This window comes from Salmo trutta, chromosome 33 (genome assembly GCF_901001165.1).
Source record: "Salmo trutta chromosome 33, fSalTru1.1, whole genome shotgun sequence".
NCBI classification, from domain to species: domain Eukaryota; kingdom Metazoa; phylum Chordata; class Actinopteri; order Salmoniformes; family Salmonidae; genus Salmo; species Salmo trutta.
Genome location: NC_042989.1, coordinates 12,898,241 through 13,032,747, shown reverse-complemented (window position 1 = coordinate 13,032,747; position 134,507 = coordinate 12,898,241). Strand labels below are relative to the sequence as shown.

Here is a 134,507-nt window from a genome sequence, read left to right as displayed (position 1 = left end):
GAGGCAGGGACTGGGAGACTAGTCAGGATCGAGGGAAAGAGGAACGGAGCAAAGTACAGAGAGATCCCTGATGAAAATCTGCTCCATAGCGCTCAGGACCTCAGACTGGGGTGAAGGTTCACCTTCCAATAGGGCAACGACCCTAAGCACACAGCCAAGGCAACGCAGGAGTGGCTTCCGGACAAGTCTCTGAATATCTTTGAGTGGCCCAGCCAGAGCCTGGACTTGAACCCAATCCAACATCTCTGGAGAGACCTGAAAATAGCTGTGCAGTGACTGTCCCCATCCAACCTGACAGAGCTTGAGAGGATCTGCAGAAAAGAATGGGAGAAACTCCCCAAATACAGGTGTGCCAAGCTTGTAGTGTCATACATCTGGAAAGCTGTAATCGCTGCCAAAGGTGCTTCAACAGAGTACTGAGGAAAGGGTCTGAATACTTTTGTAAATGTGATATTGATTTTTTTTTTTTTATTGGCCAAAAATTCTAAAAAACAGTTTTTGCTTTGTCATTATGAGTTATTGTGTGTAGATTGATGAGGGGGAAAAAAACAATTTAATACATTTTAGAATTTGGCTGTAATGTAACAAAAGTAGTTTCCGAATGCACCTTATCTACTAGTCTACTCTATCCATCCATCCTACCTGCTACGGAACAGAGAGAGGCGCGTAAATTAGTAGGCTGACAAATTAGTAAGCCGACATGCAAATTAGTAGGCCAACATTAGTTCATGTTCAATGAATCACGTTTGTGTTTCCTAGTGTTATATCGTAATTGAGTCACATTATTTTGGGCTATAGTAACATGGGTTAAGCAACTTTTTCATTTTTTTGTGACAATTGCAAATATTTGAAAAACATTGTTTAAAACAAAATATTTCACCTTTATTTAACAAGGCAGGCCAGTTGAGAACAAGTTCTCATTTACAACTGCGACCTGGTCAAGATAAAGCAAAGCAGTGCGACAAAAACAACAACACAGAGTTACACATGGGATAAACAAACATACAGTCAATAACACAATAGAAAAATCTATGTGCAGTGTGTGCAAATGTAGTAAGATTAGGGAGGTAAGGCAATAAATAGGCCATAGTGGCGAAATAATTACAATTTAGCATTAACACTGGAGTGATAGATGTGCAGATGATGATGTGCAAGTAGAGATACTGGCATGCAAAATAGCAAAAGAATGAATAACAATATGGGGATGAGGTAGTTGGGTGGGCTATTTACAGATGGGCTGTGTACAGGTACGGTGATCGGTAAGCTGCTCTGACAGCTGATGCTTGAAGTTATTGAGGGAGATATGTCTCCAGCTTCAGTGGTTTACTGTATCATAATACAGTAATTTCTGTAATGTGATTACAGAAATTATTTACACTTTACATTATTTGTGGTCCACAATAAACATTTACAGAATCCTGTAACAAATATCAATAACCATAGACATTATCAATAACCATCGACAGAAGAAACCCTAACAATGAGTACTAAATAAAATACTTGATACACTGTAGGCTACATAATAAATACAATAAAGTAGGCTACACAATAATAACAAAACTCTGGTCTAAATGTAAACATGGTGGCATTAACTCTTGCTTATCAAGTGTACTATCATGCCAGATGCCTTACCTAAATACATCTCACCTACATCCAAGGCTAGCCTTGTTTTAAAGATATTACAAAGATATTTAAATTATTTCAGGATATGTCTTAACTCCACAAGCACCCCAGCAAGCATTCTACTATGCATCCTTTATAAGTAATTTATGTTCTGTGTTCCATGTTCTGTGAAGGAGTGGGCTGCTAATGAGGCATATGAGTGCTCTAAAATGGTAATATAGGCCGATATTCTACTTAGCAGGCACATCAAATACAATGAGCAAGTCATTTTAAGTATATGTAAGAGATCCCCACAGGAATTATACCCACAACCTTGGTGTTACTCTTATACAAACTGAGCCACACAGACTGGCGCAGTAGGGTGGGTCAGTTCTACACTGCCAGCCAGTGTTGCTACTGCCAGACTATAGAAACACAAAGGAGTAAGTGTGTTTCTCTCTCTCTCTCTCTCTCTCTCTCTCTCTCGCTCTCTCTCTCTCTCTCTCTCGCGCTCTCTCTCTCTCTCTCTCGCTCTCTCTCTCTCGCTCTCTCTCTGGGTAGCACATCACATGATGTCAGAGAGCTAGGGCTTTGTCTGGCCCAGACTCGGATGACTGGCCTCCTGATTGTGGTCACCACTGAGAGGCACATGTGCGTACCGATAGGACACATGGGGAGTGAGTAGCTCCGTTTTGTACCCACAGAACTGTGGTCGGATGCAGAAACCAGACAACAAAGTTTAAATCAAGCCTCTAAACTTCAACATGTCAACATATCCCCAAGCAACTGTGAGAGTGTGAGTGATTAGAACCAATCCGTTTTTAAAACAGTGCAGCGACACAAATCCAAAAGACCATGGCCCCTACAAAGGAAAGGACAAAGGGCAACTTGGAGACGCAAAAGAGTGTAATAAACAGTTAAATGCTATCCAGGAAAATATAGCTAAAATACTCTCAATGTACACCGAAACCAACAAACTGCTACAATCTGTTAAAAAAAAGTAGATTAGCTCGAAAAGGCAGTAGAGGCTATCGTGTCAGACATGCACAAGCAAGGTATGTGCATGAATGAACAAGACGACAACATTCAAAACTTCAGAAGAGGAATTAGACCAGCAAGAAAACAGAATGAGACATAACAACATGAGAATATTGTCCTTACCAGAAGTCGAGGATAAAGAAGATCTTTCCAGATAGTGGTCAAACTGACATCAGAGGAACTTGACGTGGGTGTATCACCAGAGGATCTGGAACGATGCCGTAGGATCGGAGTGAAACAGGAGAACGCTAAATACCCACGCATAGTAATCTTAAAATTATGGAACGATTAGGCCACAGTCAACATTCTGAAGGTAGAAGGGGGAAAGGAGATCAAAATTCAAGGCCAGGCCATTTGATTCATCCAGGACCTGTCTGCTAAGCTGAGAAAGAAACATAAGGAATCAGACGTTCACTGGATGAAAATGGGATCAAATCTCAACTCCGCTTCCAGGCAGTGTTGTGGGTCTGGAAGGGAACGCAAAGGTTTGAATTCACAAGTGCCGATGAAGCCTTAATCAAGCTGCAAGAAACCTTTCCAGTCGAAGGCCTACAAACATTATGCATAATGTAAACCTCCGCGGACAGAGGGGAGTCCCCTGCTCTGAGAAGAGGACAGAGTGGGAAAAAGCAATGAATGCATTGTGTGGCTACATACGGAGATACCTTATCTAAGTTGTGACAATATTATTTCCCCCTCCCCCAATACAATCTATATTCTACTTTCCCCAAGTAACTGTTATTTTCTATGAAGTAACCATAGAAGTAGCCGATGCCAATGGGCTACATGGACACTGATAAGACAATTCAAAGGGGGAAATATAGCATATGTCAATAACGATTCTACGGACGGGTATGTGTGTGAGAGTGTGTATGTGTGGGTGTGGGGATGTGTGTGTATATGAACGGATATGTGAGGGAGGGCGAATATGAATATGGGTAGGAGGGCGGGTGACAATGGGTGTGTGGATGCATAAGGTATTTGTTGTATGTGAATCAATGCAAATCAACGTGCAAGTCAATGTATGGATGGGCGTAAATGAGTCTAAGAAGAGGGGAGTGTGGGAAAAGAGAGGAGGTTGGGACAAGCTGGGAGGGTATCAGACACTTCCCTGAAGTGTGTGTGGTGGCTCCACTCATCTCACTTCGGTCTTTCGGTGGAACCACTCTCCCCAGGTAGAGCCCCACCAGCCACTACAATTTAATTCACAATGTATTACAAACTGACCACAGTATTTAAGTGTCAGTCCTTCTCCAATATATTTACAATGACATAACCCACAGACCTTTGGTACATTAGGAGAGCTGTTGGAGCTTAAAAGCCCTAAGAAGGCATAGCGCCTCAAATTACAAAGAAGAACTTGCATTATGTTGTTTGTGTGTTCTCTGTTAAATGTTTGCTCAGCCTACATGTTCACACGTTCTATATATGTAATCTATGTATTCATATGAGGACATCCATATCCATGGAATGTCCAACACCCACATGACATGTCTGCTAAAAATGTTTTATCTGGTTATTCAATGAAAGACGGAATAGACAAAGTTAACTTTGATTCTATGCAAGTAAAGGCTAACAAAATCCAACTTATTAATGGAATTTGCACAAACTTCATGACTGCAAAAAAGCACAAGGTTCTTGAACATTTAAAGAGATTGTTAGCAGATTTCTGTTTTCCTGCAAGTTACACTTCAAAAAAGGAGGAACTGAATATTTGAAGAGGAGCTGGTTTGGAGAGGCCTATGCTGCCACCTACTGTAGTAACAGCAGAGGTGTAGGCATCCTGATAAATAAGAATACACCCTTTTCCCCTATGTCCAAGCACACAGACCAAGAAGGAAGTTGTCAAATTTTGAATTGTACCTTACATGGTGAAACATACACATTGATTTAATTGTATATACCCCAGGGGCAAATCTGATGTTTTAGATACAATTCAAGCTATATTGTATTAAACATAGACAGGAACTATTATTATAGCAGGAGACCTAAATCACACATTCGGCAAGTTAGACAGACAGCAATAAAAAAGGCAAATTCATGAAGTTTCCAGAGAGGCTGAAAAATGTTATCTCTAGAAATATTTTGCAGTGCACCTGGAGATTACTATTCCAAAATACAAAATACTACTGCTCTTTTTTCTCAAAGTAAGAAAAGCTATTTAAGAATTGACAAAAGTTTTATTTCCCAAAACGCACTCAACAATACGCTGGGTTCTAAAATAGTTATTCTGTATCATGCTTAATTACACCTACAGAAACTAAATTTAGTGACAGAATATGGAGAATGAACAGAGTGAATCTTCAACAACCAAAATTGATTAAATACGTAAACCAAAAAATAAATACCTTTACCTTTACAAATGTGGACATAGAAGGACAGAGAAAAGCCGACCCCGACATAATTTGGAATGCTTTTAAGGCATACATCAGGGGAATTATAATCTCATACTCGGCAAAAGTTACATCTGAGTTTAAATTAAATACAAATAAATCACTATCTTAGAAAAAGCCCATAAAAAATCTTTACAATGTAAAGAACAAAATATATTTTCTGAATTTAACCAGGAATATTGTCTTTTACTTTTAAAGAGAGCCAGCATCTGCAGGTTAAACTCAAATAAAGCATACTATTTAATGGAAAATAAACCTGGAAAACACCTCAGAGCCCTCACAAAACGAATACGCACCAATTATAAAAGCTTCTATGAAAATCTATGTAAATCAGAATTAAATAACAGCTGGACTGATCCTACAGCCTTCCTAGACTCAATAACCCTGAAGCAACTATCAGCAGACAAAGTATAGTCACTAAAAATAGAAATCACCCAAATCGCATGGAGAACATTTTATTCGATATTCTTGGAAAAGGTAGTGCCCCTATTTACTCAAATGACAACATACATCACTCAATTCAGTGCTTCCACTTTCCATGTATCAAACAGTTATTCAGTTATATTAAGTTTAATAAATTGTGACAATAAAATAATAACGAAAACTCATACACAACAGAATGGCAAAGGTCTTACCAGACTTGATACAAATTAATTAAGCCGGGTTTATTAAAAATAGACACTTACAAACAAATACAAGAACATAGTTCAGTATAATACAATATGCAAAAAACGAGTAGATTTATCAATAATGGCTGTTGATGCTGAAAAGGCTTTCGACTGTCTTGAATGTCTTTTTCTATTCAAAACTTCGGAAGCCTTCAACTTTCCAGCTAAAATAATACATTTCATAAAAATATGATATAAATATCCTTATGCAAAAATATACACACATAATACATTATCTGCATTATTATCGAAATATTGAAAAAATGTGGGATACAGAGTGAAACAAAATAGTACCATTTGAAGCCATATGGTATAAAGTATTACAAGCACTGGAAACATCCAAAGGATGAGAAATGAGAGAAAATGTTATTGTGAGACAGGCAGGATGGGTGTGGATACGATGGGGAACATGTGGGTCTGAGCAAATGTATGTATGAAACGAGTCTCTCTCTGTCTCTGTCTCTCTCTCTCTCTGGGTAGCACGTCATGTGATGTCAGAGAGCAAGGGCTTTGTCTGGCCCATGCCTGACCTGGACTCGGATGACTGGTCTCCTGATTGTATTCACCACTGATTCTTTCAACTGAATAAAATGCCACCACTGGTACTGCTATTATAAAACAGATATAATCAGTCAGTGTGTTGTGTGAATGTCTCCATAACCCTCCAAACCCTGTGGTTCATTCAGGTCCTCCTACCCCAGCAGAGTAACATTATTTTTAGGTTCTTAACTGGTTTACAGGTTGTGGAAACATCATATATACACTACCATTCAAAAGTTTGGGGTCACTTAGAAATGTCCTTTTTTTTAAAAGAAAAGCACATTTTTTGTCCATTAAATAACATCAAATTGATTGGAAAAACAGTGTAGATATTGTTAATGTTGTAAATGACTATTGTAACTGGAAACGGCAGATTTTTCATACAATATCTACGTACAGAGGCCCATTATCAGCAACCATCATTCCTGGTTTCCAATGGCACATTGTGTTAGCTAATCCAAGTTTATCATTTTAAAAGGATAATTTATCATTAGAAAACCCTTTTGCAATTATGTTAGCAGAGCTGAAAACTCTTGTTCTGATTAAAGAAGCAATAAAACTTTCTTTAGACTAGTTGAGTATCTGGCGCATCAGCGTTTGTGGGTTTGATTACAGGCTGAAAATGGCCAGAAACAAATAACTTTCCTATGAAACTCGTCAGTCTATTTTTGTTATGAGAAATGAAGGCTATTCCATGTGACAAATTGCCAAGAAACTGAAGATCTCATACAATGTTGTGTACTACTCCCTTCACATAACAACGCAAACTGGCTCTAACCAGAATAGAAAGAAGAGTTGGAGGCCCCGGTGCACAACTGAGCAAGAGGACAAGTACATTAGAGTGTCTAGTTTGAGAAACAGACTCCTCACAAGTCCTCAACTGGCAGCTTCATTACATAGTACCCGCAAAACACCAGTCTCAACATCAACAGTGAAGAGGCGACTCCGGGATGCAGGTCTTCTAGGCCGAGTTCCTCTGTCCAGTGTCTGTTCTTTTGCCCATCTTAATATTTTATTTTTATTGGCCAGTCTGAGATATGGATTTTTCTTTGCAACTCTGCCTAGAAGGCCAGCATCCTGGAATTGCCTCTTCACTGTTGACGTTGAGACTGGTGTTTTGCGGAAACTATTTAATGAAGCTGCCAGTTGAGGACTTGTGAGGCGTCTGTTTCTCAAACTAGACACTGTAATGTACTTGTCCTCTTGCTCAGTTGTCCTCTTGCTTACTTATATAGTAAGTGTAATATTGGGACGCAAACTCAAAATGGAATACATTTCAACTGTATATCTGACATGGTACAAGTGTCTTCTTTTTTTGAAAACCATGTGTGTGAAGTGTATACTTTTGTTTCAAAGTAGATTCCCTTGGTTTCGATTACCCTGAAGGGAGCAATGCAGTGGGAGCAACAAATATAACCATCCACCTCTTTTGTCCTGTCCAGCTCATTTGGCAATCTATGAGGCAAGGAGAATGTGTTTAATATATTCCTCTTATCTAAAGACAAGATGTCTGGAAAAATAAGAGTTGAGAAAAGGTCAGGATACAACCTTAGAAGGACATTGCCACAAGATAGGGAGAATGACATGATGCAGTATACTCTCTATCAAACACATTTACCACTGTTGGTTATCTAAAAGATTCCGTGATTAGCTACAAACCACACAACCACATTGAAATGGTTTGATTAAACTTCAGATTTGGTTTATTGTAGTATTTCAATCAAACATGATCATCTATAGATTTTTTCCCATTGTCAAAAATAAATTTCTGAATGATTATTTCAGGTTCTGTAAAATAATCAGATTCCTGCTACTCTTCTCAAAGTAGATGTTTTTAAAATAAGACAAGGCACTACATAATCAGACATAGCAGTGGGCAGTTAGTGTATAGTTGTGTAAATAGAAACACTGCCTAAACATTTCTACAGCAGGTTAGACTGAATCTGACCTTTTAGGCTTGACAGGCATCCTGATCACATATCATACAGTATTCAATACTCTCTGTGTCACCTCCATGCCTAAGTGACCAGTAAGTCAGGCAGTCCAATGTTTTCCAGGGACCATCATTAAATGTGCGATCTGCAATATTTACTGTGGCTCATTGGTCATTTCAATTAAAGTGATCACGTTGACCTCACTGTCAGTCCTTGTAACCATAGTTCCATCTATGAATTTGAGAGTGAGTACATTTTCTCCAATCCCCGTCCCTCAGCTTGATGGTTCCTTGCTGAAGAAGGATTCTATGAATGCAGGATTGTGGCTTTAAAGGGGACTTCAGGTAACCAATGTCTACGCTGCTGGTCACACTGCCATGCATGTAGAATGTGTTGAGAAGCATTTCTAATTAGGATTTGCCACCACTGAATGGCTGCGGTCTAAAGGTAAGTACAGCAGGTTATCTATGCCCTCCCTGGTCCCCTTCATCATGCCTAGTTATATGTGTCATACGATGTGTCAATGAGCCAAGGTCAGTGTCATATGGAGGGGACAGTCAGGGACACAACATGGCATGACACCAAGAGGTAGAGAAGGAGGTCTTACAGAGATCACATCTTCAGGTGTTAGAACATGGCAATGGCAGTTATACTGCATTACTGATGGTCAGAAGTCAGAGGGTCATAGACCGTGTCCCAAATGGCAACCTATCCCCTAAATGAACGACTTTTGACCAGGGCCCATAGGGTCCATATAGGACGCAGCATGGAGTCTTGTGGTTGGAGGGGATGTATTATTCTTTAGACGGTAGCTAGCAGCACAGTGGCTGGTGGTTTTCAAGCTGACTGAGGGTGAGTGGCAGACTGAATACCCTTGGGTACTGACTGACTCCCAACCTTAATTCTGCGTCATCATCATATGTCACAGCCATGGTCACATGACGGGTTCATCAATTATTAGGGTTCAAATGTCATTATGAAGACAACAAGGGACTAATTACAAAACACCTGTCAAAAATATCTGATGGCATTCAATGCAGTTTTGAGATTCAATGCAAATTTCTATTCCTTGAAAAAAGTTATATATTGTTAGCTAACTATAACATCTTTATAAGCCTCTTATGAAGCAAAACAGTGGAAGCTAGACAGGAGCGTTTTCCACCTTGCCCCAGTGCACCGTGGAATGCCTTTCTTCCCTGACGTGGACCCAAGGTATGGCAGCAGCTCATGTGAATAGCGTGAGTTCTCCATGTATGTGAGAGTGTATGAGAGTGGGCGAGGGGAGTGGGTAACTTCTGCGTGAGTAACAGCATGGTATGTCAGCTGATGAGGATTTGGGGGAAGGAGGCATGAGTCAGAGCTTTTGCTGAGGGTTTCACCAGAATCAACACTGTATGATGCTCTGGAGATTAATTAACATTTTGTGTGTGTATGTGTGTGTATGTGTGTGTATGGTACTGTATGTGTGTGTATGTGTGTGTATGGTACTGTATGTGTGTGTATGTGTGTGTGTATGTGTGTGTATGGTACTGTATGTGTGTGTGTGTGTGTATATATGTGTGTGTATGGTACTGTATGTGTGTGCATGTGTGTGTATGTGTGTGTGTGTATGTGTGTGTGTGTGTGTGTGTATGTGTGTGTATCTGTGTGTATGGTACTGTATGTGTGTGTATGTGTGTGTATGGTACTGTATGTGTGTGTATGTGTGTGTATGTGTGTGTGTATGTGTGTGTATGGTACTGTATGTGTGTGTATGTGTGTGTATGGTACTGTATGTGTGTGTATGGTACTGTATGTGTGTGTATGTGTGTGTATGGTACTGTATGTGTGTGTATGGTACTGTATGTGTGTGTATGTGTGTGTATCTATGTGCATGTGTGTGTATGTGTGTGTATGGTACTGTAGGTGTGTGGTGGTTTATAATGACGACAGCTAGCACTTCCCGATAATCCATGACTAGCATTGTAAAACTGCTTAACGTGATTTCAAAGAAACGTCTCTTGAACTCACGAGGCTGGGAAGGGCAATCCTTTGACCGCTTGGACTGATCCTTAACCACAGCCACTGAAAATCACAAGATGCAATTTCCAATAATCTCTCTCCGCAAAGGTCATAGAAGTTAGTTCACAGATACAGTATTATCATCAGACAGAACAACACTTGTCCAGTGCATACTGGAGGGAGAGCATTGCTGGGACACACACACACACACACACACACACACGCACGCACACACACAATACTCACAGCCAGACTGAGCTGCTTGTCACATTAACATAGGGCAGGTTTCCCCAACTGGTGGCCCAATTTTGTGCAGAATTTTGGTTGTTGGACATAAAAGAGTGTAAAAACACCAGGAAATCAACTCCAAGGGATTTTTATTGAAGAAATCTTTTTCCAAGTATTCCCACGCACAACAGAGACACGAGATCACATATAAATCTAGCAAGGTTTGAAATGATTATGTTTTAGTCAATCATTATATCTGTTTTGGCTTCTTGTGGTCAATTTACTGTCTACAAATGATTTGTAATGATGTCACGACCCCACCAACCATCCGCCCAAGAAAAATGTGTCCCACGGCTGAATCTGGTTTATAATCCCTGACATAGGGGCTTCTGTGACAGAGTCAGCATTAGGCACAAAGTAAGAGGATTAGCTGATGGACATTTCTGGCATGCCTGGTCAATTAGAAAAATGAAAATAGTAAAAAAGGTAGCGCTGCCATGCTCTGTCACAGACACCCCGCCCCCTCTACACTCTCCCTCTTTCTCCCTTACTCACACATACGCAGACTGATATATATATATATATACACAGGCACACGTACAGATGTGCGCACACAGTGAATATTCACTGAAAATATTGGGCATATTTACAGAGAAGATTGTAGTTGTTTTTTGTAGTGGATTATCCAAACATTCAAGTAAAATAATAATAATACAATTATGCATCAACAAAAAAACATTCTGTAATGACTGGCTGCTATTCTCCACGTGGCAACATCTGTTAATCTACCTATACCACATCATCATCACTGAATGGATGGGACTGAGGTTATGAATTAGTCTTACTATCAACAGCATAATCAGTCAAATATGGCATACGTGAACATATGTTTAGTAAAAAAGATCATGAATGATATAAGTCAAACTAATCCTATAGGGATAACTGCAGACATGTATTATGTGAATGTAGTGCAGAAGATGAAGGAACTGGAAAGTGGCTATCAGCTAAATTTGACGTGACATTGTGGTTTTCTAAAAGCTCTCTGCCTCCTCCCAGTGGCTTGTACTGGTCATTTGCGCATGTGCTGCACAGTACCAGATAACCTGACAGTAAATGAACCCTGCTGTCCAGTCCTTTATTCACCCACCTCCAGACATACTGACATTGACTTTGGTCCATTACTGAGAAGTTACATTACCACTTACTGTTAAAAATGAGAGATGGAATTTAATTTATTCACTCAGTGTTATTTTTAGTTGTAGCAGCTAAGAAACAATTCCTATGAAGAGGAAAGTCTACAGAGTGCCAAGGTTATTATAGCTACAGTTGACTTTTCCCTGAGGGAGTTGAAACCTCAACCTTGCACTCCTCTTACTTACTGAGCCATACTGGGCCAGGTACTGTATCACTTAGCAGACAACTGGAAGTGGGTCACACATTATTTATCTGCCTGGGCTGGCTGGCTGGGTCTGATAAAAGGTTTTGGTGCCATAGCATTCATCCCATTTACTGAGTCAGGGCTCGCTAAATGGGTTGACCTATAGGTGTCTTTTCAAAGTGCTGCATTTGGAATCATGCTTTTGTACCCCTTGAAAACATGTATTTCATTGAATCTATCCTCTAGTCTTCATCTGAACCCACAGAGATTTCTGCCTCAAGGAGAAAATAAGAGAAAGGCGCAGCTTTTTCGACATTTTCTGCTTGAGGCAGAAATCACTGAAGCAGAAATCGCTGTGGGTAGAGAGGAGATGGACAGGTTGAGGTCACATTCCCTAAGAGGCAACAATGACAACACCAGGACTATTAATACTAATAATGATTGTACTGAACAGCCACACGTCTGTTTTCAAATGATTTATTGTGCTGCAAAGAAACAAACAAAAACAATACAAGAACTTGCAAAAGAATCTGCTGTGCTACCGGAAATTCAGAATCAAATCTTAATCTATCCTCTTTATGAATCTTGTTTTGCAACATCATCATTATCAATATCAACATGTTATTTTTTACATAAGCATGAAACAACAGTAATATACAGCCTATAAAGGGGATTGGTAGTTGTGTAAATGAAAGGAGTAAAGGGAAAGAATGGGGACAAAGAGATATCACTCTCATCTCAAAGGGCTATCTTTATTGGAACAGAGAAACAGGCTCATCAGGTCGTCAGGCTTTTGGACAAGGCAGATCTAGCCTGATCCCAGATTTGATCGTGTTGTCTAGCTAGCCAACTCATATGGTCGTTATCACACTGCGTGACAGTCAAAGTGCATGACAATGACCATAGACGTTGGCAAGACAGCACAAGCAGATCTGGGATCTGTCCAAAAACCCTGATTAAAGATGAGGAAGCTTGTGATCCTCCAATTTCTCCACCTGCCTAAAGTACAAGCTTATTTAAACGCTCTTTGAGACCAACACAACACCAAAACAGTTTCACAATTTCAGCTGCATTATCATTTAATCTCCTATTATGTTCATGTTCAATTACCTTACTCATTAATAAATTATTTCGGTCATTTAACACAATAAATTAAATTGTATTTTTTTTCTCTCTTTCTTTCCAACCATGTTTTTTTGTGTTTTATTTTTGATTTGGCAAGTGATGCTCAAGTATTTACAACAATACTTGGAGGATGCACTGAAAAATGTCAAGATTTCACCCTGTAAGACCCATTGTGAATAAGATGCTTATCTTGTAGTAGCACTTTACGCAACCACGAGTTGTAGAGCCATGTCCTGCAACCTACAGCCAAGTCATATAAGAACTCAGCCAGTCAAGGTGATGTGTGTGTGCAACAGAACTTATGGAGCTTAATCAAATCAATCACAATTATTCGTCACTTCAACGATCTCAACCTATGTGGATTTAAGTGGGGTTTGAATAACGTGGTTTGTCCAGATGATAGAGCTGCATAATAGGTTGGAGAATCAAACCAATCAAAGATACAGTACCTGTTGGTTATACAGTATATTTGAGTATGTTTGTCCTATGTTTGGAGAAAACTTAGAACAAGAGCAAGCTTCAGTTGCAATTGCTGTTTTGAAAGTTAAATATTTCTCCCTCTCGCTCTTATCAGAAATCAGGGGCGCAACTTTGGTTTTAGAAGTGGGGGGGACATTATTTATTTTGTGTTTTTTTATCCAGTCGGATAAACACTCCAAACAGCCTACCCGACCACTCGGAGGTATCCGCATGGTCCTAAAGCACACAGTTGCTTCATTTTGTATCACATTCCAATGATAAAATTGGGGAGGGGAGGGACAAATTTTTTTATTTCAGAATGTGGGGGGGACATGTGAAAGTTGCACCCCTGTCAGAAATACTTACCTATGAACATAAATGCAGTGCCTCCATACAGTAACTGTGATTTGGCTCTGTAGGATTATTACTAGATTCTTGTTTTTACAGTTCTACATTAAACACACTATTATGCAGAGTTTTAAGTTGTGGTTTTGCAGATCAAATATTCAGAAGCAACTGGAACCTAATTTGTAACACTGGATCTCACAGGGCTCAGAAAAAAACTAAGGGCACCTCTTTTGATGAAAAGTTTGTAAAAAAACAAAAACACCAAGAGGTTATTTTCTATATAAAAGTGCCAAGATGTATGATTCTACGTACATTTTTGTCAGACAGATTAAGATACACCCAAGACAAACTATCACAAGTCGACTACTACCCCTCCATCCCTCCATCCCACCCTCTCTCCCAGAGCTTATGTCCACCCACTTTCCAGTAGTTTTGACATCAGAAGCAAATGAAAGAGAAGAATAAAAGATTGAGAGAGCCTGGTACTGCTCAGCCCAGAACTCACTTGTCATTATATGGTTGTCATTTTGGACATTGCTTCATTCAGGGAAGCAGATTGATACAAATAGATAGGGAACTTACAGACCAATCAAACAAAGCCCTCATGGACATACAATGGGTTTTTTGACAAATAAAATAAAATTGACATCAAATAAATGAGAAAAAAAGATTGATGTTCTATCACTCCCCTTTTTGACTTTTTTCAAACAAGCAAGGCAAATGGAATGCTAGTTCTCATCAAGTGTGCCATTATTACATCACATCTCTTTTCTCAATCATAAATACATTCAATAGGAAATGAATGGAGAAATGTACATGTGAAGAAAACAAACCTTGTATGTATGAATGTGTGTTGACACACGTACATACATGCATACACAACATACATACACACATACATATATAGTCACACAATATTTTCATCTTTGCAGTAATATGTACATAAGTGTTCCTATAATGTTTGAAACCAATTTTTTGCAAAGAATAAAATAACAAAGGTGCTTGGGTAAAATGAGGTGATGCAACAGCCTCCAGAAGAGGAGACTGTTAGTCTCACAGCCAGTAAAACAAAACAAAAGGAGGAGAAAAATATCAAAGAGCTACTTTACCGTCGCTCGTCTTCAGAGACCCCAAGAGAAAAGACATTTGAACATATTCGTTGATACTATGTTTCCTTGTATTCTCAGTGTTTCCTAAAGGAGCTAAAGAGTATCTGATCAGTCTATACATTTTAATGGTAGGTTTATTTGAACAGTGAGAGACAGAATAACAACAAAAAAATCCAGAAAAATGCATGTCAAAAATGTTATAAAATGATTTGCATTTTAATGAGGGAAATAAGTATTTGACCCCTCTGCAATACATGACTTAGTACTTGGTGGCAAAACCCTTGTTGGCAAACACAGAGGTCAGATGTTTCTTGTAGTTGGCCACCAGGTTTGCACACATCTCAGGAGGGATTTTGTCCCACTCCTCTTTGCAGATCTTCTCCAAGTCATTAAGGTTTCGAGGCTGACGTTTGGCAACTCGAACCTTCAGCTCCCTCTACAGATTTTCTATGGGATTAAGGTCTGGAGACTGGCTAGGCCACTCCAGGACCTTAATGTGCTTCTTCTTGAGCCACTCCTTTGTTGCCTTGGCCGTGTGTTGTGGGTCATTGTCATGCTGGAATACCCACCCACGACACATTTTCAATGCCCTGGCTGAGGGAAGGAGGTTCTCACCCAAGATTTGACGGTACATGGCCCCGTCCATCGTCCCTTTGATGCAGTGAAGTTGTCCTGTCCCCTTAGCAGAAAAACACCCCCAAAGCATAATGTTTCCACCTCCATGTTTGACGGTGGGGATGGTGTTCTTGGGGTCATAGGCAGCATTCCTCCTCCTCCAAACACGGCGAGTTGAGTTGATGCCAAAGAGCTCAATTTTGGTCTCATCTGACCTCAACACTTTCACCCAGTTGTCCTCTGGATCATTCAGATCTTCATTGGCAAACTTCAGACAGGCATGTATATGTGCTTTCTTGAGCAGGGGGACCTTGTGTGCGCTGCAGGATTTCAGTCCTTCACGGCGTAGTGTGTTACCAATTGTTTTCTTGGTGACTATGGTCCCAGCTGCCTTGAGATCATTGACAAGATCCTCCCGTGTAGTTCTGGGCTGATTCCTCACCGTTCTCATGATCATTGCAACTCCACGAGGTGAGATCTTGCATGGAAACCCAGGCCGAGGGAGATTGACAGTTCTTTTGTGTTTCTTCCATTTGCGAATAATCGCACCAACTGTTGTCACCTTCTCACCAAGCTGCTTGGCGATGGTCTTGTAGCCCATTCCAGCCTTGTGTAGGTCTACAATCTTGTCCCTGACATCCTTGGAGAGCTCTTTGGTCTTGGCCATGGTGGAGAGTTTGGAATCTGAATGATTGATTGCTTCTGTGGACAGGTATCTTTTATACAGGTACCAAACTGAGATTAGGAGCACTCCCTTTAAGAGTGTGCTCCTAATCTCAGCTCGTTACCTGTATAAAAGACACCTGGGAGCCAGAAATCTTTTTGATTGAGAGGGGGTCAAATACTTTTTTCCCTCATTAAAATGCAAATCCATTTATAACATTTTTGACATGCGGTTTTTCTGGATTTTTTGTTGTTGTTATTCTGTCTCTCACTGTTCAAATAAACCTACCATTAAAATTATAGACTGATCATTTCTTTGTCAGTGAGCAAACGTACAAAATCAGCAGGGGATCAAATACTTTTTTCCCTCACTGTATGTATGTGTAACTCAGTGGAAAAGGCTTACAGAAACAAAGTAGCACTTGTAAAGCATATGCTCCTCAAGAAATACACTCACTTCATCCTGCCTATATCAACCTGGACCCCTTTATTCTTTATCCAAATAAAAGACACCATTGTTTGGAGTGAGTGAAAGTTAGAGTCAACTTGCCCTTTGATGTTAAATACATTTAGCCAAATTATGATGGAGATTTGAAAATGACGAGGAAAATAAGAACATCTAAGAAAAATCAACAGATATTAGAAATCCAGACGACTGACCAGGGAGAACAACAGCCTGGTGATGGAGCGAGTGACGCTTCTTCTTTCTGTCCACTTCCTTTCCAACAGGTGACGTTCAACAGGAAAAGAAAAGACAACAAGCCAATTTTGACGTTTTCAAAGGGGGGGAGGAAAAGAGGAAGGAAAGAAGGGAGGAATAGTCCAGCTTGAACAGACCTGAGAGAGGTGCTCAGTTGAGTTCTGTCTGTGATGGGGTCTACGGTGTCTGACCTCTCTTTTTTTCCTTCGTTCACTCTCTTTCGTCTGAGCGCCACATGAAGTCCGGCAGTCGTCAGTCCGTCCTGCCATGGCTTAGCTCAGCTCAGACAGGCCACAGCGTTCCTCTAGCCTCTCTCTCACAGGGGTGTGATTTTTATTTGACAGACAGTCAGAGGAGCTTTGGTTCTAAAAGTTCAGTGTTCAACAGAAAACAATAGCTTGGATTATTCGGTTTATTTCTTCAAAGGCCTTTTTCAAGGAAGCAGGAATGCAGGAAAATACCATAGCTTGAAAAATACCCAGTTTGTCCTAATCCCAAAGATTCATATCTAACTTTACACACACACACACACACACACACACACACACACACACACACACACACACACACACACCTGTAACACTCACAATCTTTTTTATAATAATAATCTAGGGAAAGTCTAGATTCTGGTTCTCCCATTGTGTCATCATAATCCTAATTCTATTCTATTTTGTTTGGTTTGTTATTAATCTTGAGGACATTGTCAATTGTCTGTCTGTTCTTTTTTTTTATTTGGAGTGATCGTTGCTAGTTTGCTAGTGATTTTGTCATCTTATAGGTTTGGTGACATTTGTCTGTCTGTGGTAAGTCATAGTTGTTGTGACGGTACTGTAGGTAAGGTGCTCTCTCATTCTCTCTCTCTCTGCTTTTGGCTGCTTCTGACTGCTGAGTACAGGACGCGAGGCGAGGCCAGTCTGTCTCACTGAGTCTGGTAGAAGTTGTCGGCCTGCAGGTTGTTGAAGTTGTTTTGTTTCTGCATGCTGTAGTAACCGCTGTACCTAGAGTCAGGGTCGGCGATCCGGAGCATGCTCTGCGAACTGTCCACCTGCACCTTGGTACCTTTCTGGCAGTCCACATACACCAGCTGGTTGTTGAGGCAGGTGGGCTATAGAGGACACACACACATTTAGTTACCTCCACAGATAACAATCTAGTTAGGCTCAGAGCCTTAGATATGGATTTTATTTGAATATTCATACTATGTTATATTTCTTATTAAGGCTCTGCTCAGGCTGTATACATAGAGTATTTACTATGTCATTACTATATAGCTAGACAATGTAATCATTCTATGTAATAGTCATATTTTTTTTACATTCAATTAGTTCTATATTCAAAAGTAAAGACATTGATCACGTATGCTTCTCCATAAGCTGCTGATATGATATTACCACAGGAATATAAACTATACTACAACAACCACCCACAGGCTGCAGTAAAGCAGGACAGAAACCATCCAGGCATACAGTGCATTCGGAAAGTATTCAGACCCCTTGACTTTTTTTTAAACATTTTTGTTATGTTACAGCCTTATTCTGAAATGGATTAAATAAAACAAATCCTCATCAAATCTACACACAATACCCCATAATGACAAAGCGAAAACAGGTTTTTAGAAATGTTTGCAAATTTATTCAAAATAAAAAACAGAAATACCTTATTTACATAAGTATTCAGACCCTTTGCTATGAGACTCAAAATTGTGCTCAGGTGCATCGTGTTTCCATTGATGATCCTTGAGATGTTTTTTAACTTGATTAGAGTCCACCAGTGGTAAATTAAATTGATTGGACATGATTTGGAAAGCCACACACCTGTTTATATAAGGTCCCACAGTTGACAGTGCATGTCAGAGCAAAAACCAAGCCATGAGGTCGAAGGAATTGTCCATAGAGCTCAGAGACAGGATTGTGTTGAGGCACAGATCTGGGAAAGGGTACCAAAACGTTTCTACAGCATTGAAGGTTCCCAAGAACACAGAACATAATTCTTAAATGGACGAAGTTTGGAACCCCCAAGACTCTTCCTAGAGCTGGCTGCCCGGTCAAACTGAGCAATCGGGGGAGAAGGGCCTTGTTCAGTGAGGTGACCAAGAACCCGAGCTCCAGAGTTCCTCTGTGGAGATGGGAGAACTTTCCAGAAGGACAACCATCTCTGCAGCACTCCAACAATCAGGCCTTTATGGTAGAGTGGCCAGACGGAAGCCACTCCTCAGTAAAAAGCACATGACAGCCCACTAGGAGTTTTCCAAAAGGCAACTAAAGGACACTCAGACCATGAGAAACAAGATTCACTGGTCTGATGAAACCAAGATTGAACTCTTTAGCCTGAATGCCAAGCGTCACATCTGGAGGAAACCTGGCACCATCCCTACAGTGAAGCATGGTAGTGGCAGCATCATGCTGTTGGGATGTTTTTCAGCGGCAGGAACTCAGAGACTAGTCAGGATCAAGGGAAAGATGAACGGAGAGATCCTTGATGAAAACCTGCTCCAGAGCACTCAGGACCTCAGACTGGGGTGAAGGTTCACCTTCCAACAGGACAACAACCCTAAGCACACAGACAAGACAACGCAGAAGTGGCTTCGGTACAAGTCTCTGAATGTCCTCGAGTGGCCCAGCCAGAGCCTGGACTTGAACCCAATCGAACATCTCTGGAGAGACCTGAAAATAGCTGTGCACCGACACACCCAATTCCAACCTAAAAAAGCTTGAGAGGATCTACAGAAAAGAATGGGAGAAACTCTCCAAATACAGGTGTGCCAAGCTTGTAGCGTCATATCCAATAAGACTCAAGGCTGTAATCGATGCCAAAGGTGCTTCAACAAAGTACTGAATGAAGGGTCTGAATACTTTTTAAATTTCTTTATTTCACCTTTATTTAACCAGGTACAGTAGGCCAGTTGAGAACAAGTTCTCATTGACAACTGCGACCTGGCCAAGATAGAGCAAGGAGTGCGACACAAACAACACAGGGTTACACATGGGATGAACAAATGTACAGTCAATAACACAATAGAAAGCCGTAGTGGCCGTAGTAGAAGGCCGTAGTGGCGAAATAATTACAATTTAGCAATTAAACACTGGAGTGATAGATGTCCAGAAGATGAATATGCAAGTAGAGATACTGGGGTGCAAAGGAGCAAAAAAATAAAAAATAACAATATGGGGATGAGGTAGTTGGGTGGGCTATTTACAGATGGGCTCTGTACAGGTGCAATGATCGGTAAGCTGCTCTGACAGCTGATGTTTAAAGTTAGTGAGGGAGATATAAGTCAGATTTTTGCAATTCGTTCCAGTCATTGGCAGCAGAGAACTGGAAGGAAAGGCGGCCAAACGATGAGTTGGCTTTGGGGGTGACCAGTGAAATATACCTGCTGGAGCGCGTGCTATGGGTAGGTGCTGCTATGGTGACCAGTGAGCTGAGATAAGGCGGGGCTTTACCTAGCAAAGACTTATAGATGACCTGGAGACAGTGGAATTGGCGACGAATATGAAGCGAAGGCCAGCCAACAAGAGCATACAGGTCACAGTGGTGGGTAGTATATGGGGCTTTGGTGACAAAACGGATGGCACTGTGATAGACTACATCCAATTTGCTGAGTAGATTGTTGGAGGCTATTTTGTAAATGACATCACCAAAGTCAAGGTTCGGTAGGACAGTGAGTTTTACGAGGGTATGTTTGGCAGCATGAGTGAAGGATGCTTTGTTGCGAAATAGGAAGCCGAGTCTAGATTTAATTTTGGATTGGAGATGCTTAATGTGAGTCTGGATGGATCATTTACAATCTAAACAGACACTTAGAATATGTGGACAACTACAAATACCTAAGTCAGAACCGTCCAGAGTAGTGATGCTAGACGGGTGGGCGGATGCGGGCAGCGAACGGTTGAAGAGCATGCATTTAGTTTTACTTGCATTTAAGAGCAGTTGGTGGCTACGAAGGAGTGTTGTACGGCATTGAAGCTCGTCTGGAGATTTGTCAACACAGTGTCCAAAGAAGGGCCAGAAGTATACAGAATGGTGTCGTCTGCGTAGAGGTGGATCAGAGAATCACCAGCAGCAAGAGCGACATCATTGATGTATACAGAGAAAATAGTTGGCCCGAGAATTGAACCCTGTGGCACCCCCATAGAGACTGCCAGAGGTCCGGACAACAGGCCCTCCGATTTGACACACTGAACTATCTGAGAAGTAGTTGGTGAACCAGGCGAGGCAGTCATTTGAGAAACCAAGGCTGTTGAGTCTGCCGATAAGAATGCGGTGATTGACAGAGTCGAAAGCCTTGGCCAGGTCGATGAATACGGCTGCACAGGACCTTGAGTGTGGCTGAGGTGCACCCATGACCAGCTCGGAAACCAGATTGCATAGCGGAGAAGGTACGGTGGGATTCGAAATGGTCGGTGATCTGTTTGTTCAGTTGGCTTTTGAAGACTTTAGAAAGGCAGGGTAGGATATATATAGGTCTGTAACAGTTTGGGTCTAGAGTGTCACCCCCTTTGAAGAGGGGGATGACCGCGGCAGCTTTCCAATCTTTAGGGATCTCAGACGATACGAAAGACAGGTTGAACAGGATAGTAATAGGGGTTGCAACAATTGCGGCGGATAATTTTAGAAAGAGAGGGTCCAGATTGTCTAGCCCAGCTGATTTGTAGGGGCCCAGATTTATGACTTATGATATTTCCATTTTCCATTTTTTTTAATAATTTTCTAAAATGTCTAAAAACCTGTTTTTGCTTTGTCATTATGGGGTATTATGTGTAGATTGATGAGGGGAAAAATACATTTATATTTAATCCTTTTTAGAATAAGGCTGTAAGGTAAAACAAAATTGAAAATCCTTTCCAAATGCACTGTAAATGTGGGTAATGTCTCCCCCTACCTTAGTGGGGGTGCGATAGCAGAGCACGGGGATCCACTGCTTCTTCTGGTTGACGTAGAGCAGAGCTGTGATGGTGAACAGCATCATGACGATGGGCAGTGCCACCCATGCCACAGAGTGCAGTTTGGTGTCCTCACTGGGAACTGGGGTCTTCCCATCCAGATAGGGCATTTGGAGACTACCAAAGTCCCCTGTGACAAAGGGAACACACAAACATTATGAGACTCAAACCTTTCTTTATCATGGGATGTTGGCATGTTTATATATAATCCTCATACCGTTGGTAGGTGCGGTGTAGGATTTCAGAAAATACTTTTTTATGTCTTAAAAAACTGCTGTAGTAACCTCACGTGGTATGTGTATCAAATTCATAACGTAAGTGTGCTAGAAACTAAACAATAATGTGGTATCCTCCCAGCAACACTAGACATGTTTTGGCATAGCAGAGTTATGGGGGATTGAATCAGTCCCTAGGTTGCAGTTAAAAGGAAAGAGCAGACTCTGCTCCTGGATGAAGAGTTACATATGGACGCCTGCAAAAACATTTAGCAGCTATAGCAGCACCAACGAGACAGACACTCCAGATTTCTCTCCCCCACTGCACCTGCTAAAGATGGGGATGTGTCAAGTATATGTGTGTGTGTGTGTGTGTGTGTGTGTGTGTGTGTGTGTGTGTGCGCGCGCGCGCGTGTGTGGTTTTACTATCCATATGTGGAACAAAAATCCTCATATTCGGACAAGTGGGGACATTTCGCCGGTCCCCACAAGGAAAAGGGCTATTTTAGGCTTAGGGGTTAGGTTTAGAGTTAGGATTACAATTAGTGTTAGATTTAGGATTACGGGTTAGGTTTAGGGTTAGGCGTTAGGGTTAAGTTAAGGGTTAGGGAAAATACCATTTTGAATGGGAATCAATTGTTTGGTTTGTGAGTTGGGGAGTAGGAAAGCTTTTTTAGCAGCATGACAGACCAGGAAGTGTTTGATTTGAACACTGACCTCTGAACTGGGGCATGATGTCATTCTCACTGCGTGTGGGCCAGGCAGGCTGGTTCCTGTCTCCATGCTGGTCTGTCTTCTCGATGGGCACGTTGGTGGGGGCTGGTGCGTACATCTCTATTAGGTAGCATAATATGGAAACACGTGGTTAGGTAAAGACGAGAGAGAGAGAGAGAGAGAGAGAGAGAGAGAGAGAGAGAGAGAGGAATAATAATGAGAAGAGGTATTGAAATAACAGTGAGTGGTGAGTGAGGGACCTTTGGCCTTTTATTAATTGAGCCCGACTCTGAGAAAAGAGGGGATGTTATGCATTTCATCTCCACCCAATCACATCTAGGGATTCAATTACACTGTCTCATCTTCGTCTGCCTTCGTCTGCCCCAGCTATTGTTAGGGTCCACAACCACAGCTGCCGTTATGGGGGCAGTGGAGCAGACCTAGGGTTTGTTTTCTTTCAAATACATCAAGCTTTACTCTAGTCTGCCTAGAGTGCCAGGTGGGCGGGACGTTCACTTTCGCCACTACTCTATTGGTTCCATTAAGTCAGCCAAGCTCAATCAAGAGTAGATAAATCATTTGAAATGATTTCTAATAGTATTTGAACTCAGCTGGTGTGAATTACGGGCAGTGGCGTTCTCCTCAGAGCTCTGCTGTGAGTTTCATAATTACACTACTGCTGCAGCTCATCGATCCAGGGCCGAGCAGTGACATAGAGAACAGAGAGGGAGCTATGATCAATACTATTATCTAGCCATAGCAATGCATGTTAATTCACCACACAGCCCAGTAAAACCCTAATCCCTCCATTCAACTATTCATATCAATAAAGGTGTGTTTGCTGTGGTTGTCCTCCTCAATTACTCAACTCATTACTTAACAGTCAACCAAATAAATATTTGAGGGACATGGTGTGAATACATAGCAACATCAATGGGAGGACATCTGCACTCTTTTATAGTCCTTCTTTCAAAGTAGTGAAGGGAATATACATAAGGGAAAATCAACTAGGTGCTATGCCTTCTAGCAGAGTGGATCTAACCTTCCACAGAGTTGTATTATTTTCCAGAGAAAGCATAGTTGATTGTCCCTTTTATACCATGGCTATAATTTAACACATTTGCTGCTAGAAATGTGTTCATTTGCAGGTAGAAATGTGTTCAACATCCACTGAAGTAGCTAGCAAGTTTACTAGATAGCTACAGTGGATGCCTTGGTAACCAACAGGGGCAGTTCTGGAGGGGGGGGGGCAGTGCCCCTGTGACAACAATTTTGGACCCCCTTGTGCCCCCCCTAAATGTGGAGTATGAAATAATTTTTACATAACACATTTTTGCTATCGTTCTTTTTTTACATCCATTATTAGACAGTGGCAACGATGATGATTATGAACATGGTCTTTTGCCTGCTAATGCCTGCAATGCAGTGAAGAAAACGATATGACAACAATAACGTCTAATGTAACTGGCCCCTCTAACAGTACAACTGGCCCCAGCTTGGCCCCTCCAGTTGAAATGGTCTAGAACTGGTAACCAAACAAACAGACTTGCTCGTTTAGCTAACCAAATCTTCAGTCCTAGCTTGCTATTATTCAACAATGCCAATAATGTTTTCACTTCGACTTTTGCTTTCAAAAGCAGCTCAAATATAGAACATGTAAGAATGAACTATAGCCATTGAATTCTACTGTGCTGATACGTGGTTAGGTAGGTAAAGAATACATGGGTGTGTTGTAGGGAAATAATGCATGCTCTAGAATGCCTTTCAAGCCAATCAGAAATGAGTATTCAACAATGCTATGTTATTAATAGCATTATAAACTGTGTGGTTCGAGCCCTGAATGCTGATTGTCTGAAAGCCGTGGTATATCAGACCGTATACCACAGGTATGACGAAACATTTATTTTTACTGCTCTAATTACGTTGGTAACCAGTTTACAATAGCATTAAGGCACCTTGGGGGTTTGTGGTATATGGCCAATATACCACACCCCCTCATGCCTTATTGCTTAAGTAATATTGATGACCAGACAATTCATATTTTGCAAGGGAGTGTGAATGCGTGTGTGTGTGTGTGTGTGTGTGCGTGCGTACGCGTATGTGTACTGTATGTTTGAGGGGGAAGGAATTCATTAGAGGCAATGAGAGTGAACGGCAACAAATACACACACACACACACCTGAACACATGGGGCAGCAGCTGCCCTCCACTATGGTGGGTTGGTGGCATGGCAGGGCGGGGCAGCTGACAGTAGAGCAGAGGGTCTGTCCCTGAAGGCAGTAGCAGTGTGTACAGCTGTCTATGTCCCAGCGCTCCTCGTCTGCATATGTCTTCCCATTGAAGTGGCACACGGCTCGCGGTGTGGCATCTGTCAGGAGACACGGGAGAAGATCAAATAGGATCAACCTCGGGGACAGGTAAACATATGGAAGATACTCATTCAGTAAACACGCAAACACATACACACATACACACACATGCACGCCACCACACACGTTTGTTTTACCATCCTTGTGGGGACCAAACAATTTGTTCCCATTTAAAATCCTATTTATTCCCTAACCCTAACCTTAACCTAACCCTAACCTTAACGCCTAACCTAACCCTTAACCTAACCCTTAACCTAACCTTAACGCCTAACCCAGGTAGGTCCAATTATCTGTGTGTGTGTGTGTGTGTGTGTCCCTGCATGTGTGTGTGCAGCATACCGAGGCAATAGGGGCAGCACTGTCCTTTGCGTAGCACGGGCCTATTACAGCCAACGGGTGGGCAGGACTCTGAGAAGCAGCTGATCTGTCCGTCCAGACACACACAGCTGGAGCAGGTGTTGGGCTTCCAGGACTCTGCTGCCAGGAAGATGTCTCCCTCCTCGTTCCTGCAGTAGCTGGGCATGCTGTCATTACTGGGAGACTGGGGAGTGATGGGCTCGTCTATAGAGGAGAGAGGGACAAACACACAGTCAGGGTCAACTGACTGCACTCAGTCAGGTATGCTTTCAAAGATGTGTTCTTTAGATGTGACTGTAGCTCTTGGAAGCCAACAGAGCACCTAAGAACTGGTTCACCTGACAAGAATACATGGGTTGGATTCCAGGGCTTAAAATATTGATGACATTCAAATGGTAGAATGTTCATCTTTGCGTCTTTGGTATATTCAGCTAAAACATCTCAAACAAACAGCTTGAAGATGCAATATGTAACTTTTTGGGCGACCCGACCAAATTCACATAGAAATGCGAGTTATAGATCTGTCATTCTCAATGAAAGCAAGTCTAAGAAGCGGTAGATCTGTTCTATGTGCACTATTTCTATACTACAATATTTGTGGTTATGGAAAATATATTTCCCAGCGGTTTAGATGGTCCAATGATTCTCTACACTATACTTGCCTGTTTTGTCACAAACTGAAATTAGGTGAACTATTAGAATTTTAGCAACCAGAAAAGGCGGAGCGATTTCTGCATAGTACATCTTTAAGCGATGGAAACAAACCAAAATATCCATGTGAGAGTTGAGTTGGTGGCCTTCCAGGCATCTCTGTGCTGTTACACTGTTTTACTCTGACAGAGGCCCAAAGCACCCCTGTCTGTTTCATGTTTGGTTTGCTATGTCTCCATTTTCTCATGCACTAGTCATGTCTCGAGTTCTATAACTTATGCATTATGCACATTCTTTTTTTTTTCTCCTCTCTCCCCCGCTCTCTCTTTCCCCCGCTCTCTCTTTCCCCCTCTCTCTCTTTCCCCCTCTCTCTCTCTCTTTCCCCCTCTCTCTCTCTTTCCCCCTCTCTCTCTCTTTCCCCCTCTCTCTCTCTCTCTTTATCTCTATCTCTATCTCTGGCATAAACATCAGGCCACCCCTCTAGTTTGTTATGCCAGGCATACTATCGTTGTGCAGCCGTATTGTTGTGTTGGAAATAGAGCCAAGGAAAATAGTAAACATTACAATAGCAGCTCTCTCAATGCCAGGTCTGTGCAGCTATAATTTACTTTAGGACCTCAGCTCAGTTAAGACAATCTTGAGACACTATCCCCCTTCACATTCATCTCTACCATATATATATATATATATATATATATATATATATATATATATATATATATATATGGCTTAGGGTTTAGGCTGCGTTTAAGCATAATGATAAGGCTGCCGTTCTCTATTATAAAATAATGTTATAGTTGCCACACAGACTCAGATACTGTATATAGAGACTCAAAGACCCATAGTGTTTCAAAGCCAACTTGAGTAACCAACGGCTACTCAAACTCACCTGGGCAGTGGGGGCAGCAGGAGTCTTGCGTTCTGATTGGGCTCTGGCAGAGCAAGGGCGGGCACACCTCTGTCTCACACAGGACACGCCCACTGTGACAGGTGCACTGGGTGCAGGCGTCGATGTTCCACGTCTCCCCCTCCACAAAGTACTCTCCCCCCGGGGCCAGACACACTGACGAGTCCCCCAGGTCTGGCTTGTGGGAGCTGGGCTCATCTGAGGGAGGAGAACAGAAGAGTGAGCACAGGGTTAAAGGTGAAACATATTGGAAACAGCTTTTTCATTAGTATGTACTGTATTATCAACAGTATCTACTATGAAACAATGAAGATGGGAAAATCGGCAATATCTTTTCAGAAGAATTTCAGCTTCAAGATGATTTCAAGTAAACACACCAACTATCCTTTCTAAGAATAGACTACTACAAGTGCACAGTTGTTTTTCCTTACTTCATTAGGTTGTTTTAGGCTCCTTACCTGGGCAGGATGGGCAGCACTGTCCAGCCCGTATGGCAGGGCTGTCGCAGGCTGGCACGGGGCACGAGATGAGGGTACACATCTCCCTGCCACTGTGGCAGTAACAGTCCCGGCAGCCATCGTGCCAGTTCTCCCCATTCTCATGCCGTCTTCCATCCATGGACAGACATGAGCCCTTTTTCACTGACGGGGCGACTGACGAGGAGCCCTGGTCTGGAAGAGGACAAGTTTTAGAGATACAACTACCAGCATAACCCTAACCCTTACACTATAAAGTACATTCTTAGAAAAAAGGTGCTATCTAGAACCTGTCCCCATAGAAAACCCCTTTGAAGAACCTTTTATGATTCCGTTTTTTCTAAGAGTGTACAGTGTTAGGCGGACCAATCACTGACTGGCTTACAGAATCAGGGGCCAACCAGGAACAAATCATTGTCAGGGAGAGAATAAAAACACCTTGATTAAAATCCTGTCTGAGATTCTGAGCCATACAGGGACGGATGCCCAATTTGACCAATTCAAAAGAAAGACAGATTCAAAACGTTTTTCTCATTAAAAGAGCTATGTTTCGAACCCTCATTCATTAATATTTGACAGGGAGTTCATTATTTAGTGCAAATCACAGCAGAACACAAGAGAAGTATCAATAATAGATCTGTGTGGAGGAGATGACCCCAGCCTGCCATCTGGTCACACCCAAGATGTAACAATATATCTCAAATGGCACCCTATTCCCTATATAGTGTACTACTTTTTACCAGAGCCCATCAAAGGTAGTACACTATAAAGGGAATAGGGTGCCTTTCATGACACATCCTTAGTCATATTCTATACCCTCAACATCCATCACAACAAAAGTTTGGTTCTTTCTGATGGTGAAGGTAGCTGACTATGATGAGAACAATAATAACCAGATGGCCAGTCTGGCAGCAAGAGACTACTCCACACAACTCTCTATGGGTGTAATATGTGAAACAAGAAAACACTGACAGCAGAATAGTTATAAAGTTTAGGTACAGGTAGTGGTTCTCCAAGTCTGACAGGGGAAAGAGAGGAGAGAGTTTGGAGAACTTTTTTATTTTATTAGCAGCATCTAAATTATGAACGCAAAAGTATCAAAGGTTATCAATAGATGGCACTCACCTCTGCACTGGCACTTCAGGCAGCCCACCTCGTCCTGCTGGAAGCCCATTGGACAGGGTTTGTCACAAGGTAACTCTGGACACTTCTTACAGCGGCAGATATCACAACCATGCTTGTTCTTTCTGATGGGGTTAGAGGAGAGAGAGAGGTTAACATCACTTATTCAAAGGTTAGAAAATATAGGTACTAATTTACATAGTATATGCTACAGTATCGGAAATGGAGAGCCTATAAAATCCACCTTTGCTGAGTGTGACGGTCCATGTCCACTAGGGATGATGTCAGGTGATAAAACAAAGGCCATTCATTTTCATTGGAAGAAAAGCGAAGTGTCTGGGGGACCGTTGGACGATGCGAAAATGGCGTGGGAGCGTGAACAGAGCGAAAGCTTAACTTTATGCAAATACTCAGCGATATCACGGCGCAATACACCAATCGAAGCTCACTATAGCTTCTAGCCCCTGCTACCTAGCATGCTGTTGGCTTGCTAGTAACCACATGACGAGCCACTCTGGACGAAGCTAGCGTGGCTACGCGAAGCATCACTGGTTATAGATCACAGCCGTGAGGGTAGCCAAAATGGCCGTCACGGTGGGTGTTGCAGTGAGGAGTCAGAAAAGACATCGGTTTTTCTGCCAAAGGTTTGGGCTTTTATAGGCAATGTTGACAATAAATAGGCGCCAAAAGTGCTTAACATACGTACAAAGAGCAACAATAGGAAGAAGAGCAACATAAGTCACTGTACTGACCTAACCCAAGCCTCAATAATGCCTGAGCTGCGGGCAAGTAGGCCTACAGTATAGCCCAACTTTCCCGTCTGTCCGGCCAAAACAGGATATGAAAGGTTTAAGAATACATTGTACCCATAATGCATTTCATCATGGAACACATTGTACCATTTCACACTTCACTCCTCCCCCGGGAAAAAATCAACATGTTTGCATGAACCACAACACAGTTGAGCTCTTGAACACCCTTCCGTTTGCCTGTCACAATCTCTGACCAGGAAACATGAAGGACCCCTCTACAATCAGCCTACGAGAACAAATAAAGTAAGCATTTACATTTCTTTAGCTTAACTTTATTGTTAATGATCATTAGTGATCACTTTGTAGTTATACTTTTAATCAACAAATGCAGCTCAGTATTCAACACCATTTTCCCCTCCAAGCTCATCACCAAGCTTAGGAGCCTGGGACTAAACACCTCCCTCTGCAACCTGATCCTGGACTTCCTGACGGGCTGCCCCCAGGCTGTGAGAGTTGGCAACAACACATCCATCATGCTGACCATCAACAGGACCCTGAACAGTTTTTACCCCCTCAAGGGTGTCCCCTCCTGTACTCCCTGTTTTCCAGGACTGCATGTCCACGCACGACTCCAACACCATCATCAAGTTTGCTGACGACACAACGGTGGTAGTAGGACTGATCAACGACGACGATGAGACAGCCTATAGGGAGGAGGTCAGAGACCAGGGCAACAACCTCTCCCTAAATGCCAGCGAGGCAAAGGAGCTGGTAGTGGACTACAGGAAACAGAGGGGCAAGCATGCCCCCATCCACATCGATGAGGCTGTAGTGGAGCGGGTCGAGATCTTCAAGTTCCTCGGTGTCCACATCACTAACGAATTAATACGGTCCACACACACACCTGCCCACACAGCTGTGAAGAGGGCACATCAGCGCCTCTTCCCCCTCAGGAGGCTGAAAAAAGTTATACAGCTGCACCATTGAGAGCATCTTGACTGGCTGCATCGCCGCTTGGTACGGCAACTGCTAGGCACCCGATCGCAAGGCGCTACAGAGGTCGGTGAGAATGGCCCAGTACATCACTGGGGCTGAGCTCCCTGCCATCCAGGACCTCTACTCCAGGCGGTGTCAGAGTAAGGCCCAAAAAATCTGCAAAGACTCCAGCCACCCTAGTCAAAGACTGTTCTCTCAGCTATCGCATGGCAAGCAACACCAGTACACCAAGTCTGGAACCAACAGAACCCTGAACAGTTTCTACCCCCAAGTCATAATACTACTAAACAAGACTGCTAAATAGCTCATCAAATGGCTACCCGGACTACCTGCATTGACCCTACATACTTACACTGACATCCCAACACACACACGTCATACACTCACACCTCAAACACACATATCATGCGCACACATGCATACTGACGCCACACACACACTCGTACCCCTGTGCATCGACTCGGTACTGGTACTGCCTGTATCTAGCCATGTTACTTTTACTTGTTATTGTTATTCGTTATTCTCTGTGTATTTATCCCTTGTGTCACTATTTCTATTTTGTATTACATTTTTGTAATATTTGATTTGAGCCGCAAACAAAATGTTTGGTGCCAAAACCAAACTAACTGGCAAACCCTCATCGTTTTTTACATGTATTTTTAGCAGCAGCTTACAACAGTGCTTGTATTTCAGCCTATGGAAAAACAATATACCAAATCACACTGTAAAATGGTAATCACACATCAATAGCAGTTGAATAAATAGCCAAAATACTGTGCCATTAAATTGACAGAAAAAACATGAATGACAGAAAATGGTGCTAAAATAAGACTGTGCACGCTACAGTAGTCTATAGTGAACGTAAAATAAGACTGTGCACGCTACAGTAGTCTATAGTGAACGTAAAATAAGACTGTGCACGCTACAGTAGTCTATAGTGAACGTAAAATAAGACTGTGCACGCTACAGTAGTCTATAGTGAACGTAAAATAAGACTGTGCACGCTACAGTAGTCTATAGTGAACGTAAAATAAGACTGTGCACGCTACAGTAGTCTATAGTGAAAGTGAGAATATTAAGCTATGATGGTTTCATCTCTCACCTCAATAAAACAACAGCACTGATTACAGATGACGCCCGTCAACTTTTAGTTTGCCATTGTGTTTGTTTGTATGACATGCTTTAATTTACAACAGCAAAAGTTTGTTTGCCGTGGTATCTGTTTCATTAGTTTGACATGGTTTTTGTCATTGCATAGAGAGGTAAACACATAGCAAACAGTCACACAAACATTTGCCTATCAGAGACAGGCAGCGTGCATGTTCCAGCTAGGTGCCGATGACAAGCAGCACCAATGTCATCAGTTAAAACAAGGACAGAGATAAGAGTGTGTGTGTGTGTGTGTGTGTGTGTGTGATTACACGCGTGTCAACAGATGGCACAAATGACTGACCATGGGGACGTATCAAACAAACGTTTCGCTCTGTGGCTCGCTGCTCTGACCAGACAGAGCAGGGCACCTTTCCTAAATAAAAATTCACGTTCCAAATCCCCCCTATCCCGTCCAGGCCCTCCTCCATCCCTCCATCCTCCCCCTCTTCATCCCTCCCTCCCTCTCCTCCTTCCATCCTCCCCCTCCTCCCTCTCCTGCCCACTCTCTTATCTCATGAATAATAAGATTGAGGAGGAACAGCCATGTACAATCCACATTTGGTTTGGTGATAAGGAGCTATCAAGGGCCATTTCAGCTGTGGGGAATATCAATAGAGTCTGTACGGAGAGGAGATGGCGGCCCGTTGAATTATTCAAACTAAACACTTTGCTGCTCGAACATAGGGTGTAAGCTATAACTTTGACGGCGCATAAATAGATATCTAAAATTAGAATCTTAGATGCAAGCATTCACGTCGTGCACACTCATTCATGAGAAAGGAATGAGAGAAAGGAAGGGAGCGAGAGGGGGAGAGCAACGATTGGTTCAATGCAGGCACAGACCAGTCGAGTAACACCTTTACTGTATGTGACAGACCATTGTTGAGGGAGAGTTTAGTTTATGATAGGAAGGTAAATGTGTGGACAGGACACTGCCTGCCACCTAAGCGTTTTACTCTCTGTCATATCCATAACTATTCTGTCATAATAATTCCTAGCAGGACAGCTGGCTGGTTGGTCCACACCACAGTTAAGATACAGGGCAGATGGATTATAGTGCAGGTGAACCGGCCTCCCCAGGGCCTTATAGAAAAGCTGCTAGCTGCACACTAGAAAATCTGTCATGAAAGAGAAGGTGTACTACTATTACTACAAGGGACTAGGGGAGAAGCAGTTTTCTTTAAACGAGCAATCTGCATTTGAAACAAAGTGCCATCCGGTCATACAATTTACTTTGTTTAGTAACATTGGAGTAAAGAAATCTAATATTTGGGATTTTGATGGGGTATGACAGTTGAACTAAGCTCATGAAGTTATATTCTTCAAGAATCAATGGGTATGTGTCATTATTTTTTTGTCCAGAAATAGATGCAGATTGTCCTTTTAAAGCCACAAACTGTAATTAGTGTATCAGCAAAACAGCAGCCCCGCTATAAATCTATTCCGTGAAACAACTTTATATTTTGGCTTCTGATGGGGTAAGACAGTTGTACTATGAGCTTGTGAGGCATTTATAAGTTACATTCTTCAAGAGTCAATGTATCGTTCATTAAAATGAGCATTTAACATCAGTAACTATTGCAGATTGTACCTTTTAACTTGGCTGGGAGCGAAGGAGCCTTCGGGCTCCGGTAGTGAGTTAGACATATATCCAGAACCATTCTGAACCGCTGACACACATAATCTGCTTCTCTAACTATGGTAATGTAATAAATCAGTTGAGCTGATGTGGGGGGGGGAATTATCTATTAACAAGCTCATCAAATGGAGGCTGAGATTGAGTCACATTATAATATTTTTGTTATTTTCAAACTAATTCAATCAGAAGGTGGTATGGCTGTTGGGCATGTGCTGTAATTGTCCATTTTTATACAGTGCTGTATATGAAAGCTTTTGTTTTATAGCTCTACACGTGAGTTTTTATGCACAGCAAGCATAGGAGGTATGAGCGTGTGTGTGTGTGTGTGTGTGTGTGTGTGTGTGTGTGTGTGTGTGTGTGTGTGTGTGTGTATACCTTCTTAACCTGCAGACAAGATTCCTTAGTGAAAGCTGTAATAAATGATTTATTACTGATGTACCTCTGTGTAAATGGAAATCCGTGTATTGGGTCCGGTGAGCCTACATGCACGGTACTAGGGGCCAGATGCATTTGGAGAAGCTAAAAGAACATCCTGTTAGAAGATTAGCCCTTCAGTTTCACTATCAGAGGCTATCTTTTACGGTGTGCAACAGCAACACAGAAAACCCAATCAGTAACCTGGGTGAAGCTGTCAACTCCACACGCGATGCCTGTTTAGCCAAAATGAGTTGTGGAGAAGGAAAAAGTTATCATTTTGTCCGTTTAGGAGTACAACTCACTTAAGCATAACAGGCAAAGCATGTAACCAGGGTAATTTGTGACATAAGTGTGAAGGAGCCGCGATTTCAATTACAATTATTGACCATCTGTCAGTCTGTCTAGCTCTGTGAAGATCTACTGCTTTATAACGGCTGAAAGTGATTGGCAGAAGTAGGCATCATTTACTCTGAAACGACGCCGATTTTGAACCGCTTCATATTTCAAAGCGTGGGGCGCTGGAATGAAAACTATATCATAATTGTGTGAGAGTGGGGAATCAGCATGTTTGTTATTAAGTGTGTCTGAGTGGGTAGAGTGTCGGTAAAGACAGCGGGAGAGGAAGAAGGACGGAGGTAGAGAGAGGGAGGGAAGGAGGGGGATGAAGGGGTAGGGAAGGAAGGAAGGAAGGAAGGAAGGAAGGAAGGAAGGAAGGAAGGAAGGAAGGAAGGAAGGAAGGAAGGAAGGAAGGAAGGAAGGAAGGAAGGAAGTGCTGTCTTACATGAATCCGAAGGGGCAGGCCTTGTCACAAACTACAGCCTTACACTTCTTGGGCCTGGGGCGACACTGACATACGTCACAGCCGTGGGCATCTGTCTGCAGGCCAAATGGACACTTCAGGGTACAGTCAGAGGTCAGGGCACTGCACAGCTCTTCTCCTGTAGGGAAGACACAGACAGAAACACATCAGACATCAGTTTATAGCCAAAACTGAACAGTCATTTAATAGTTCTAAAAGTCCACTTATTCTTTTATGATCTGTGGCAATGGCTTAGAGGTGCATTAAATTATTTACATATCAATATGTCTTCATTGAGAGATACTCAAAATGAGGAATTGTTTTTGAAACTCAGAAGTCATGACTTATGATAATGCTCTTTTCTGACAGGCAGGGATAGAAAACATAAAACATCTTTGTTTTTAAAAGCCCTTTCAAGATGTCTGAGTCTGCCCTCAGTGTTCCTTTAATCCATCTCTGATAATGTCCCAGACAGGTATAGTCATAGAAACAGTCAGGAAGGAGAGAGAGAACACCAGAGAACAATGTCTCAATGTCATTGGCCCAGGGCGAGTTCTGTCCTCTGTATAAACCAATCCGGTGAGAGGAAATAATAGACATATTGCAAAACAGCTTTACTGACCGAGACGTCAGACCAAATCACGTCGTGAACCAAACGGAAGAAAATGGACTGAAACAAGGTCACCACACCCTGGATTTGTGCAATAAGAAACGCACATTTTCGTTTTACATTGGAAAACGTTTTAAAACGTATTCCGCTGTGTACCCTAATGAATATGGCCCAGTACTCACGTGTCTTGCAGTGGCAGGTGCGACAGCTGTTCAGGTTCTGTCGGAAGCCGTATAAGCAGTCCTTCTCTGACAGGGAGCAGTTCTCTAATGACTGACAGGTAGGGGGCGCCATCGTGATGTAGGTGGGCTCTGAAGGAACCAACAAAAATCACACACACCACTTTGAAGGTAAGTCGACTGAGTAACATCACTCAACACACACTTACAACGCGCACACACACACACACACACACACACACACAGTTTTGTTCTGGCATTATGACTAATAGGAGCCATCAGAGTCAAAAGCAATTTCTCCACAAACCCACACCTACCTTCCATTAAAGTGGGTAAATATCAGAGAACAATAGTTGAAAAAACCTGACAGCTACAATAATATCCTGTACAAAGGCACGACCAACTGCCCTCTGTGACCTGAGTCCTCCACTCCTCCATCTAATGCATATCGCTTCACATTGAGGTGTCTGCATTTCAGTTCAGTTTGTTTGAATCCATTAAAAGATTATACAGCACTTAATCATATCGGGGGGCGTTGGCTGGCCATATTTCACAGTCATGGACACCAGCACACGGTTTAGTTATGACAGCTTTGAAAAATTCCTCCCTGATGCCTGTCACCCTGGCTGCCTGGCTGGCTGCTATCTGCTGTATGTGGCTCCTCTCTGCTGAGGAGGGGCCAGGACCAGTGCTGTTCTGTGATGATAAATATGAGGAGGGTTGTACCAGGGTTGAAGAGGAGACCAGACCAGGAAGTCAAAGAAGGAGTGGGGAGGAAGAGAAGGACAGGGGAGGGAGGAAGATAGGAGGAGGTGGGAAGTAAGACAGGAGAAGGAAGATGGGGAGTAGGACAAGAGAAGGACAGGAGGAGGAAGAGGAGGTAGAGAGGAGGAGGAGGTGGGAAGGATGACAGGTGGAGGTGGGGAGGAGGACAGAAGGAAAAGGAGGTGGCCAGGAGGATTTAGGGGGAGGACAGGACAGTCAAGGTCAGAGGAGACACCAGTGAGTAGCTGTGGCTTCTCTCTGAAGTAGACTATATGTTTGTGAATGCAAATCACGTGTACGCTGGCCAGTCTAGTCTGTCACAAGAGACAATGAATGTAATGATGCACAAGATCAACATAGCAGAAGAAAACATTCTGACAATGGTAATAATGCATAGACAATGCTAAATCTACTGGAAACAATTTCAAAACAAAATGAATAGAAGCCTATGAGGACATTTAATTAAACAAAGGCAAGCAAATGTGTTGCTGAAAAGTTGGGGTCACTTTGTGATGAATTAATTCCTGGTTAACACAAAATGGCCAGGTAGGCAGGGAGAGAAGGTCTGTCTGAAAACAGCGCAGTGCCAATTATTCTGGAGGTGCGAATTTAATTAAGTCCCATCAGATAAAAGTAACAAAATGACACAATGCTCTTTTCCCATCTGCTTTCCCCTCAAGGTTATTTGTCTGATGAACTCCTCCATGTTTTTATTTCAGGACTTATAGTTATTATGAATTAAGAATGAGCTCTCTCGCTCTGATTTCATTAACTTGCTACGACTTAGGGCTAAAGCAAGGTATCCCTGTTAACAAACAACTGGTGGGAAGGCTGAACACAGCCTGGTAGGTACAGTAGCAGGTGCATGGCAATTCAAGGCATAAAACGAAATGCATTGCCAAATAGACCACACAAAAACAGTGACAAAACACACATACGACCACAAAGCAAGCACCCCCACCCCCACTCTCTATCCCCAGTGTTGGTGAGTTATGTAGCATTAAACGTTAAGCATGGCAGAGGACTCCAGAGGGCTTCATTCCAATGTGACAGCCTTGATTTGCTTAATTACACACTGTGTGTCTGGCACAATAACCACCCTGACAGAGAGGGGGTGTCACCTTGAGGAAACCAGCTCTCCTAACAAATAATAATTAGGAAATAAAAATGCATAAAGCACTGGCCTGGCTGTGGGGGAGCTAAATTAAGCTGCCGGGAGCAGAGGGCCGTGTGCCCTGGGGCCGCTGGGACAAGGACAGGGGTGTGTGTGTGGTTGTGTGCGTGTGTGGACTGCCTGGGAGGGACAAGGGCAGGGGTGACAGTGGCAAGACCTGGCTTCTGTTTACCTGGTGTTCCCAGAGGCCCAGTACACACAGAGGACCAGACCCAGTACACACAGAGGACCAGACCCAGTACACACAGAGGACCAGACCCAGTACACACAGAGGACCAGACCCAGTACACACAGAGGACCAGACCCAGTACACACAGAGGACCAGGCTCAGTACACACAGAGGACCAGACCCAGTACACACAGAGGGCCAGACCCAGTACACACAGAGGACCAGACCCAGTACACACAGAGGACCAGACCCAGTACACACAGAGGGCCAGACCCAGTACACACAGAGGACCAGACCCAGTACACACAGAGGACCAGACCCAGTACACACAGAGGACCAGACCCAGTACACACAGAGGACCAGACCCAGTACACACAGAGGGCCAGACCCAGTACACACAGAGGACCAGACCCAGTACACACAGAGGACCAGACCCAGTACACACAGAGGGCCAGACCCAGTACACACAGAGGACCAGACCAGTACACACAGAGGGCCCAACCCAGTACACACAGAGGACCAGACCCAGTACACACAGAGGACCAGACCCAGTACAGGGGACCAGACCCAGTACACACAGAGGACCAGACCCAGTACACACAGAGGACCAGACCCAGTACACACAGAGGACCAGACCCAGTACACACAGAGGACCAGACCCAGTACACACAGAGGACCAGGCCCAGTACACACAGAGGACCAGACCCAGTACACACAGAGGGCCAGACCCAGTACACACAGAGAATTAGACCCAGTACAGAGGACCAGACCCAGTACACAGAGGGCCAGACCCAGTAAACACAGAGGACCAGACCCAGTACACACAGAGGGCCAGACCCAGTACACACAGAGGACCAGACCCAATACACACAGAGGGCCAGACCCAGTACACACAGAGGCCCAGACCCAGTACACACAGAGGACCAGACCCAGTACACACAGAGGACCAGACCCAGTACAGGGGACCAGACCCAGTACAAACAGAGGACCAGACCAAGGACAGGGGACCAGACCCAGTACACACAGAGGGCCAGACCCAGTACAGACAGAGGACCAGACCCAGTACACACAGAGGGCCAGACCCAGTACACACAGAGGACCAGACCCAGTACACACAGAGGACCAGACCCAGTACAGATGACCAGACCCAGTACACACAGAGGACCAGACCCAGTACACACAGAGGACCAGACCCAGTACACACAGAGGATCAGACCCAGTACACACAGAAGACCAGACCCAGTACAGAGGACCAGACCCAGTACAGGGGACCAGACCCAGTACACACAGAGGACCAGACCCAGTACAGAGGACCAGACCCAGTACACACAGAGGACCAGACCCAGTACACACAGAGGACCAGACCCAGTACAAAGGACCAGACCCAGTACATACAGAGGACCAGACCCAGTACACACAGAGGACCAGACCCAGTACAGAGGACCAGACCCAGTACATACAGAGGACCAGACCCAGTACACACAGAGGACCAGACCCAGTACACACAGAGGACCAGACCCAGTACACACAGAGGACCAGACCCAGTACACACAGAGGACCAGACCCAGTACACACAGAGGGCCAGACCCAGTACACACAGAGGACCAGACCCAGTACACACAGAGGACCAGACCCAGTAAACACAGAGGACCAGACCCAGTACACACAGAAGACCAGACCCAGTACAGAGGACCAGACCCAGTACAGGGGACCAGACCCAGTACACACATAGGACCAGACCCAGTACACACAGAGGACCAGACCAGTACAGAGGACCAGACCCAGTACACACAGAGGACCAGACCCAGTACACACAGAGGACCAGACCCAGTACACACAGAGGACCAGACCCAGTACACACAGAGGACCAGACCCAGTACACACAGAGGACCAGACCCAGTACACACAGAGGACCAGACCCAGTACACACAGAAGACCAGACCCAGTACAGAGGACCAGACCCAGTACAGGGGACCAGACCCAGTACACACATAGGACCAGACCCAGTACACACAGAGGACCAGACCCAGTACACACAGAGGACCAGACCCAGTACACACAGAGGACCCAGACCCAGTACACACAGAGGACCAGACCCAGTACACACAGAGGACCAGACCCAGTACACACAGAGGACCAGACCCAGTACACACAGAGGACAGACCCAGTACACACAGAGGACCAGACCCATGTACACACAGAGGACACAGACCAGTCCACACAGAGGACCAGACCCAGTACACACAGGGGACCAGACCCAGTACACACAGGGGACCAGACCCAGTACACACAGAGGACCAGACCCAGTACACACAGAGGACCAGACCCAGTACACACAGAGGACCAGACCCAGTACACACAGAGGACCAGACCAGTACACACAGAGGACCAGACCCCAGTACACACAGAGGGCCAGACCCAGTACACACAGAGAATTAGACCCAGTACAGAGGACCAGACCCAGTACACAGAGGGCCAGACCCAGTACACACAGAGGACCAGACCCAGTACACACAGAGGGCCAGACCCAGTACACACAGAGCACCAGACCCAGTACACACAGAGGGCCAGACCCAGTACACACAGAGGACCAGACCCAGTACAGGGGACCAGACCCAGTACACACAGAGGACCAGACCCAGTACAGGGGACCAGACCCAGTACACACAGAGGACCAGACCCAGTACACACAGAGGACCAGACCCAGTACACACAGAGGATCAGACCCAGTACACACAGAAGACCAGACCCAGTACAGAGGACCAGACCCAGTACAGGGGACCAGACCCAGTACACACAGAGGACCAGACCCAGTACAGAGGACCAGACCCAGTACACACAGAGGACCAGACCCAGTACACACATAGGACCAGACCCAGTACACACAGAGGACCAGACCCAGTACAGAGGACCAGACCCAGTACACACAGAGGACCAGACCCAGTACACACAGAGGACCAGACCCAGTACACACAGAGGACCAGACCCAGTACACACAGAGGACCAGACCCAGTACACACAGAAGACCAGACCCAGTACAGAGGACCAGACCCAGTACAGGGGACCAGACCCAGTACACACATAGGACCAGACCCAGTACACACAGAGGACCAGACCCAGTACAGAGGACCAGACCCAGTACACACAGAGGACCAGACTCAGTACACACAGAGGACCAGACCCAGTACACACAGAGGACCAGACCCAGTACACACAGAGGGCCAGACCCAGTACACACAGTGGACCAGACCCAGTACACACAGAGGACCAGACCCAGTACACACAGAGGACCAGACCCAGTACACACAGAGGACCAGACCCAGTACACACAGAGGACCAGACCCAGTACACACAGAGGACCAGACCCAGTACACACAGAGGACCAGACCCAGTACACACAGAGGACCAGACCCAGTACACACAGAGGACCAGACCCAGTACACACAGAGGACCAGACCCAGTACACACAGAGGACCAGACCCAGTACACACAGAGGACCAGACCCAGTACACACAGAGGACCAGGCTCAGTACACACAGAGGACCAGACCCAGTACACACAGAGGACCAGACCCAGTACACACAGAGGACCAGACCCAGTACACACAGAGGACCAGACCCAGTACATACAGAGGACCAGACCCAGTACACACAGAGGACCAGACCCAGTACATACAGAGGACCAGACCCAGTACACACAGAGGACCAGACCCAGTACACACAGAGGACCAGACCCAGTACACACAGAGGACCAGACCCAGTACACACAGAGGACCAGACCCAGTACACACAGAGGACCAGACCCAGTACACACAGAGGACCAGGCCCAGTACACACAGAGGACCAGGCCCAGTACACACAGAGGACCAGACCCAGTACACACAGAGGACCAGACCCAGTACACACAGAGGACCAGACCCAGTACACACAGAGGACCAGACCCAGTACACACAGAGGACCAGACCCAGTACACACAGAGGACCAGACCCAGTACACACAGAGGACCAGACCCAGTACACACAGAGGACCAGACCCAGTACACACAGAGGACCAGACCCAGTACACACAGAGGACCAGACCCAGTACACACAGAGGACCAGACCCAGTACACACAGAGGACCAGACCCAGTACACACAGAGGACCAGACCCAGTACACACAGAGGACCAGACCCAGTACACACAGAGGACCAGACCCAGTACACACAGAGGACCAGACCCAGTACACACAGAGGACCAGACCCAGTACATACAGAGGACCAGACCCAGTACATACACAATACATGGCAATGACAACCCAGCTCACACTGACTGACCTCCCCTCAGGTAGAAAGCTGACGGGCTCCAACAGGCAACGTATTGTACTACTGCAACTGCCACACTGCAAGTCGGTGACTATCTTGGTGTAAATCAATCAAAACAATCATTGTAATTGTGTTAGAGTAATATTTGACGTTGCAAATACAGTAGACGAGACAATCCCATTGATTGTTCCTCAGATGATTCTACATGGCAGGGAAATCAGGCTGAGGACCTAACCAGTGAGCTGCGGGGGGTTCTCTATAAAGGGTAGCCAGCTACACATCACCAATGTCGGGAGTCTTTGTTAAGGAGGCAGAGCAAGATCAGTAAACGGATAACGATGTGAGGGCATGCATTAAACTGTGCTGCTCACTGTCTTATCTCTCTCTCAGACTATCTCTCATCCCCCACCAAGACACAATGGTCAATATCTCCAATAGTGACATTGTAAAACCCATCTTACAGTACCATACAAAAACTCATCCCATCCATGAATGGAATACAAATATGAATAGGTGTTGGGGAGAAATCACATGTTGCAATCCGTTCCAATCTGTTCCAGTCTCTCTCCAACCACTGTTGAAAGTGAAGTCAATCAAAGCCAAGCCTAGCCTAGTGACTTAAAACATGATGCTCCATAGAGATTAAATTCCCTATCAGTAAATGTAATTGCTGTAAATGTTTGAGAGCGCGAGCATATCAAAGAAGGGAATAATATCTATCTCTGCTTTGATCTGAAAAACCCTGGAAACGTATTGCTCAAAAAACCCCGACGAGGGGGACAGGACACACACAAAATCACAATCAGCAACACAAATATCCCACTGTGTAGAATAGCAGTGAGTGAACAATGTTGTGCTTATTGTACCTATTTTACTTAATACTGACACTCCAGTTACACGGTCTATAAAATAAATACACATGATCTGTTTTAATTCATATCACCATTCAGGGTGCATGGCCAGGCGCGTGGCGGTTGGGTTAGCGTGGGAGGACTGAGGGTTGCACCCTACCTCCACACCCTACCTGGCTCTCTCTCTCCCTAGGTTTGAGGCTCGGTCACTCAAACACGCATAATTACTTCAGAGGCAGATAGGCGCATAAAAGATTAATGGGAGGGGGTGGAGGTGGAGGTGGGGGTGAGCGGTTCTGCCCACCATGGGGCAGAGGTAAAGGGGCCTGCAGGCATTGAGACATGGCATGGCCCACTGCCCTCTACTCTCGCTGTCCTTCCTGTGCTCAGTCAGGATGCATCCGTCTTCTCGCCCTTACCCTCCATCCATCCATCCATCCCTCTAACCTCCCCCTACCTCCCCTGCTCCCTCTCTCTCTTCCTCCCTCCCTCCCTCTCTTCCTCCCTCCCTCCCTCCCTCCCTCCCTCCCTCCCTCCCTCTCTTCCTCCCTCCCTCCCTCCCTCCCTCTCTTCCTCCCTCCCTCCCTCCCTCCCTCCCTTCCTCCCTCTCTTCCTCCCTCCCTCCCTCCCTCCCGTTCCTACCCACCCCAGGTCCTCATTAGAGAAGACTCAGGGGTGAAAATGACCCCAGGCCAGTGGAACTAGCTACCTAATTTGAGATCTTTGCATCCTGATTAGAAAACAAAACTCACCACTAATCCGCTGGGTCGAGCTTGTAATGTATAATGTTGTTGACTTGTTATTCATTGATTGTGTTTTAAAATGATTTGATAGTCCGATAGTGTACTGTTTAATTGGAGGGAGAAGAACCCATGAGGGCAAATATGAATTTGAAGTGATATGAGGATAATTTACTAAGTCCCCTGGCTGTCCCTGTTGGATCATCCATCCACTGACTCCTTTAAATACAAACACTATTCATTCCCCCAGATATATCAATGTCTGCTAGGTCAAGCATGCTAGGCTACAGTAGCGCATGCTAACGCTAAAAGGGGTCTTACAACTCATTGTTTTGCAGCTAACGATGCTAAGCTGTAAGTAAGTATCCATACAGTATCTTGCATCACTGATTCTGGCAATTACTCACTCGTGAAGCTTTGTTTCATCGGGACTTCCACCTACCAAGGTTTGACTGGTTATGATTAGCGCCTATACGCGCTTGGTAACAGGCCATTTGACGCAGTGCTAAGTCCATAGATAGTGTTCCTGGTATCCATAAGATAAGGGAATATATTGTACCACAACCATGGTACCGAGCTACCAAGGTAAAAGAGATTACAATCAACTGTGATCTTCACCTACAGTACCATCGATCCAATATCTGCTCTGTGTGTGTGTGTGTGTGTGTGTGTGTGTGTGTGTGTGTGTGTGTGTGTGTGTGTGTGTGTGTGTGTGTGTGTGTGTGTGTGTGTGTGTGTGTGTGTGTGTGTGTGTGTGTGTGTGTGTGTGTGTGTGTGTGTGTAATATAGAAACCAGCAGCATACTAGACTGGACTAGTCCCTTGTACCCTAGATGTAATCTCATCAGTGATAGTAAGCCAGAGAGAGCCTCACAGATACACACACAGCAACATCCCCAGATAGCTTTGCAAAAATCCATACTACAGACTTGCCTAATAAAAGATTATGATTCCGTAAGCCGCTAAGCTCACTGCTTCCACTAACCAGACAAACGAGCAACAAGATGCAGCCCTAGTCCCCAGTGTGGACCAAGCTGGTCTTTCCAAACCAATATGAAAAACACATTGGAGGATAGAGGAGACAGTCATCTGGTATTCTGAGCAGGGCATAATAAATAACGCAATAACGCAGTGCATAATGTTAGGGAAAAATAACACCAGGAAGGTTTGAGGATTGTGGATGTGTGTGTGTGTGTGTGTGTGTGTGTGTGTGTGTGTGTGTGTGTGTGTGCGCGCGCGTGTGTACGTGTTGTCACTGTTTGTATGCAGATTGCTGCTGCGTGACACCGGCGGTAGTGAAGCCGAGCCACATGCCTGCTAACTGAAAGGATGTGATTCTGCTCAGCCTCAGAGTCAGATTTCCCTAGCCGGGCTGATTTGGAGCTGCTCATAGACTACTGTACGGTTCAACTGCTACTGTCTGACTACTGACTCGGATGTTGGGATTTTACCAGGGACTAAACAAACACGTTAACATTGGAATCAGCACAGACCCTATCTGTCCACAGAGACACACTGCACTGCCAAGTACATCAAACATACAGTCAAACAAATACACAGGTCCACAGATGGATACAAAGAAACATGAAGCACAACTGTACACAACGGTAGAGAAAGAGAGAGAGAGACAAGAGAAGCAGACAAAGGGAGAGACTTTATCTGAGAGAAAGAGGCAAGATATAGAGACCGAGAGAAAGTAAGACAGAGAAACAGAGATTGAAACCGACACAGCTAGCAAGAGAGATAGAAATAGACAACAACAGATGGAGATGCAACCAGACAGTGGCAACGATACGGACACAAACAGAGACAGACAGGGTGAGGTGAGAGGGCACGTCTGCTGGAGGTGTGTGTGGCGCTCCTTATCCTCACACACCCGCGCACACACACACACACACACACGCACACACACACACGCACGCACACACACACACACACACACACACACACACACACACTTACCCTCACACACTGGGCAGCACTCTCCTGGTACAGTCACCGGGTTGAGGCAGCTGTGCCCGCAGGCGGCAGCCACACACCGGGCGTTGCCGCTCACACACTGGCAGAACGTGCAGTCGTCCTCACGCCAGTGGTCTCCGTGTGCGAGGATTTCCCCGCTCACGTAGCAACCGGCAAAGTTCAGCACTGGGTAGATGGGGTCTGGAAAAGAGATGAACATATTGATAAAGATAAAAGACCAAAAAGGTTATAGTTTAGAGATTAAGGTCGAGATGAAAGTTGTGCGAACTTGAGAATGGCTTTTGAAAGCTTTCACATCTTCTCTCACCAACCCTGAAAAAAGCAGCAATTTGAAAATCTTTTATGTGGTGCTCTGAAAATGTACTGCATTGTCTGATGGATTCCAAGGTCACACTGCAAAACATGTGATACCATCATGAATATATGTTTTATATGCATTCATGTATTCTTAAATACAGAGCTAAAGCCAAACTATCTTCAGCTTGAGATGGAGCTTTCTTACATGTCTGTCAGTGTGTTTTCACAGCTGTGTGTATGAGTGTGTGCATGTGCACTCTGTGTGTGTGCGTGCTCTGTGTGTGTGTGTGTGTGTGTGTGTGTGTGTGTGTGTGTGTGTGTGTGTGTGTGTGTGTGTGTGTGTGTGCGTGCTCTGTGTGTGTGTGTGTGTGTGCGTGCTCTGTGTGTGTGTGTGTGTGTGTGTGCGTGCGTGCGTGCTCTGTGTGTGTGTGTGTTTGTTTGTTTGTGTGTGTGTGTGTCTGAACCAAAGACAGTCAGTCAAAGAGGGGCTGAGTGATGAGCATAAGGGAGGACAACTGACTGAGTGACTGTTTAAGCCCTCTCATCATTCTGCCTTTGATTGCGTGCAGCTGCATATTGTCACGGCGGTGTAGGCGTTTGGCGTTCGCCTCGGCTCATCTCTCTCCTGATGTTTATTGATGCTCTGCACTCGCCCTTTACCAAAGGCACTCATTTGAGATGATATGAAATGCTTTGGTCTCAGCAGACTGTCCTTTCTGTTGCCACGTCTCTGCACGTTAGAAACCTAGGTAACCTTGGTCATCGGCTTGATCACCATCCGAATACATACAATAGTGAGTCATGCAAGGATGAGGTTTGGTTTGGTGATTCCCTTTAAAGGGAAAGTTCAGGACACAGACTCCCTCTCTATTCACAAAGAGTCGTGTCAGAGTAGGAGTGCGGATATAGGATCAGTTTTGCCTTTCAGATCATGATGAATAGGATGATATAGACATTGGCGACCTGATTCTAGTTCAGCACTCCTACACTGAGATTTTTAAATACAGAACCAGATCACCATTAATGACAAATCCCATAATAGTCACTGTTTAGGAACGGAATCAGGCAGGGATTAGTCAGGGGCCAAGTCATTTGGTGAGGAAGTCATACCTTCACAGACAGGGCAGCACTCCCCCTCAGGGACGTAGTAGCGTTCACAGTGCAAGATGCCACACTGGGCGCTGAAGCACACCGACACCCCTCCCTGACATCGACAAAAGCGGCAGGCGTCCATTCGGAACATGTCTCCGTCATGGTACTCCGACCCGTTGAAGCTGCACGCTGGTTTGGTCTCTGGAGAGGAGAGAGAATTTATGATGAGACAAATTAATCAATCAAATATCCTTTTTTACATCAGCAGTTGTCACTAAGTAGTTTTACAATAATCCGCCTTGACCTCAAAGAGCAAGCAAAAGCAGAGGCACATTGTCTAGGAAACACTTCCTTTCAGGATCATTTAGTACGCCCACTGACTGAGCGACAGCTAAGAACAAACATTTTTTAAAAGTAGGAACAAAAGAGGAAAACACTTTATAACGATGACAAAAGTGGTAAAAACTCCCATCAGACAGCTAGCATGGTGATGATGTACTGCATTTGTCTGAGAGAAAAGCTGTTGTAAAGATTCAGCAGAGTTTCAGACGGCTATGGAATTGGTCTCTCCTGGTCTCCATGGCAACACAAAGTGCAAAATTCACCTTTTAGCCCAGCGCGTGATATAATGCCTACAGTGGAAAGTGTGTGTCAAATAAGGCCATGCATGAGCGACAGATCATTAACTATAGTACCTTCAGATGTAGGGAACTGGAGGTACACGTCAACCCTATAAGAAGACATTCGACGCAAGACCGCAAGACACACACATGCACACACCGAACACAAAGTCCTTAACAATTCATAACTGTCAACTCATTTGATCGCACTCCAACACGACACAACTCTCTTATCTCTAATCCCTCTCAGGAGGAGTCTGTTCTCTCCACGAGCAACTGGTAATTTCCCCGTCCTCTTCAGCTATTAAAAGTCCAAGGCTTTGGACCGTTTAACGCTTTTCTGGTCCAAAAAGATTTAAAAACCCAGAAGCATTTAATCTAGTGCAGCTGTATCAGAGAACAGTTAATTCCCAGGAATCAATGGGACAGGAAAATTGGTTTCTACATGTTTACAATTACAGTGCCTGCCAATATGGCATGTGGGGTCTTTCATTTTCTGCTACTAATTTTGTCAATTAGTTGTGGTTCAATGAATAACAACGTGAGGGGGCGATTCTGCACGCATGGTTGTCACACTAGTGAGGGCTGTGAATTCACTCAACAATTTTCTAATCAGGCCCACTTCTGTTCATATATTCTCAGCTGCTGTTCCGTGTGTGTGTGTGAGCACCTCCCTCCTCGTATTGACTGCTACTGTATGGTGTGTATAAAGCACTGGGCGGTGTGTGTGTGTGTATCTGGCGTCGAATTGAATAAATAGGAGGAGGGTTTAACAGATATACATTCCTAATGGTTTACTGTCGATTGTGATGGCATCAGTGTGTAGGTGTCATGCAAGGAAATCCCTGTACAAGGCGTACAATACATACAATGAATGTATTTCAGGAGCAGTGTTCCAAGGTTCTGTTTGTGATTCATACCTGTATTTGTAGTATTTGTGTTTTCTTTCAAATACATTGAGCATTTGATGAGCCAACCTGGAGTGCAGGTGATGGAGATTTGCGTGGTGTGCACTTTTGGGACAATTCCATTGCATCAGGTAAACTCAATCAAGAACAGGTCAAAGTACTTGGAAGACAATAAATACTATCTGAACCCATTGTATCATAGTCTATTCCATCCACAGTACAGTATATGATCTGTGCTCTAGTTACAGTAGTGGGTTCTGTAAGACAGAGTAGGTCATGACTGTTCTGTATCAGTGCTGGGGGCTCCAGGGCTGCAGGCTGTAGTGGAACAGAGCTGACTGGAAGAGCCGTAGGAGAGCTGTGGGCCGGTCCTGGCTAATTAAGAGGAACATGACGGATGGCAATGCCGGCATCGCACAACTTCCTTCCCAGATGTTCACTGAGTGCCTGACTCTTGGGTATTATTCCCTTTATAAATGAAACAGTTAACCGCTGGCACATGAATACCACAGGCCAGCAACACTATAGGCTAGCACAGCAAAACACTGTACTGTGTTAGGTGGCTAGGTGGCACCAAGGACACAGGAGATTCTGATGTTGTTCTTGTTGGGGGCTTTCTGCCAAATAGGAAACAACACATCCATACTATAGGCGTGTGATTGGACAGGGCCAGAGCAGGTCCCCTGGGACTACAATTTCTCAATATACATCTTGATTTAAAGCACTGTGACCATCCTGTTCACAGCTGTGCTTCAGCGTGTTATTGGTCCACTGCAGTAATGGCTAAACCAATCAGAGGTTAGTGTTAGAGAGAGTTCCTTCCTGTTCACAGCTGTGATTCACCGTGTCATTGGTCCGTTGCTGCAGTGATGATGCATTTGAAGCGCATGATTATTCTCCACATGGTTATTTTAACCATGAGAATGAATGGGTCTTGGAGACTGACTGACTGTGTATGCAGTTTGATTGGGCAGAAACCAAGCTGAAGCCATAGTCTGATTCTCCATAGAGCTTATCTCCTTCTCTCCACACATAAGCAGGATGAGGTTTGCAGACAAAGACAATCATTTTGCAAGTTGTGGATTTTGATTGTTGCTGAGTGTTTTGGGACCTTCCTCTCTCAATAGACTTATCATTTGGCATTTGAACTGCATCCATGACTGGGATATTTTTAGTATTACATTGTTATTTATTACGGAATTGTTGGGTTCAGAGCTGGCAACAAAGGCATTTCACTGTACTTGCGCATGTGACATTAAAACCAGAAATGTGATAATCATAATACCAGTATGTTTCTGCATTGTTTGGTGGGAATAGTTTTCCGACATGGAATGAATGGGTTTCCAGATTTTGGAGCCATTTGGGCTTTTTGGTTTTTGGTTGAATGGAACGACCATTTAGCTGCCAGACTAAAACAGTAAAACCTTATTTTTCTGGCAATATCAATCCAAAAATGCCATCCAAGGTGTCTGTCTCGTGGTGATTTCATTTTTATGAGCCTTCACAGAAGGGAATTCTTAAGGGGCTAACTGCATCCAAAAGCATTTTCATATTTCATATTTCCATTTGGAACACACATCAGGGTCGCCCGTCTGGCCTGCCGAAAATGATGTCATCAGTTCTAGTGGCTCTAGTGTGCGGGTATGCAAGCGAGGAGGCGTGCGTGTGTCTGTCTGTCTAATGGACAGCTTCCTGCCTGGATATATGCCTGCTGCAAGGATACAGCGCACTGACGGTGAACGTTTGACAGAAATGTGTTGGTTTTTAATCATAAAGAAATCCCTGTTATTGACTGCATTTTCACCCCGTAGACGTGGTTGAATATATAAAGCATTTAGCTAGATCCAGCAAGCTACAGCCATATAAATATTCTCAACTCAGCAAAAAAAGAAACATCCCTTTTTCAGGATAATTCATAAAAATCCAAATAACTTCACAGATCTTCATTGTAAAGGGTTTAAACACTGTTTCCCATGCTTGTTCAATGAACCATAAACAATTAATGAACATGCACCTGTGGAACGGTCGTTAAGACACTAACAGCTTACAGATGGTAGGCAATTAAGGTCACAGTTATGAAAACTTAGGACACTAAAGAGGCCTTTCTACTGACTCTGAAAAACGGCAAAAGAAAGATGCCCAGGGTCCCTGCTCATCTGCGTGAATGTGCCTTAGGCATGCTACAAGGAGGCATGAGGACTGTAGATGTGTCCAGGGCAATAAATTGCAATGTCCGTACTGTGAGGCGCCGAAGACAGTGCGACAGGGAGACAGGACGGACAGCTGATTGTCCTCGCCGTGGCAGACCACGTGTAACAACACCTGCACAGGATTGTTACATCAGAACATCACACCTGCGGGACAGGTACAGGATGGCAACAACAACTGCCCGAGTTACACCAGGAACGCACAATCCCTCCATCAGTGCTCAGACTGTCTGCAATAGGCTGAAAGAGGCTGGACTGAGGGCTTGTAGGCCTGTTGTAAGGCAAGTCCTCACCAGACATCACCAGCAACAACGTCGCCTATGGGCACAAACCCACTGTTGCTGGACCAGACAGGACTGGCAAAAAGTGCTCTTCACTGACGAGTCGCGGTTTTGTCTCACCCGAGGTGATGGTCGGATTCACGTTTATCGTAGAAGGAATGAGCATTACACCGAGGCCTGTACTCTGGAGCGGGATCGATTTGGAGGTGGAGGGTCCGTCATGGTCTGGGGTGGGGTGTCACAGAATCATCAGACTGAGCTTGTTGTCATTGCAGGCAATCTCAATGCTGTGCGTTACAGGGAAGACATCCTCCTCCCTCATGTAGTACCCTTCCTGCAGGCTCATCCTGACATGACCCTCCAGCATGACAATGCCACCAGCCATACTGCTCGTTCTGTGTGTGATTTCCTGCAAGACAGGAACGTCAGTGTTCTGCCATGGCCAGCAAAGAGCCCAGATCTCAATCCCATTGAGCACGTCTGGAACCTGTTGGATCGGAGGGTGAGTGCTAGGGCCATTCCCCCCAGAAATGTCCAGGATCTTGCAGGTGCCTTGGTGAAAGAGTGGGGTAACATCTCACAGAAATAACTGGGTCCATGAGGAGGAGATGCACTGCAGTACTTAATGCAGCTGGTGGCCACACCAGATACTGACTGTTACTTTTGATTTTGATCCCCCTTTGTCCAGGAATACATTATTCCATTTCTGTTAGTCACATGTCTGTGGAACTTGTTCAATTTATGTCTCAGTTGTTGAATCTTGTTATGTTCATACAAATATTTACACGTTACATTTGCTGAAAATAAACATAGATGACAGTGAGAGGACGTTTCTTTTTTTGTTGAGTTTATATCCCCATAGTATTGCTGCCATAGCTCTGTTGATCCACAATCCACCTCCATAAAACCAAGCCAAACAACCGTTCAAACGGTAAACACTAAAGCAGGATCAGGCCTTTGAATCCTGGATCCCTCAGATGAAACTCACCATTATGTGACTGAAAAGTTAGAGTTTGGCAGGCAGCATATTACAGACAGCCAGGGCTATGAAACATCGATACTTTCTTCTATGGCCAAAGTGTTCATTCCCATTGGACATGCTCAAAAACACTCTTATTGCCAATGTGTTCCCCTCGGACATGCTCAAAGAAAGACCTGCTCTCAAAGTAGAGAAAAATATCCTCTTATTGGTAACTTTTAACAAGGCTTTATATCTCATTACCTGGAGGACAATTTCGTTTTATCATGGTGATGGATGATACTAAGTCCACTGTCTCTTAAGGGTTCAGGTAAAATCCTACAAAAAAAAATCTATAAAGTAAAGGCAGGAAACCAACACGGTTTGGCAGCGTGGAAAAAGTGGGAAGTTAGTAAAAAGAAAAGTTGAATTATTTTATTTTGTTATAGGTTTCATGACGCTTGTATCTAAACTAAAGTAGATTGCTTTAAGATGGTTTTATACATCAGTTGGGGTCTCTATAAGATATAATATGAGGTCATAAGCCAAGCATGAAAGCGCATCCTTGTAGCTGTTTGGGCTCATATAGTCAAAATGTTTGCTTTGGGGTAAGTTGAGCCAATGGCCACCATATCCCAAACAAATAAGGATTACATTTTGTCAGTTTTATGCATAATATGCATAGAATTTTTGCAATGTGTCATGCATATGAACTCAAAATATAGAGAGCAGCCAAGGAAGTGATAGAATGGAAAAAGTCAATTTGAGCAGCAGCAAGGGATGAAAAAACAGACGGAATGACACTGAAGAGGTACAATGACAAAACATATAACAAACATGTACCTGTGCGAAAGAGAGGCTATGATAGAGGAGCAGAGTCACACAAGGTCTTATCTGATGAAATGGAGTCTGAGCTCGCTAAACATATCAAGAATTTTGCGGACCAGTTTCATGGGCTTGTTGCCTCAAATGCAGAGAACTTGACACATGGAAACAACATCCCTGTCCCAGACAACTGGTCATAAAATGAAAGGGTAAGTGATATTGAACAGAGACATCTATATCTGAATGTAGGCATATATTTAAGATATACAATATACCACACCCCCATTCCATGAATTACATTTTGACCTACCAGCACCATAACCCACTGTCACAGGACACCACCACCCACTGACCCCAAGGCGGCTCAACTTACCCTCTCTCTATGCTCAACTTACCCCATACTCAGGTTGTGTTAAGTTGTGCCAAGGGACCACTTTTTTCAGACAAGCTATGTTTTCAAAACTGTTATGTTTACCTGAATTCTGATGATTTCCAGAATACACAACACCCTAAAATATACAGTATGTAGATATCTTTGTTAGAAAGAATACTATATTTCCCTTGATGTGGTGATGCTGAATGTAAAAAATGTCTCTCAACATACCCCATTCTCCCCTACATTCAGGAAGTAAACACTTCAGATTGTTAAATGGCTGAACTAGCTGAATCATGTATGCCACGTCACATACTACACATTTACACCTTCATCCACCTTTACCCTAAACTCTCTTTCCATATTCTCATAGGGGTGTGCTGCAGACATTTTCTGACTTAGCATTCCCATGATGTTTATAAACGTAACATTTCCAAAAGCTACAAATGGCTGCCTGTCAAATAGAAATATTGAAAGACACTAGTTGTCATGGTGACAATAATCAAACAGTGCACCAGTCCGTTCCGCAGCTTCATTTTCACCGCTGCATGCCCTCAGGGCAATGAAGAGTGATCCAACACACACACACACACACACACACAGATACAAACACACAGACACAGCGTAACGTATGCTATGTCAACTGGATTACTGTTCAATCCATCAGTCAGTCTAATAGGCGCTGAGGTCAGTCACGGATAAGGCTGTTACGGTGACCGTATTACCGCCACACCAACAGTCACGAGTCATAACCGCAGTCCAAATTTCGTATTAGTCATGGCTGACATCAGTTTCCGAGAATATTCAGGACCGCTTGCTAACTCTACATCCAAGCATGCATTTTCCTTAATGGTGCAATATGCAGAAATCGCTCCGTCATTTATTGGTTGCAAAAAATTTGAATAGTTCGCCTAATTTCAGTTTATATGATAAAACATTGTATCGTCTAAACCACTCAGAATTGTTTTTCTCCATAACCCAAAATGTTGTATTTTCAGCTGTTTGAAGTTGGTATACAAAACTGAAAGTAAAAGACGGAAAAACTAAACAGAAGCCGGGAAGCATAGAAATAACTTGCTTTAATGAGAATGACAGATCTATAATGTTCATTTCTATGTCAATTTGGTCACCCAAAAAGTTACATATTGCAGAGAGAGAGAGAGAGAGAAAGATGATCCAATGTAGGTTATGTTAAACTTGACAAAAAGAGGAATAAATAAATAAAACACATCAGATTAGTTTGATACATTTGATATTGAATACTCATGTTGTTTATGTTGCGTTTGTGTCTAATTGATGTCTTTCAGACTGGTGTATTGGGGTGGCCTGTTCTGTCTGCATTTCAGACCAAAGCAAGACCATGTTTAAAGCTATGGATCTACTTAGCCTCTATAAAGTATTTGGATGTATTTGCATTGTAGGTATAGTGTGTTCTGTGTTATTTCTTTGTCTTTTCCAGTACTAACTGAATGGTAAATGAATGTATTTACAGTGTGATTACTGTGTGTTCTGTTCCTCTTGTCTCTGTCCTCCCTCTCCATACTGTCTTGTCATAATCACTGCAGCTCAACTTTTACTAAAGCAATAAGGCTTCAGGGGGTGTGGTATATGGCTAATATACCACGGCTGAGCTGTTCTTATGCACGACGCATGACGTGCCTGGACACAGCCCTTAGCCGTGGTATATTGGCCATACATCACAAAACCCCGAGGTGCCTTATTGCTATTATGAACTATTTACCAACGTAGTTAGAGCAGTACAAATAAATGTTTTGTCATACCTGTGGTACAAGGTCTGACATACCGTGGCTATCAGCCAATCAGCATTCAGGGCGCAAACAATCCAGTTTATAATTGATGATAATCAACGGCATCAATCAATGTAATGTAATGTGTTAGTCTAAATGTAATCTTGTATGTTTCTCTTATGCTTTAGGTACTTACTACATGGCAATACATGGATGTGTGCACAGGGCTCATTCACAAGTACTCCTCGTTGAGAGACCAAACAGAGAAGGGATATGTAAGAATTCTTAAATGTTCCTACTTACGTTAATTCACACACTAGTAAGCTTTTTACACCATTGTGCCTACCCAGACCACAATGTGCTGGATTATTTCTTCTCACATTTGTTTATTCCATCACATTACCAGTAGCATAACAATACCATCTCTAGTTATGTAATTGACTGTCTGCTCCTCTGACCATCGGTCCCAATAATTCATCATGACATTTCTGATGTACCCTTTACATAATGCAGCCGTTCATATACCACCTATTCTAATCCAGCCTTTATATTACACACCCTCCTATTTAAGGTCTCAGGTTCACTGCAGACATTGTGTTCCTCCCCTACCTCCTCACAGACAGGGTATGTATTTCCCGATAAACAAAATAAATCATATTTTTTTACTTATTACAGTGTGTAAAGTTCCTATCACCTACCATAAGAATAGAGGGGAATCTCTTTGCGGATGAGAGCCACATCCAACTCTTCCTGGATGGAGAGGATCTACTCGGACAACTCCATGGAATGGGGAGTGGCCATGGGGGTCCATTTCATTTTTATATTGAGTACGCAGCATCAGTGAAAAGCACTATGCTGTTCATTCACAAATGTGTTCTGGGAATTGATGAGTGGGGTAAATTACCAGCAAATGTTGAATGGCAAACTTTTTGCTGTAGAGCGGGATAGGGGAAACCAGAGCACAAAGTAACGCAGGGGTCAGATGTAACAGCCAAATTGCTCAAATTAGAAACCACTTAGAAAGATGTTTATCGATGTGCTAATGCTTTGATAGTGTCTGGGGTCTTTTGATTGGTATAGTTAATGACAATAATTATTATAGTATTTTTAGTATAGGTTCCTATCTTGTTGTCGATACACATCAAATATGAAGGTTCGTCAACGGTTGACTATTTATTGATTGTATATTTGGATTTCTGTGAATTTCAAAGTCAATCAAATTAATTTGTGACTTTACAAGTTTGCCACTCAATATTATGTGTATTATTATTATTGTTAATAGTATATTGTTATTATTATTATTGGTAGAATAATTAGTACAGTAGTAGTAGTAGTAGTAGTAGTAGTAGTAGTAGTAGTAGTAGTAGTATTGCTATTATTCATAATAGAATACATGGGACATAAAATGTTCCTACAGGAACCTTAAATCAAGTCAAATCAAAGTTTATTTGTCACGTGCACCGAATACAACAGGTGTAGAACTTACAGTGAAATGCTTACTGACAGGCTCTAACCAATAGTGCAAAAAAGGTATTAGGTGAACAATAGGTAAGTAAAGAAATAAAAACAACAGTAAAAAGACAGGCTGTATACAGTAGCGAGGCTATAAAAGTAGCGAGGCTACATACAGATACCGGTTAGTCAGGCTGATTGAGGTAGTATGTACATGTAGATATGGTTAAAGTGACTATGCATATATGATGAACAGTGAGTAGCAGTAGCGTAAAAGAGGGGTTGGCGGGTGGTGGGTGGGACACAATGCAGATAGCCCGGTTAGCCAATGTGCGGGAGCACTGGTTGGTCGGCCCAATTGAGGTAGTATGTACATGAATGTATAGTTATAGTGACTATGCATATATGATAAACAGAGAGTAGCAGCACCGTAAAAAACCCTAGAAGGATCTTTGAGGAACTTTTTTAACCCATAAGAGTCCAAGCCCTGTGCAAACCGGGGGAGGGGGTTCTACTAAGCTATATGGAATTGTTTTAAGAAGGTCATACCAAGGATCAATTCACAATTTGATTTTGAATTTTACGACCCCATGAAGTAGCCTTGGGGGGGGGGGGGGTGGGCTTACTGCTATTAGACCATACAAACACATTGAATAACATATTCACTACATAGAACAACAGATAGTCCCCCAAAAATAATGTAAATAAGTTAATTCTGAAGAGTATGTCCTACTTCATAGAGATACCATATAAGAAAGAACAGAAAACATTAGTTTTTTTTTTTACATGTACAGTTGAAGTCAGAAGTTTACATACACCTTAGTTAAATACATTTAAACTCAGTTTTTCACAATTCCTGACATTTAATCCTAGTAAAAATTCCCTGTCTTAGGTCAGTTAGGATCACCACTTTATTTTAAGAATGTGAAATGTCAAAATAATAGTAGAGAATTATTTATTTCAGCTTTTATTTATTTCATCACATTCCCAGTGGGTCAGAAGTTTACATACACTCAATTAGTATTTGATAGCATTGCCTTTAAATTGTTAAACTTGGGTCAAACGTTTCGGGGAGCCTTCCACAAGCTTCCCACAATAAGTTGGGTGAATTTTGGCCCATTCCTCCTGACAGAGCTGGTGTAACTGAATCAGGTTTGTAGGCCTCCTTGCTCGCACACACAATTTTCAGTTCTGCCGACAAATTTTCTATAGGATTGAGGTCAGGGCTTTGTGATGGCCACTCCAATACCTTGACTTTGTTGTCCTTAAGCCATTTTGCCACAACTTGGAAGTCTGCTTGGGGTCATTGTCCATTTGGAAGACCCATTTGTGACCAAGCTTTAACTTCCTGACTGATGTCTTGAGATGCTGCTTCAATATAACCACATAATTTTCCTGCCTGGATTTCCATCATGCAATGGATTTTGTGAAGTGTACCAGACCCTCCTGCAGAAAAGCACCCCCACAACATGATGTTGCCACCCCCGTGCTTCACGGTTGGGATGGTGTTCTTCGGCTTGCAAAGCTCCCCCTTTTTCCTCCAAACATAACAATGGTCATTATGGCCAAACAGCTCTATTTTTGTTTCATCAGACCAGAGGAAAATTCTCCAAAAAGTATGATATTTGTCCCCATGTGCAGTTGCAAACCGTAGTCTGGCTTTTTTTATGTCGGTTGTGGAGCAGTGGCTTCTTCCTTGCTGAGCGGCCTTTCAGGTTATGTCGATATAGGACTCGTTTTACTGTGGATATAGATATCTTTGTACCTGTTTCCTCCAGCATCTTCACAAGGTCCTTTGCTGTTGTTCTGGGATTGATTTGCACTTTTCACACCAAAGTATGCTGCGTGGTCCCATGGTGTTTATACTTGTGTACTATTGTTTGTACAGATGAATGTGGTATCTTCAGGTGTTTGGAAATTGCTCCCAAGGATGAACCAGACTTGTGGAGGTCTACCATTTTTTTTTCCGAGGTCATGGCTGATTTCTTTTGATTTTCCCATGACGTCAAGCAAAGAGGCACTGAGTTTGAAGGTAGGCCTTGAAATACATCCACAGGTACACCTCCAATTGACTCAAATGATGTCAATTAGCCTATCAGAAGCTTCAGAAAAGCCATGACATCATTTTCTTGAATTTTCCAAGCTGTTTAAAGGCACAGTCAACTTAGTGTATGTAAACTTCTGACCCACTGGAATTGTGATACAGTGAATTATAAATGAAATAATCTGTCTGTAAACAATTGTTGGAAAAATGACTTGTGTCACTCACACAGTAGATGTCCTAATCGACTTGCCAAAACTATAGTTTGTAAACAAGAAATGTGTGGAGTAGTTGAAAAACAAGTTTTAATGACTCCAACCTAAGTGTATGTAAACTTCCGACTTCAACTGTATTTAACCCCTACTTTTTGGCAATAAAGAGTCTCCATATACAGTATATTCGGAAAGTATTCAGACCCCTTGACTTTTTACAGATTTTGTTATCGTACAGCCTTATTCTAAATAGTTTTTTCCCTCATCAATCTATACACAATACCTCATAATGACAAAGCGAAAACAGTTTTTTTAAGACATTTTAGCAAATGAATTAAAATAAAAAACAGTAATACCTTATTTGAATAATTATTTGGACCCTTTGCTACGAGACTCGAAATTGAGCTCAGGTGCATCCTGTTTTCATTGATCATCCATGAGATGTTTCTACAACTTGATTGGAGTCTACCTGTTGTAAATTCAAATGATTGGACATGATTTGGAAAGGCACACACCTGTCTATATAAGGTCCCATAGTTGGCAGTTCATGTCAGAACAAAAACTAAGCCATGAGGTTGAAGGAATTGTCCGTAGAGCTCCAAGACAGGATTGTGTCAAGGCACAGATCTGGGGAAGGGTAGCAAAACATTTCTGTAGCATTGAAGGTCCCCAAGAACAAAGTGGCCTCCATCATACTTAAATGAAAGAAGTTGGGAACCACCATACCTATTCCTAGAGCTGGCCGCCCGGCCAAACTGAGCAATCGGGGGAGAAGGGCCTTGGTCAGGGAGGTGACCAAGAACCCAATGGTCACTCTGACAGAGCTCCAGAGTTGCTCTGTGGAGATGGGAGAACCTTCCAGAAGGACAACCATCTCTGCAGCACTCCAACAATCAGGCCTTTATGGTAGAGTGGTCAGACAGAAGCCACTCCCCAGTAAAAGGCACATGACAGCCTGCTTGGAGTTTGGCAAAAGACACCTAAAGGACTCACACCATGAGCAACAAGATTCACTGGTCTGATGAAACCAAGATTGAACTCTTTAGCCTGAATGCCAAGCGTCACGTCTGGAAGAAACCTGGCACCATCCCTACAGTGAAGCATGGTGGTGGCAGCATCATGCTGTGGGGATGTTTTTCAGCGGCAGGGACTTAGAGACTAGTCAGGATCGAGGGAAAGATGAACGGAGCAAGGTACAGAGAGATCCTTAATGAAATCCTGCTCCAGAGCACTCAGGACCTCAGACTGGCGTGAAGGTTCACCTTCCAACAGGACAATACCTCTCAGCACACAGCCAAGACAACGCAAGAGCGGCTCTCTGAATGTCCTTGAGTGGCCCAGCCAGAGCCCAGACTTGAACCCAATCGAACATCTCTGGAGAGACCTGAAAATAGTACAGCGATGCTCTCCATCCAACCTGACAGAGCTTGAGAGGATCTGCAGAGAAGAATGGGACAAACTCAGGCTGTAAAAACTGCCAAAGGTGCTTCAACAAAGTACTGAGTAAATGGTCTGAATACTTATGAAAATGCGATATTTGCAAAAATGTCTTAAAACCCGTTTTTGCTTTGTCATTATGAGGTATTGTGTAGAATGATGAGGATTTTTTTTTTTTAGAGTAAGGCTTTAGCGTCCATTTTTCTCAAAAACTTCAAGGGGTCTGAATTCTTCCCGAATGCACTGTACTTCTATTCATTTTTTCAACTGGCACCAGGGGACCTTTCGACGACTCTTATGAGGCCTGTAGGCACCCTTGAGCAAAACAACTGATGTGTACATGTTCACCTCTGCACAAATGGGTCATATTAGTGTGTATCCCAAACTGTTCAGACACTACATACAGAAGTTGGCAGATCGGCTTTACCGACTTCAGACGAGTCCCAAGACGCTTGTGGGGGGTCGTAAAGCAAAACGGAGAACACCATAGAGTATGTGAGTTTGTAGGCCAAACCGTTTGGACGCTACAGACAATTTCGTGAGAAGACCGATTTTCGGGATGTCTCATGGTCTGTCAAACACCACTCTAGCACTGTCACCTTTCACCGCAGATTCGGAAGTGCGACATACTGTAGGCAGATAAGGTCGATTGAGACACATCCAATGCAAAAAAACATGTCTCTAAAACTGACAGATTTTATGGGAATTTTTGTATTATGCTAATTTGATTTCCACAGGCGCGGACATCGACCTTATGGGGTTAAAAGGTTCCCCAGGGAAAAAGTTCCTGGAGGCACCTTTAGGGGTTCCACCGGTGTTGCAATCTAAGGAACCTTTTCCTCCAGGAACCTTTTCTTTTTAGACTGTAAGGCAAGAAACAGTGCATGCATTTTTTAAATAAAATACTATAAAATAATGCCACAGGAATTATAAGCAAATCTTATCTGCTAAAAAAACTAGTGTAGCCCACAGCCATATGGCATAGCCAGATCAGGGTCTAATATAAGGATGACTCTGAACATGCCATTCTGTTCTTCTGAAATAGGCTACATTTCTTCATATCATAATGTTTCTTCAGACCTGCCTAAAATTAATAATGGATTTATATAAGGCTATATATTACATGGATTTATTACACTTTTTAAATGTAGATCTTGCAAAAGGTCTGTATCAGTGGCTTGTAGGCTATGCGTGGAAGCCGGAAATGCTAAACATGTTTGTGTTAATTAACAGTCAATTGCCGTGGGACCAGCAGTTATTTGCATGAAAGTTACCGGCTGACAAAATGTCAGGACTGCCACAGCCCTAGTCACGGATAAAAAAAATACTAGGTGTTAGGCTACACATTTCCCCACGCTGTTAAGAGCAATACTCAAACCACTTAGTTAACCAACTCTTACTCGTACACAGTGTGAGTGTCTTTGACTGCTAACAAAATTCACAATAAGCTGCAGTTCCATGCAACGGTAAGCATGCATGCATGAACAACTACAAACTTCACACCTATATAATTTAACCCCAAACTCCTACAGAAAGCCTGTATTCAGTGAACCAATTTTGGTTTAGTCTGCAGCTCTTTGTAAGGAGAGCGTGTGAGTGTGTGAGGAGAGAGAACAAGGAGGGAGCTAGTACTCCTGAGGCACACACACACATACACACCTACAGAGCCTCCTAGCACATAAGCTGTGAGCTCCTGGGGAGAAGAAGGGCAAAAGCAAGAATAAAACACTCATAACCTGCTGGAGTATGAGAGGAGTGGAGGATTTAAATAATATACTGTACCATCTAAACTTCTTCAATGGTATACTTCATCCCAGGACCACTGTGACTACTATAGCTAACTTTTAGAACTGAAAAAAAAAATCTGATATCTGTAAAAATATGTGTCTGCACATAATTACAAGCTGATTGAAGTGGTCTTTTAAGTTTAAAATGAAAAGGTTTTGTCCACCAACAAAATTGTATTAATAGCAGTCCAATCCTATGGTACTTGTGTGCATAGATATATAATATATTATAGATTTTACTAGTCATTCCACTTCTATGCGTGTACTTTCCCATGGTAGAAAACAACAGTCAGTTACATGAATTGAGGTTTGATAAACACACAGTAGGTGGTATGCAGCAGACAATGTTCTCCAGGGTTATTATCAACATCATGTTTATAGAAAACAGAGGTCTCCACCTGTTCCTCTGTACTAAACCTCCCATGTAATGTTCTATCTCTTAGTTATCAGGAAGTAGTGAGAACCATGCACTCCTGATGCACTCCTCTCCAAGTCTGTCTGTCTGTCTGTCTGTCTGTCTGTCTGTCTGTCTGTCTGTCTGTCTGTCTGTCTGTCTGTCTGTCTGCCTGCCTGCCTGTCTGTCTGTCTGTCTGCCTGCCTGCCTGCCTGCCTGCCTGCCTGCCTGCCTGCCTGCCTGTCTGTCTGTCTGTCTGTCTGTCTGTCTGTCTGTCTGTCTGTCTGTCTGTCTGTCTGTCTGTCATTCTCTGTTCTTGTCCAGTTCTCTCCTCCTTTCCCCTCCCCTGCCATTCCCCTACCCACGCTCCTCTATGTCTGGACCATACCAACCACCTCCCCCCTCCCTCCCTCCGTGCTCGCTAGCCAGATCCCTTCATTCCCCCATGCCGCCGCACCCTCATGTTTTGGCTGTGCTGCTGAGACAGAGACTAAATAATGTGATAACATGCAGCACTCGACAGGTGTGCCTCCCTCCTCTCCCTCAGCACAAGTCTCAGCTCTGTGGATGAACAGAATAACCCACCGAAGGCCCCACCAGACAGGCAGGCAACAACACTTGAAAACCAAGGCTGCATTACACAAACAGCTTCAGAGTTTAGAATAATGTGATAGTGCTTACTGCTTACAGCGATGCAATGAAATGTAAACAACATCTGATCTCACAATGGCTCCCAGGCCAGGTCAATTGTTGTTCTCCTCCAAATACTTTACAGGTTAAGTTGTTGTGCCTATTCAGTCACTGTGTTCCAATGTCTATTTTCATTTTTTTAATTTAACCTTTATTTAACTAGGCAAGTCAATTAAGAACAAATTCTTCTTTACAATGACGGCCTACCCCAGCCAAACCCGGACAACGCTGGGCAAGTCCTATGGGACTCCAAATCACAGCCAGATGTGATACAGCCTGGATTCGAACCAGGGACTGTAGTGACGCCTCTTGCACTGACATGCAGTGCCTTAGACCGCTGCGTCACTCTGGAGCCCTCAGCACAATACTGGCATACTACACTGAACAAAAATATAAATGCAACATGCAACAATTTCAAAAATTTGACTGAGTTACAGTTCAAATAAGGAAATCAGTCAACTGAAATAAATTCATTAGGCCCTAATCTATGGATTTCACATGACTGGGAATACAGAAATGCATCTGTTGGTCACAGATACCTTTAAAAAAAGGTAGGGGCGTGGATCAGAAAACCAGTCAGTATCTGGTGAACACCATTTGCCTCATGCAGCTTATGCTTGCCAATACCATGACCCCACCGCCACCATGGGCACTCTGTTCACAATGTTGACATCAGCAAAACACTCGCCCACATGACGACATACACGCTGTCTACCATCTGCCTGGTACAGTTGAAACCAGGATTCATCCGTGAAGAGCACAATTATCCAGGGTGCTAGTGGCAATCGAAGGTGAGCATTTGCCACGGAAGTCTGTTACGACACCGAACTGCAGTCAGGTTAAGACCCTGGTTAGGATGATGAGCATGCAGATGAGCTTCCCTGAGACAGTTTCTGACAGTTTGTGCAGAGATTATTTGGTTGTACAAACCCACAGTTTCATCAGCTGGGTGGCTGGTCTCAGATGATCCCGCAGGTCAAGAAGCCAAATGTGGAGGTCCTATGCTGGTGTGGTTACACGTGGTCTGCAGTTGTGAGGCAGGTTGGACGTACTGCCAAATGATCTAAAATGACGTTGGAGGAGGCTTATGCTAGAAAAATGTACATTAAATTCTCTGGCAACAGCTCGGGTGGACATTCCTGCAGTCAGCATGCCAGTTGCAAGCTCCCTCAAAACTTCTGTGGCATTGTGTTGTGTGGCAAAACTGCACATTTTAGAGTGTCCTTTTATTGTCCCCAGTACAAGGTGCACTTGTGTAATGAGCATGTAGTTGAATCAGTTCTTGATATGCCACACCTGTCAGGATTATCTTGGCAAAGGAGACATTCTCACTAACAGGGATGTAAACTAATTAGTGCACAAAATTTGCGAAAAGTAAGCTTTTTGTGCATATGGAACATTTCTGCAATGTTTTATTTCAGCTCATGAAACATGGGACCAACACTTTACATGTTGTGCATATATTTTTGTTCAGTGCATGTAGAATGCATGCCCAATATTTTGCTTCACTCTAAGTGGTACGCTAGCCTAGACTTGTCAGACCTGGGTTTAAATAAATGTGTATTTGAGTATTTGTTATTTAAAGATGCACTATGCAGAAATCGCCCCACCATTCCCTGGTTGCTACTGTAATTCTAATAGTTTGCCTAATTTCAGTTTATGTGACAAAACAAGCAAGTATAGTGTAGAGAATCATTGTACCGCCTAAACCTGCTGTGAAATATAGATTTCATAACCAAAAAGATTGTATATTCAGTTGTTTGAAGCTGGTGTACAAAACAAAACTTAAGAATGGGAAGCATAGGAATAGCAGATCTAGCGCTTCTTAGACTTGCTTTCAATAAGAATGACATGTCTATAACACAAATCTTTATGTGAATTAGGAAGGGTCATCCAAAAAGTTACATATTGCAGCTTTAAATACTTATTTTCTGTTAATTTGAGTACTTTCAAATAATGTGGCCCGAACCAACTATTGGAAGTATTTGAAAGTATTGTATTTTCAAATAATTTCCTATTCCCTACTATTTGAACGTTTTTTCAAATACTTATTTCAAATACTATTTTCAAATACCTGGGTTAAATGCATTGGAGTGTATTTGAGTCAGTGTATTTGAGTATTTTTAAATACTTTCCAAGTGTATTTCCAAATACATTCCAATATTGAACTACCTGTCTTTTCAAGTAAAAAATATCAAAATACTTACTTCTAAATGTCTTTGAAAGTAACTGAAATACCCTAAATAGCATTTGAATCCAGGTCTGAGACTAGTATGGATATTGGAACAGAGTCAGTGTTTCTGAGTGGATTACCTTTAGACAACTTCCTGTTCTAAAGCCAATAACAGCACCAGGTTCTCCTCTGACTGAGCGGTCCAGGAATGTGTTGTTTACTCTAACCGCCGTCTGTGAACTGACATAACATTAGTCGCTGATCAAGCCAGAGTGGGGTTTAAGGTACCGGTAAGTAGTAATCTCTCAAAATAGCGGACTGCCGGCTGCCTCTGTTGAACATTCCGAGGCTCCTTCATAACTTGATGTGTGTTAATCTGGCCATGGCTGTAAATTAGAGCACATTGTTCTGTCTGGCCTACTCCACGTCATCCCTGAGCAACCCGGCCCTATACACAGCCAGGGATTATCCCTGGGCTAATTTCTTAAGGTTGGGTACACGCACTGCTTTTGGAAGGCTGAGCCCGGGGCTGACATAGCAAAGTTATTACTCAAAAAGGGAAAAGGAGCCTATGAAAAACTGACAACGTGAGATCAAGACGTTTAAGGTGGTTTCCCGTCTCTCTCTCTCAGACCATGTGTTGAACAGATTACATAAACTGTCAATCACCTGCCTCACTATGGCAACCACTGGTCTTGTTTCAACCACCAGCCTGCCCTTTTCTCTTCTCTCTCAGCCCTAAAATGGGCAGTCTGAATAAACCTGAATCGGCCTAAGCGTGAATGGTCTGAAAGTCAATAGGGTGTGTTCTGCTTTCATCAGAGAGAATCATGTCTGATTCATAGAGACAGATAAATAAGTAATCATATAGTCTGTCAGTCTGTGTGCATGCGTTACACATATGATATATGTTTATGCAAAGACTGATGGGAAAATTGAACAATGTCAATGTAATCGGATCAGTCTGCAGAAAAGTAATGGCTGTCTAAATGCTGTTAGATAGCAACAGCTTGACTGGGAATAACATGCGCCTGCTTCTGTCTCTATTCGTTGCAGGGCATGAATAGGCACTTACAGTATGTCATCTCTGAGGACGGGTCGACCCCAGGTGGTGAGGGTAGGCAACATCACCTCTGCCACGCTGACCCTCAACACGGGGGGGGGGGGCCCACAGTTACACACTCGATCCAAAAGCCACACACATTCAATAGAAATGCTATCGTAAAGTCTATCTGCCCTAACTGCCAGAAGAGATTTCCAGCTTTTCCAGCTCCTTTGTCACCAACAAGACAAAAGGCTTCACTTTCCATTTCCTCTGAGCATCTCCAGCACGGACAACATCACAGAGTATCAAAGGGACATACATAAGAGCTGACACATTGACTAGAAAGCAGATGAATTGTGTGTGTAAGAGCTATATACCTCTCTAAATTGCCTCCATGACAGGAGCAGAGACTGAGCCCACAAACTTGACAAAAACCTACGATGGTTCAACCAGTAAGGCTGGTCTGAATGGCTAGCTCACTTTAACTTCATTCAGTAAGCACAATATAATTCACATTGCTTCCTCTTCTATGGGCATAGTTGGAACATATCATATTATGTTAGTGTTTCCAAATGTTATCATCAGCATGTCGTCATGTCTCTCCTCCTCTTTTAACATTAGGCACAAGCAGAATGTCATTCACCTACTACCTTATAGCCAACCTGTAACAGCAAGACACAATAATGGAGCTTCACCACACTTGCTGAATAACCTATGGGCACATTCGTGCAATAATCACCTTTCTCTTCACCAATGAGCATAAATCTTGGGACGTGTTTATTTGTCAACTTACCCCTTGTTCTCTCACTTGCTGAAGTTGGAGGTGGGAGGGGGGGGTAAGAATACAGTCTTAACTCTTCAATTCAGTTAAGACTGTATTCGATTGAACTATTGACAGGAACCTCGATTATCTGGCTAGAGGAGAGATCCCGGTCACACATGCATAGAACACACGCACACTTGTACACACACACGTGTGCATACAGTGAGGGAAAAAAGTATTTGATCCCCTGCTGATTTTGTATGTTTGCCCACTGACAAAGAAATTATCAGTCTATAATTTTAATGGTAGGTTTATTTGAACAGTGAGAGACAGAATAACAACAAAAAAATCCAGAAAAACGCATGTCAAAAATGTTATGAAATGATTTGCATTTTAATGAGGGAAAAAAGTATTTGACCCCTCTGCAAAACATGACTTAGTACTTGGTGGCAAAACCCTTGTTGGCAATCACAGAGGTCAGATGTTTCTTGTTGTTGGCCACCAGGTTTGCACACATCTCAGGAGGGATTTTGTCCCACTCCTCTTTGCAGATCTTCTCCAAGTCATTAAGGTTTCGAGGCTGATGTTTGGCAACTCGAATCTTCAGCTCCCTCCACAGATTTTCTATGGGATTAAGGTCTGGAGACTGGCTAGGCCACTCCAGGACCTTAATGTGCTTCTTCTTGAGCCACTCCTTTGTTGCCTTGGCCGTGTGTTGTGGGTCATTGTCATGCTGGAATACCAATCCACGACCCATTTTCAATGCCCTGGCTGAGGGAAGGAGGTTCTCACCCAAGATGTGACGGTACATGACCCCATCCATCGTCCCTTTGATGCGGTGAAATTGTCCTGTCCCCTTAGCAGAAAAACACCCCCAAAGCATAATGTTTCCACCTCCATGTTTGACGGTGGGGATGGTGTTCTTGGGGTCATAGGCAGCATTCCTCCTCCTCCAAACACAGCGAGTTGAGTTGATGCCAAAGAGCTCCATTTTGGTCTCATCTGACCACAACACTTTCCCCCAGTTGTCCTCTGAATCATTCAGATGTTCATTGGCAAACTTCAGACAGGCATGTATATGTGCTTTCTTGAGCAGGGGGACCTTGCGGACGCTGCAGGATTTCAGTCCTTCACAGTGTAGTGTGTTACCAATTGTTTTCTTGGTGACTATGGTCCCAGCTGCCTTGAGATCATTGACAAGATCCTCCCGTGTAGTTCTGGGCTGATTCCTCACCATTCTCATGATCATTGCAACTCCACGAGGTGAGATCTTGCATGGAGCCCCATGCCTAGGGAGATTGACAGTTCTTTTGTGTTTCTTCCATTTGCGAATAATCGCACCAACTGTTGTCACCTTCTCACCAAGCTGCTTGGCGATGGTCTTGTGTGCCCCTAATCTCAGCTCGTTACCTGTATAAAAGACACCTGGGAGCCAGAAATCTTTCTGATTGAGAGGGGGTCAAATACTTATTTCCCTCATTAAAATGCAAATCAATTTATAACATTTTTGACATGCGTTTTTCTGGATTCTTTTGTTGTTATTCTGTCTCTCGCTGTTCAAATAAACCTACCATTAAAATTATAGACTGATCATTTCTTTGTCAGTGGGCAAACGTACAAAATCAGCAGGGGATCAAATACTTTTTTCCCTCACTGTACACACACACACAGCCTGATGAAATGCATATCTCCAATGCAGGAGGGTGAGATTACAGTCTGAGGCAGAGGCTACCTGGTCCCTAACTGTGTGTGCTTGTGTGTGTCTGAGCAGCAGGCTCCAAGGCCACTCCATCCCAAACATGCTCTGTGGAGTGCCTCAGCTGTCTCATGTCTCGTCTGCTGCTGCTAACATTTGCTGTCAGAGTGGGACAACAGAAGCCTACAGACACCACTGTTTGCAGATGGCTTCCACAGTTCATCCAGTCAAACCTTCCTTCTTATGTCCTGGCCTTGTTCTGTTTGTGTTCCCTGAACAGGGTTTCCAAGAAAGACATGACATCCTTTAGTCCTTTGATAGTTCTGCTTGCTGACTTTGGAAATATTTTATGTCCATTCAACTGCCTTTCATTGAAAGAATGGGCACACATCGGAAAGAAAAGCAACGGTGGAATCTGGTTTAACAGCTAAATCAAGGAGTCTGGGTCAATACTTGTCTGTGAAGTATAGATTGTCCAATGAACACCACAATACAGCTGTTGAGCGTTTCAGTTCCCCTGTAGCAAAACACACTGAAAAACTCTGTCAGTAGTCATTGATTGAGAACAGTATGTTCCAAACACACACACACACACACACCACATACAAACACACACACACATTCAAAAATGGTGTATGTGTCAGTCATATTGAGCAGCCAGCCACAAGTGCTTATCAAAGATGACATCTGTGTAAGTAGTATCTATAGCCCTCCTACTAAGCTGTGGTTGTGTATGTCTTAAGCATCACCCTCAGGGTTTATCATGTTGTCTTTGTGTGTTTGTTCATTCATGGGAATCACAGCAAGCCTTGAAGAGGTCAGGTAGGATTACAGCAGAGATGCAGTGTTGCAGTGTGTGTGTATGTTTATATGTGTGTGTATGTTTATATATGTGTGTGTGTGTGTGTGTGTGTGTGTGTGTGTGTGTGTGTGTGTGTGTGTGTGTGTGTGTGTGTGTGTGTGTGTGTGTGTGTGTGTGTGTGTGACGTGTGTGTGTGTGTGACGTGTGCTCAACAGCTGTTGTTCTATTGATCCCCAGATCAGTTTCCACCCTTTAGGGATGAGTTCATCTTCACTCCCCGTTTCCTTTCCCCCTTCAGCCACAGAATATTCATTAATCTCACCCCTCCCTAATTTCCTGCTTCCCTCTCTCCTTCCCTACTATTCCCTTCATCCAGGCAGATAAAGTCACCATAGAACCAGATGTTCAATCAGGTTATATTTCTGTTTTGTGTTTTGCTGTTCCCAGGACAGATCTCTGAATGCACTGCTCTTTGTTCTGAAATCACCAAATAAACAAAGCAGGATGTAGGGATGACACAGACCCCTGGCTGCACATCGCCAACAGATGCTTGTTCTAGCTAGTAGGGCTAAGAGGGGATGGGAAGTGCCGTGCTGCCTGTCACACCCTCTCCCCTGCCGCCCCAACGTCAACCAACGGAAAAATCTCCTCCTTGCTACAGTAGATTCACTTTTCACGCGTCATTTGCAACAGACCTCCTGTCAGAGCCAAGGAGCAATCTTTTCAAATGTATTCGTTTTTTGAAGATACTAGAGATTTCCCTTTTAAAAAAGCAAGGTCTTTAAATGATTCTTTAAAGGCTGACTCACCCTTTAAAGTTCACCGCCACCCATAATGTGGGCCCCATAAATCATTGAGAATTTGCTTTCATTTGAAAAGTATCATCTGCCCATTCAAACACCTCTCTCTTACTCCTCGCTAATTTGCACTCTTTTTCAACCTGCAGAATCGAAGGCAAAAAAGCTGCTGGGTTGATGAAACGGAGCACATTGAGGTTGGGGTAATTGTCTGCTTCTGCTTACAATCCCACATGAAAAAACACTACTATGTACTATAGAATACTATAGTACTTACTATAGAATTACGTAGTAAACTGTATTATACTTTAGAATACTATACTACAGTGTGTGTGTGTGTGTGTGTGTGTGTGTGTGTGGGTGTGTGTGTGTGTGTGCACAAATATCATACCACCAAGACATGCTAACCTCTCACCATTACAATAACAGGGGAGGTTAGCATTTTTTATCATACCACCAAGACATGCTAATCTCTCACCATTACAATAACAGGAGGTTAGCATTTTTTATCATACCACCAAGACATGCTAATCTCTCACCATTACAATAACAGGGGAGGTTAGCATTTTATATCATACCACCAAGACATGCTAATCGCTCACCATTACAATAACAGGGGAGGTTAGCATTTTTTTATCATACCACCAAGACATGCTAATCTCTCACCATTACAATAACAGGAGGTTAGCATTTTTTATCATACCACCAAGACATGCTAATCTCTCACCATTACAATAACAGGGGAGGTTAGCATTTTATATCATACCACCAAGACATGCTAATCTCTCACCATTACAATAACAGGGGAGGTTAGCATTTTATATCATACCCCCAAGACATGCTAATCTCTCACCATTACAATAACAGGGGAGGTTAGCATTTTTTTGTGGGGGTGGGGGTGGGTGGGGGGATGATATTTGTGCATCTATAACTTTCTCACACATCATTATTCACGATTCATTCAGGATTATCCATAATCATGGTAGCATCCACGTTAATGTAGAAGTGTTTAGAAACGTATTCTATTCTTATATACAATAAAAGTTACTCCAAAATGACACAATACATGATTTACCATTCATTTCTATTGGGCACAAAATAATCTGAAACAACCAAAACAAACAGCAAACGCTGAGTCACAAGCTTGCGTGCTATGAATATGGGACCAGGTACTTTTTACTTGAATTTGTCCCAATACTTTTGGTCCTTAAAATGGGGGGGGACGGGGGGGACTGCTGTCATTTCTAAGCAGTTCACACAATATGGATGAAAATACCCTCAAATCAAAGCTGACAATATGCACTTTAACATTTTAGCAGACACTCTTATCCAGAGCAACTTACAGTAGTGAATACATACATTTCATTTCATGCCTTTTTTTTTTTGTACTGGCCCCCCGTGGGAATCAAACCCACAACCCTGGCGTTGCACACACCATGCTGGCATTGCAAACACCATGCTCTACCAACTGAGCCTCATAGTCATTGTATCAAAGTGCTGGAGTACAGAGCCAAAACAAACAAAAATGGCCCAATACTTTTGGAGCTCACTGTAAATATTTTCATGTCATCTTAGTGATATCTCCTAACCTCCCCCGTTAGCTGGCCTGGCACGGTAAAATATTATTAAAAAAATTACCGGAGCAGAAAGCAGGAAAACAAGGCTTCGCCATCCATCCTGTATCACTCATTCCTTAATAACAGCTCAGGAACAGTGAGATGGGAGCTGTGTGGTTCAGGCCTGAGCCAAGCGGAGTAAGCGAGCATACTCACCGTTGATGCACTCGTACACATCACAGCATTGCCCGGGGGTACCGTTGCCGTGGAAGACCACTTCGGGGAAGCTCCCGGCGGTGCATTGCGGGAAACTACACAGGCCGGGCAAACACTCACACCTAGAGATGGGATGGAGAGAGGGGGAGTTAGTACACATCAGATGGACACACCCTCACACCTGACTGTCCTTGACTACTTTTTAGGACTGCCAAAGAGAGTGTGATGATTGTTGCATTCAGAGGGAGGTTGAGGCTCACCTGGTGGGAAGGGTGCAGCAGCCATCCGCGGTGAGACGCACCTGGGTCTCATAGCTGTCAGGTGGACACTGAACCTGCTGGACACGAGGGCACTCCACTGTGCTGCAGTCCACACTAAACACTAGGTAGGGTACAACACAAAGACAATCATTATAGAGGTAGCAGTAGGGCTCAAATTGGATTGAGAGCAAATCAAGAAAACAACTGTAAACTATGAAGTATGTGGTTTTATATAAATAATATTCCTCTTTCTGTGTTTGCTATGAAGCTATGTTCCTCCTTGCGTGTGTTTGTGGCAACTACCCTGACTTGTAAAAACCCTTGTAGAGGAGTGTGTGTAGTGTGTGTTAAGAAAACCGACGTGAACAGGGAGGTCACGGCACCGGCACATTCCTATCCTAGATGGACACCCCCTCTATTACATCTTGCCTATGCCACTCGGTCATTGCTCATCCATATATTTATATGTTCATATTCTTATTCCATTCCTTTACTTAGATTTGTGTGTATTAGGTAGTTGTTGTGGAATTGTTAGTTTACTTGTTAGATATTTCTGCACTGTTGGGACTAGGAGCACAAGCATTTCGTTACACTCGCAATAACATCTGCTAACCATGTGTATGTGACCAATAACATTTGATTTGAGCAACCATTCCTTCTGTTGGCTATAGCCTACGTTGCGCCACACCACAGCTCAGAGGTGATAAACCGCTGGCATACAGATACAGCTGCCATTCATGAGTGTAAACACATTCATATGTAGCCTACAATTTGGCCATTGAGTTTGGGAAATTCTACAAATGCAACATTATTATTATTACGACAATGAGCTAAGTATCAGAATATGAAAAAATTATTGCCATGTCGCAAATAGTTGCTAGGAATTGTTATTGGTAGCCACCTGGTTTGCACTCGTATAGATCGCAGCATTCTCCAGGCTTCCCAGAGCCCTTGGACACCAGGATGTTGAGATATCCAGGCTGGCACACCTTCCTCAAGCACCCTGCAGGGCTGCAGACACAGCGGCTGGGTAGGGGACAGCACTCTCCAGGGGGTGCGTAGCCTTCGATTAGCACCGAGTCCTCAGGGCAGCGGGGCGAGAACTGCACCTCACACCGCGCCTTGGAACAGTCAGGCCGCTCCTCTGCAAAAGAAGAGATCAGATTGTTGATTGTAGCTTTAAACCAATATTTGTACAGTTATAGATAAAATAATCTGGCTGTTATTTTCAGTGTAATGGGTTAAAAACATTTCAAGGAATTTCAAACTGAAACTTTAAAACATGACTGATTTTCTCACGGAATGTTTCTCAAAGGATCACACTTGCAACACAATAACATAGCAGGTGCAAAAGAAAAGCCTGAATGGCATTTCTTTCTCTCTGGTCCTGATGAGAAAAAAAATGTTGGGGGAGGTTCTCTTCTGCAGTGTTCAACCAATCCAGTAAATATGGAGGAGGAGTTAAGATGGAGTATCGACTTGTTAACGTCCGAAAGCGGAAGTCGTGTCACAGGGTCTCGTTCCATTTCCACTGAAAACCGAATGCATCTGGTTATTACTGACCACGTAGAGGGTGGGGACACCAAGAAAACTGGGCAAGGCGTTAGAGGAATCGGGAATGTTATTGCTAACCTTTAAGAAAGAACACTCAAGGAACTAAAAGGTGCCAACTGGGCAGTCAATCAAATTGACTACTGACCATTCAGGTCAAAGTCCAAGATTTTATACACATAATCAGTACGACTCTGACCTTTACAGAAACAGAGAGCGAGATTAAGGAAGTATAAAGTGCACCAGAGGGGCAGGTAAAACAAGCATTGAGCATTGATGTGAATGTGAATGAAGTGTAAATGTCAACTGATGGAATGATGAGTAGAGCACACAAACAGGAACTGAGAGAAGTGTGAAGTGCTAACCCCCTCTCTTTCAGGATAAAACACAGACACAGGAGGCCAACTGGCCGACAGTTGAACACACTCACGCGCACACGTCAAACACTGCAAAATTAAAAGCTAATCCACTTTTTAACAGCCTCCAAGTCTGGCATGGCATGGCAGCAAGGTACAAGGCTGGGCTGAAGCTCTAGAGGTACCTCTAGAAGGTTAGATCTTTCTGAGTGAAGCCGGCCTACTTGAGTTATGACTGACTTTTAAGTGTTGTTCTCCTTGTTTTTGTTGGACTTGAAGAAGAAAGCGTTTCACCATAGGGTTGGACAAAAGCTTTTGAAGTATAATGATTTTCTGTGAGGGGTAAAGTTGAACTAGCACGCTGTGAAGTTAGGCTCCAGCTACCTCAGCAAAGGGCCTGTCTGGTAAGGCCAATCTAGAATTCTATAATGACTGCAGACTAGCAAAAACACCACTGAAGACAAGTTAGACGACAGTGAAGGGGAAGCTACTCTGAAAATACTGTTTACCAAGCTACCAATTACTTCACACTGGAAGAAGTTAAGCTACATTAAAACTACCCTTAAGAAAAATATAGTTTACTTCAATAAAATTACTTTGAAAAAGTAGTTCACTACATCTAAACTAGTTTGTGAAAAATTATCATATGTAAATCTGAAATGCCATAGACTACAAATTGCAAGAATAGATCACTTTGGACCATATATTAATTGAATGTGTAATTTTGCTTATTAAACACAAAAACTATGTTTCAAGTGAGAATTAGACAGGTCTGATGCCGAAAAAGAAAGTCAATGATTACCTACTTTACACATATTTTATTACATTTAAAAAAAAAAGAGTAGTGTGTAGTTCCAGTAATTAGCTACACCGCTACATACTGAAAATAATACCTAGATTTGAATTTAGTTCAACGACCACCAAGCTACTGCAAAATGTAGTTCAATTACTAGTTAAACTACATGTAGTTCACTACTCCCCAACACTGACAGACAAGGATAGCTTTCTGTTTTTTGTATCTCTTTTTCACATCATATCAGGATCTCATGCATAGCAACAAAGAAGGAAAAAGCAGAAATAGAAAAGGGTTTAATCTAACGAGATAATGATTCTGGTCTCTTTAATTAAAAGTTTTAGCCGAGCTCAGAGCTGTATAGAAAATAGTGGAAAAAGTATTATAGAATCCGCCTTTGTACTAACTTGACATTGGCACTTAAAAAACACATCCGCTGTATTAAATGCATGTATTCTGTCTTTCTACTGGAAGTTACTGATTCTGTGTGATGTCGGACAGAGAAAGAGAGAGAAAGAGAGAAAGAGGACCCTAAAAGAGAGCAGTGATACTCTGAAAGGAGGATAATTAGGCTCTATTAGATGGAGGAGAGTGTTTGGGAACATAATGAAAGGAACTACAAAAGAGGAGCTGCGGAGGATATAAGAACATGACACCTTTTTGTCTATTAGAAAGCTGTTCATATTTAACAACTGTGTTGCTGTGATTATGCAGCCGCATTTCACATCTCAGCGTTCACAATGGACCGCTCACTAAAAGGACTGTGGAAACATATTTCTGCTGAATGTTTAAAAAAAAGTAAGCGCGAAATGGATATCAAATGGAATGGTTTACCAATGGAACTTATGGGAAGTAGACAACAACTTTGAAAGTAAACAACAATCTTTCGAAGAAATTGAAAAGTTGATGTTGGCACGGTAACAACATCCTCCTACTCCTTCACTCTGACCCTACGCCACTTTTAGGTCTGTTAGACCCTCTGGTTGGGAGCATCTGTGAATGTTGAACTCTTCTGAACACAGCAACAATCCAGCGGACAAAACTGTAACGTTGTAATGACGTAATTTCAACCAATTTTGCCTGCTAGCTGGGAAAGATCCAAGATAATGATGCTTGGCAAGGAAATAGATGGTAACAATTGACTTACATTTGATTCATTGACTCCATATGAGTATGTCTACATGAAAATATAGCATGCTTTATGTAAATGGCAACAAGTATCGAGCTATAGTAGGACACAGTGGATGTGTGTAGTGTAATAGGCTGTCAGCAGTGTGTGTGTGCTGTAGAGACTTACTCAACATGTTAACATACGTAGCCAATTAAATGTTGCCAATTTGACAACCAATTCCTCCCCTCTCTATGTTCAGTGTAGCAGCGCATGTCAACGTCTGAGTACTGTAAATGCTTTCACCTGCAAAAAGCAGAGAACATTTTGTAGCTCAGTTGGTAGAGCATGGTGTTTGCAACGCCAGGGTTGTGGGTTCGATTCCCACGGGGGGCCAGCACAGAAAAAAAAAATTATGAAATTAAATGTATGCATTCACTACTGTAAGTCGCTCTGGATAAGAGCGTCTGCTAAATGACTAAAATGTAAAAAAAAAAATGTAAAAAATGTAGCTGCATTCTCTCCTTTGTTGATTTTGTAAGCTCGGAAAATGCATTTCCTGACCCAAATGTGGATTTCCATTTCAACGGGATGGATATTTCTTTAAAAGCAAAAGGCGTGACTTGAACTGTCTCTCGCTACCGCTGGCCAATCAGATAGCTCAGATCACTGTGTCTGCACAGTTTCCTCAAGCCATAGACAGTAAAAAATAAAAAAAAACGTACAGCAAAGTTGATACAGTGAGAATTCCACATTTTTAAAGCCATTACTAGAGGGTGAGACTCAACAAATACAGCAAAGAGCTGCTGTTCATGTTTAAGTTATTCAGCACTGTTAACACTTTTATAAGCCATAAAATGTGCGTGCTCACGCTACAACCAGTACTGCAGCTGCAATTAATAAGTACAGCAAAGGGTTTCCGATAAGCTTGGGTTGTTATTATTAGCGGCTTATCATTTTTAATATCGAGAAATATTTAACTTTCTCTGGTCATAGGAGTATGCTCATGAATTGGTGCACGAGGCAGAAATAATTTAGTGCACTTGAGATTCGCCATCAGCTGGTCTGTGTCCTCTCTCCTCAGCGGAGGGAAGGTGAGTTGGATGAGAGGCAACCTCACCCTCCCTTCAGACTGACCATCAGATGCAGGCCATCAGTCCAGTAGTAATAAAAAAAGCAAATTATTATGCTCACTCAGCTGTGCCTCACAAGTAAAACAACAAATTATCTATTGTGTGATCATATCAGTGTGATCATATCAAATCAAATCAAATTTATTTATATAGCCCTTCTTACATCAGCTGATATCTCAAAGTGCTGTACAGAAACCCAGCCTAAAACCCCAAACAGAAAGCAATGCAGGTGTAGAAGCACGGTGGCTAGGAAAAACTCCCTAGAAAAGGCCAAAACCTAGGAAGAAACCTAGAGAGGAACCAGGAACCATCATATACCAATTTCTTTTAAATATAATTTCAAAAATGGTCTGAGTAGAACAACATTGACAGGGAAATTCAAGCATAGCCAATAGGCAGAGATAATGTATGCGCCTTTAGCTTACTGCACAAATCTCATCGCTACAGAACTGTTTTAATTGGTTAATTTAGCAAAAGCTTACATTTTTAAGTCTTTTTTTAATTTTTATTATCTGAGCGGTAGATCTCGGCTTGCATTTTGACTGTGACTCGGAAAAGGTTGATGACCACTGCTTTACTGTTCTGATTCATAGCTCCATTACGTTCCTGTTTCTTCCTCAGTGTATCTTTGTAAAAACTATTTTCATATTACTCCCTTCAGGTATGTAGCTACCCGTGTAGGACGCATTAGCTAAAACTTTACAATAAATATTTTTTTTGTTCCAAATAGCAATGGTCCTCAATCTTACATCTAGTGCAGGGGTGGGCAACTCCAGTCCTCGAGGGCCTGATTGGTGTCACACTTTTTCTCCATCCCTAGCAAACACAGCTGATTAATCAAATTCTAAACTGAAGATCATGATTAGGTGATTATTGGAGTCAGGTGTGTTAGCGTGTAATGTCATCACAGGAGGTTGGTGGCACCTTAATTGGGGAGGATGGGCTCGTGGTAATGGCTGGACCGGAATAAATGGAATGGTAATGCCATTCCATGAACTCCGTTCCAGCCATTATTATGAGCAGTCCTCCCCTCAGCAGCCTCCACTGATCTCCATGGATGGAGCTGGGGTAATGTGCTGAGTGATTTTATATTGATCTGCTTTGTGTACAGAAGACAAGTTTATTCAAGAAAACAGGAAAGAAAAAAAGAAACCTGTACACTATACACTTTCCCAAAAAATCATGAGCCAGAGGAACCTAAATCAGAGGCTTGATAGTTCCTAGTGGTAGTAGTCTCTTGCCCAGCGAGAGTGAAACAGTGTCTGTCTGTAATGTAGTCGTGATTTAAATCCCTTCCTTCTCCTCCTCCCTCTGATTTGTGTTTTGACAATGGCATCTGGTGGGGTTTGATCACATCGGAGTGGTGTGTGTGTGTGTGTCTTTGTGTTTGACTGAGTGTGTGTGTGTGTGTGTGTGTGTGTGTGTGTGTGTGTGTGTGTGTGTGTTGTCAAGCATCTGGAGAGGCACATGAAACCCATTGTTAAGTGTGTACAATCAAACTGATTGGCCACACCATGCCTTCTTTTAGATCTTGATGACAAATAAATCTGCCTATTAGAAGAAAGAAATAGAGTGCTGCCACTACATCTAGTATACAGTCTAATAAAACGGTTACAATTAAACTGATTGGGCTTTTTGATGATACACACACACACACACACACACACACACATTACACAGTATAATGAACACCAAGTAAAGCAAATTCAAGTAAGGTTATTTTTAATATACAACCCACTAATTATATCAACGCCCGACTGAGCGGATAATTGTCCAATCTGTAAGTCAAAACCATACACAAGGCTCTGCTCTGTAAAGAGAGACTCCAATGCAATGCTTAAGGATTATAAATTGAAGCAATTATTTGATATTCCCCACAGAGCCAGTAAGAAAGGGTGAGAAGTCATCATACCTTATCGAGTCAACGAAAAAAGTCAGACAGCTTCAATAAAAACAAACGTCTAAAATACAGAATGCAAAATATGTGACACCACAAACTCCTTGAAGCTTTTTGCAGGAGAAAATAGGAGGACATAAAAACAAGCCATTGGGTTCTGTGTTCAGTTGAAGCTAGCATTTTAACTGCCAAATTAGTCGGCTGGTCGAATCCCTTAATGGTAACCGAGCCAAATTGTTTATTCATCTTTTCTGTCCAAGCAGGTATCTGGTTCACCTCTCACAGGAAGTCTTAGAGTTTCTGTCATTCTGTAGGCATCCCAAATATCTAGCCAGGTCCCAGATCTGTTTGTGCTGTATATTGGCTGTTATGCGACTATAGAAGTTGACTATACAGCACACACAGATCTTGTAGCAGGCTACCAAATATCCATACATATACATTACATTTACACCAAGAGAAAGATGGGGTCCAGTGGACAAAATATTACAGAGCAAAGAGTAATGGTTGTAAAATACCAAAAATTATGCAATGGTCTTGAGTTAGAAGGAAATCTATGCTGTAATATTTGCTCTACTGTACACGTCCCTTTTCATTTGGTTCTTCATCCATCCATGGTGTGGATGGCTGCTGGATGGCTGGGCTGCTGGAAGCGGGGGCAGCGAAGGGTATCCATGGACAGGAATGAGATGAATATGAGATGCCTTTCCATCCACTCATTAATGACTCTCCTTAATCTAGTCAGTCACACACAACACCGCACAAAAAATACACTCTCTTTCTCTCATTCTACCTATCTCTGTTCTTATCTACCTCTCGCTCTACCTCTTTCTTTATCTCTATCTCTCTTTCCCTCTGTTTCTACCTTTCCTCTCTCTAGCCTTACCTCTCTCTTACCCCTCTCTCTTTCCTTCCTTTTCCCTCCATCTACCTCTCCACCCCTCTGTCTTTTCCCTCGTTCTACCTTTCACAGTCACCATCCCCACACTCTCTTTTGTTTCAGATAACGTATGGCGAACAGCTGGCACGCCATTCTACAGAAATCAACATCTGCTGTGACATTAAAATACAGTATGGCTCACAAGAGGCATGACGCAAGCGCGCGCGCACACGCACACGCACACTGCTGTGCTGCTACTCCCATGCCACACTTAGCAACGTGCTTGTGTGTCATGTCCTCTAAGGTAGCGTCATGGTTGTGGTTCAATTTTGACCTCTTATCACTACGGCAACCAGTTTTATCCCCCTCCATGGTTTCTCTAGCAACCAATGTTACTGCATTTTGTCACACTTTCTCTCTGGAGTACAAAACATCTGTCTTTCTCAACCAGGTTCAACTGGAGGAACACTGTCATACTCCTCCAAGTGAGACACACAAATCCATGCTTCATAAAATACAAACTACTTCAGAGATTATGAAATATGTTTGTGAGTGGGGTTGGTAGTAAATTCCCAGTAGCAATGCAATTTGTGCTCCTTGATATCCTCATTTGCATAGCCAAATTAAAAACCTGAAGAAAATGATTACACTATAGGTTGTAAGCCTCTAACCTGCTAACCCACTAGACATCCACATGTATTTTATCGGATACTGTTACTGACATGAAGGTATACTATACCGATGAAAGTTTATTGAGCGATACCCTATGCTATAAACACTGAGAAAAAAAAATAATTAGTGGCTTCACAACCAGTTGTGGAATATATATCATCAAAAGGCTTGAAGAGGTACAATTCATCGCTATCATCATTAGACTGATGATGTGTCTTCCTTCGCATCATCACTCCTATAATCATGATCATCAACATGAATGGTTCTGAGCAACAGTTAGTTGCCAGTCAGTCAATCAATCAGTCAGTCATCACACCTCTCACAGCACAAGCTCCCTGATGCATGAAGAGAGAGAGAGAGAAGGAGAGAGAGAGAGAGAGAGAGAGAGAGAGAGAGAGAGACAAACAAACAGCTTCCAGGGGAGAAAGAGAGGTCACCGCAACGCACCTCAGCCTGGCTGATCTCACACCTGTTCCTGACCTCACCTTGTTGTTTTTATATTGTTTTTGTCCCTTTGAAATAACTTTCACAGGCTATGGAGGGTGCAATGGACATGCAAACTGTCTTTTACGAAGACATCTTGAAAAAGGATGAACTAGGAGCCTAAGCAGAGATCCCGAGTCCCAATTCCACTCAATTTCTGACCTTGCATTCAATTTGAGTTCAACTCCAAATCGTGATCTCAATGATAATCCAGATTCAACCCCACAAATTAGCGCTGTAATTGGTGCTGCATTTCATCTGACTCCAACCAGAGGCAAACACAGTCTGATGCACAGTCAACATGACTCATACACATAGAGAGAACCATTTGGTCCCTCAGCATGGTGCCTGCATCAAAGTGTTAGTTGCTTTGCTCATAGGATATATATCTTAAAAGTATCATGGGGATAGGTAGTCCAGCTAACATATTATTTGGGAACCCAGATAACACCATACGTCAACACTCATCATTCTGCCTAACTGTTTCGGATTGATGATGGTAGGCATAGTCCAATGATCAATACTAGTTGTGATGACGTCCTTTAATCCAGCTTTGCCCGCTGGGAAGGCTTTGCTGGGAATATATCTACATCTACAGAACGTTTTGCTGGTGACTTTGTGGGGCTCTTAATGTTCTGCTATGTATAGCTCTTGTAAGGCAGCTTTCGAGGACTACAGTAATCTGACAACAGTAACCAAGTTGATGGAGACATCTTGCTCAAGTCCCAACACAACCAATAAGCATTTTAACAGTGGAATCCCTTCTGTGGGGATAAAGGCGTAATAGTCTTCTGAAGGAAATGTAAAGCATTTCTAAGCCCACTGTAGCTTCACAAAACATATCTGTCTGCTCACACACTGTCTATTATCTGTGTGACGCTCTGAGAATGAATGTTTTGGCCATCGTTATGAAGACTCGTAAAGGACGTTGAGAGAATTCTTCCAAATTCTGTGTCATAAAGGCCTTAGACCATCTGCTGCGGGCACTTCATCGTCCAGACCAGGACTGATTTTGCATTTAAAACTTTGCTTTGACAACAACAAAAACAACAACATTTACAGAGGGCTACAGAGACATCCAAGAATTGAGCCAACATGCTTGAGAGTAAACTCAAAGTAGTTTTGTGAACGGCCTCCATATTGGATTATTGATCGGAATACTGGACAAAGACTGAAAAGTTTCGACTGAACCAAACATCTACTGCACAGTGCATGGACCCTCAAACAGATCTAACTGGTCACCATATTCATCAACCAATCTGAAATGATTTATACTCTGAACAGGGTTTTCTTAGTCGGTAATAGCCGGCTTTTGGCCTATACATTTTTTGAAAAGCCGGTAAATAAAACAGCCACCGGCCAATTGTCCGGGAGAAGAAGAAAAAATCCCATAGCCTATTCATCGATGGAAATACCAGTCGATGGAAATACATTTGACTGGTCATGCTTATCGGTCTATAGGTTAATTTGCCTAATTTAGTGGAATTAAATTGGCTATAGTATATTTGTTATATATCTTAACACTTGTAAAGCATACAGATACAGAGCCTTTGAGCGTAAAATATGTCAAGACAGCGCAAGAACTGCTGCTACAGCATCTCAAACAGCAAGGGAAGGCAGGCTTCATCAGCGCGTCACACACCACTTTGCAATGAGCTGGAGGCAGTAGGCTATACACTTGGAAAAAATATACTTTATTGTTTGAAACCTGAACATTTTAATACATATTATGAGGCATGACTTACCTTGCTTCAAAGTAGCCTATTAGAGCTCCTCTCTTTTTACATTTCTAACAGATATTTTTCATCTCTGTCACATGAAACCGTGGTGCCCTTCTGACAATGGTGTTTTCCAGCTAATTGCATTATGGAACGGAAATGTGTGCCTAGCCTACTGCCTGGTGTGCATTGCTGCACTTATAATGTGAAGAAATAATAGTTGATCAACATTTTACGCTAAACGTTCTGATCTGTTGCATCCGACTTGTTGCTTTTTAACTTTTCTTTATGTAGCCTAGGCCTACTGGTTGTATGCATTTGGGATCTATCGTGCTACAACTGTCCCAGAGTCTGTTTGGAATAGGCCATTTCTTTCTCGGCAAGCTGAACAATAGAATAGGTCAACTTTTCTACTATGGGGGATAGTAGATTAACGCTAGTGATTTTGTTATTTCTTACCTGTCTTGTTGGCTGAAGAAAAGTACATTTGGACAGTTATTTTAGCATCTTCGAAGTGTACATCAGAATTCAGTAAGGACACACGCGGTTGCATCCTCGATTTGCATGTTTTGTTCATCTTAATTTCCATAATCTAAATGTAATTTATGTAATTATCAGCACCGTGGGTGGAAACCCTGACTCTGAAGTAAGAAAGTTGAGCCAACGCACTAAACTGGAATCAACACAAAGTGAAATTGAGGCAATTTAAAAAAGGCTTGTGTCCTGGTATTAGTATACAGGGTGGCTTTCCCTCTTTCTCTCCCTTGCTCTCTCTTTCTTCACACTAGCCGACCAAACTCAACTCCGCGATTTACGATGGAGTTGAGCGACGACTAGTGTGAGCGGACTGGAGCTTTTCTCCAAAATAAATAGCACGGAATTACACAGGACACGTGCTATTCTTTGGGTGCTGAAATCCCATCACTTGTACAACTGAACGCTGAAATGTGAAATGTGTCAACTGAAATGTGTCTTTCGTATTTAACCCAACCCCTCTGAATCAGAGCGGTGTGGGGGGCTGCCTTAATCAACATCCTTGTTCAGGGGCAGAACGACAGCTCAGGGTTCAATCCAGCAACCTTTTGGTTACTGGCCTAAGCTCCATGATAAATCATGGAGTTTAGCTAGCTTCACACTTGCTTTCTGACACGTTCACGCCTGGATGAGTATTTACTGTGTGTTTGGCCTTCAGGTCTACATCGTGCCTCTGCTTCTCTGCGTCAACCTCAGGTAGTGTGTGTGTGTGTGTGTGTGTGTGTGTGTGTGTGTGTGTGTGTGTGTGTGTATGTCAGGTGAGAGCCTGGCTCTGCTCTTGTCCTTCTCAAGATAACTGACACCCTAGTGATATCTGGGCTGCTGTCGGCTTGGCACGCCAGCGAGCGAGAGGGATGGAGGGAGGGATGGACAGAGTGAAAGAGGGCGAGAGAGTGGGGAATGAGGATGGAGGATAAAGAAAGAGTGTGATCAGCAGCTTCCTGGCTCATAGCCAGCAAAGGCAGAGGATCAATCTGTCCCTCGCTCCACCAGAGTCACACAAGTTGGCATGAATAATGTAATGCAGCCTCATCCCCTCATGCCTCAATCCCCTCATCCATCCATCCCCTCATCCCTCAATCCCCTCATCCCCTCATCTCCTCCATCCCCTCATCTCCTCCATCCCCCCCATCTCCACTCTTCGCTCTGCCTTCAATCTGCAGACCGTTCACATCCCATCCGCTGGGTTGCACCAACACAAACATACTTATCTTTAGTTGTGGAGTTGAACAGCTGAATATGAAGCTACGAAACGTTACTTCCTTAACATTCTGCACAGTGCACCTTCTCTTTTTCTCTCATATAACAATGTGTGCTAATGAATCAAAGGACTGTGGTAGTGAGAGCAGAGGGATGTTCCACACGGCTGAGGAAGAAAGAAAGATCCATAAGGCTTTGCAATATGTTCCCTGCTGTCTTTCTCTATTTCTCTCTCTCTCTCTCATTCTCTCTCGCACCCTTTCCCCACAGTCAGTTTGAAAATCATTAACAGCTACCACAGTAATATAACCTTTGAATATAACCATTCAATCATTACACAGGCTAATGGAATCACTACCAACATGGCTAATGGGTGGATTGGTTGTTACCACTCAACACTTGGTTTCAATTAGGAAAAGGACTACTCACTTACTTATCGTCTTCGTGCCTAATGGGGCACAAGGCAGAGACAAGAAGACTACCGTGTTTTTGACTATATATTGTAATCTCCAATAGTTGCACTGATCCAAGAGGGCTACGCATGGCGAGGAATTGAGATGACAATGTTTGTTCTATCTTCAGGCTGATCAGTAGTCAGATGTGTCTTCGATGTACCCAAACAAACGCTGAAGCAGGAACAGAGTAGTTGTCCGTTAATACCAGACATCAGCTCTCTCCGTACTAAAGCCATGCTAGAAGGAGACCGTGTTACACCTCGGAACGCAGTCCTGTCATTCCCATAAACCATACTCGTTTTAAATGGCTTTCAAGGGGGGGGGTGTGTGTGTGTGTAAAGGGGAGTACCTAATGCCTTCAACTGAAATGTGTCTTCCGCATTTAACCCAACCCCTCTGAATCAGAGAGATGCGGGGGCTGCCTTAATCGAGATCCTTGTTCAGGGGCAGAACAACAGATTTTTACCTTGTCAGCTCGGGGATTCGATCCAGCAACCTAACGCTCCTAGCCGCCAGGCTACCTGCTTCCCGTGTGTGTGTGTGTGTGTGTGTGTGTGTGTGTGTGTGTGTGTGTGTGTGTACACCCATCAGAAACCAAATAGATTAGAGTGTTTTGGACTTTTGTGAAGTCAGCTTTCTGAGAGACAAAACATCTGTAGGTTTCTATTGAAATGCATATAATGTGTATGTATTAAACTAAGGACCAAAATGTATGTAACATAAAAACAGGCCTGATGACATACTGTATATGGTACCCAACAGTTCACACAAAAAGGCCATTTATTCCTCAAAGCTAAACCTGCACAATGTCAATAATGGTTACCTGCTATTCAAATGAAATAAGAGAACAATTTACAGTTTAATTTCATTAGCTAGCTCCTTGGAAGTTTTAGCTCTCACAGTCCCTGCATGCCTCAATCTTTGTTATTTCCTCAAAATGTGAAAAAAGAGTAACAAAACAAAATTCCATGGGGGCTTAGCTGTCCCAGAGAAAGCAGGAAGGAAAGCTGGACTGTGATAAAACACCACAGCAGCAGCCATTTTAAGTCAGTTTGTAAAGTCTACTGCTCTGACTTCCAAATCCTATACATGACGAATACAATTACACACAAACACAAGGTTTCACAATGCAAACTCTTTTTAAAGGTAACCAGGCACAACAACACTTGCATTACTATGCTATTTCATGAAAGCTTGGCACCTTCACACTAACTTAAACCAGTTACTTTTTATTGTATTATTACAGATGATTGGACTTGATTGGGATTGCTCATACTGTACTGTTCTGTACTGTACAATTATTTTTCAATCGTTCTCATTGCGATTTAAAAAAAATACTTTGAATCTTGAAATCCGGATGTAAAGTATATACCTTTGGTTTGGCGGTGTTCTTTTCCACCAGTGCTAGTGACAGAGGCCAGATGAGGCCAGAGGAGGCCAGAGGCCCCAGGGGTCATTAGCTGGATTAGGATTAAGACGCTCACAGTGAAAGGACAATAATTGGGAGCCTGTTTGGGCGGTGCTCTCCATGGGGATGAAGCATGGGAAACTCTGGCCTCTCTCCTCTCTCGCTCTTTCTGCCTTTATCTCTCTCTCTCTCTCTCTCTCTCTCTCTCTCTCTCTCTCTCTTTCTGCCTCTCTCTCTCTCTCTCTCTCTCTCTCTCTCACTCTCTCTTTCACACAAGCTCTGTGTAAAGGAGGTAGGTCTACACCACAAATTGTTTCAGAGTGATGCCTGTGAGTCAAATGGTACTCTCCCCAGGGAGCAGGGGATTACGGAACCCCCCTAGATCAACCACGACCAGTATCCCTAGGTCTTGACCAATCACACGGAGCCCTAGCCTATCCCGTCTTCTTCCTGTCAGTTAGCAGCGTTTAGGGTCTTACTGCAACCTGGCTGAATCATGGGTTACATAACAGCATAGATTTCCTTTGAACTGTGGCTGTTAATGTGAAGTGAGTGGTATATAAGAACAGAAGGTGGGTGACAGGGGAGGAGATGCCAGACTACAACCAAATAAGAAAACGGGAAAATGAAATGACATTATATGGGGATATGACTTGATATGGGCAAATGACATTATCCAGCTCTTCTTCTAAATGAGTCTTCAATGTTGCTTTGCTGGGATGGGAGAAGTTGTAGAAGTCTCAATAATAAGAACCTAATCTCCACCAGTTGCGTATTGCTGCAATCCCACTAGAATAGTTGAGATATGAATATAACATATAAATCCTGAAAATCACATTAATTGGCTGTGTAGTGAAGCTAGCTTTCTTCAAATTGCCACAAAGCAATCTTCTCTGAAGTTGTCATAAAGACGAGTCCAGGACATCAGAGTCTAGTGGGAGATTTCTGTGACTGATTTTGATTGCATTACAAGACAGCTACCACCACAGAGGAATGGGAAAAATATTCAAACAAAGCCATCTCAGTGCTGTCATACCAGGGACACATCTGACACGTGCATCATTGTAACTAATTATAGAAGTGACAAAAACCAGCAACACAGAAAGAGAGAGAGAGAGCAGGAGCAAGAGCAAGTTCCTGACAGACATCTTGGCTTCAGATCATTAAAAGGTGATAAGGGTTTTATTGTGCCGACTTTAGTAGCAGTGCAATTATGAGGAGCGTCCAGGCAGATTAGGTTGGCAGGCTGTGACTGCAGTACATACAGGTGGGCACGCTGACAGTCACATGACATTTAGCATCGAGACTTCTATCTCCCTTTTGCTTTCTCCATCTGAATGCCAGCTCAATCCTCCCCCCCGCCCCCTTCCCTTATTCTCTATAATACCCTTGGCTTTAACACATTAAAAAAATGTCACCGTGACCGACGTCATAATGTAAAAACGTACATAATAATAGAACTGTCCGACTGTCATCATCACATCTGTCCTTGATCTCTCTCTCTTCCTTCTCCTCTCTCTTTCTCTCTCTATCTCCCTTTCGTTCTCTGTCTTCCTCGCCTCAGTTCCTAGCTCGTCCTTGTCGCCCTCGACATCCCTCCTACTACCTGCTGCCGTGCCAAACTTCCTGCATTCCTCCCGTAGCGCTGGGCCGGTCATGTAGAACGCCTCCACAAATGATTTCCCAACATGTGTTCAGAAGAGTTATTAATAAACGACATGGCACAAGCTGCAGGCCACTGCTTTTCAGGGGGAAGGTGTTGTTAAAGGGTTCACAAAGTAAAGGAATGTACAGGAAATAGATTAGAGTGGAGCTGTGCAAGAAAATGTCTGACAGCTGAGACAGGTATGTGTTTTATTTAACCTTTATTTAACTAGGCAAGTCAGTTAAGAACAAATTCTTATTTTCAATGACGGCCTAGGAACAGTGGGTTAACTGCCTTGTTCAGGGGCAGAACCACAGATTTGTACCTTGTCAGCTCGGGGATTCGATTTTGCAACCTTTCGGTTACTAGTCCAACGCTCTAACCACTAGGCTACGCTGTGTGTGTGTGTGTGTGTGTGTGTGTGTGTGTGTATGTGTGTGTGTGTGTGTGTGTGTGAGTGTGTGTGTGTGTCAGTGTGTGTGTGTGTGTGTGTGTGTGTGTGTGTGTGTGTGTGTGTGTGTGTGTGTGTGTGTGTGTGTGTGTGTGTGTGTGTGTGTGTGTGTTCGCGCACACATGTTTGTGTGTGTGAGACAGATGCAGGGCGCAGACAGGTCATTAGATAATGATTCTGGGCTGTAATGGCTATCTCTTCTGTCAACAGCTTTAACATGCAGGGCTATGCCCTTTAGAAACATGTAATATGCTTACAAGAACATCCACAATACACTGATCCAATTACACCATTAAATGCATTTACATGTTCTTGTACTGTAGACATGGACAACCGTTTGGACAGTTGTTGAATCTGAGTCAATATCTAGGTCCATTTAGGTTATGCTCTGTGCTGCTGTGTGTTTAAAATGTATTATTCTATTGAAATGCTGAAAGAAGGTTCTTTCTATGGTTTTTACTAGGAAATGCGCTCAATGTTCACAGTGAACTCTTTGTCTTGTCATAGCATGGTAAGAAATGTAATTGCCTTTCCTCTACTACTGACATTAAATCAGCAAAAAAGGAGAAAAGAGGAGTGTGTGCTTTCAGAGCACACTTAAACATTCCTCACTGTGTTCATTCACATGCCAGCAAATTCCCATCTTCAGAAGAGCAACCTAAACATTCATCACTCACAATGTTGAAATATATATTTTGCTATTGCAGTCCATTTACAGCAGAACAAACCCAAACTTTAAGTGCCGGCTTTATTAAAATTTTGATCTATGTAAAACTGGAATGGCTGCCACGTTCATCCATTTATCAATCCCTTTTCATTGGGGCTTGTCAGCCAGGAGTGCGACTCAGCACGCAGAGCGGCATGGAAACAAATCCCCTTCAGAATAATTTCTCAACATAACTGCTCTGGTTCCTCACTGCTCTCCCAGGGAAGCTTGTATGTACGCCTGCCTTGCTGTGAGCCCTCGCTGGATGCCATAAAAAAACATATAATAAATAAATAAAAACATCTTACCTTGTGAATTAATCATATCAATAAAACCCAGCAGAGATAGATCAGCTGCCAGCTTACAATTTGTTGCTCTCCTGGTTCTCTCGCTCTCCCTCCCTCCATCTCCCTCCTTCTTTTTCACTCCTTATCTCCCCCCTCTCTCTACTTCTCCCTTTCTTTGTTTATACGATTATTTCTGTCATGTTTGATTTTAATTGAACCTTTATTTAACTAGGTTTAAGGCTTGTCTAAGTTCCTAAATCATATTTACAGTGGCGCTATCGACAGAGAGGTGGACTTTTAGACGTATCTCTTTGACCTGTGCCTGCCTGCCGCAGTGGCAGAGCTAGAGCAAGGAGATCTGTACTCTAAAAGTACTATTATTGTTAACTGGGCTATTTTTCACTGTACAGTTCTATCTACAGTGTAAAAGTGCTACTGTAAGTTAGTGTTGTCATGATACACAATCATGAGACTCACAATACTGAGAGATTAAATGAGTATATCCACTTTATGTATAATCCACCCACTTGACCAGAGCCATTTCAAAATAATTTATCTTTCACCTTCCTGCACATTGACACACAAGCAAACCCAGGAAAGAGATGTCGTTAAATATGAAATACATTTTTCAAAACTATTAAATAAAATACACAGAATTGGAAAGATATGTTAACTCTCTGTTTGACGCCGATTTCAGTACTGTTAGCATTACCATAGACTTAAAATGGATGGTTAGTTGGCTAGCATAGTTACACTGTATCTAATGGTCGTTATCCACACAGGCTGTTTCCCTTTTCAATCAAACAGCAATACTTGAAAAGAAATTGTTGTTAGACAAAGAATACAATTGACAAAGGACAGAAACAATGCCAAGATGGGCCGGAGGACAGGCGGGCCACTCGGGCTGGGGCGCCGGGCAGACGGACCACTCGGGCTGGGCCGGAGGACAGGCGGGCCACTCGGGCTGGGCCGGAGGACAGGCGGGCCACTCGGGCTGGGCCAGAGGACAGGCGGGCCACTCGGGCTGGGCCGGAGGACAGGTGGGCCACTCTGGCAGCTCCGGGCAGACGGGCCACTCTGGCAGCTCCGGGCAGACGGGCCACTCTGGCAGCTCCGGGCAGACGGGCCACTCTGGCAGCTCCGGGCAGACGGGCCACTCTGGCTGATCCGGGCAGACGGGCCACTCTGGCATCTCCTGACTGGCAGGCAGCTCTGGCAGCTCCTGACTGGCGGGCAGCTTTGGCAGCTCCTGACTGGCGGGCAGCTCTGGCAGCTACTGACTGGCGGGCAGCTCTGGCAGCTCCGGACTGGCGGGCAGCTCTGGCGACTCCTGACTGGCGGGCAGCTCTGGCGACTCCTGACTGGCGGGAAGCTCTGGCAGCCCCAGACTGGCGAGGCTGGGCTGACGCACTAGATGCCTGATGCGTGGGGCTGGTACAGGACGTGCCAGCCTGGAGACACACACCTCAAGGCTAGTGCGTGTAGCGGGAAACGCTGGACCGTAGAGGCGCACTGGCGGTCTCAAGCGCAGGGTTGGCATCACCCTTTCAGGCTCGATGCTCACTCTTCCTTGGCACATGCGGGGCGCTGGTACTGTGCGTACCGGCCTGAAAATACCAGGCCTCACCACAGCCCCTACCCCAAAGCACGGGACCTGTCCAGTCTGTGTCTGTCCCACAAGGGTACGGGGAGCTGGCCTGGGGCTCCATTCTCGCCCCGCCAAACAGCCTTTGTGCCCCCCAAAAAAATTTTATTGGGGCTGCCTCTCGGGCTCCCTTACCCGCCGTGTTCCCCAGTCCTCGCCAGAATTCCTCCGCTGCTTGGTCCTGGTATGGTGGGTAATTCTGTAAGGGCTGTCGTACTGGAGAAAAGTGGACCAAAATGCAGCGGAGTTAGAGTTCAACATATTTAATTGAGAAACGGAACACTATACACTTACAAAAACAATAAACTGACAGCCAACACAGTCCTGTCAGGTGCAACCACTGTAACAAGAACAGTGTGGCAGGCCAAACAAAGCAGTGCTCACAAACAACTACCCACAACCCCAAAGAAAAACACACACCTGTTTATAGGACTCCCAATCAGAGGCAACTAGAAACACCTGCCTCCAATTGATAGTCCAGCACCCAACCTACACATAACACAAAACCTCTGCCACGTCCTGACCAAAACTAATACAATTACTCCCTCTGCTGGTCAGGACGTGACAGATGTTTTTATGTAGATAACATTTGGATATTTGCAATCTGTTGTGCCACATACAGTTGAAGTCGGAAGTTTACGTACACTTAGGTTGGAGTCATTAAAACACATTTTTCAACCACTCCACAAATGTCTTGTTTACAAACTATAGTTTTGGCAAGTCGGTTAGGACATCTACTTTGTACCTGACACAAGTAATTTTCCCAACAATTGTTTACAGACAGATTATTTCACTTATAATTCACTGTATCACAATTCCAGTGCGTCAGAAGATTACATACACTAAGTTGACTGTGCCTTTAAACAGTTTGGAAAATTCCAGAAAATGATGTCATGGCTTTATAAACTTCTGATAGGCTAATTGACATCATTTGAGTCAATTGGAGGTGTACCTGTGGATGTATTTCAAGGCCTACCTTCAAACTCAGTGCCTCTTTGCTTGACATCATGGGAAAATCAAAAGAAATCAGCCAAGACCTCAGAAAAAAAATTGTAGACCTCCACAAATCTGGTTCATCCTTGGGAGCAATTTCCAAACGCCTGAAGGTACCACGTTCATCTGTACAAACAATAGTACACAAGTATAAACACCATCGGACCACGCAGCCGTCATACCGATCAGGAAGGAGACGTGTTCTGTCTCCTAGAGATGAACATACTTTGGTGCGAAACGTGCAAATCAATCCCAGAACAACAGCAAAGGACCTTGTGAAGATACTGGAAGAAACAGGTACAAAAGTATCTATATCCACAGTAAAACGAGTCCTATATTGACATAACCTGAAAGGCTGCTCAGCAAGGAAGAAGCCACTGCTCCAAAACCGCCATAAAAAACCCAGACTACGGTTTGCAAATGCACATGGGGACAAAGATCATACTTTTTGGAGAAATGTCTGGTGCACTTCACAAAATAGATGGCATCATGAGGACGGACAATTATGTGGATATATTGAAGCAACATCTCAAGACATCAGTCAGGAAGTTAAAGCTTGGTCGCAAATGGGTCTTCCAAATGGACAATGACCCCAAGCAGACTTCCAAGTTGTGGCAAAATGGCTTAAGGACAACAAAGTCAAGGTATTTTAGTGGCCATCACAAAGCCCTGACCTCAATCCTATAGAAGATTTGTGGGCAGAACTGAAAAAGCGTGTGCGAGTAGTGAGGCCTACAAACCAGACTCAGTTACACCAGCTCTGTTAGGAGGAATGGGCCAAAATTCACCCAACTTATTGTGGGAAGCTTGTGGAAGGCTACCCGAAACGTTTGACCCAAGTTAAACAATTTAAAGGTAATGCTACCAAATACTAATTGAGTGTATGTACATTTCTGACTGGCTGGGAATGTGACGAAGGAAATAAAAGCTGAAATAAATCTTTCTCTCTACTATTATTCTGACATTTCACATTCTTAAAATAAAGTGGTGATCTTAACTGACCGAAGACAGGGAATTTTTACTAGGATTAAATGTCAGGAATTGTGAAAAACTGAGTTTAAATGTATTTAGCTAAGGTGTATGTAAACTTCAGACTTCAACTGTAGCTAAATAGCTAACTGGCCATGTTAAGTCTATGGGAATGCTAACTAACGTTAAACTTCTATGTTATACTACGCGTAAACAAAGTTTAAATGTGTTCAATAATTTTCCTCAAAATTGTGCATGCACTGTGCATGTTATTTAATAGTTTTGACAAAAGTAATTTATATTTAACGACATCAAACATCTGTGTGTCAATGTGCCAGAAGACAACCTCAACAAATTGGCTGTGCACTTGATGCCAGGCTAGATAAGGTGGATAGACGGTTACTGTTATTAACTGGACTTCTCCTTTCTTTATATATTTCTATCTATAGAATGAAAGGTCATACTGTGTAGTAAGTATTTCAATAGATGTCTCTGTGTTAGAGGAATTTCAGGCCAACACCCAATTTGAGCTGGGAGAGATCACTCATCTGAGGGCTTGGGATTACACCTTCTGCACTGTTCTGTACATTGAATATAAGCGCCAAACTGTCCGTTTTAATCCTTTAAATGACTGCTGAACCTGTCATGATTAAAACAACAGATAAAATAAAATCCAACCAACTGCATCTCTCTCTCTCTCTCTCTCACTCACAAACACACACACACACACACACACACACACACACACACACACACACACACACACACACACACACACACACACACACACACACACACACACACTGGAAAGTGTTCTGTTCTACTCTGTAATGTTGACCACTGTAATGTTCACCATTAAAACTGGCCACAGCTTTCAGCTCTCTCTTGTCACAATCTCCTTGTCGTCAAGTGCAAATTGGTCACACATGATGAAAGAGCCTTCCGCCATGAGAATTCTGTCAGCCTGCCTCTGGCCATGGTCACATTTCACCTTTATGCATTTGAATACTGCGTTGCCTTACTGATTCAAAATATGGTTTAAAAAGCAAGAACAATGTGTACGCTTTGCTGGTACAAAACACAGTTTAATGAATTTTCTTGTGTCAAAATGGAGAGATGATACTGTAATGTTATTTTTATATGATAGCAATCCTACAAATAGTCCCCTAGTGGAATTTATATTTCATATTTCAATTTGGCATTTTGTATCATGGTTATGCTAATGACCCAGTCCCAGTGTCCCATAGCTCTGATGCTGCTGAGGTAAAGGGGGGTTTGGTTGATGCCAAGGGCTGTACATCAAAACCCTATGCCGTGTGATGACGACTCGGAATACAGACAGAAATGGAAACCCCTCCCAATGACCTCGTCCCATAGGGCTGAGGTACCTAACTGTTACGCCCTGATCTGTTTCACCTGTTCCTGTTATTGTCTCCACCCCCTCCAGGTGTCACTTATTTTCCCGAGAGTATTTATCCCTGTGTTTCTTGTCTCTCTATGCCAGTTCGTCTTGTATGTTTCCAAGTCAACCAGCGGTTTTCCCGTTCTCCTGCTTCTTGCATTTTCCTTTTTCTAGTCCTCCCGGTTTTGATCCTTGCCTGTTTCTGGACTTTGTACCCGCCTGCCTGACCATTCTGCCTTCCTTGACCATGAGCCTCTCTGCCACTCTGTACCTCCTAGACTCTGATCTGGTTTTGACATTTTTGCCTGTCCACGACCATTCTCTTGCCTATCCCTTTGGATTATTAAACATTGTAAGACTCCAACCATCTGCCTCCTGTGTCTGCATTTGGGTCTCACCTTGTGCCTTGATACCTAACCACCCACCCAACTTGGTGGAAACACTGAGGGATCCAACAGTTATTATAAACCTGGTGGTAAGAGTCTTGAATGCTGATTGGGTGGCAACCGTGCTATATCAGACCGTATACCACGGGTATGACAAAACATTTATTCTTCCTGCTCTAATTACATTGGTAATCAGTTTGTAATAGCAATAAAGCACCTCGGGAGTTTGTGGTATATGGCCAATATACCACGGCTAAGATATGTATCTGTATCCAGGCACTCGTGCTAAGAAAAGCCCTTAGTCGTGGTATATTGGCCATATACCACACCCCCTCGGGCCTGTGGCGGAGTAACCCATGCTTAAGTAACCCACAACTTCCTGATACACTGATGCTTCATGTGAAAAAACACATGAACAGCAATGGAAAATGCCTACTAATATAATTTGGGGGGATTTCAGTATGGTACAGTACAGTTGAAGAGAGAGAATTATTTATTTCAGCTTTAATTTCTTTCATCACATTCCCAGGGGTCAGAAGTTTACATACACTCAATTAGTATTTGGTAGCATTGCCTTTAAATTGTTTAACTTGGCTAAAACGTTTTGGGTAGCCTTCCACAAGCTTCCCACAATAAGTTGGGTGAATTTTGGCCCATTCCTCCTGACAGAGCTGGTGTAACTGAGTCAGGTTTGTAGGCCTCCTTGCTCGCACACGTTTTTTCAGTTCTGCCCATATTTTTCTATAGGATTGAGGTCAGGGCTTTGTGATGGCCACTCCAATACCTTGACTGTTGTCCTTAAGCCATTTTGCCACAACTTTGGAAGTATGCTTAGGCTCATTGTCCATTTGGAAGACCCATTTGCGACCAAGCTTTAACTTCCTGACTGATGTCTTGAGATGCTGCTTCACATAATTTTCCGTCCTCATGATGTCATTTATTTTGTGAAGTTCACCAGTCCCTCCTGCAGCAAAGCACCTCCACAACATGATGCTGCCACCCCCGTGCTTCACGGTTGGGATGGTGTTCTTTGACTTGCAAGCCTCCCCCTTTTTCCTCCAAACATAACAATGGTCATTATGGCCAAACAGTTCTATTTTTGTTTCATCAGACCAGAGGACATTTCTCCAAAAAGTATGATCTTTGTCCCCATGTGCAGTTGCAAACTGTAGTCTGGCTTTTTATGGTGGTTTTGGAGCAGTGGCTTCTTCCTTGCTGAGCGGCCTTTCAGGTTATGTCGATATAGGACTCGTTTTACTGTGGATATAGATACTTTTGTACCTATTTCCTCCAGCATCTTCACAAGGTCCTTTGCTGTTGTTCTGGGATCGATTTGCACTTTTCGCACCAAAGTACGTTCATCTGTAGGAGACAGAATGCGTCTCCTTCCTGAGTGGTATGACAGCTGCCTGGTCGCATGGTGTTTAGACTTACGTACTATTGTTTGTACAGATGAACGTGGTACCTTCAGGCGTTTGGAAATTGCTCCCAAGGATGAACCAGACTTGTGGAGGTCTACAATTTTCTTGGTCTTGGCTGATTTCTTTTGATTTTCCCGTGACGTCAAGCAAAGAGGCACTGAGTTTGAAGGTAGGCCTTGAAATACATCCACAGGTACAACTCTAATTGACTCAAATGATGTCAATTAACCTATCAGAAGCTTCTGAAAAGCCATGACATTTTTTTCTGGAATTTTCCAAGCTTTTTAAAGGCACAGTCAGCTTAGTGTATGTAAACTTCTGACCCACTGGAATTGTGATACAGTGAATTATAAGTGAAATAATCTATCTGTAAACAATTGTTGGAAAAATGACTTGTGTCATGCACAAAGTAGATTTGTGGAGTGGTTGAATAACGAGTTTTAATGACTCCAACCTAAGTGTATGTCAACTTCCAACTTCAACTCTATATTCTAAGAAAGAGCACTACTTACTTTCAAGTGCATGAACATTCTATTTTAGTGTGGAAGGTAGCCTAGCGGATAAGAGTATTGGACCAGTAAATGAAAGGTTACTGGTTCGAAAAAAAATCTGCCATTCTGCCCTTGAGCAAAGCAGTTAACCCCCAACAACTGCTCACCGGGCAAAGTAGACGCCGATTAAGGCAGCCCCTCGCAACTCTCTGATCACAGGGGTTGGGTTAAATGCGGAAGACACATTTCGGTTGAATGCATTCAGTTTTGCAACTGACTAGGTGTCCCCTTTCCCTAATCAAAATGGGACCATCGTGCTCTCCCAGAGGTTTGGTTGGTGGGTAAAACTTGTAAATTCAGATAAGCAAAAGGATGTGATGGGTCTACACTCAAAAAGATGTTGGAAAAAGCTTACTTTTTTGTGTAATGTATTTACCCTGAAGTCATTTCAAGAAAAAGGGAACTGTAAAAGGAATCCATACAATGAAAACAATTACACTGTTTCTTGAGTTAAATAAGAAGTTAAAGTTCTACCACAGGATCTTCTTTTCTATCTCTGAACCTCCAGAACCCTTATTCCCCTATGGCCTGGATCCCATGACATCTCTCACGCCTTGATATGACTGTAAATGTTATATCTACCCAGCCTGGGATCGCACATCACTCACTCCTTGGTGTTACTGTAGGTGTAATCAGACAATACAGTCTCCTAGCCTAATTCGGGCCTTTAAACCTGTGATCTGTGCCCCACCATAGTACAGCCTCAGTCTGACATGCTGCATTCATCCAAGCTGCTGCACCCACAAAAGTCAGCTTATCCAAATGAAGGACACCCGGCCAAGAGTGGAGACTGGGAATTTCTCTTTCTCTCTATCCCTTCTTTTTTTGCATTGAGAGCAAAATCCTGAGCCTGATCTGTGTGAAGCGTGGGCTGGTGGGAGACGATTGGATATGCCACAGAGGGATGTTAGGGAGGGAGAGATGGAGGGAGCTAGCAGCATGCAGCGTCCCACCGCCTCTCTGCTGCTCCGCTCTGCCACATCAAACCAGTGGCTTTCGACACACATAGATCAATGAGAGCTGCCATGGCGGGGAGAGAGAGAGCTGACAAGAAGATAAGCACAGCTCAGACAAGTTCATCTATGTCATGTTGTTATCCCTAACGTTAAAGCTTTTTTTAAGGAGGCCTGGTAACCTATTACCCTTGTAGCCTATTCTAAAAAATATATATATTTTACTCTTATCATGGGCATGCACTAACTTTACTATACTATGACAACAATATGTTTGTTGCAACTTCTTGGAACTGCAGTGGTGACAATGTCCAACCCTGTAGAGTTTAAACTGTAGAAAGTATTTGTAGAGAAATGTAATCTCATTGGCCATCTAACAACTGGAGTGCAATGCCCTGTCTGGCATGTTGCTAGTCCAGACTGTTATTATCAGGAGATGTAGTATCACATGTACATTGTCTAACAACAACTGGGGGTGATGGTGAAGAGATATTAAGACAAGAATGCTCAAATTAAATTAAAAAAAGAAAAAAATACCCTACTGATCTCATCTCCAGAGCTTGAATTCATCTTAATAAAAAGCGAGAAAAAAAATGCCTTCAAAAGAGCTGCATTAAGACTCTTGAGTCAAAGCACATTATTTATTGTGTCTTATCTCAGTATAAGTGGTGGTTATTTTCTATACCCTGTGGAGACCAATGGAAGACAAAGTCAAGATGAAGTCTATTTTATCTTGTCAATTTTTCATAGATGTGTTGAAGTTGTGAAGCAGCACGTACAGTAGAGTACAGCAACCCCCCCTGGCCTCACAGTGAACTGTCTTTGAAATGGAACATAGATGTTCAATTATCCACAAGTGCTTTCACTTCATTTGACACAAGTTGACATGGGTTTTAAAGATATATCTTTTTTTTTAATACAAAATACAAAACATAAACATACAAAAGACGCACATAAACATCAACGACGTCACTCCTTCCCAGACGCACCTGTTCTCACCGCTATCTCCAGTGACAGCCTGACAGGATGCACTACTCTCCGCCACATGTCCTCAAATTGCATCATTTTGTTCCTCTCTGTTGCCAACACTCTTTCAATATGTTGATGATGATTGCTTTTTTAACAAATGTTCCCTTAGTTCAAGAGTTTTGAGTTCATTAACTGGTGTGCTTCATGCCTTTGATGACCTGTATGTCTCCGTGTGTTTTTTGTTAGTGGTGTTATGATGTGCTTTGGTGCATTAGTATCTGTCCGCCAATGTTGAAGAATCAATACTGTTGACCTCTGCTGATAACAGCCACAGCCAGCTCTGCTTGAAAACATCACAGCTCCCGACACTGATGTATGGGAGTCACCCAGCCCATGGACTGGTGATGTCCCCTCCAGGCATGATGGGTAGCAGAAAGCCAAGCTGAGCATCATCACAGGGACTTTGGGAGGGGAAACAAACAATGGCTTATTTCCCTCAAGTCAGGAAGTGGATCTGGAATTCAATACGGCAGTCAATTACACCCCTGCACAATTCTATAGGCAATAGAATGAATTGAGCGCCCAGCCTTGTGGTGATAATGGGATGGGATGGGATAGGCTTCTGGTACCAGTCAGTATCTCACCTACCCCAGCACCACCCACCCCTGTAAGCAGCCCTTTATCACACTGAGGCACACCATCACACCCCCATACTGAGATCAGCTATTTCCAGCAGGAGAAAGCATCCCTCTGTGAGAGTTCTCAAAGGCGCAATGTGTGTGTGTGCGCGTGTGTCCGTGTGTGCGTGCGTGTGTGCGTTGGGATAAATGAACGCATATTTCTAACAAAGAGAGAAAAGGGACGATAAGAAAAGCTGTCTGCCTTTTACATTCCAGGCAAAGTCTAAACATGTCCTGAAATCCAAAGCAATCCTTGACTTGAGATAACACATGGAACCATTAGGCCTGTAAATGGTCATCATTTCTTATGGGAACTTCATGAACAAAGACTTTGATGGCTTTTTTGAGAAATTATTACGAGGGAGGGAAAGAGCAAGAGAGAGAGAGAATGACTGAGGGAGGCACAGGCAGACAGAGCAGGTAGAGGAGGTATATTGAAGCTTTGATTAAATCTTTATGGACCTTTCATTTGTTTGAAAAATTGATTTTCCTTTGATTTTGTGTAGCTCACATCTATGTGGAACAACGTAATCAATAATTTAATACCCTACTGTACCTGTCAGGTTTAAAACCATCAATAGTACGTTTATCAGAGTTGAGAGCTTGAGGAAAAAGGTGCTTGGGATTCTTTTTTATTTGTATTTTAAAATATAATCTCAAACTATACCGCATAGAAGTACCATAATTGTACCTAAAGTACCTTAACAGATAGGCTTACATTTCTCACATTTCCAAATTGAGAGTTTAAGTTGTTTTCCAATAGATTTTCCTTATCCTTGAAGCTCATACACAGCCATAGTAAACTGTATGGTGGAATACTATGCTGTTAAAAAAGGGACTGTCGACTCAACTTGAAACACGTTTCCCTTTCTGTGGCTGCATAAGAGGCCTAGTGTCTTCCATCCTGTTTTCTAGCATGAGCACATTCAGAAATAGACAGACATAATCACAAAAACATTTGGTTTCGTAGAAAGAAACAAGTGTCCAGTCAAAACAGCACATGACCCTTCTGAAGCTGTCGGCAGCCTGAAAACAATATGCTCTTGTTGAGCTTGTTTCCCATTCTCTCCAACCGTTGCTCAACACTTTCAGTTAAGGTTCAAATCAAGGCCCCCTTCAACATAAATTGGCTTTCTAACAAAAATGTTGTCTCTCAAACATGCATACTTCCAGTGCCTCTTTTAACATGCATTCATGAAGAGAGGGAAAATCACAGACGTTACACACAGGGCCTCACAGCACACACTTACAAACAGAAACAGACATATACACAGGGATCACAGGAGGTTGGTGGCACCTTAATTGGGTGGAACGGACTCGCAGTATTGACTGTTGACTGGAGCGGAATAGCTGGAATGGTATCAAATACATCAAACACATGGTTTCCAGGTGTTTGATGCAATTCCACTTGCTCCGTTCCGGACATTATTAGGAGCCGTTATCCCCTCAACAGCCTCCGGTGACAGGGAAAGTAGCACGTCACACTCTTACAAATATACACTAGTGTCCAAAACATTAGGAACACCTGTTCTTTCCATGACATTGACTGACCAGGTAAATCCAGGTGAAAGCTATGATCCCTTATTGATGTCAATTGTTAAATCCACTTCAATCAGTGTAGATCATGGGGAGGAGACAGGTTAGAGAAGGATTTTTATGCCTTGAGACAATTGAGACATGGATTGTGTATGTGTGCCATTCAGAGGGTGAATGGGACAAAAGATTTAAGTGCCTTTGAACGGGGTATGGTAGTAGGCGCCAGGTGCACCGATTTGTGTGTGTCAAGAACTGCACTGCTACTGGGTTTATCAAGCTCAACAGTTTCCCTTGTGGATCAAGAATGGTCCACCACCCAATGGACATCCAGCCAACGTGACACAACTGGAAAGCATTGGAGTCAACATGGGCCAGCATCCCTGTGGAACGCTTTCGACAACTTGTAGAATCCACGGCTGACAAACTGAGGCTGTTCTGAGGGCAAAAGGGGGTGCAACTCAATATTATGAAGGTGTTCCTAATGTTTTGAACCCTCAGTGTACACAGGGCTAGCATAGCAGCACACACTCAAACATACACACACAGCAGTATTTACTCAGTAAACAGGGACAAGTGACCTCTCCAGACCTGTTGTGAGCTGACAGAGATCACATATTACGAGCACTTCACAGTTATTTTGCAGTCCAGCTGTCACACCGTTGCCTTTGAGGGGGTCGTTTAAAATCAGAAAGAAACACTCAATAGTGTTGGACATGACTGGTAAACAATGAATCTAGCTGATAACATTGACTTGAAAAATAACTGACTCTGGCAACACTGAATGGGATAAACACAGCCATTCAGATGAATGCCAGGGACCTCAGTCTGGAAATAGATCCAATATTACCTCCTGCTGTAAAATGAAGTGTCTCCTCTGGTTTGACATTCATTTCCATTCCAGGGCTGTATGTGACTGTACTTGGCAGATGCTGATGGCCTAGTCCCCTCTGATACCGCCATAACACAGTCACCCACATGTATTTCACCTCAGTAATTTCCTGAGTCTGTTGAGTGCGCGCTCATGTATATGGTACCTGATGAATGGGGTGACAAATGGTGACTATTTGCAATGCCCTTTCCCTTCTATGGTTGCATTTGCACTCGACCGTAGGTCACTGTGAATTTGATGGGCCAAGCCATTTCTGACCCGGGGAAAGCACATATTTGCATACAAAGAGTTTTGCTGGAACAACTGAACGGAGCGTAATTCAACTGCAAAGCCAGAGCAGCAAAAAACTCTGCTGACAGCCCATGCTGTCATCCTCAGGGACAAGGTAATAAACTAGAGCTGTTTCTCCAGATTGCAACACCTCTGACGCTTTTTTTCAACAAATAAATAAACAATAATAATCAGGTAGCGAGCGAGCAGGAAATAAGGCTCCCACAAACTATTTACAAAAATCAAAACACAAGATCAGACTATGCACGGCCACTCACATTAGAAAGGAGCAACAGCAAATTTTTCAGTGAAAGGGGTTTTGTTATCGTTAGGACCAGTGGGACAAATGAGAGGCACGCATGAAAGAAGCTGTGTCTGATGCATCTTTATCAGCCCAGCCTGGCTGGCTGCACCACACACACACACACACGTACAAGCACACACACGGCTCCACCATGCACCAGCACCACCTCACCCCATATAAACAGTAGGCTCCGCTCTGCTGGAATCCAATGCAACACAAAGAGAACATAATGTCATACCTCAGGTGACCAAACAAACATACCCAGGGAATTCAATAAGAAAACAACTGTTCAAGTCTGCCACCGCCACAGTAGCTATCTTATATGTCCAGAACAGAACTACAGGTGAGGCGGAAGACAAGCTTATCACAAACAGCCCAGTGATGTTGGTTTAACGACAGGAGACGATGTACTGCTATCTCTGGCAGAGGGCAATTATCCGCCTAAATGTCAAGCTTTTAAAACCCAATTGAAGGTGAAGGGAAAAAAATACTTTTATGTCTTGCCAGAATAAACATGTTTTTTTAAAGAGGTTTGATCTTTTATTCATTTTCATTTTCATTTATTTATCCAGGATAGTTCACTCAGTAACAAGTGACACTGTTTACCTGGAGTCCCAGGAGCCATATTATTATTTCTACAGTACTGCCTGATCCACTGGAGTGGTTAGATATAAACTCATTGGTGTATAAGACAGGACACGGTTCATTGGCTCATTGGTCGGTGTCTCAGACGGTTCACAGAGGACAGCCACTGGCTCGTCATGATACTATCCCCAAACACCTCTGAGAGAATGGAGGAAAATGTCAGGGAACATTCTTCATAATGTTAAGCCACACTTACGGTCACCACCCAATCACCCTACATTTTTCCAAGAGGAGCCGTTTGCTCTAAAGAGAGTAGTGCTTGGGGACTTGGGGAAACACACAATAGTGCTTGTGGGACTTTGAATGGGGAAAAAGGTTAGAGCCCCATGCTCCCTTAGCTCTGCTAATCTGATGGTTCCTGCATGTGCCCGCTGCTGTGGCCTCAAAACTTCCACCGGAGAGGACCTGTCAATACCATGAGGCCGGCCTGCAGAGTGATGTCCGCGGGGGACCCATGGTGTTTGTGTGTGGGGCTGCTAATTATCGAACAGAGGCCCCACCCCCACCACCACTACAACCGCTATTTGCGACTTTAGATAATTTGATTTGATTTCCCTTTGTCCCCAACACAAAGGACACAATGGCCCTTTCTGGTCCCCAGTGTGTCATACTGTATGTAGATCACTGGGTTTACACTGGATTCCTGGCTGGGTCACTTCAAGGTGGTAGAGACTACATAGGACGAGTCCCCACACGTCAAATCAAATCAAATCAAAGTTTATTTGTCACGTGCGCCGAATACAACAGTGCGCCGAATACCTTACAGTGAAATGCTTACTTACAGGCTCTAACCAATAGTGCGAGAAAAAAAAGGTATGTGTGTGTGTGTGTGTATAGGTAAGTAAAGAAATAAAACAACAGTAAAAAGACATTTGAAAATAAGAGTAGCAAGGCTATATACAGACACCGGTTAGTCAGGCTTATTGAGGTAGTATGTACATGTAGGTATGGTTAAAGTGACTATGCATATATGATGAACAGAGAGTTGCTGTAGCGTATAAAGAGAGGTTGGCGGGTGGTGGGACATGTACATGAATGTATAGTTAAAGCGACTATGCATATAAGATAAACAGAGAGTTGCGGGGGGGGTGGGGCACACAATGCAAATAGTCAGAGTAACCATTTGGTTACCTGTTCAGGAGTCTTATGGCTTGGGGGTAAAAACTGTTGAGAAGCCTTTTTGTCCTAGACTTGGCACTCCGGTACTGCTTGCCATGCGGTAGTAGAGAGAACAGTCTATGACTGGGGTGGCTGGGGTCTTTGACAATTTTCAGGGCCTTCCTCTGACACCGCCTGGTGTAGAGGTCCTGGATGACAGGCAGCTTTGCCCCAGTGATGTACTGGGACGTACGCACTACCCTCTGAAGTGCCTTGCGGTCGGAGGCCGAGCAATTGCCGTACCAGGCAGTGATGCAACCGGTCAGGATGCTCTCGATGTTGCAGCTGTAGAACCTTTTGAGGATCTCAGGATCCATGCCAAATCTTTTTAGTTTCCTGAGGGGGAATAAGCTTTGTCGTGCCCTCTTCACGACTGTCTTGGTGTGTTTGGACCATTCTAATTTGTTGTTGATGTGGACACCAAGGAATTTGAAGCTCTCAACCTCCTCCACTACAGCCTCGTCGATGAGAATGGGGACGTGCTCGGTGTTCCTTTTCCTGTAGTCCACAAACATCTCCTTAGTCTTGGTTACGTTGAGGGATAGGTTGTTATTCTGGCACCACCCGGCCAGGTCTCTGACCTCCTCCCTATAGGCTGTCTCGTCGTTGTCGGTGATCAGGCCTAACACTGTTGTGTCGTCAGCAAACTTAATGATGGTGTTGGAGTCGTGCCTGGCCATGCAGTCGTTGGTGAACAGGGAGTACAGGAGGGGACTGAGCACGCACCCCTGGGGAGCTCCAGTGTTGAGGATCAGCGTGGCAGATGTGTTGCTACCTACCCTCACCCCCTGGGGGCGGCCCGTCAGGAAGTCCAGGATCCAGTTGCAGAGGGAGGTGTTTAGTCCCAGGTTCCTTAGCTTAGTGATGAGCTTTGAGGGTACTATGGTGTTGAACGCTGAGCTGCAGTCAATGAATAGCATTCTCACATAGGTGTTCCTTTTGTCCAGGTGGGAAAGGGCAGTGTGGAGTGCAATAGAGACTGCATCATCTGTGGATCTGTTTGGGCAGTATGGAAATTGGAGTGGGTCTAGGGTTTCTGGGATAATGGTGTTGATGTGAGCCATTACCAGCCTTTCAAAGCACTTCATGGCTACGGACGTGAGTGCTACGGGTCTGTAGTCATTTAGGCAGTTGGTCAGCACATGCCAGAAGCACACGCCCTGGTAATCCATCTGGCCCCGCAGCCTTGAGAATGTTGACCTGTTTAAAGGTCTTACTCACTGTGTCCTTTGTGTCCTTTTACTTACTCACGTCGGCTACGGAGAGTGTGATCACACAGTCGTCTGGAACAGCTGATGCTCTCATGCATGCCTCAGTGTTGCTTGCCTCGAAGCGAGCATAGAAGTGATTTAGCTTGTGTGGTAGGCTCGTGTCACTGGGCAGCTCGCGGCTGTGCTTCCCTTTGTAGTCTGTAATAGTTTGCAAGCCCTGCCACATCCGACGAGCGTCGGAGCCGGTGTAGTATGATTCAATCTTAGCCCTGTATTGACGCTTTGCCTGTTTGATGGTTCGTCGCAGGGCATTGAGGGATTTCTTGTAAGCTTCCGGGTTACAGTCCCGCACCTTGTAAGCGGCAGCTCTACCCTTTAGCTCAGTGCGAATGTTGCCCGTAATCCATGGCTTCTGGTTGGGGTATGTACGTACAGTCACTGTGGGGACGATGTCCTCAATGCACTTATTTATAAAGCCAGTGACTGATGTGGTGTATTCCTCAATGTCATCGGAAGAATCCCGGAACATGTTCCAGTCTGTGATAGCAAAACAGTCCTGTAGTTTAGCATCTGCTTCATCTGACCATTTTTACGTGGTATTGCTAGTTTGGTTTACATGTGGTTGCTGGTTGAGAGTGACAGCGTGGTGAGCGGTATCTATTTTTTCTATTATAGTATACAATTAAAGCTGCAATATTCAACCTTTTGGGTGACTTGAACAAATTCGCATAGAAATGTGAGTTATAGATCTGTCATTCTCATTGAAAGTAAATTTAAGAAGTGGTAGATCTGTTCTTTGTGCGCTATTTCTATGCTTCCTGTTCTTAAGTTTAGTTTTTGTGTGTTTTACTTTCGGTTTTGTACACCTGCTTCAAACAGCTCAAAATATAATATTAAACTATTACAAGTCAGGAAATGGCAGAACAATTTCTGCATATTGCACCATTAAGGAAAATGCATGCTTGGATGTAGAGTTAGCAAGCGGTCCTGAATATTCTCTGAAATTTATCAGCCATGACTAACCTGGGGGAAAAAACTGTGGAAAACATCAAAAACTTGATTCTTTGATCATTCAGAACAACTGTTCTTCTATTTCTGATTTCAACAACATGAAAACCAACCATACATTCTAAGGAGAGTCTTGACAGAGAAGGCGACAGTGTGTCTCTCCTTCTGTCTAGTGCTCGCAGTATGTGGTGGCCATATTAGCGTCGTTGCCCTATAAATGTGACACAGCCACAGCCTATTAACACACGTCTCTGTGGCTATATCGTTACAGCCCTGGCCAGACTTAGTGTCCCACTGGCCCGACAGATTGATGTGAATGAGTTTAGGAAGCTCCAGACACAGTGGCTCTAAATCTTGGCTGAGGTCAGGTGGTGGAACAGAACACGTCACAGGCCGCGCTGAATTGAGGCAGCGCTGGATAGACAGATGTCCCGTCGGTGAAAACTCACTGCAGGAAGGAATGCATGAAATGGATCTGTTTACAGACCTCTAAAACGGCCCACACCCCGCGCTCACAGAAATGAATTACTCTCCCTTTGTCCTTCCACATAATCAGTTAACGTGCACACACAGACACACAGACACACTGATAAATAAGGCATGCAAAATAATTCAGATGCTTAGATAACATAGCATAACCATGCCCTTGCCTGGTATTTAGTATGCACATTCTTTGACTGCTCCCTCTGAATCAGAGTTACATATTTTGTTGTGAAAGTAAAGCCCCTTTCCCATGGTGGGCTCCATAAAAACAGCACCATGTTAAATAGAGAAGTCACATTGAATCAGGAAGCTCTGCCTGCCTGTACAGAAACACTTTTCTCTCTCTGTCTCTCCCTCTCTGTACACAACAAGGTCTGCTGCAATTAGCATGGCCGTCTCCCCAGTCTAAATATCCAGGCAGCAGTACTGTAACCCTGCCAGAGCAGAGCAACAGAGAGAGAGAGAGAAAGCGAGAGAGAGTGAAAGAGAGAGAGAAAGAGAGAGAGAGAGAGAGAGAGAGAGAGAGAGAGAGAGAGAGAGAGAGAGAGAACTCCTCCGCAGTCTCAAGGAATGTGAGGCATTTCCTTTAATGTGCTTTGGCCTTGCTGGGTCAGAGGAACTAACCAAAGCTCCCCTTGCCTCGCCTCGCCTGCCTCACACGAGCAGAGCAGAGTGATTCAGAACAAAACTTCCTGTTTAACTGTCCCCAAAATAAATATGGCTTAACTGAAATCCCTACTTTTCATTCCTTCTATCTCTCTCTCTTTCTCTTCTTTATCTCTTTCACTCTCTGTCTCTCTTTCTCTTTCTCCCATTCGTAAGTTCAAATGCACATTTTTCTTACTGTACCTCTCTAGTGCTGGTTTCTGAAATAACACAGCCATAGGAGTTGGCAAGACAGCACAAACAGATGTGGGACCAATCTATCCATCTAGCTACTCCCTGCCTACCTGGCTGCCTGGCTGCAGGTTGGGTCACACGCTCTGCTCGCTCCTCTCCCAGAACATTCCAGCAGAGTGTTCCTGCTGAGAGCTGAGAGTCTGTAATGATAGTTCTGTCATCAGATCCTCAGGAGAGTACATCATTAAACTTGATCAGGACACAGCCACATAACAGCCCCGTTCAGAGGCCAGAGATCACTGATGCTGGTCAAAGACATACTGTAGCAAGTACCCAGTCTGTCAGTTACAGATAAGAATAGGCACGCTGAACGATCGTTAGTGAGAAATGTTCTCCTCTTGATCGTCCCCTTTTTCACATTCCCAACACAACTAAGTCTAATGGTTATATAAGTTCTATGTACTGTAAGCAGTCTTCAATATGGCAAAAATACTGTGGTCTCTTTACGCAAATACCTGTGACAAAGAATGTGACAGCTGTCAGTTTGTTCTATTACTACACAATTTTGGTCAGATATTTGTGCAGCATAAACCCACAACGGTCTTTAAAGATCAGTTAAACGTTAACTTGTCAAGCAACTGGTGCCTGGCTTTGAGCAACTCCAACTTAGGACCTTGATTGGTGTGTCTCAACACAACAGCCACTTGGGACTAAATCATTTCCTTAAACACTGAGTGAGCAAAGTCACTTTAAGCCAGCACTCCCAACGTGTTGGAGGAAACACTGTTCAACAGATGGCTGAGTCAGCTTACCCGTCCCACCACAAGGAGTCGCTAGAGCACGATAAGCCAAGGAAAGCCCCCCCAGCCAACTGTGACACACTGTGGGATCGAACCCCAGGCTGTACTAGCGCCTCAGCATCACGATGCAATGCCTTAGATCGCTGCGCCACTCGGGAGGCTACCTCAAGCCTCCTTAACAGGTTACGATGCGACCAAGAAATACCGTTTTTTAAGCTAAAAATATCTCTAAAGGCTTGAAAGGTCAACATGCCTTTCCACTTTTATTGAAGATTGATTTTCTGTAGTAGGAGCAGGCGTGGACAGAGCGAGAGCATTATCAATCTCCTGTTGACCTTTCAGGAGACCTTTGTCTCTGTGTTAGAGAGTTTATTAAAGGCTGTTAGAGCAGAATGCATCATCAGCGGTCATTCGGCCAATCAGAATGCCCTATTAGGGGTCATTTAGCCTATCAGAACACACCATGAGAGCTCATTCAACCTATTAGAACACACCAGCTGTACAGATCAATCTATCAGAAAACACCGGCCGTATGGGTCCAACCTATCAGAGCACACCGACCGGGCATACAGATCCAGTTAATCCCAACCCACCTTCAGAGGTCATCAGACCTATCACAACCCACCTTCAGAGGTCATCAGACCTATCACAACCCACATTCAGAGGACATCAGACCTATCACAACCCACATTCAGAGGTCATCAGACCTATCACAACCCACCATCAGAGGACATCAGACCTATCACAACCCACCTTCAGAGGACATCAGACCTATCACAACCCACCTTCAGAGGACATCAGACCTATCACAACCCACCTTCAGAGGTCATCAGACCTATCACAACCCACCTTCAGAGGACATCAGACCTATCACAACCCACCGTGAGAGGTCATCAGACCTATCACAACCCACCGTGAGAGGTCATCAGACCTATCACAACCCACATTCAGAGGTCATCAGACCTATCACAACCCACCATCAGAGGTCATCAGACCTATCACAACCCACCTTCAGAGGTCAACAGACCTATCACAACCCACATTCAGAGGTCAACAGACCTATCACAACCCACCTTCAGAGGACATCAGACCTATCACAACCCACCTACAGAGGTCATCAGACCTATCACAACCCACCATCAGAGGTCATCAGACCTATCACAACCCACCTTCAGAGGTCATCAGACCTATCACAACCCACCATCAGAGGTCATTAGACCTATCACAACCCACATTCAGAGGTCATCAGACCTATCACAACCCACCATCAGAGGTCATCAGACCTATCACAACCCACCTTCAGAGGTCAACAGACCTATCACAACCCACCTTCAGAGGTCAACAGACCTATCACAACCCACCTTCAGAGGACATCAGACCTATCACAACCCACCTTCAGAGGTCAACAGACCTATCACAACCCACATTCAGAGGTCAACAGACCTATCACAACCCACCTTCAGAGGACATCAGACCTATCACAACCCACCTACAGAGGTCATCAGACCTATCACAACCCACCATCAGAGGTCATCAGACCTATCACAACCCACCTTCAGAGGTCATCAGACCTATCACAACCCACCATCAGAGGTCATTAGACCTATCACAACCCACATTCAGAGGTCATCAGACCTATCACAACCCACCATCAGAGGTCATCAGACCTATCACAACCCACCTTCAGAGGTCAACAGACCTATCACAACCCACCTTCAGAGGTCAACAGACCTATCACAACCCACCTTCAGAGGACATCAGACCTATCACAACCCACCTACAGAGGTCATCAGACCTATCACAACCCACATTCAGAGGTCATCAGACCTATCACAACCCACCTTCAGAGGTCAACAGACCTATCACAACCCACATTCAGAGGTCATTAGACCTATCACAACCCACCTTCAGAGGTCATCAGACCTATCACAACCCACCAGGAGTGGAGATATACCGCACAGATTATTTTTGATTTATCTGTTCAATGAACTCAGGACAACATGCATACTTTACATTCCTGCCATATTATACATATGTGCAGAGATACTTTTTTTACATCAGTCAGATTGGTTATCTTTTACAAGGACATAGCTGCTATTGTGTGCACCCAGAAGGCTTTGATCGTATTCAAGGCAGACCACATTGCATCGGATTGCGAAATCTTAGGGTTAGCTGATATGATAAAACACCTAGGACTTCTGAGGTCAGGCAGGTAACTGTAATGTAGTCCGCCTAGAACGCAGCCATTGTATATTCAAGCATCATGGTAATAGTACACTATACAGTGCATTCGGAAAGTATTCAGACCTATTCTCCTTTTCCACATTTTGTTACATTACAGCCATAATCTAAATTAGACTATATATGTTTTTCTCCTCATCAATCTACACACAATACCCCATAATGACAAAGCAAACACTTTTTTTTTAGCATTTTTTGCAAATGTATTTTAAAAAAACAACAGCAATACCTTATTTACATAAGTATTCAGGCCCTTTGCTATGAGACTCAAAATTGAGCTCAGGTCCATCCTGTTTCCATTGATCATCCTTGAGATGTTTCTACAACTTGATTGGAGTCCACCTGTGGTAAACTAAATTGATTGGACATGATTTGGAAAGGCATACACCTGTATATATAAGGTCCCACAGTTGACAGTGCATGCCAGAGCAAAAACCAAGCCATGAGGTCGAAGGAATTGTCCGTAGAGCTCCGAGACAGGATTGTGTCGAGGCACAGATCTGGGGAAGGGTAATAAAGCATTTCTGCAGCATTAAAGGTTCCCAAGAACACAGTGGCCTCCATCATTTTTAAATATAAGAAGTTGGAAACCTCCAAAACTCTTCTTAGAGCTTGCCACACGGCAAAATCATTCGCAAGGAGATTCCTGCAAAAATATTATTTGAAGGTTAAGGGCAACCTTCCAGAAGGGCAACCATCTTTGCAGCACTTCACCTATCAGGCCTTTATGGTAGAGTGGCCAGACGGAGATACTCCACAGTAAAAGGCACGACAGCCTGCTTGGAGTTTGCCAAAAGGCACCTAAAGGATTCTTAGACCATGAGAAACAAGATTCTCTGGTCTGATGAAACCAAGATTGAACTATTTGGACTGAATGCCAAGCGTCACGTCTGGAAGAAACCTGGCACCCATCCCCACGGTGAAGCATGGTGGTAGCAGCATAATGCTGTGGGGATGTTTTCAGCGGCAGGGACTGGGAGACTAGTCAGGATCGAGGGAAAGATGAACAAAGCAAAGTACAGAGAGATCCTTGATCAAAACCTGCTCCAGAGCACTTAGCACCTCAGACTGGGGCAAAGGTTCACCTTCCATCAGGACAACATCTCTAAGCACACAGCCAAGACAACGCAGGAGTGGCTTCGGGACAAGTCTCTGAATGTCCTTGAGTGGCCCAGCCAGAGCCCGTACTTGAACCCGATCTAACATCTATGGAGAGACCTGAAAATAGCTGTGCAGCAACGCTCCTCATCCAACCTGACAGAGCTTGAGAGGATATGCAGAGAAGAATGGGAGAAACTCCCCAAATACAGGTGTGCCAAGCTTGTAGCATAACACCCAAGAAGACTCGAGACTGTATTCGCTGCCAACGGTGCTTCAACAAAGTACTGAGTAAAGGGGCCGAATACTTCTGTAAATGTGATATTTCCGGGGGTTTTTATATACATTTGCAAAAATTTCAAAAAAGCGTTTTTTTGCTTTGTCATTATGGGGTATTGTTCGTAGATTGATGAGGGAAAAAACACTATTTAATCAATTTTAGAATAAGGCTGAAATCAAACAAAATATGGAAAAAGTCAAGTGGTCTGAACACTTTCCAAATGCACTCTATATACAAAAGTATACTGCTCAAAAAAATAAAGGGAACACTTAAACAACACATCCTAGATCTGAATGATAAGAAATAATCTTATTAAATACTTTTTTCTTTACATAGTTGAATGTGCTGACAACAAAATCATACAAAAATAATCAATGGAAATCCAATTTATCAACCCATGGAGGTCTGGATTTGGAGTCACACTCAAAATTAAAGTGGAAAACCACACTACAGGCTGATCCAACTTTGATGTAATGTCCTTAAAACAAGTCAAAATGAGGCTCAGTAGTGTGTGTGGCCTCCACGTGCCTGTATGACCTCCCTACAACGCCTGGGCATGCTCCTGATGAGGTGGCGGATGGTCTCCTGAGGCATCTCCTCCCAGACCTGGACTAAAGCATCCGCCAACTCCTGGACAGTCTGTGGTGCAACGTGGCGTTGGTGGATGGAGCGAGACATGATGTCCCAGATGTGCTCAATTGGATTTAGGTCTGGGGAACGGGCGGGCCAGTCCATAGCATCAATGCCTTCCTCTTGCAGGAACTGCTGACACACTCCAGCCACATGAGGTCTAGCATTGTCTTGCATTAGGAGGAACCCAGGGCCAACCGCACCAGCATATGGTCTCACAAGGGGTCTGAGGATCTCATCTCGGTACCTAATGGCAGTCAGGCTACCTCTGGCGAGCACATGGAGGGCTGTGCGGCCCCCCAAAGAAATGCCACCCCACACCATGACTGACCCACCGCCAAACCGGTCATGCTGGAGGATGTTGCAGGCAGCAGAACGTTCTCCACGGCGTCTCCAGACTCTGTCACGTCTGTCACATGTGCTCAGTGGGAACCTGCTTTCATCTGTGAAGAGCACAGGGCGCCAGTGGCGAATTTGCCAATCTTGGTGTTCTCTGGCAAATGCCAAACGACCTGCACGGTGTTGGGCTGTAAGCACAACCCCCACCTGTGGACGTCGGGCCCTCATACCACCCTCATGGAGTCTGTTTCTGACCGTTTGAGCAGACACATGCACATTTGTGGCCTGCTGGAGGTCATTTTGCAGGGCTCTGGCAGTGCTTCTCCTGCTCCTCCTTGCACAAAGGCGGAGGTAGCGGTCCTGCTGCTGGGTTGTTGCCCTCCTATGGCCTCTCCTGATGTACTGGCCTGTCTCCTGGTAGCGCCTCCATGCTCTGGACACTACGCTGACAGACACTGCAAATCTTCTTGCCACAGCTCGCATTGATGTGCCATCCTGGATGAGCTGCACTACCTGAGTCACTTGTGTGGGTTGTAGACTCTGTCTCATGCTACCACTAGAGTGAAAGCACTGCCAGCATTCAAATGTGACCAAAACATCAGCCAGGAAGCATAGGAACTGAGAAGTGGTCTGTGGTCCCCACCTGCAGAACCACTCCTTTATTGGGGGTGTCTTGCTAATTGCCTATAATTTCCACCTGTTGTCTATTCCATTTGCACAACAGCATGTGAAATTTATTGTCAATCAGTGTTGCTTCCTAAGTGGACAGTTTGATTTCACAGAAGTGTGATTGACTTGGAGTTACATTGTGTTGTTTAAGTGTTCCCTTTTTTTTGGAGCAGTGTATATGGACACCCCTGAAAATGTGTGGATTCGCCTATTTCAGCCACAATTGATTGCTGACAGGTATATAAATCGAGCACACAGCCATGCAATCTCCATACACAAACAATGGCAGTAGAATGGCCTTACTGAAGGGCACAGTGACTTTCAACGTGGCACCGTCATAGGTTACCATCTTTCCAACAAGGCCCTGCTAGAGCTGCACCGGTCAACTGTAAGTGCTGTGGAAAGTGGTGGAAACGTCTAAAAGCAACAACGGCTCAGCCGCGAAGTGGTAGGCCACACAGCCTCACAGAACGGGACAGCTGAAGCACATAGCGTGTAAAGATCTTTTGTCTTCAGTTGCAACACTCACTACCGAGTTACAAACTGCCTCTGGAAGCAATGTCAGCACAAGAACGGCTCGTCAGGAGCTTCATGAAATGGGTTTCCATGGCTGTGCAGCCGCACACAAGCCTAAGATAACCATGAGCAATGCCAAGCATCGGCCTGAGTGGAGTAAAACATATTTTCTGGAGTGATGAATCACGCTTTACCATATGTCAGTCCGATGGACGAATCAGAGTTTGGCGGATGCCAGGAGAACACTACCTGTCCCAATGCATAATGCCAACTGTAAAGTTTGGTGGAGAAGGAATTATGGTCTGAGGCTGTTTTTCATGGTTCGGGCTAGGCCCCTTAGTTCCAGTAAAGGGAAATCTTAACGCTACAGCATACAAAGACATTCTAGATGATTCTGTGCTTCCAACTTTGTGGCAAGAGTTTGGCGAAAGCCCTTTCCTGTTTCAGCATAACAATGCCCCTGTGCACAAAGGGAGGTCCTTACAGAAATGTTTTGTTGAGATCTGTGTGGAAGAACTTGACTTGCCTGTACAGAGCCCTGACCTCAACCCCATTGACCACCTTTGGGATGAATTGGAACGCCGACTGCGAGCCAGACTTAATCACACAACATCAGTGCCCGACCTCACTAATGCTATTGTGGCTGAATGGAAGCAAGTCCCCGCAGCAATATTCCAACATCTAGTGGAAAGCCTTCCCAGAAGAGTGGAGGCTGTTATAGCAGCAAAGGGGGGACCAACTCCATATTTATGCCCATGATTTTGGAATAAGATGTTTGATGAGCAGCTGTCCACATACATTTGGTCATGTGGTGTATGATTTTCAGAAAAAGAGGAAATGGCATGATGACATAGGAGCCTCATCTTTCTCACCCTCGTATTTGTCAGGGAGTTAAGGACTGCGTCCCAAATGACACTGCCTTCGCTATATAGTACACCATTTTTTTTTTACCAGAGCCCAATTGGCCCTGGTCAAAAGTAGTGCTCTATAAGGGGAATAGGGTGCCACTTGGGACGCAAAAACGATGTCTGCCTTCATTGCACAAAAAACAAAACCAGGCTCATTGGTATGCTGAGAAATATCAGTAATACCTGTGATGTTGTTGAGTATGATAATCCCAGTCTTTACTCATGGTAATCTCTCAGTCTGTGGTTATGGCAGCAAAAAGCCCAGTCTACACACACACCATGGATCTCCTGGGCCAACACAGAGAGCAGACACACACATAGACAGGACCCAGACCTCCAATGATAAAAACACCATCCACCAGCCATAACAAAACTGAACCAGCCAGACAGGACACAACAACTACACAAAGCCACAGTTAGTTACATGGTAAAGTCAGTGACAGAAAACACCACAGCTAAACAGTGACAGGCTATATGACAGGCAGGCCTTAAAACAGAACACATCACAACAACAGCTCCTCTATGTACTAAAGTTATACTCCATAGATCTTCACGGTGGAGAGGGAACCTGTGCTTTTCAAAGGGAGAGCCACCACAGCACAGCAGCAGTAGACTGAAGGTACACCTGCCACAACAAAACAACAAGGGCCATCGTCCCCGTTGCTAGGACTGTTGGTTGCCATAACAAGCCTATATTTTGGTGCTTTAATTGGCCATCTGCTGCCAGAGAACTGTAAACACACCGGCAGACACAAAGATACAGCCTGGGTATCCATGGGGGACTGCAGTCCTAGTTCCGCTACATTTGCATTCTGATAGGCCTATTAGAATCCTGTGTTTATTTGTTTGTTTTTTTGAATATCTCAGAAGAGAACCTGTCACAGAAACACATCCGACTAAACAAACAGGACACCTCACTCAAAAAAGAAAAGGATGGAAAAAAGAGGCAGCAAAAGAGCAGATAAATATATGACAAAATTGTGTGGCGCCAGGGATTTCCGTGTTGTTATTCAAAGTGCAGTACTCTGTAAAATCATTTTAAATATGCTGGGGGAACAACAGAAAAGGATGAATCTGAAAACAAAGCATGGGAACATTACAAAGAAAGAGTGGCATTTGCTCACTGCATAATGACTCAGTGACAGAAATGTAATCAGTTTGGAGGCTGCTTACCACCCTCAAAAACGAAGCTGGGAATTGATCATTTAGCTTGATTTATGTCTGAGTATTTATGAATAACAACGAAGCACAAAACAATTAGCTGAGTTAATTTCTGCTAATTTCTGCTAATAATAAATCCTATAAGCCTGGCAGAGACATATGGGATCTATACATAATATCCAGAAAATCACTACACAAAAGGTGCTGGCCCCACAGGAGAACCCTTTGAAGAAGGGTGCTACCTGGAACCAAAAAGAGTTCTACCTGGAACTAAAAAGGGGGACAACCGAAGAACCCTTTTGGAACCCTTTTTTCTAAGAGTGTATGAAAACTGTACAGTACGAGTCCGATCAGAATTCTAAGTACCCATTCACTTCGATCTATTCAAAGTCATAGCATCTAACAAAGTGTCCATCCAGGTGGTAGCTAACAGTAGACGACATGCACAAATAAGACCGCATGAAAAACACCTTGTGTACGTGTGGCTTGATACCTGAGACATGACCATGCATGCACTACTCTCCCCGGTCTTTTGAACAGCGTCATGCAAGCGAGAGAGAATGAGGTGTTGTGTCGGGATGTGTTCCCCTCTGGGAATAATGTTCCACCATTCATTTGAAAAGGTATCATCAGCAAAACAGCATTGATGATGGCTCACTGACACGTCACCTTGGCATACCAAGTGTTTTCATTAATTTCTAGGCACATTTTAACATAGCATATAGGCCATTTAGCGACGTTCAATAGTGATTGTATATATTTCCACATGGGTGGCCCCAGCAAGAATGGAATCCATGACTCTGGCGTTGCCAGCACCATGCTCTACCAACTGAGCCATACAGGACCAAGAAGACCACCATTAATATTTAATTGTAAACATTCATTGATATGCATCATACCTTCAATCTTCCTCAGAGCGGTTTGGCATGCGTCCTGGCTGGGGAACTCAAAGGGGTTGTTGCAGGTCCGTATGCTGTCACACTCACACTTCCCATCAATGATGTTGCAGCCCGTGATCAGGTTCTCGTTGCACGGCTCAAATCCCAACAACTGGTCGTCGTCCCAGTTTTCGTCTGATCAGGAAGAAAGGTACATTGAGGGCAATGTCAACGTAAAATGACATCAAATCAAGGACATCAACTTTTTGTTTTATTATCTATGTTTGCCAGCATACAGTATACTGTACATAATCCATGATCAAGTAAACAATATAACATTTCATAAATGTCTCAATTCAAGATTTGTTTTCATGATGCCTCCAACAATCATAACTGAACATTGTTACCAGTACTCACACTATACCCCAAGAATGTACTGCAAATAAGAAACTATAAAGGTCAGTTACTGTATTTTGTCAACTCCTCAGCTGAAATATTGATCATTATGGTGTATGACAGTGGAAACATCGCAAATGGCACCCTACCCTTACAGATGTAGGATCTTAATTTGATCACCCTGTTGCAGGAGAACTTTCCTGCAATTTAAAACATTTAAGACTTGCAGTGTATTTGAGGTATAAAAAGGCATCTGAAGTTTGTAATTTCCACTTTGAAATTTCAGACATTATTTTCCCTAATGAACAATGTATCAACCCCCTTAATTAGAATCCACATAATAATTCACAATCCCTGCTGCTGCAGGATTATTTTCCTGCTGTAGCAAACTGGCTCAAATGAAGATCCTACATCTGTATACAGTGCACTACATTTGACTTGAGTCATTTGAGTCATAACGGCCCTGGTCAAAAGTAGCGCACTATATACAGTACCAGTCAAAAGTTTGGACACACCTACTCATTCCAGGGGTTTTCTTTATTTTTACTATTTTCTACAATGTAGAATAATAGTGAAGACATCAAAACTATGAAATAACACATATGGAATCTTGTAGTAACCAAAAAAGTGTTAAACAAATCAAAATCTATATTATATTTGAGATTCTTCAAAATAGCCACCCTTTGCCTTGATGACAGCTTTGCACACTCTTGGCATTCTCTCTCTCTCTCACCAGCTTCATGAGGTAGTCACCTGGAATGCAATTGTTAAAAGTTAATTGTGGAATTTCTTTCCTTCTTAATGCGTTTGACCCAATCAGTTGTGTTGTGACAAGGTAGGGGTGGTATACAGAAGATAGCCCTATTTGGTAAAAGACCAAGTCCATATTATTGCAAGAACAGCTCAAATAAGTAAAGAGAAATGACAGTCCATCATTACTTTAAGACATGAAGGTCAGTCAATACAGAACATTTTCAAGAACTTTGAATGTTTCTTCAAGCGCAGTCACAAAAACCATCAAGCGCTATGATGAAACTGGCTCACATGAGGACCGCCACAGGAAAGGAAGACGCAGAGTTACCTCTGCTGCAGAGGATAAGTTCATTAGAGTTACCAGCCTCAGAAATTGCAGCCCAAATAAATACTTCACAGAGTTCAAGTAACAAGACACATCTCAACAACAACTGTTCAGAGGAGACTGCGTGAATCAGGCCTTCATGGTCGAATTGCTGGAAAGAAACCACTAGTAAAGGACACCAATAAGAAGAAAAGACTTGCTTGGGCCAAGAAACACGACCAATGGAATCTGTCCTTTGGTCTGATGGGTCCAAATTTGAGATTTTTGGTTCCAACCCCCGTGTCTTTGTGAGACGGACAGTAGGTGAACGGATGATCTCCGCATGTGTGGTTCCCACCATGAAGCATGGAGGAGGAGGTGTGTTGGTGTTGGGGTGCTTTGCTGTTGACACTGTCAGTGATTTATTTAGAATTCAAGGCACACTTAACCAGCATGGCGTTTCACAGCATACTGCAGCGATATGCCATCCCATCTGGTTTGCGCTTAGTGGGACTATCATTTGTTTTTCAACAGGACAATGACCCAACACACCTCCAGGCAAAGGGTGGCTACTTTGAAGAATCTAAAATCTAAAATATATTTTGATTTGTTTAACACTTTTTTGGTTACAACATGATGTGGTATTTCATAGTTTGACATCTTCACTATTATTCTACAATGTAGAAAATAGTCAAAATAAATAAAAACCCTTGAATGAGGACAGTACTGTTTGAAGCTAGCTAGCTCACCACATTATGAAGTAATATTTGCAGTGCAAACATGCAGTACATTTGAGATAGGGCAGTGCTTTTTCTCCAGCTCCCTTCTTATTAGTGTGTGTGTGTGTGTGTGTGTGTGTGTGTGTGTGTGTGTGTGTGTGTACACCCATCAGGAACCAAATAGATTAGAGTGTTTTGGACTTTTGTGAAGTGTTGGCATGTGTTGGCATACAGTATGTTTTTCACGTCCATCTTTGGGCATAAAAGTGACATTGAGAGTGTGTGGGGAAATTTTTGAGTGTGTGTGTATACAGTCGTGGCCAAAAGTTTTGAGAATGACACAAATATTAATTTTCAGAAAGTCTGCTGCCTCAGTTTGTATTATGGCAATTTGCATATACTCCAGAATGTTATGAAGAGTGATCAGATGAATTGCAATTAATTGCAAAGTCCCTCTTTGCCATTCAAATGAACTGAATCCCCAAAAAACATTTCTACTGCATTTCAGCCCTGCCACAAAAGGTCCAGCTGACATCATGTCAGTGATTCTCTCGTTAACACAGGTGTGAGTGTTGACGAGGACAAGGCTGGAGATCACTCTGTCATGCTGATTGAGTTCGAATAACAGACTGGAAGCTTTAAAAGGAGGGTGGTGCTTGGAATCATTGTTCTTCCTCTGTCAACCATGGTTACCTGCAAGGAAACACATGCTGTCATCATTGCTTTGCACAAAAAGGGCTTCACAGGCAAGGATATTGCTGCCAGTAAGATTGCACCTAAATCAACCATTTATCGGATCATCAAGAACTTCAAGGAGAGCGGTTCAATTGTAGTGAAGAAGGCTTCAGGGCGCCGAAGAAAGTCCAGCAAGCGCCTAGACCATCTCCTAAAGTTGATTCAGCTGCGGGATCGGGGCACCACCAGTACAGAGCTTGCTCAGGAATGGCAGCAGGCAGGTGGGAGTGCATCTGCATGCACAGTGAGGCGAAGACTTTTGGAGGATGGCCTGGTGTCAAGAAGGGCAGCAAAGAAGCCACTTCTCTCCAGAAAAAACATCAGGGACAGACTGATATTCTGCAAAAGGTACAGGGATTGGACTGCTGAAGACGGGGGTAAAGTCATTTTCTCTGATGAATCCCCTTTCCGATTGTTTGGGGCATCTGGAAAAAAGCTTGTCCGGAGAAGACAAGGTGAGCGCTACCATCAGTCCTGTGTCATGCCAACAGTAAAGCATCTTGAGACCATTCATGTGTGGGGTTACTTCTCAGCCAAGGGAGTGGGTTCACTCACAATTTTGCCTAAGGACACAGCCATGAATAAAGAATGGTACCAACACATCCTCCGAGAGCAACTTCTCCCAACCATCCAGGAACAGTTTGGTGACGAGCAATGCCTTTTCCAGCATGATGGAGCACCTTGCCATAAGGCAAAAGTGATAACTAAGTGGCTCGGGGAACAAAACATCAATAGTTTGGGTCCATGGCCAGGAAACTCTTCAGACCTTAATCCCATTGAGAACTTGTGGTCAATCCTCAAAAGGCAGGTACGCAAACAAAAACCCACAAATTCTGACAAACTCCAAGCATTGATTGTGCAAGAATGGGCTGCCATCAGTCAGGATGTGGCCCAGAAGTTAATTGACAGCATGCCAGGGCGGATTGCAGAGGTCTTGAAAAAGAAGGGTCAACACTGCAAACATTGACTCTTTGCATCAACTTCATGTAATTGTCAATAAAAGCCTTTGACACTTATGAAATGCTTGTAATTATACTTCAGTATTCCATAGTAACATCTGACAAAAATATCTAAAGACACTGAAGCAGCAAACTTTGTGGAAATGAATATTTGTGTCATTCTCAAAACTTTTGGCCACGACTGTAGACAGACAGATACAGTAAAGTATGTGTATATTATTGTCGATAACTATGTGTCGGCTTTGCTGTGCCTTGCTTGACAATGTGATGTATAGGAAGCCCACTTCATCAAGTGCTTGTACAGCATGAGAACTTCAAGGCCACTGACTATAGTTATTGAAAAGAGCTCTGTGTTGTCTGTGAAATATATATGGTTCAAGGTCTGAGAACACAATGTACATGTGACTCATCACTATCTAAACATCTAGCACTAAAAATACAGCAGGAAGTACATTCCTTCATCACAACACTGCATGTGTACATAAAATATTTGGCCATGGATGCACAGGCGAGAATCAAAGAAAGGATTTGGTACTTTTGCCTTATGTCTGTTATCATGATATATACTACTGTATTCTTTTTTAAATGGAAGATGTAGAATCATAACTTCTCTTCCAAAATTCTGTAATAATTCATGAGGGCATTGCCTAACTCAAACATTCTTGGAAACCTATTGACATCAGTGCATGATTTATGTGGAAATTTGAGTTATGAAGCATTGCACACATTCTGTATCTCAAATTAGAATTTGGCCTCATGAGAGTTGTACAAGTTGGCTGAAACACCAAACCCAACACCAAAGCAATGCTAAAAGAAAACTGTTGAAGTTACAGCCCCATAGCATCTGAAATCCCTGTGATTTTGTATGAGGATAGCTCTGGTTCCCTGTGGTGGCACCTGATAGTTATTTTAGCAGGGGGCCCTGCCTGCATATAGGAGGAGGCAGCATTAGCTGGCATTGAAGGTACCTACACTGAACAAAAATATAAACTCAACATGCAACAATTTCAAAGATTGTACTGAGTTACAGTTCACATAAGGAAGTCAGTCAATTGAAATACATTCATTAGGCCCTAATCTATGGATTTCACATGACTGGGAATACAGATATGCATATGTTGGTCACAGATACCTTAAAAAAAATCATCTGAAAATCAGTCAGTATCTGGTGTGACTACCACTTGCCTCATGCAGCGCGACACATTTCCTTCACATAGAGTTAATAAGGCTGTTGATTGTGGCCTGTGGAATGTTGTCCCACTCCTCTTCAATGGCTGTGCAAAGTTGCTGGATATTGGCAGGAACTGGAACACACTGTCGACACGTCGATCCAGAGCATCCCAAACATGCTCAATGGGTGACATGTCTGGTAAGTATATAGGCCATGTAAGAACTGTACAATCTAAACCACTGTGAAATATATTTTCCATAACCAAAAATATTGTTGTTTCAGCTGTTTGAAACTGGTGTACAAAACCGAAAGTAAAACATGTAAAAACAAAACTGAAGAACGGGAATCACAGAGATCTAACGCTTCTTAGACTTGCTTTCAAGTAGAATGATAGATCTATAACTCACATTTCTAGGTGAAAGTTACATATTGCCACATTAATCAGCTTCTTGATATGCCACACCTGTCAGGTGGCTAGATTATTTTGGCAATGGAGAAACGCTCACTAACAGGGATGTAAACAAATTTGCGCAAAACATTTTATAGAAATAAGCTTGTTGTGCATATGGCTAATTTCTGGGATGTTTTATTTCAGCTCATGAAACTTGGGACCAACACTACATGTTGTGTTGATATTTTTGTTCAGTGTATTAATTTCTCAAGAGGAAAGACATTTCAAACGCTTAAAGGCCCAATGCAGCCATCTTTATCTCAATTTCAAATCATTTCTGGGTAAAAAGTACCTTACTGTAATTGTTTTCAAATAAATTGTAAAAAATAAACAAAAATAGCTTCTTAGCAATGAGCAATTTCTCAAGCAAGAGTTTTGTTAGGACTGGTTCAGAGTGGTCTAAGTGGAAAACTAGCTCTTATTAGCAAAGAGGTTAAGAACTCTCTTTCTAATTGGTCTATCAACTAATTTACTGCCTGGTGATTTCACCAGGTAGGCCAAAACTCCATCCCACCTTATCAGGCTAAAATTGCAGGTGGTCTTTTCAAACAGCTCTTACACTAAAAGGGCATTACCATAATTTTTACAATTTCACAGTATTATTCCAACCTCATTGTGTGGAAATATATATAAAACACAGGAAAATCACATTTTTGACTGCACTGGGCAACACTTTTAAATGTACAGTATGTTGAGTAGGAGAGGGGAATTAAATAACTGTCTTTGTGAGACAAAATGATGCAACATTAAAGCAAAAATAAAAATGTTTTTTTGCCTTTAGGAAAATAATATGTAATTTTCATGGATTTAGCTACAGAAGCTGCTGTGCTCTTCCTGTCCTGAGGCTTTGTGTGTGATTCGCTCGCTTAGGTTTCTAACCTAACTTTTATATCTTCTTTAGTCCTGCCAGACAACCCTAACCCTTTCATCTCTACTTCTGGCCCTAAACGATATCCACTATCCAGGCTTGGAAGTTATATGGCAGTCTGTCCCTTGAGGACAGACTGCCAGTTGATGGCAGACCTGGGTTCAAATACTATTTGAAATTGTTCCAATACTTTTAGCATTTGCTCTAGTGTGCCTGGAGTGCCAGGTGGTTGCCATTTTGTGACTATTCTATTTGTTCCATTTATGCCAGGCAATCTCAATAAAACCCAGATAAAGTATTTGAAATTATTTTTAATAGTATTTGAACCCAAGTCTGTTCGAGGGACTTCAGGGACAAAGAGGAGGAACGTGATAAGGAGGAGGCAGTGGAGGAAAAGGTACAAATTTCCGCTTGTCTTCACTCACTACAGACAATAATCTGTGTTTTCAACAAATTGAATCCAGCCTTTACTGGCCCTATTTGTGGGAGCATCAGAAATACACTGGGGCACAAAATCAACCTTGGCGGCAGTCACATCCATCTTTGGGCAAAGGTGTTAAAGGGTTGTCTCCCCATTGAGTGTCGGGATCTTATTTGAGCTGGTGAGCATGTCATGGCCTGTGGCGTCACTCAATTAAATGTCTTCATTTCTCTCTAAGTGTTATCGCACAGTGTTATTCCCAAAATCACATTATAGTGATTGGAAAGTGGAAACAATATTTTATTGCATTGAAATCTACTCATAAATCAGTCAAGTGAATGACTGGAGGGTGTAAGAGAAAAGGAGGCATCTGGGATTGATTTAGGTTGGGTGGTTCACGTCCCCTCTGCGCCTACAGATGTAGGATCTTAATTTGATCACCCTGTTGCAGGAGAACTTTTCTGCAATGCAGGAAATTAAATGCTTGTAGTGTATTTGAGGTTTAAAAAGGCTTCTGAAGTTTGTAATTTCCACTTTGAAATATCAGACTTAACGTTCCCTTACAAAAATGTCCATTAATTATAATCCACATAATAATTCACATTTCCTGTTGCTGCAGGATTATCAATCTGAGATGGTGGAGTATTTGAGAGTGGTTTAATTTCCACAGCCCCATCCCTCATCTTACCAAACAAAGTAGCAGGGTCAGGCTATTAAAATGACAGATTGTGCCTTTGAGTTTTAGATGGATTTTTAGATGGATGAATGTCATTGCCAGTGGTTGAAAGACAGAACATTTGAGACATATAGAAAAGAGAAAAGCAGTTTAGTTCCACTATCAGTAGATGCCTGCAAATGTGAAGTGACACCTATGTTCTGAGCACAACACTAATGAGGAGACTCATTGTTACAGTACATGCTCCAGGTGCACTCTGGGAACAGTAGTGTTTATCATGTGCTAATGATGTTTGACAAATAACCCTGATGGAAATCTTTATCACTGAAAATACTGAAATGTCAGTTTCAGTAATGGTGGTTATTGTCTCCCCTTTTTTAATAGTTATTGGTAGCACTATGGTGTACCATTTATGTGAAGTGCACCTTTAAACACGGTCAGAAAGTCCCAAGTGGATGCCTGTCTAACAGGAAGCCCTTGAGAATGGACCTCCGTGGAACTGCAGCTCATCTCATTCTGTAAATATCCAGCAGCAGAAACATCACTAAGTAAGAATGGAAACTATGCACGTCACCTTAGACGAGGGTGTGAGCTAAGCAAAAATATTATTATGATTCTTCCTCCCCAGCCCTCATGCTACTGTATAGCATGCATGTAGCTTGTATAGATAAGCTAGAGGGGAATGCTGAACAGCAACAGAACACACCAAAAATAAAGAACATTCTATCCTCTTGTTAGAATCTCTGTTGTATGGACTTCCTGTTTTTTTTTGTCACTCAGAATTATGTAATGTTGTTTTTAACGCACTAAATTATTTGGCATAAGTCTGACAAGCAGGCAGCTTCACTAACGTTCAGATCTGCTTCTTCGAGCCAAGCGAAAACTTTCCATGCGTGAACTGTAAAAACAAGAGGAAGAGGATGTGTCCTAGTTCCTCTAAAGTTTTTAACCTTCTTCTTGACAGAAGACAGAAGGCATTTCTATGTAGAAAGAATCCAATTTCATTTGGCCATATTACCGTTTGAAAAACAAGGGAGCCAGCCAGAGCCAGCCATATTGCACGGCACACATTGAGTATTTGTTTTTCTAGCATTGTAACACGGCTCTGGTCTTATCTCAGTGACATTTAATTTCACATCAACATTTGATCAACACCGCTGTTGGGCATCAATGGAGGGACTTTAATTTAGATTTGAAAAGCACTGATGCAATGAATCTTGTTTTGACCGCAGTCTAATTTTGATTAATAATCTTCAGATGAGTTCATAACCAAGATCAACTAGTAATTTTGCCATACAGCCTCATTCGGTTATGATCATTACTTAACCATTCCTATAATTGCACTCATTGTCATCTGGTGAATTTTGACTATTACTCCTTGACAGCATGAACATTAATAAAATGACCACCAAGAGCCACTCAAACAATGTGACAATGGTGTACTGTGACACCATGGTGTGCGAGGAAGTCCATGCCTGGGATTCATGGCGTACTTTTTAAGAACAGTGTCACTTCAAAGTCATTCACAGCTATAGCTTTGCCATTTGGGGTCAGATGATGGCTTCGTGTTGAGTGACAGACACCTCAAGAAGACCCTATTGTGTAAGCCCACTGAGGGTAGGGGTAGGTGGTGCTAGCAACGCCAGGGTCGTTGGTTCGATTCCCACTGGGGACACATACACTAAAATGTTATGCACTCATTATATTTCTTTGTATAAAAGTGTTTTCTAAATAGTATATTATGTTAGCATTACACAATTTGTAGCCTTTTATTTGCATAATGCCCCCTGGTAGACCTGGGAGCTATTCCTATGAGACAGACCATTCAGACTCTAAACAACTAGTGCACGTAATCAATTACTTCCAATATGGTTAACATAAAGGATAAGGTAGAACCTATTGTTTACCTCAATTTCCCCTATAATCGGCCCAAGTGAATCGGAAGCGCCCCTTCCTTCCTCCTCTTGTTCCTCTAAACATTCTGTGAATGATGTATAAAGTAATTCATTGAGACATACATACATACATACATACATACATACATACATACATACATACATACATACATACATACATACATACATACATACATACATACATACATACATACATACATACATACATACATATGCATGAGCGATTATTATTCCATCTACATACTTCAAAAACCTTGTAAACGACTGACTACAAACACTTGTGTCTGGTAGTGTGATACTGTTCAAAATCAGATAATAATTATCACCGCAGTTGTTTATCTCTCACATGGCTGTCAAACTATAAGACAGCAAAATGATGTAGAAATAGAAATGAAAGATTGGATGTCAGACAGTCAGTGTGTTGTAAAGGATGAGAGCCTTGAGGCGGTATTTGGCCTGAAACTTGGAGCTGCCTGCCTGCCTGAGCGGTAATGTAACTTCTGTGTCAGAGAGCTAATGTCCCCTGAAACCCAGACCATCCAACAGCACTAACTGGGGAACTGGAACAGAGAAAATACACAGCATCCACAGCAGGGCCATCATCCCCACTGGGACGACCCTGAAGCCCCAGAGCCTTCAGTCTCCTGGTGCTCTTTGTTCCACCTTATCCCATTAGCCAGGCACCGTTCTGAGGATCTGATGGAGGTGAGCTTGGGGTAAGCCACTTATACCCAGTGTGATTGTCCGAAGTGAGAGTGATCAGTGAGAATTCCTGGCTCTGGCTGATATGACCTGTTGGTTTTGAAATGTGATCGGATTCGTTTGAACACCTGCCCGGCACTGCCTGGATATAAGTTTAGGGGCTAAAAGGCATTCATTTCATCTGACCCTTTGTGTAAAGGGAGAAGCTCTCCGACGGTAACAGTATCTGACTGAAGTGCCTCGGAGGTATGGCGGAGCAGAGCTCCTTTTGCTACACCAACAAAGGCCCGCACTCTGCCTGCGTCATTGTGACACTCATCATCATTCATCATGAGTCATTACAGCCAACATTAGCTGTCATGAGGCATGACCCATTGTGTGCTCTGCCTCTGTGACACTATGAACAGGCATGTCAGCCAATGGTGACTACTAGGGCTCTGATGAGCCAATATAGGGTCTACGGGGGACCGCTAAGGGAACAGTAGGGTTTCGAGGTGGGGGTGACCATAGCTCTAATATGTTGGGGAAAGGCCCTGTGGGGAACATCTAAGGTTGGAGGTGGGGAGTGTGCGGGTGGGGCGAAGGTCATGCTCTGTAGTGGTGGTGTAACTGGCGTTCCGTGCTTTGATCTGGTTCAACTCTCCAGGAGACCTTTGCTGCTTTTTGTTCCACAGGCCTTGCATTAGACATTACCCGCCTGAGAGACTACTTACTGGCCAAACATTTCAGACTCTCATCAACATGTTTTCATTAATGGCCACCCCTGTTGAAACCCGACTCCTTGTGTGTCTCTCTGTGGCGTCCTCTAAGGCTCTGTTTGTGTCTACAGTAAGGCTGCATATAGGGCTAAATAATGTCAGGGGTTGTCTATCTCCATGCAGATATTGTCATATATTGGAAAAGCTTTCATATCTTTGAGCAGTAGGCTATGAATCTCATTTGATTAATTTGGTTCAATTCAGTCTGAGTAGCCCTTTACACTAACAACCTGTATACGGGTTGAAAATGGCAGATTTTGTCACTGATAAGCACCTAAATTGGAATGTAGTGGCTGTACAGTTACATGCTATACGTGACGTTAGACCTCATGGTTTCCGCTTCACAGCTTTGTATGGGATTCAAATGACAGACGCTCAACGCGTGAGCACCAAGCGCAACATGCCCTCATCCCTCCTTCTAATTGGGCTATTTTTGCAAATGCTTTGTTGTCTGAAAGAGGGGAATGCTATAAATCAAGACGACTCGATGTGTTCTGAAAGATGAGACGCTGATGTCATACATGCAAACCACAAACCTGGTCCAAATGTGTACTTCACATTTCCATATTATAAAACTCATGTAATTTACAGTGTCAACGTTTATGATCACTATGTTTGATGTACAGTTACAAGAATGACATAGCTTCCTACCCTGGGTTGATCTGAACAAAAAAAGCCTCTTTGTCGTATTGTGAAGAAAATTTGCAATGGAACACGCAGCTGAATGCCCTCAGGAATCCATACTTAGCTTACCAAAATTACTATCTGTTTCTCTGAAGTGACTTACCGTAAGATCATATTTTATAACTTAGCTAGTCATGTTGGCAGTAAAAGCTTTAAAATTATGCCCACCTGACCCAGATTGCGATTAAAGAGGATTCTCCGGTACTATTGCATACTTTTTAGCCAGTAGATCTGAAAGTAGTGCTCACGAGCCAAAAGTGGTCCTCGAAAATTGCGTACTAGGTCACATATGTACAGATATGTGCACCACGTCATTGCTCTCTTTATTTCTGCTGCGTGTTTGCTAGCTGTCACTCAAATGACAAGGGGCTGAAACTCGAATTGCTAGGGGGCTGGCCCACATGGGGAAAATGTAGGGGAAAATGGCGCCGCACAGGTTCCAGAAAACAGTCGCTTTCAAACTAGGGATTTAGTGGCTAGTTGAGGTAAGATAGTAATTATGCCTAAAGATTACACATGTATGAACTACAAAATGACACATCCAGCACAAAAGCGGGAGGTTTAGAAAATACTTACTAGTCGACAAAGTTCCTGAGGATGTCTTTAATAATGGACCGTTTTTAGATTGAGTAAACAAAAACAGTAATTGTGTGATGGTGGGGATGTAGGGCTGTGTTCCAAACGAACAAATACAAGTGTGCTTGCTTCAGTTCCTTAAAATCCTCTTAAGGATTAGCCCCTTTTTTTCAATTTTCGCCTAAAGTGACATACCCAAATCTAATTGCCTGTAGCTCAGGCCCTGAAGCAAGGATATGCATATTCTTGGTACCATTTGAAAGGAAACACTTTGAGGTTTATGGAAATGTGAAAGGAATGTAGTAGAATATAACATAATAGATCTGGTAAAAGACAATACAAAGACAAAAAAAACATTATTTTGTATTTTTTTGTACCATCATCTTTGAAATGCAAGAGAAAGGCCATAATTTATTATTCCAGCCCAGGTGGAAATTAGATGTTGGCCACTAGATGGCATCAGTGTGTGTGCAACGTTTTAGACTGATCTAATTAACCATTGCATTTCTGTTCAAAATGTTGTATCAAGACTGCCCAAATGTACCTAATTTATGCTTGTGCTTAGGAACTAAAAGCAGAGCTGCGAAGTCTGTTGGCGCCATCTTTGAAAACAATGAAAAGAAATGTCTTCGAAAATAGAGGCCAGTTGGGAGGAGGCAAGATCAGGTGGGACCATTCTAGCCAATGAGAGGGCAAATACGCATGTGAACAACAGACACAACGTAATAATTCATAAAAACTAAAATTACCTTTTTGGTTTTTATTAAAGGTTAGGCATAATGTCAGTAGTGTGGTTAAGGTTAGGTTTAAAATCATATTTTAAGGAGATAAATTGTAGAAATAGGAGGGGTTTATTACTTTGTGGCTATGGTAACTCGTGACGACCAGATACAACTTCAATATAAAGTGTTTTTTTCTCAAAGTTGCCGGGATGTTTTGTGTCCTACTTATATCAGTACACTCGTAACAACCTAATCATTGCGAAACTTCTATTCGATCAAATAAGTCACACATAGCAAATTATCCATTCAATTAGATTTTTACCAAATTTGACACTCTCTCATTGACCTCCACACAAAACCTCCTTGCCAAAAAAACACCACCTGCTGGAGAAGACAGATTTTGGGCCCAGTTATTCCTCTCGCTTTGCAGAATCCTATTTTCTCTGCCTCAGCTGAGCGGCTTCCACAGGCAGGAGCACAACTGACCGCTCGGCCTGCCCGCCTGGATAGAATTTCACCCCCGCCTAGGCTTCACTGAAAATGAATGGGTAACCCCGTCCACGGCACAGTCTGTCAGCGCCTTTAGAATGAGACATACTGTAACAGATATCACATGGACTTTAAAAGCATTCATTATATTAATCCGTTTTCCTCTCCACTGGGATTCTATCAGTGGAGACTGCTGAGGGGAGGACGGCCCATAATAATGGCTGGAATGGAGACAATGGAATGCTATTAAACACATGTAAACCACGTTTTTGATGTGGTTGATACCACTCCATTGACTCCATTCCAGACATTATTATGAGCCCTCCTTCCCTCAGCAGCCTCCAATGGATTCAATGGCTTCGGTTCAAACTCATAAAAGACACACCCTCGTCCACTTACCCTCCTTATGCCCTTGGGGGAATCCCCATCACCATCTTGGAGGGCGGTTCAAATGATTAGCCAAGCAAGGTAAGCCCCTCAGCCCTCGTTTCAGTCAAATTTGCGAGTGTACAATTATGTTCACTTCGGGCCTGAAACTCCACAAAATTCAATCGCGATGATTGTTCATCCGCTGAGAAAAGTCAGCCAAAACTTAAAAACAACATCAATGGAGAAGTCAACATAAGTGAAACAACATAAGTGAAAACGAATGCAAATAAGTTACAAATTGTGCTACTAATGCACATGACGGCACAAACATGTCTCGTAAAAAGACGTGGAAATTGTAGAAATAAAAAAATGTCCATAGGAAGTTCCAGCTAGGCAGGCTAACGTTAGTTAGCTAATTAATTTGCTAGCTATCATACAGTAGGCGTATATTAATAATTATATAGTTAATATAAGTAGACATGCAATCATAATTGGCTGTAGTGCATATAAAGCACCCACAAGCTACCGGTGGCTGAAAACACAATCATCGCAGGATGAACGAGTGACAAATTTCCGGGCATGGGCGGTCCATTTAAAAATCATTCTTTCCTTCCTCGCCCCTTGCCCTGCAAGTGTATACTCGTCAAACATCATGATACGTCATCAGAAGTGGCCACTTAATTTGAGGGCCGAGGGGATAGGGTGTGTCTTTTAATTGTTTGGACTGCAGCCTATAAAGGTGGAAGGGACTGGGGATTGAAGCTTGAAGAAAATACAAAAATATTATTGATCTAGACTGCAAATTGACCACAAGAAGCCTAAACAGATGCAGTATAATGTTTGCATAAAACATAATGATTTCAAACCTTGCTTACATTTGTACACAGATTTCTTAAATACAAATCACTTGGAGCTAATTTCCTACTGTTTTTACAGTCTTTTACGTCCAACAATGAAACAAAAAAAGTATTTTATTTCAAACTTGGGGTCTAAATAAAACCACCGACGGGCCAAATTCGGCCCGAGGGCCGTCAGTTGGGTAACCCTGACGTTGGCATTTTACCACGAATTCCAACATGGCCACAAAGGATAATAGCACAGAGTTTCGAAACCGAGGCGCAACATCGCGAGATTTCCGGGAAAGCTTGTGAAACAGACCAAACAGACCAGGCCGGGGATTGGGGTTTGAGATGTCAATAAGAGACGTGAAAAATGATTCCTTAGTTGTACATTTTCACGAAATCCAAAGCACAGCCTACATTCCAGTCAATGTCTTAAGTAGGTGAACATTGTATTACTCCAACCTCGTAAAAGTGACAAACTGTTAGGTTTTCATTTTCGTCTAAAACTACTTTATATCGAAGGAGTTACTTTGATTTGACGGCCTGCACAAGCGCAGTTAGGCGCGAGACAAACGTTATAAGCGATGACGTTTTTCTGCGCATGAGTTTAGCTTGCCAACATCGCCATGACATTGCCTACAAGTGTGATCGGGATTTCTATTGGATAATCAGTTTATTCCTATCTTCATACTGTACTGCATTTGATAATAGGCGACACCTGTGATTCCAGGTATTAGCAGACAGTGCATGTCCTATTCGTTCGGGGCGATGTAAAATAAACGGTGCTGACGCGTAAATTGAGTTGCATAGCAGACATTCCATTGAAAAACCAACAAGCCTCAGCGGAAAGAGGGGCTGGCACTGCGTCCAAAAACAGCACGAAACCCGTTAGCATTACCCCAAAGAAATGGAAAACCGACATCCTGCAAACACATTAACCAGCTCGCTTGCTCAATCAGGCTCTTATTCCAAACCCCACCAGACCAGCAGCATGGACAGACATGTTTATGCAGCTACAAGTTATGTAGCTCCACTTTTGACTGTAGAAATGAAAACAGCTTGAAAAGCCACAGTCACTTTTGAAATAGGAATAACTTCCTAGTATGTAGGCTACAGCTACACAATAATAATCTATTCATCATTATTATTAGCCAGTCTAACATTATTAGGCCTATTGTATAATAGGTTAACTAGCAGCCTAATAGAGCAAACATTGCCCATTGCTATTATTTTCAACTCATTTGAATGCCTTCTATCTGATGCACTGTAGACTAGACTATACATGTGATTTTGATATGATAGCCATGCATAGCCAAAGTGGAACATCTTTGTACAATGGACATGTGTTTTGTTTGAACTTTTATGCAGAGCATAAGCCCTATTCGTTATGGTGAAACAGTGTAAATAGAATACAAACCTTCACAGACTCCGACTTCATACTGCGTGATGGATCCACCGTTCAGCGGTGGTCTGATCACGCACCGGAGCCCCCGGTCACAAGTCCCGTACAGACCGTAGACACCACCGCAGCTCTCGTTTTTCTGTTTGGCGCAGACGGAGCAGCAGCCGCAGATACCGAGCACCACGGCGCCAGAGCAATGCTTTGGCTCCTCGCATTTAGATTCATCACACGGCAGACATAAAAGAGCCCGGTTGCTCTTCCAAATCATGGATATTAAAATGCATCTCGTTATAAAGTACATCCTGGCAGAGGCCATGGGAGAAAAATAATAATATATATCCACAACCCGCCCGCGGACCCCCAAATCACCAGTCCGGCGAGGTAGAAAATACCAGCTAAGCTATGCAATGCGAAGAACACTACACAGTTCTTCTAAAAGGCTCAAAGTTCCGCTAAACAGTCTAGATTTATGCTGTATGTTGTTATATGTTCCGATAGATAAACTTTTGTCCTGGTTCTTGTAAACCAGAAAGAAAACGATCCGTTAAAATGCGCTTGAAACGGCAATTACCCCACACTGTACATAGAGTGCATGGTTTCTGTGTTCCGCGCTGTAGTCGTGAGTTTCAGTTTGTTTTAGAAATTGAAACTTTCTTCACTGTTCTTATGTCTCATTGCCTGAGTCACTCCGTCTCGCTCTCAGAAAGCAAGGGAATTCTGTAACTGCAACAGAACGGCTCTATAATATATGTTCCCTCTCGTAGAAGCGCAATCCTCTGGTCGCCTTTCTATCCGAGATTCGCTTTACTAGCCTAATTGAAATAAACTGTTTCTTGCTATCGCATATTCAGTGTGTGTGTGTGTGTGTCGCTCTCTCTCTCATGTTTATCATCATCCAGTGCAACTCTCCGCCTGCTGCTGCGCCCCCTGTTCAATCAGACCCTCACCGTGACCTCATAACGGAACCACTCCCATCGTGCATTACTTTGCTCCATTGGATCGTTCATTCCAGATATGGAACGCAGAGCAAATGTTGGCACACAAAGCGCGCAGAGGGTCGTCACTAGTTACCACAGCCACAAACCACGCCCATTTTTACAATTTATCTTCTAAAAATCTGTCTTTAAACCTAACACTAACCTTATACACTGATCCAAAACACACTGCTAACTGTATGCCTAACCCTAACCATAAATGTATACCAAAACACACATTTCTGTTTTTATGAATTACTACGATATAGTCTAGTACATTTAGACTTTGTGGCTTTGGTAACTAGTGACAACCCTCGCAGAGAGAGTCAGTGATACGCGGGCTGGGAATGTAGTTTAGATGCAGGGCAGGTGTAGAATGTAGTCCCCGCATGGCCTCGGAAACACTGCAGTTTACACTGTTAATCTGTCTTGCTTAGCGTGGGAAGAGAAGATGTTGGACCAGGAGAGACAGCATGGAAGAGAAGATGTTGGACCAGGAGAGACTAGATGGTGAATATATATCTGCGTATTAGGGCACTGTAACTATACACAGCAAGTCGGCACTGACATCTAGTCTAAATAGTGGACTAGCCTATCAACTACAGTCCGTTTTGGAAAGGCAATGACATGTTTATTACACCTATGTAATAATAGCTGTGCCTAGTCATTTCATATGTAGGCTCTATTCATAATGTAAGCTATTCATAATAACTAAATATGTAACTTAACTAGGTTATAAGACATTATAAAAGGTTAGTAATACGTTTAGAACACAATGTTAATGATAACTGATATGCCAAAC

General features: G+C 43.3%; 1 protein-coding gene across 2 annotated transcripts; it reads right to left on the bottom strand.

Annotated features, from left to right (window-relative positions):
* Window positions 1-17,009: 17,009 nt before the first annotated feature.
* crim1 (cysteine rich transmembrane BMP regulator 1 (chordin-like)) lies at window positions 17,010-133,772 on the bottom strand. Of its 2 annotated transcripts, XM_029729836.1 has the most exons (18): window positions 132,747-133,772; window positions 116,840-117,013; window positions 72,610-72,852; window positions 71,709-71,829; window positions 71,449-71,570; window positions 46,486-46,668; window positions 45,061-45,258; window positions 35,103-35,231; window positions 34,293-34,449; window positions 28,559-28,680; window positions 27,416-27,628; window positions 26,940-27,155; window positions 25,382-25,603; window positions 24,853-25,041; window positions 22,677-22,793; window positions 21,684-21,874; window positions 17,800-17,906; window positions 17,010-17,166 (listed from the first exon to the last, which is right to left on the bottom strand). In XM_029729836.1, the coding sequence occupies exons 1-18, from the start codon at window positions 133,045-133,047 to the stop codon at window positions 17,118-17,120; spliced, it is 3,054 nt and encodes a 1,017-aa protein (XP_029585696.1). In that variant the 5' UTR covers window positions 133,048-133,772; the 3' UTR covers window positions 17,010-17,117. The 2 variants fall into 2 exon arrangements, with proteins under 2 accessions (XP_029585696.1, XP_029585695.1); XM_029729835.1 differs by having other exon boundaries at window positions 17,011-17,906; window positions 132,747-133,771.
* Between the last annotated feature and the right edge of the window lie 735 nt (window positions 133,773-134,507).

Excerpts from the sequence above, each read along its gene's own strand:
- crim1 (XM_029729835.1), bottom strand. The coding sequence starts at position 133,047 with ATGGCCTCTGCCAGGATGTACTTTATAACGAGATGCATTTTAATATCC. Across the intron at positions 117,014-132,746 it reads TGAAGTCGGAGTCTGTGAAG|ACGAAAACTGGGACGACGAC; the intron begins GTTTGTATTCTA and ends CTTCCTGATCAG. Across the intron at positions 28,681-34,292 it reads GCCTGCCCCTTCGGATTCAT|AAAGAACAAGCATGGTTGTG; the intron begins GTAAGACAGCAC and ends TAACCCCATCAG.